The sequence below is a fragment of the Danio aesculapii genome, chromosome 7 (genome assembly GCF_903798145.1).
Source record: "Danio aesculapii chromosome 7, fDanAes4.1, whole genome shotgun sequence".
In the NCBI taxonomy this organism is placed as follows: domain Eukaryota; kingdom Metazoa; phylum Chordata; class Actinopteri; order Cypriniformes; family Danionidae; genus Danio; species Danio aesculapii.
Genome location: NC_079441.1, coordinates 4635284 through 4766733, shown reverse-complemented (window position 1 = coordinate 4766733; position 131450 = coordinate 4635284). Strand labels below are relative to the sequence as shown.

Here is a 131450-nt window from a genome sequence, read left to right as displayed (position 1 = left end):
AAAAAGCTGAAATTATGCTACTAAACTGGAAATAACGACGCAAAATAGTTTAAACAACTATAAAAGGCTGAAAATATGTTATTAAACTAAACAAAAATCTATGCAAATGGTCTAAATAACCAGGAAATGCTTTAATAAAGCTACTAAACTCACAATAACAATGCAAAATGGTCTAAATAATTAGAAAATGCTGAAAATATGCTACAAAACTGACAATAGAAATGCAAAATGGTCTAAACTGAATTAGAAAAGACTGAAATTATGCTACTAAACAGGAAATAATAATTGCGAAATGGTCTAAATTATCAAAAAATATTGAAATAAAGCTACAAAACTGAAAACAACAATGCAAAATGGTGTAAACAATTATAAAATGCTGAAAATAGGTTACTAAAACTAAAATATGAATGCAAATAGGTCTAAAGAATCAGGAAATGTTGAAATAAAGCTACTAAACTAAAACCAACAATGCAGACTTGTCTAAATAAGCAGAAAATGTTGACAATATGCTGAAAATAATGATGCGAAATGGTGTATATAATTATAAAAGGCTGGGAATATGTTACTAAACTGAAAATAACAACGCAAATGGTCTAAGCATAATCAGAAAATGCTGAAAAATATATTACTACACTGAAAATAACAAGGGGCAATGGTGTAAATAACCATAAAAGGCTGAAAATATCAGGCATAAGGCATAAAGTAACCAGAATATGGTGACAATATGCTGAAAACAACAATGCAAAATGGTTTAAATAATCATAAAATTGTGACAATATGCTGAAAATAAATGCAAAATAGCTTAAATAAACAAAAACAATTTCTGAAATTCTGAAAATTTGCTAAAAATGACTATTCAAAATGGTGTAAACAATCCTAAAATGCTGAAAAAAAGACTAAACTGCAAATAACAATACAAAATGGTCTAAATAATCAAAAAGGGCTGAAAATGTCACTAAATGGTCTAAGCATAATCAGAAAATGCTGAAAAAGCTACAAAACTGAAAATAATAATAATGCAAAATGGTCTAAATAATCAGAAAAGGCTGAAATAAAGCTACTAAACTAAAAATAACAATGCAAAATGGTCTAAATCAGGGCTTTCCAAACTGTGGGGCACGTCCCACCAGTGGGTGGCAGCACCTATTAAGGGGGGGCGTGACATTGAGGTGTGCACTAAATTATGATGTATTATGAGTAAATTATGATGCTTTTTATGCGCTCACTAGAGGGAATAATATGATTTACGTTAGCTCCACAGCTAACTATCAGGCACCTGTAGAGTTTATGCTTTCCAGTAAAGTATATACAAATAAAATAGACCGGGTGCTTTTTAAAACTAATGACGGTGAATGAATGAAAGTCATCGTAGTGAGCCATCTGACAAAAAATGCCCTTCTGAATCAAATCAGCAGCATGCTCTTCTGGATCTTTCACTCACTTGAAGAATACTGACTACGTTTACATGGACAGCATTAATAGTTATTTGCCTTAATCTGAATAAGACAATAATATAATTACGTGAAGTGCTTTATGAATTTTGCATCACCAGTGTATTCACGTTTCCTCAGGGCTCATGTAATTTTGGGCGTTTCATCTTCAATTTCTCGACTTTAACTGCAGTTGGCAGTTTAACTTTCACTCATGAACATTTCATTCATGCCCCGTGACAAACTGGGGTATTAGACGTGAATATTAAGGACTGGTGACAAGTTAAAAAAACCTCAGCATTTCGTGGTGTGTGTGTGCACGTGTGCGGTTCTTTATTGACAGCTGCGTGTGTGGATCTTGTCACAAAATGCGGTGAAAAGTCCTACATGACGCTAATAGTTTGATTGCAGTGACTTCAATAATGCCACTAATTTATGCATACTCCACTCGTCATAATTCCATTTCTGATAGTTCAGTTATGACTTTAGTCGAAGGTTTAAAAACCCCTGGTCTCAATTACCCAGAAATTGTTAACAATATGCTGAAAATGATGCAAAATAGTTTAAATAATCAGAAAATTGTGAAAATATGCTACTAAACTAAAATAAATCATACTAAACTAAAACAACAATGCAAAATGGTCTAAACAATCAGAAAATGTTGATAATATGCTGAAAATAACAATGAAAATGGTCTAAATAATCAGAAAATGTTGATATGCTGAAAATAACAATGCAAAATGGTCCAGACAATCATAAAATGTTGATAATATGCTGAAAATAACAATGCTAAATAGTTTAAATAAACATGAAATGTTGAAAATATGCTACTAAACTGAAAACGACAATGCAAAACTGTTTAAAAAACAAAAATGTTAAACATATCATGAAAATAACAATGCAAAATGGTGTAAATTATTATAAAAAGCTGAAAACATGTCACTAAACTGACATTAGCAATGCAAAATGGTGTAAACTGCATTAGAAAATGCTAAAATAAAGCTACCAAAGTGAAAATAACAATGCAAAATGGTGTAAACAATCACAAAAGGCTGAAAATGTGTTACTAAACTGAAAATATGAATGCAAAATGGTCTCAAAAATCAGGAAATGCTGAAATAAAAGCTACTAAAATAAAAATAACAATGCAAAATGGTCTAAATAATCAGAAAATGTTGACAATATGCTGAAAATAGCAATGCAAAATGGTTTAAATAATCATAACATGCTGAAAATATGCCACTAAACTAAAAATAACAATACAAAAAGGTCTAAAAAACTAAAAATGCTGAAAATATGCTACAAATAACAATGCAAAAGGGTCTAAATCAGAGGTCACCAAACTTGTTCCTGGAGGGCCGGAGTCCTGCAGATTTTAGCTCCAACCCTAATCAAACACACCTGAACAAGCTAATCAAGGTCTAACTAGGTGTACTTGAAACATCCAGGCAGGTGTTTTGAGGCAAGTCGGAGCTAAACCCTGCAGGGACACCGGCCCTCCGGTGACCCCTGGTCTAAATAATCAGAAAATGATGAAAATATATTACTAAACTGAAAATAACAATGCTAATCGTCTAAATAATCATAAAATTCTGAGACAAAAGCTACTGAACTAAAAATAACAATGCTCTAAATATTCATAATAAAATCAGCATAATTAATACCAAACAATAATAAATGCATGCAAACAATGTACATGTAGCTTTTAGTACACATTTTGGCTCACTGAATGATTATAAATGCATTAAAAAACAGCAGATATTCATTTCCACACACGGATATCATGATCTAAAGCAGAGGTCACCAAACTTGTTCCTGGAGGGCTGGTGTCCTGCAGATTTTAGCTCCAACCCTAATCAAACACACCTGAACAAGCTAATCAAGGTCTTACTAGGTGTACTTGAAACATCCAGGCAGGTGTGTTAAGGCAAGTTGGAGCTAAATCCTGCAGGGACACCGGCCCTCCAGGACCGAGATTGGTGACCCCTGCTCTAAAGCTAGACACTCAGTAGCATAGAAAACAGATTCAGTACATAATTTGAAACACAGATTCACTAAATCACCGTAAAAAAACATTAAATAAAAGAGTAAATAGGAAAATATTACTCACAGAGCATTAGAGGAAGTGGACTGAGCTCCATGCTGATCTGCTAGTGGCTTGCTGTGAAAACACTGCCTGTTTTAAAGACGCAGGATTTCCTGAACAAGCGACGTCCTGGTAACATGTCATTATTTATTGGAGAATATAGATGCTCGCTTTATTATGTTTATATGTAATTAGGCTTAAGTCATTTAATTTCTTATGGAACTGACTCTGTAACGAATAATTAACGACAGGCCGTTGAATTTTTAGGAAATAAAGCACACTTGAGGTGGTGATTCTGCCATGATATGAAGCAGATATACATTATTTTCTAATAATTCAACAGACCAGAGTCATTTATTCTGCTTATGCTATGATTACCTCAGCTAAAGTCACTGTTCAGATGTTGTATTTTAGACATTTGTCAGTTTTTTGTCCTCAAACTGCTCCTCTGTGTAGCACTAGTTTCTCACACCTCTCATCCAAAGCCTTCTGTTGTGATTTTTGACTATTGCATCTGTAAAATCACTGAAACATGGAACTCTAATGTGCTCAAAACATGCCGGAACTACTTTATCTGCGCTTAATATGAAAATAACTGCACACCTTGTGAGCCAAATAATCAGCCAATCAGAAGCAAGCATTCAACAGCCTTGTATAAGCTGTTATTTTCATTTTAGGTGCTTCTTCCATTTTACTGATTATTTAGACCATTTTTGTTGCTTTTTTCAGCACATTTTCACCATTTTGTCATTATTTAGACTTTTTTTATTGTTATTTTCAGCATTTTCTGCTTATTTAGTCAATTTTTATTGTTATTTTCAGCATATTTTCAACATTTTCTGCTTATTTAGACCAGTTTTATTGTTATTTTCAGCATTTTCTGCTCATTTAGAATTTTTTTTTAGCTATTTTCAGCATATTTTCAACATTTTCCGATTATTTAGACTATTTTGTTTGTTATTTTCAACATTTTCTGATTATTTAGACCATTTTGCATTGTTATTTTCAATATTTTCTGATTATTTAGACTATTTTGCATTGTTATTTTCAACATTTTGATTATTTAGACCATTTTGCATTGTTATTTTCAGCATATTTTCAACACATATTCTGATTATTTAGTCCATTTTGTATTGTTGTTTTTAGTTTAGAAGCTTTTTTAAGCATTTTCAGATTATTTACACCATTTTGCTTTGATATTTTCAACATTTTCTGATTATTTAGCCAATTTTGAATTGTTATTTTTAGTTCAGGAGATTTTTTCAGCATTTTCTGATTATTTAGACCATTTTTCATTGTTATTTTCAGCATATTTTTAACATTTTCTGATTATTTAGACCCTTTTGCGTTATTTTCAGCATATTTTCAACATCTTATGCATTTTTAGACCATTTAGCATTGTTATTTTCAGCATATTTGCATGATTTTCTGATTATGTAGACCATTTTGCATAGTTTTTTTTTAGATTAGTAGCTTTTACAGCATTTTCTGCATTATTATTTCTTTTTAGTAGCTTTTTTCATTTATCAGAGGCATTAGGCTATAAATAGGCTAGTCAATAAGTAATGCTGGCTAAATTATAAGAATGGACAAAACTAATTATTCACGTTTTTACATGGATTTCCTGATGCTTTATGATTTATTCATCGCTTTAAGCCAATCATTATGATTGTCTCAAACTGAAGCAAAAAGGTAGTTTTGATAAAAAAGTTGATCTTCTGGAAAAAGGAAGTTGAAAGATTCAAGAGGTTACTAAAGATTTCTGGTTTATGTCACAACAAAATGTTTAAGGAAATTGCATCACCTTGCGGTTTATGTTTACTCTTAATCCCATGCACGCAGGGGATAATGCACATCTCAAAGTTCGCAAATACACAGAATGACATTAAAATAGAGCTTTTATGCCTCTTTTAGCAAGATTTTAAGTCTCTGATGTCTCCAGTGTGTGTATGTGAAGTTTCAGCTCAAAACACCACACAAATAATGTTTTATAACTCTCTGAAACTGACCCTTAGACTTAGACTGTCGCTTTAAATTCACATTGTGCTCTTTTCAGAAGAGGGCGGAGCTACAAATGCCTGTGTGTCAGCATAGTGGCAGATTCAAAACACGACTAATGTTATCTGTGTGAAAAGTGAAGTTTCACAAACTAATTTTGAGAGGAGCACGTGATATGATTGACTGCAGCTGGTCACTCATCTACATTCACTAGTTAGCCAATCAGATTAACCCCAACTCACTATAAGTAGCCTAGCTAGAACTACTCTCTTATCTTCATTTTCCGAAGAAACCCCCCATCCACCCCTTCTCCTCTTTTACCACGGGGAGCTCTCGAGAACCACCTGATCTCGTACTCCCCTCACATGCTCTATGGACCAGGCGGGAGCCCTGGGCTCACCTATCTCCGAGCTCAGGGTTCTCTCCCGGGACAGCATGCCAAACCTGCTAACAGTTGTCAAACAATATCTAAGTGTGAACTCTTGAAACTAAAAATGTGAGCATCAGTGTGTGAGAATGTGTCAGTCTATGGAGACTCCTGTCGCTGTTCATTTGTGCTTCATCTAAAACTCAATATAATAATCTTAGTCGCTGTCATTATTTTCAGCATCTCAAAACTCTGTGCGTTCACACCGAAGCTGGCGAGAGCATCAAAGTAGCCAGAAGTCATTCATTTCATTTTCAATAGGAGCCGGTGGCATTAAGTGGTGCGGCTTCGCTGGTGTGGGCGTTGAGGAGAGTTGAAATCAAGTCAACTTTATGGCAATGACTATTGAGCTATGACGCGGTTTGGCGGCAAGCAATCAGAATGTAGAAGTCCACCGCTTGAGAGGAGTCCAGAAAACACATCCTGTGAACTTTGGTTCCAACCATCACAGTTGTTCCCAAGGGTTTTAGTATTGGACACACATTAAAAAACTTACTGGTGAGTTACAGATGTGCATTAAATGTTATATGTTTTTTAAGAAGAATCTTATGCTAACTAATGACAATACAAAACAGTACTGCTGCTTCAGAATATTTCAGACATGTGAACATATTTGATAAGTAGAGCAAAGGCACACCACACTCAACAATTAGATCTTCTGTAGTTAAATGAATTTGATAAAAGCCGTGCAACATTTACACACTAGAAAGCACGTCTTTATGCGGGAATGTAAGTGATTTGCAGATATGCTGCAGCGGCCCCTTTAAATGCGACATCAATGTAGCGAAATTTAACACTCTCACCACCGGAGCTGTGAAACCAGCCTGATCTCACGAGAAAATGTAAGTATTTTACATTTTGTCAGTTTACTGGCTAATTCGTACGAGTTCGTATACGAGTTCAGTCGTATGAAATTGTACGATTTTAAAAAGGAGGTGTGGCACCTAACCCCCCCCCCCCCCCCCCCCCCCCCCCCCCCAAACCCAACCGTCATTGGTGGATGAGCAAATCGTACTAAATTGTACGAATTAGATCGTACGAATTCGTACGAATTAGCCACTAAATCAAAAAGTTACGAATTGGCGTGAGATTGTGTTGGTGAAACTGCGTTGTTGCCAGGGCAGCCAGAGCGAACTTGGATGCTCTCACCGTCTCTGGTGTTGAAGGATTTGGATTTTTACCATCCAATCCGTCTCAGCATGGATCAACATTTATCCTTTTCTCATCTTCCTGTTTCTCATTATTTTTATTAAAGAGGATTTTTGCATAATGAATGAAGTTAACACATTGCTTAATATAAGAATGTTTGGTGCATTTGCCTGTCTCTTTGTAACTATTTTCAGGAGCCACCAAACTAGGTCAGAGGTCAGGGAGACCTTAAGTGGAACTGAAAGGCTGAGGGCTGGAAACAACTGTTTCTATTGTTATTTCTATAAGTTAACACTATCTAAAATGTCTAAATGTCTAAAGTCATTTCGTTATTTTTACGGTTAATTCTTTTAAAAGTGATTCTACTTTTTATTCAAGATAGACGTTGTAAGTAAGGATATAACTGCCTGAACGTAGATCATACCGGTTTTTAACCATAAAGACTGCTGAGAGTACACTCAGCCTTAGGTAAGAAACAGATTGTACTTGTAGTGTGTGTGTGTTCTATTTGATTGTGGAACTGTTTAACAGGTCTGGAGTCAGCTCTAAACAGTCTAGTGCAGTGGTTCCCAACAGGGGGGCCTCAGCCAGCTTTATGGGGGATCATGTCATATTTTAAACAAATTCTTAGCAGTGGGCAATTAAAATGATCATGTTGCGCTAGTTCATTTTATCCCCTAGTTCAGTGGTCCTCAACCACCAGTCCATGGATCAACATGGATCAACCAAGCTGCACTCATTCATTATTTCCGTTTTATTTATTATCTGAGTCTGAATTATCTTTTAGTTTGAAATGTCTTTTAATTTGAAAAATGAGCTTGCCTAAGTCTCGGTCACTTGAGCACCAAAATTTAACCCACAAGCAGCAAAATGAGTAGAAACAGGCGTCTTTAAAGAAAGTTTCTTTACTAAGGGAAAAAGGCCAAGTGAAGGACCCGCAAACTGCCAAGAAATAGATCCGCAACCCACATGTCAACAAGCGGCTTGCGCGCACAAGCGGCGTGACGCACACGCACCAATGAACCCCGGGCCGTGATGCGAGCACACCGCGAGTCACGTGACAGGAATTGAGCGATCAGCTTCAGCTTGTATGGCATATTCACATTTCTGTAAGACTAATTTTCAATTTTCACAGACAAACACAGAACACCCAAACACTGCAGTGCTCTGACTTTTCTCCATAAATAAAACTTGTATCAGGGTGACAGCAGTGTTTCGTCAGTTTGTCATCCTCTGAGAAAACGGGTTGATGGTCGCATATGAAGCCTATGAAACACCCTCCCCCACCCCCTGCAGTAAAATTGTCAAGCGACCAAAAATGGACAAATTTGTAATCCGTCATCCGCAAAAAAGACAGTCTCACCGATTCGCCTCTCAGCAATCCTTACACTAATTGATAAAGCATAACCACTAATGTGCAAGTATTAAATTGTAATAGCCTATATTATTGTTTCCCTTATACATCATTGTGAATACTGATATTTTTGTTATTGAATTTCAAATAGGGTCAATTTATAGGCCAAAGGCTTACATTTTTCAGTTACAAATGGCCTACTGATGTTTTGCTTTTATATTTTACATTAGGCTATTATTCATTCATTCATTCATTTTCTTTTCGGCTTAGTCCCTTTATTACTCCGGGGTCGCCACAGCAGCATGAACTGCCAACTTATCCAGCACAAGTTTTATGCAGCAAATGCCTTTCCAGCTGCAACCCATCTCTGGGAAACATTTGCTATTATCTGTGCATAAACATATCTAGATATAGTAACAGACATACCGTTTGTTTGAAAACTACATTTTTTGACCATCATTACTGCAAACTTAGACGAGCGATAATATCATTACATGTGGAGGGGGACCTTACAATATTTTCTGGAGAAAAAGGGGGTCTCAGGCAAAAAAAGGTTGGGAACCACTGCTCGAGTGGATGTCTGACGTTTATGTTTAAAATATTGTTCAGAATTGTACGCACGCACCCCATGTGGAAATTTTCCTAGTCTATCTGTGTTTTAACCAATCAGGTTTGAACGCCTATATGTGTGACGCAGTTAATGACGTTATGTGAGAGTATAATTGTTATTGATTTGTGATTGTAAGCACAGCGGCCTAGGAACTCTGCGCGGGTTGAAGCTGACTTCTGCTGATGAAACTTCAGTAAACTTTATTTATTTATTTGAATCTCTGACTCCGACTCTTCTTCATCTGACAGACTGGTCATTCTTTGGGTTCAAACTGTAAACAATCCCTACAGTGTGAATGCACAGTAATGGCTATTACTGCTGTCTATGATAATGAGGGAGAGATGGTCACTAATGGGGGCTTTGCCCCCTCTGATGACAGATACAAAGGGAGAATGTCAATTAAAGTGTTTCTGCAGACTGTTTTTGTCAAGTGTAATTATAACAAATATAATTAATTCTTACCATTAGAGACTGGTTATATTCACACACTGCAGCCACACAACTGTGTTTACACTTTGGGCAAGTATAAGTTACTGTCAGTATGATAATGTTGGATAAAAATATTGGTATTGTGATTACTGCTCTAATATATTTATTTTAAATGTCTGGGTAAAAAATAAAGAACTTTTTCCCCTTTGAACACAACATTTTAATTTGGAGAGTTTCTGCTGGAGATACCTGTAGGAATGAAACTTTTCATATGCATTTGTTTATATGGAAAAACATGTCTTTCACAAAAGAAGGTCCATACTGACTCCAAAGGCAGATACTGATCAGATCAGGGCCTGGTGTGTGGACTTTGGGGGTTTTACGATGTGGTCACATGTTGATTGGTCAGTTTGAATGTCTCAGCATTTGGGGTTTAGTCACATGGTCAAGAAAGATACAAAATAGGTGGTAAAACGCTGCTCTGTCTCTTTTCCTGGCCTGTCTTTTCTGTCTCTGCGCTTTCCTGCTCTGCTCCTCTCCTCCTCTGGAGTCTATCTTCTCTGACTCTACTGCAATCAGGCTAACTTCTGGGCCTGCTGTCTTTATCTCTCTCCCCCTCCCCTGTGCCTCTCCTTCTACCTCTGGTAACTTTAATTTTACATTTAAGCTGGATACAATTTATATCATGTGTTTTATCATTTCGTATGTTATCATTTTATTCAGTTATTTTGTAATTAATTCGGTTATAACCATAGCAAGTTATTGTCATTAAATCATTTCATTTTCAAGTATTTGTGAATTACTTTTGATTTAACATCAACACTTAATTGTTCCATATTGCAATACAATACAATTGTAGATGCATATATGTTGGTCGTTGGTTCTGACGCGTTTGTTGCTTCAACGGGTTAATAATAAAGTGAAACGTCCATACCTTTGCAAATAAAGTTGGATATTCCAATCCATTTATTGTCCATTTTGTCAAAATTAAAAAAAGTAAACATCAAAACAAATATAAACCCGTTCTCACAGCCATGACGGTCAAAAAGTTTCTTTGACCTTCTACACCCCTCAGCTCCACGTGAGGAGAGCATAAATACCATTTACAGCCTCTAGTGGCGTGAAAGAAAATTGCAACCCATAAATGGCTCCAACAACAATCACATAATATCAACGCTCTCCCACATTTTAAGCTATTAATACTGCCCTTATTTCCGTTTTTGGTATAAGATTGCAGAAGAATGGTTTGACTAGAATGTACAGTTTTTACCATCAATACTGATAACTTTTTAGTCATTTAGCAGAACTACAGTTCGAACCGCTGTGGTTTAAAACCCATTCCTACACCAATATCTTAAAAAACTAAAAAATAAAAAAAAAATCTTACACATATCTTAGGAACAGTATAGCAGAAAATGTTGTCAGTTTTAAAACCTTTTCCAAACGGCGGTAAACCTTGAAACTGGTTATTGTCCCATGCCTAATTTAAACCCCTTATAAAAGTGATTTTTTTTTGCATAATAGGTCTTTTTTAACACATACATTTCTGCATAAACTATACAGTGTCCAGAGGTCCGTGCAAAGGATTTAGAGATAAACTCATTCAGTCATTATCTTCACTTAACGCTCTATTGCTGACCATTTTATGCAAAAATATAAGATGTGATTATTTGTGATATCCAGGGGCGCCCCCAAGGGGTGGCCGTGTAAACTCCGGCCACCCCTGTGGCCATCCCAATATAATTTTGCTGTTGATATTATTAATTTAAATGTACTTAGGTAAATTCACATTATTTCAATGAACAAATAAATAAAATGCAGCCACTAAATTATTGTGGATTGGTTGATGCCACTGATGTAGCTAATTCACTGCCCCTTTACCATCCCCGATCGTTGTTGACTGCAGGCGCACCAATGGCAATTTTTTAAGAAACAATAACGGGTATGTATGTCAAACATTTATGTCTTCACTAAGTAACTAGTCTGTGTTCTCTGTTAACTCTTCTAGTTAAATACTAAACGTGTTAACTTTACTTTAGTGCTCGGAATTCTGTAATTTTGGTTTGCAAGGTCTGTTTTCGCTTTTCTACAGAACATTCACGTTTGCTGATAATTACACATTATATGCATGCTGTTATACAATGGCAATTTTACTGTATTTTCCTATGCAAGCATGAGCTAAATAGATGTTTCACCTTTACGCTATTCTGGCTGAACGGCTGATGCTGAAATGCAGCAGATAAGCTGACTTTACCGCAGCAATTGCAAGTTACGTTGTTTAAAAAAATAGATAAATTAAGGGTAAATTTCTTTTAACATAATTTGTTTATAATTGTTTAACGACCAGAGATGAAACTTGACTTTGGGTTGATGAGATTGTACAGTTTTTATTAGGAAATTATTATTTTAGAAATGAAAAAATTTATTTCATCCAATTGAAAAGCACAAATCCCAGACAAATAAATAAACGAGTTTTGAAACCAGCTTTTCAGAATCTAGTTTAGCACCTCCATTTGTTTTGCTGGTTGACATACAAGGGCCAAAAATCTTAATGATTTTGTGCATTTTGCAAAGAGGTACATCAATAGAAGAAGCTGTATAAATAATACTCAAAAAAGAACATGGATAAATGATATTATTAGAGTCTGTATAGTGAGTGTGTGTATATTAAAATACCTTTTGTTCACTTGTCTGTTTTATCAATTAATTCATTAATATTCATCAATTTTAAACATGGCATATGCTGTACAATAAAGTATGTGAAAAATAACTGAAAAGTTATATATATATATATATATATATATATATATATATATGTGTGTGTGTGTGTGTGTGTGTGTGTGTGTGTGTGTGTGTTGTGACTAAATACTGATTTTTTTTGGTTTGCATATGTTCTTGCTGAAATATTTCAAGTAATAAATTGCAATATTTCAAGAGTAATTAATTAACTGAAATAAAACCCACATTGTCTCATTTACCAAAAACAAAAATATAACATTACACTGAATTCATTATTTTTGTGTGCCACCCCAAGATTTGGTGTGGCCTCTTCTGTCCAGCCTTAGAAAATGTTCGGGCGACGCCACTGGTGATATCTATTTTGCATACATTTGTCTGCATATATCCTGACTGTCAAAACCATGACTGCAGTATTATTCTTGCTGCTTGAGTCTGAATTAGTTAAACCCACAGTGGAAATCAGCTTTTAAAACTATGACAACTTTCTTCCTCTTTTGACCCTCTAATAGTTGCTGTGTGTGTGAATCAGTGACGCGAGGTGAGGTTTGTGGCTGGTTGAGGCACTGAATCTTTCAGAGTCAGATTTACAAATGCACCCGATATATTTGCCGTCTACAGATTGTTTCATACCTCCTATCAGCATTCTTTAAATACACATAGGTACATATTGAGCCAAAGAAGAGTGTAAAATGTATAGCGGTTCAGCATGCCTCCCAAAAAACAGCAAGGTGGACGCTACGGACAGCCTACAAGAGATACACGAGCACACCGTGGATGCGCTGTCTCTCTCTTACAAACACACACACACTGGTCTTACCTTTACTTGTAAATGGCCTCCTACGCCTCATTTTGGACAAAAATCTCCCTGACTTTATTACACGCGCCATTTTTGCACTCAGTCGGAGCAAAACATAAAATAGCGAACTCCTAGCAAAGAGCATAGAGTCACCAAGATGCTACACTTTTTTGCTATTTGGCAACAGCTGCTAGATGCCGCTAGTGTCACGCGACGGCCATTTTGGAAAGACAATTCCAACAGCACGGATAACTAACATTACACAGAATGAATTCAAATATTGAGTTAAATATGGGTTAAAATATGATATATTCATCCACGCCATTCAAAAACAACAATTTAAACAATATCTCGATAAAAGAAAATTAACCCAGCAAGCAATAGCCATCATTTCACCGTCTAGGTATAGACCAGATCTAGTCCGGCTTACTTTATTTTAATGCTTTAGCAATCATACACCAAAAATACATAACATTAAATGAATTTAGAGATACGGGGAAAGCAGGTTTGAGTTAACATAAGTCAGAGTTAGTCTCTGAATACTTACTAAAATGGAATGTTAAACTAGTGTAATTTCAATAACAGCTGTAAAAAATAATAAAGTAATTTTTCATAAGCATGATCTATTTTCCACATTATGGACATACTGTGTTTTAGGTAACATAACTGCATTTAATATGATAGTAAATAGAGTAGTATACTCCTTACCTCATCTAATTCTTCTTTCCATAGAAATTACAGCAAATGTAATCTGAGGTGAATTCAACAGCTGAAAACATTCTGAAAGACAAGTTACATGAGTAATTTGAAAACAACAGTGAGTGGTTAAACTGAGTTTTATGAAACTTACACATAATTAAAATCCAGAAATTATCAATAAAAGATTACCTCAATGTGAAAATAGCCTGTTGAGCAAAGAAAAAAAGTGGATTTTAAATTCAACCATCAAAGGACCAATCAAAATAGCCATTTAGACTAGCAGATCTTTTTATTGATATCAATATTAACTAGGCATATTAACAAGAATTTATATACTTTAACTTATAGGGATATCATCCAAACTGACAATTCTGTCATTTAGCCTCATCCTTTACTTGTTCCAAACTAATTTAGCTTTTTTTTTCCTGCCGAACAATAAAGATATTGAATAAAGCTGGAAAACTGTAACTATGACTTCCATAATGTTTTTCCTACTTTGAGAGCAAATGCTTACAGATATCAGATTATTTCTTTAAAAGACTATCTTTAGTGTTCAACAGAATAAAGAAACTTAAAGGTTTGGAATCACTTATTATTTACAGGGCAAATAATTCGTGAGTACATTTACATTTTTGAGTGAACTGTCGCTTTAACGGGACGCAAACTGCACAGAGGTGTTTGTAAAAAGTGGATCGGCTCGTGTGATTAAGCATCCATAACTGACACGATCAATATGGAAAAAACTGAACATCAAAAACATTATTGTCCATTCGACTAAAGACAAGAGGTAGGTAAATTATCAGGAAATGTTTTATCGAGAGATTTAACATAATGATTTTAATGTTGTCGCCGTCCGTGTCCGAGAACAAATTGCTGAAATGTTACTCGCTCGTTATAACTTCATTATGGCTTTGTGTGTGTGTGTGTGTGTGTGCGTGAGAGAGTGTGTGTGCGTGCGTGCGTGTGTGTGTATGTGTGTATTGTTGGAACAGATTGTTGTCGAAATCGTAAGTTTTATTTGAATATTCACAATTTACATATCTTATTAAGCACGAAGAAATAAAACAATATCACGTCTCCTCGGTCGTTGATGAATGAGACGACGGCTTGTTGAAATTTAAACCGATTGAGCTGTGACAAGTCAATGTTGTACAGTCAGGGCAGGAGAGGGCCTTCTTTTCAACCCTGGAGTTTCAAGCCTTAGACCGGCACATCAGTTCACGATTGACTATATTAAAATAAGGTCATTTCCAATCGACACTATCGCGTATTTTTCAAGGACACAGCTGTTTTAGAACTTCAAATGTTTTTCATAAATATGAGAACATAAAAGGGTAGCTAAATCTCCAACACTATAGACCTTTTTCACAGCGGAATTGAACACCGGAAGCGCCCTCCGAAGCAATGTTTAGCTTATTCCGGTTTCGCAGTCGCAGAAACATGACAGCCTCAGGACATTGGATGACATTTTCACTGTCAACTTTGCCTTAATTTGGACAAGAACAGGTTGTTCGCTTGGTTAATGAACTTATGTAGCCTAAATAAATCAGCATTTAAAAGGAATTTGTGCAGAAAATGTGTCTTACACGAAGCGTTTGCAACGTTAGGTTACAGTAAAGTGCGCAGCCAACAGCATAAGATCTGCTAACTCAAGCCATTCGTTAGCAAAAATAACTATTTAACATCCAGCAGGATTAGTTTCATGTTAGTAGTTGTCCGTAAGCTGTGCTAACCCCCTCCTTCCTTTGTATTCAGGGTCAGATACAGGCGAGTTGCTATCAGTCAATGCGAAAGAACGAGGAGCCCCATAATGACAGGTTGCCTAATGCTCGTAAGATTACTCAAGTCTGGAAACATAATTTAGCTCCAACTCACCGGAAAATATAAAGATATTTGATGTGTTCAGTGTTTAAACACGATTCTATTAAAGCACTTCAGTTTTCCACTAATTACTCAATTTCAAAGCAAATATGTTCAAAACAGTCCATCTGTAGCGTATAGGGTGTGTTTCTGAATCTTCAGGGTAAAGTTAGTTCATGTTCCAGTTCATTTTGTTCATCTGCTTTGAATGTTTTTGTTATTTATTTAAAGAACAGCAAATAACATTTTACAACACAAAAAATATACATGCCAGGGGGAAATTATAAATAAAATACAAATATACAAAATGTACATATGTAATAATTAAAGAGCCCATATTATGGGTTTTTGAAAATGCCCTTCCATGTAGTGTGTAACACAGCTCTAAGTGAAGTGAAATATCCAGCTAAGGCTTAAATCTGTACGTGTACATTGTTTAAAACTATTGATTCATCTATAAAAGAGTCGACTCATAGTGCTTCAAACGAGTCGTCTTGATAACGAGTCATTAGGTGTTTCGCGATGACGCAGCCACGAAACACAAGCCTCGCCAGTAGTTACGCGTGCAAACCAGGGAGATTTGAAACCTGCGGCTCCGCCCACTAACACAGAAAAAACACTAGACACACACACACAGACGCCGCCGGTCAATGAAGTCACGCTGTGCTCAGATGGATAATATTGACAGTCTCTACCCAAAGATGAAACTGTGAAGAGTCAGTGGTTGAGGTTTATTCACTAGTGTAAGTAAGTGCGATTAAAATTGTTGCCTCGTTTACTCTAGCTTGCAAATTATGTATTTATTGTGTTTTGTTACTTGTTAACCTGGTACAGTACACGCGGTTACTCTTTATATTCTCTTATCGCATGTAAGCCACATTAAAAACGCGACGCGTGCCGCTTTGTTTACGGATTTAACGTTAAAGGCTTTTGTGAGCTCGCGTTCCACTGCCGTTTGTCGTTGCTATGGCGATCGTAAGCTAGGAGACAGGAGACTCGCGTCGCTTTCCCTAGTTCTGAGGAGCGTTGTGTGTGTGTGTGTGTGTGTGTGTGTGTGTGAGTGAGAGAGAGAGAGAGAGAGAGAGAGAGAGAGAGAGAGAGAGAGAGAGAGAGAGAGAGAGAGAGAGAGAGAGAGAGAGAGAGAGAGAGAGAGAGAGAGAGACTCGCGTCGCTTTCCCTAGTTCTTCTGAGGAGCGTTGTGTGTGTGTGTGTGTGAGAGAGACTCGCGTCGCTTTCCCTAGTTCTTCTGAGGAGCATTGTGTGTGTGTGTGAGAGAGAGAGAGGCTAGGAGACTCGCGTCGCTTTCCCTAGTTCTTCTGAGGAGCGTTGTGTGTGTGTGTGTGTGTGTGTGTGTGAGAGAGAGAGAGAGAGACTCGCGTCGCTTTCCCTAGTTTTTCTGAGGAGCGGTGTGTGTTGTATGTGTGTGTGAGAGAGAGAGAGACTCGCGTCGCTTTCCCTAGTTCTTCTGAGGAGCGTTGTGTGTGTGTGTGTGTGAGAGAGAGAGAGAGAGAGAGAGAGAGAGACTCGCGTCGCTTTCCCTAGTTTTTCTGAGGAGCGTTGTGTGTGTGTGTGTGTGTGTGTGTGTGTGTGAGAGAGAGAGAGAGAGAGAGAAAGACTCGCGTCGCTTCCCCCAGTTCTTCTGAGGAGGGTTGTGTGTGTGTGTGTGTGTGTGTGTGTGTGTGTGTGTGAAAAAAGCCTTACACTATGAAGCGTGTGTGCACTGTGACTACTTTTATATAGTTGATTACCAGCTGGGCATTTCACTCTGTCTGGTGCTGAAGCCTGTCACTGTCGACCAATCGCAGCAGGCTGTCATCGGTCCAATCAGCGCAGATTAGCTTCGCGCTGAGGAGGGGGTTGGGAACAAATGAATCGCTGAACGATTCATATGGGAGTCGCTGGGATAATTAGGTAAAAATAAATGCAGATTATAAGACCATCAAAGTGTTTTTTGACCTTGCATGCATATTAGACTGTTGTTGGAGACCCTTACAACCTAAATATGACCCTATTTCATGTATAATATGGGCTCTTTAAATAAATACATTATAGAATTCACAGTTTTTTAAAGTGGGTAGGCTTCCTTGTTTAAAGAGTCTCTGATGCTAGTAATATACAAGCATATTTCAGTGATCAATACCTTACAATTTAGTTGCTTATTAGTAAATTTACATTTATGAATGTACAATTTAGTTAACAATAAAAGTAAATTAAATAAAAACAATTTTCCTCTTGATAAGGATAGACAGTAACGCCAAAAAGTACATTTTACACAATGATGAAAGAGGTTTTGAACACTGAAAATTGTTAATAATTGTTTGCAGCTCTTCCTTTTGACTGAGTATATGTACAATGCCAAAATAAGTGTAAAACCGTCTCCTCGTGTTCATTACAAAAATACAATTTACATAAATTCCACTTTTACATTTTTTTGTAAATAATGTTTTGCTGGATAAAATCTGTGGAGAAGTTTATAGGATATTTCTTTAATTTTGTTTCTAACCTGATATTTCTGTGGTAACAGCAACACTTTTTTTTCAGCAAATCAAGTCACCCTTTAATAAAGACATCCAATAAAATGTTAAAGGAACAGTAGTGATTTCTTTTTGGAAAAGAGTTGGAAAAGCTCTATTATTACTCTTGGTGTTTACTGTAAAACAAGTTTTGCCAACATAAGATTTAGTAAAATCAAAAGACGATGGTCTTGATTAATACCACTAAATAACATCTGGGTCTCTGAAGGAATTGAACCAATAACAGTTAAAAACTTGCAGGGTTATTGAGATACTGTGATGAGAAAGGAATTCATTGTAAGAAAAGTATACCATCTTTATTATAAAACTGACTAACCAAATTAATTTTGTTGTAAAAAAAATAGCATTTGTATTAGTTGTCTACTATTCCAATATGGGTAAAAATTATGCTTGTATATTAATGATCTTGATAGGAGCACTTGTTTGTGGAAGGCAAATAACTTAACTGGAATTTTGTCTATATTATAATTTCACATCTAAATAAAACTAAGACCACCAATATTTGATAAAACATAATGATCTCCGCTTTGAAGTGCATACTGCACATGAGCGTACTCTGGCACATCACTTGAAATGAAGGACATTCATTCCGTCTAATTAATTTCACCCATGATTTCCTCTGTCCTTTGTCTTTTCGTGGAAATTGAGGTAAGGATGTTGTTTTTTTTTTTAAGCTGGAGCAGCCGGGAACGCTGCAATAACAGCGACGAGGCGACTCTGCCATTCCATACTGCGTTGCATTGGAACCGGATGTTGTGATATGCCGTTTCACTTACTGGAACCAGGAAGTGTGAAAAAGGCCTATTCTGATTCTCATTTACTTGGATTTTTCGTTTGATTACATTAAATAACAGTGGTGTCACTTTAAACACCCTTATCTATAATGAAAGCATTTGATTGCTTTCCTAACTTTTTATGCTTTGGACAGTGTCTGTTATTGTTATAATGTATAATTTTATAATAAGTTATTGTATAATGACGGTTTGTTCTGTAGACTATCGAAAAAAATGGCTTAAAGGGGCTAATAATATTGACCTTGACCTTAAATTGGCTTTTAAAATATGCAAAACTGCTTTTATTCTAGCTGTAATAAAACAAATAAGACTTTCTCCAGAAGAAAAAATATTATATGAAATACCGTGAAAATGTCCTTGCTCTGGTAAACATCATTTGTGAAATATTTAAAAAGAAAAAAAAAATTAAAAGGAGGTTTAATAATTCTTATTTCAACTATATTAACCCTTATGTGCTGTTGTGGATGTTTTGAAGTATGAGTGTATTTCATATTTCACATCATTAATACAACAAAATAAAAGTTAAGGAGTCGTGTGTAGGTTGGACTGTATATAAACAATATATAAACATTAATATGCAGTTATACAAAACAGTCCTCCAAAAAAGATGATGCCTATACATGTTCAATAAGGTGGTGTATTAAGTGTTTGTGTTTGTATTAATCCAAAATTATTAACAAAAATTGTACAATTTGAGACTCTGGTTGAAAGAAATGTAAAAAAATTCTCCAAAATATGAACATTTGAAAATAAGATTGTAGTCTTTCCTAAAAAACATCCCCAAACTAATTTTAATGATGGCATATACTGTCTATTTGTAACTAGGTATTTAAGATAATGCATTAGTAGTCCATGAAAAATAAACATGTATTTCCCTTCAATTTAATACTTGACCAAATGAAAAAGTTGAAATGTCTGGGCAGTAAAACATCTTATATACGGTATTGTCCTTTCAAAATGTAGGCCTGTGTGTATAATACATGTTCAACGAAGTGTATTTGTTTACAAGTGTTTGCATTAACCCAAAAACAGTAACACAAATCTTAAAAATTGTGACTGATTGAAAGTAATGCCAAATAAAAAGCTCCAAAATGGACATTTGACAATATGTTTGTAGATGGCATTTTTATAAAGAAGATAAAAAAAAAAATTTCTAAACTAATTTTGATGAAATTTACGTACTTAAGATTATGCATTAGTGTAAATGTGTTCCCTTTAATATTGAGCAACATCAGTTCAAGTTATTGTAACAAACGCATGCTACACCCCCGATTAAATCGATGTTGTGGTTCCTATGATTTTACTTAAAATATAAATTTAATAATATATGTAATACATAGCTGTATGTATGAACAATAATTGATCTTGCAACAAAAAAAGCAAGTAAATATAGAAAAAAACATCAGTGTCCAGAGGACCATTGAACAGTATTACACAGAGGAATGTGTGACGTGTGCTTCAAACCGCCCAAAACAACACACGATTGAAAGCTTCCAAAAGTCCTTCAGTGGTGTTTCTTCTGTTAAACACACCGTCAAACTGTTAGTTCAAAACCAGAACAACAAACTAAACCATTTTCCACCAATAAACCTCAAAATTACAAGAAATAAAGACGCAACCTCGTCCATCATCTTGTGTGTGTACTAGATTTGATGTTATTATGCAAAACTAACAGTTCAATTGTTACATGTTTTGGTATTTAAATAAAGTTCAGAATCTCTGCTTTACATCTACATAGTTTTTACTCCACTAAACTCTTTTATAATTTCAGATTTACTTCAAATGTTGAAGAAGAAAACACACGCATCAGAAACTCGTAGTGGCGAGCCGCTGAACAGAGCGGGTTGAGTCTTCACGGTTCTCATGTTATAGTTAAATACGCAGCGCAGTGAAGCAGAGGTGATCATTGTTACAGGTGTTGACTACAGGTATAATAAAGAGATAAAATCATGGCAGAAACAGCAACTAAAGCGGCTAAGAAGAAGCCTGCTGCCAAACCTAAGAAGAGAACCGGGCCGAGCGTCAGTGAGCTGATCGTCAAGGCTGTGTCCGCGTCTAAAGAGCGAAGCGGAGTGTCTCTTCCCGCCTTGAAGAAAGCGCTCTCCGCCGGTGGATACGATGTGGAGAAGAACAACTCCCGGGTCAAAATCGCCCTTAAGGCTCTGGTGCTGAAAGGCGACCTGAAGCAGACCAAGGGAACCGGCGCCTCCGGCTCGTTCAAACTCAACAAGAAACTCGCAGAGACTAAGACGAAACCCGCAAAGAAAGCCGCTCCTAAAGCCAAGAAACCCGCAGCTAAAAAGTCCGCAGCCAAGAAACCCGCCGCCGCGAAGAAGCCCAAAGCCGCAAAGAAGCCCGCAGCTAAGAAATCTCCGAAGAAACCCGCTAAAAAGGCAACAAAGAGCCCAAAGAAAGCCAAGAAACCGGCGACTCCTAAGAAAGCAGCAAAGAGCCCTAAAAAGGCGAAGGCCGCCAAACCTAAAACGGCGAAACCTAAAGCAGCCAAACCTAAAAAGACCGCAGCGAAGAAGAAATAAGCTTGTTTTTTAATGTCAAAACGGCTCTTTTAAGAGCCACCAACTGATTCAGAATTAAGAGCTTATTTTCAGTGGTAAAATTGAAGAGAAAGTATGTTGACAGAAGTCAAAACTGAACATTCTGACATTTATTCACCCTTAATATCCTGTTTGAGTTTTTACTGTTGAATTAAATATTTTGAATAACGTTAATGCAGGAAACTTATAACCCTTGACTTCCACAGCTGCTTTTGTCCATCTATGGAAGCCAATGGTTAGTTTTAGGTTTTTGTATATAATTTAAGAAACAGGAAGCTTTGGAAACACTTGAGTGTCAGCTAATAATGAGTAAATTTTAATTTTGAGGGGAACTATCCCTTTAAGCAAACACGTAAAGCATTAAAACATATGTGAATGTCAGAAGTATAAGTGCACATAGAGATGTGATATACACTTTAAAATTCTGCATTCAACACAATTTCTTCATGTTGTCCCAAAACAAATTGACTGAGTTAAACTGAGTTTTTACAAATTTAAGTTGAATGAACATAAAACAATTAAGTTGTCCCCCTAAAAAACTCCAGAATTGTGTTGATTCAGCTCATTTTAAAATTAATTTTGAACAACAGCAGAAGTAAATTTTGGAGTCATTCATTAATTTTCCTTCGGTTTAGTCCCTTAATTTATCAGGAGTCACCACAGCGGAATGAACCACCAACTTATCCAGCATATGTTTTATGCGGCAGATGCCCTTTCAGCTGTTCTGGGAAACACCCATACACACTCATACACTAGGGCCAAATTAGTTTATTCAACTCACCCATACCCGCATGTGTTTGGACTGTGGGGGAAACCGGAGCATCCGGAGGAAACCCATTCCAACACGGGGAGAACATGCAAACGAAATGCCAACGGGACTCGAACCAGTGACCTTCTTGCTGTGAGGCGACAGTGCTAACCACTGAGACTCCTTGTCACAATATTTGAGTGTAGACTTGTCATCATTTAATTTTGACTCAGTTACATTTGGCTCAAGAAACAAATAATTTAATCAATATTAATGTTATTCTCAAGAAAACATTTATAGTGTAAGGACTTTATTACGTTCTTAAAGGGATAGTTACCCCAAAATGGATATGTATTAATGACTCACCCCCGAGGGGTTTCAAATCTTTATATTTATTTTCTTTTTATCATAAAATAAAAGATGTTCTGTAGAATGTTAGAAAAACAATTTATTTCCAAACAGTAAACAGTTATTAAACAGTTATTTCCAAAACAAATACGTTGTAAACCAATGGTTACCTCCTTCCAACATGTCAACGTATAATAATAATATTTTTTGCGTGATTAACAGAAAAATTGAAGTGAGTTAAATGATGACAGAATTTGAATTTTTGGGTGAACTGTCCCTTTAAGGGCCGTGAGCAGAAGAAAGAGGGTGTGGCTTATTGTTAGAAGGGAAGTTCGCTGATTGGTTTGTAAACATATTCAGCCTCCAGCCAATAGCACAGTCGCACGTTTTATCTTTAAAGGCGCATCGCCGAGATCAGTGTTATTATTTTAGGTTGCACGAAAACCACCTAACGAAAATGAGCGGAAGAGGTAAAACCGGAGGGAAAGCCCGTGCTAAGGCCAAGACTCGTTCCTCCAGAGCGGGTCTGCAGTTTCCCGTTGGCCGTGTTCACAGGCTTCTCCGCAAGGGTAACTACGCAGAGCGCGTCGGTGCTGGAGCTCCAGTGTACCTGGCCGCTGTGCTCGAGTATTTGACCGCTGAGATCCTGGAGTTGGCTGGAAACGCCGCTCGGGACAACAAGAAGACCCGCATCATCCCCCGCCATCTGCAGCTGGCGGTACGCAATGACGAGGAGCTGAACAAGCTCCTGGGCGGAGTGACCATCGCTCAGGGTGGCGTGCTGCCCAACATCCAGGCCGTGCTGCTGCCCAAGAAGACCGAGAAAGCCGCCAAGAAGTAAACCGGGTGAAGATCGCTTCTACATCAAAGGCTCTTTTAAGAGCCACCAATTTCTTCCTTAAAGGGTGACCTACTTGTATTAGGTTGTGCTGGTAACTTTATAAGATACAGTGGAAATCCTAATTTAAGTTATGTACAAATTAATTTGTGAAATGTTTTATATCACACCCGTTGAACAAAAGTTTGAACTTTTTTTTTTATTTATTTTTTAAAATATTTTATATATTACATTTGTCACTATATATCACATTTACAGCAGCCACAGGTTGACCAAACTGCTTTAGTTTGAATGAGTTTAAGAGATCTCAAAATTCAATGTTTAAAAAAAAAAGCTGATAAAAGTTTGAAATAACGTAAAGTGATTAATTTTAATTCAGTCGCACTGTAGATAATCTGAATTAAAAACCTAACTTTATATAGTCTTTATGTAAACGATTGATGGAAAACTTATAATACAGAGCAAATATTTAGGGCGTTTTTGATAATTTTCCCTATTATTCATAAGAGCCAAAAAGTAATGCACGTTTAGGCGGGAACTTTTCTTTAAACGGATTCCCGTTTCAAAAAACGACGGCGTACAGCCATTGGTCAACTGTCGTAAAGCGAAAGCCAACAATAACCAATCAAATCATTTGAATTTCTGCCGTCCAATGAGCTCGTGGCAGCTCTCCTTTAAATAAGCGACAAGGTCCACAAAGTGTTCATTCGTTCGTAGAACTTGGCGATTCTTTACCATCAACAATGGCAAGAACCAAGCAGACCGCTCGTAAATCTACCGGAGGAAAGGCTCCAAGAAAGCAACTCGCCACCAAAGCTGCCCGTAAAAGCGCACCAGCTACCGGCGGCGTTAAGAAGCCTCATCGTTACAGGCCCGGTACCGTGGCTCTGAGAGAGATCCGCCGTTATCAGAAGTCCACTGAACTGCTGATCCGCAAACTGCCCTTCCAGCGTCTGGTAAGAGAAATCGCTCAAGATTTCAAGACTGATCTGCGTTTCCAGAGCTCTGCCGTCATGGCCCTGCAGGAGGCCAGCGAGGCTTATCTGGTGGGTCTGTTTGAGGACACAAACCTGTGCGCCATCCACGCCAAGAGGGTCACTATCATGCCCAAAGACATCCAGCTGGCCCGTCGCATCCGCGGAGAGCGCGCTTAAACTGCTGTCGCACTAAACCAAACGGCTCTTTTAAGAGCCACCCATATATCTCTTCAAAAGATCAATTATTGCGTTTCTTTAGCTTATCTATTTAATTTTGCTCATTAAAGACTAGTGTTCTAATAGTTTCAACTAATTAGAATTACTGCTTCAGGAGTAGTGAACAAACAATTAACTTAACGTTTCATACACATGGTTACTGAAGAGGAAACGCGCTTCGTTTCTCTATTAATCCAATAAAAACGCTTTGTCTATAATGCATATACATGCACGTTTTCAATAAACTAGAATAAGTTTTGCTGAGAATCATCACTGCTAAAAAGCGAGGAAAATCAAACAAAACTTTTTCTTTTAATTTTTTTTATTAACTCAATGTCACAAGAACAAGAGGTATTACATTTCACATAGTTTCTGATAGAGAAAAAAAAAATATATATATACACATATATACATGTATATAAAAACTAAAGTAAAATTACATTTACATTAAATTAAATGTTTTCAGAGTATTACATGTTTTCAATGCTTTTTTGTTTTGTGATTGTTCCAAAAGATTTATATATACTTTGAAGTCATTCACAAAATGGGTAAAGTTTGGCTTACACTGAGCCCACTTTTTCTTATGTACATGGTATTTTCCTAACAGCATAAACAAATTAAAAATATATTGTCCTTTACAGTTCAGGTTCTCATTATCAGAATAAAACAGTACATCAAATAAACCAATTTCTATCTTATACTCCATTTTTTTGTTAATAAACAATTCCAAATCTTTCCAAAATATTCTTGAGTAAATACAATGAAAAAAAGATGCAAAATAGTTCTTTTTCTTGACCACAAAATTCACACATATATGAAATATTAAGTTTAAATCGTTCCAAAACATGTTTAGCAGGATAAATTCTATGGAGTATTTTGAATGACACCTCTTTAATTTTGTTATTTAAACAAAAGTTATTTGTCAACTTCCAAGCTTTAACCCAAGAAATATTATCGAATAATGAAAGCCAAAAATATCTTGCTGTAGGTGGAGACAACGAACGGAGAGCATTCTTTATAACCTTGTTGTTACATTGAAAATATTGATGTTTTAAAACAACAATGAAAATGTTTTCACAAGGATTACCTATGCCGATCCCTTCTGAAAGACCATTTTTTAAAAACAAGACCACACCCTTTGGAATTGCATCCAAAACAATAGCGAATTCTCTCGGTTTAACTGGTAATTTTAATTTTTTAAGAAATTCAGTATAAGATAAAGTTAATTAACTGCCTCACTAACAGAATACCATTATTGAACCAATTCTGATAAAATAAAGACTTGTTTTTAAATAAAACATCCTTGTTATTCCATATGAAATAATTGTGGGGCGAAAAATTGTGTTTATATACCAATTTCCAAGATAGAAGGGCTTGTCTATGAAAACTGGACAATTTAACAGGAATTTTGTCAACAGAAAACTTACATTTTAACAAAAAGTCTATGCCGCCCAGAGTATTGAATATATAATTAGGAAATACATTGAAATTGTCTCTATTCTTCATAAACTCAATCAACCATTTAATTTTAAAAGTGTCATTAAGAGTATTATAATCTAAGACCTCCAGTCCGCCTTGCTCTTTAGGATTACAAATAATCTCTTATTTTAAATAATGTGGTTTATTTCTCCAAATAAAGTTATAGAGAATCTTATCCAGTTCTTTAATAACATTGGGAGGCACGTCTAACGATAATGATGTATATACGGATCTAGATATTCCTTCTGCCTTTGATAACAATACTCTCCCAAATAATGAGATGTCCCTCATTAACCACATATTAAATTTATTTCTAGTTTTTTTCAATAATTGGCTCAAAATTTAATTGACTTTTTAGTTTTCTATTTTTATAAAAGAGCATTCTTTAAGGGGAAATATTACAGATTTATCTAGATTCATTCTAAGGCCTGAAACATCAGTGAATTCCTCAATATACGTAATAATTTTTGGTATTTCAAATCTGTTTTTCAAAAAAATTGCTGTATCATCTGGGAATGGACTTAGTTTAAATTGTACTCCTAAAGCAGTGATACCATTAAATTGACTTCTTTTAATATGCAGTGCTAAAATGTGAGTAACTAATAAAAATAAAAAAGGAGAGAGAGGGCAACCTTGTCTAATGCCACAATGAATATCAAATCTTTGGGAGGTACCATGTGCAAGTTTGACAGAACTATTACACCCACTATACAATGTTCTAACTGCTTTCAAAAAGAAATCTCCAAAACCAAAGAATCGAATGACTTTGAAAATAAAATTATGAATTACCGTATCAAAAGCCTTATAAAAATCAATGAATAAAATAAAACTAATATCCTCGATAAAGTGATTGTAATCAATCATATCTAAAACTAGCCTGATGTTATTTCTTATATGACGGCCTTGCATAAACCCAGACTGTTCTAAATCAATTATTTCACTTAATCCCTGCTTCAGTCTTCTGGCAAAAATCATTGCAAACAACTTACTGTCATTATTAAGCAAACTAATAGGCCTCCAATTTTCAATAAATAATTTGTCTTTGTTAGGTTTGGGAATCAATGTTATAACTCCTTGTCTTAAAGAAACAGGCAATTCGCCATTTTGAATAGCTTCTAAAAATACTAATAGTAAAAAGGGTGAAAGTTCTTTGGAAAAAGTTTGATAAAATTCACCAGTTAATCCATCGTTGCCTGGTGATTTATTGTTTTTTAATAAGCTAATACACTCCTTTAACTGTTCAATATCTATTTCTTTATCACAATTATTCTGAAAGTTCTGGTCTATTTTTTGGTATCTCTCACCAAATTATTTTAAAAAGTATCAATGTTTAAAGAAGCTGATGTAGAAGAATACAAATTACTAAAAAACTGAGCAACATATTTTAAAATAGTTAAGGGATTTTCTACCAATTTGTTATTAATCATTAATTTTGAGACTGAGGCAAAATCACTGTTTCTCTTTTCAAGGCCAAAAAAATATTTAGTATTTTTTTCCCATTTTTCTAACCACTTAAGTCTTGTTCTAATAAAAGCTCCTCTTGCTTTGTCCTCATAAATGTTATCTAATTCGATTTGTAATAAATCTAATCTTTGTAACTCACTATGTGTCAAAGCTTCCTTTTTCTTTTTACATAAATTTAAAATATCCTCAATAATCGATTTTTCTTTCCTTTTTTTAAAATTTTTGATTCCAATTTTCCTTGATTAATAAATATCGTTCTAATATCAAGCTTCATTAATTCCCAATATTTTCCATATGATTTCTCTAAATTTGCAACTGTCCAATATTCTTTAATAATATCCTTGTAAGAGGCTAAATTATTATATGTGTTTGTTTACATGACAAAACATGTATTTTTGACTCAAGAAGGTCCATACTGACTTCAAAGGCAGATACTGATAAGGGCCTGGTATGTGGACTTTGGGGGTTTTACGATGTGGTCACATGTTGATTGGTCAGTTTGAATGTCTCAGCATTTGGGCTTTTAGTCACATGGTCAAGAAAGATACAAAATAGGTGGTAAAACGCTGCTCTGCCTCTTTTCTTTTCCTGGCCTGTCTTTCCTGGTCTGCTTTCCTCTTCTGGTCCTCTCCTCCTCTGAATCTTCTCTGACTCTACTGCAGTCAGGCTAACTTCTGGGCCTGCTCTCTTTGTCTCTCTCTCCCTCCCCCTGTGTCTCTCCTTCTACCTCTGGTAACTTTAATTTTACATTTAAGCTGGGTACAATTTATATCATATGTTTTATCATTTCATATTTGATCATTTTATACAGTTATTTTATAACTAATTCAGTTGTAACCATAGAGAATTACTGTCATTAAATCATTTCATTTTCAAGTATTTGTGAATTACTTTTGATTTAACATCAACACTTAATTGCTCCATATTGCAATACAATACAATCACATAATATCAACGCTCTCCCACATTTATAGCTATTAATACTGATCTAAGATTGCAGAAGAATGGCTTGACTAGAATGTACAGTTTTTGACCATCAATACTGATAACTTTTTAGTCATTCGGCAGAACTACAGTTCGAACCGCTGTGGTTTTAAAACCCATTCCTACATCCTTAAATTTTATCTGTAAACTTTCATTCTCAAGTAATTAGTTATTTAATTTCCAATAATTATATATTTTTAACTAATTTATCTTGTACCAAATTTATTTTAATGTAAATTCCTTTATGGTCCGTCATTATACAAGGTTCTATCGATACAGACACTGAATTATTAATTAAATAATTAGACACTAACCAATAGTCAATACGAGAATGAAGAGACAAGTCCTTATTAAAACAAAAAAAACGGTTTCAGTACAATAAGGTAAGTTACGTCAAACACCAGAAAGTGGGCGGGGTCAGTCTTTTAATGCCTATGATCTGCTCCTACTCATCATCGGTAGTTTGACCTGACCAATCAAGTCATTCCATGGGTAGGGCGATGAATAGACCAATCACAGGCCGCGCTTTTTCAAATTTGAAATTAGCATACGTTGTATATAAAACCCAGCGCTTTCTGTTGGAAGTTTAAATCTTGAAGATTCAGATCAAGCATCATGCCTGAACCAGCTAAGGCCGCGCCCAAGAAGGGCTCCAAGAAAGCGGTGACTAAAACCGCTGGCAAAGGAGGAAAGAAGCGCAAGAGGACCAGGAAGGAGAGCTACGCCATTTACGTGTACAAAGTACTGAAGCAGGTCCATCCTGATACTGGAATCTCCTCTAAAGCGATGGGAATCATGAACTCGTTCGTCAACGACATTTTCGAGCGCATCGCCGGTGAGGCGTCTCGTCTCGCTCATTACAACAAGCGCTCCACCATCACATCCAGAGAGATCCAGACCGCCGTGCGCCTGCTGTTGCCCGGTGAGCTGGCTAAACACGCCGTGTCTGAGGGCACAAAGGCTGTCACCAAGTATACCAGCTCTAAGTAAAGCGCGGAGTCAACTTCCACCCAAAGGCTCTTTTAAGAGCCACCCATGTTTTCATATAGAGAGCTTTCTGACTGCATTGTTGGCTTAAACTGGTAGTAATCCAGATACATTCACTTTGCACTGTAGTTTATCTTTAAAACACCGCTCAAGTTTGCGTTTTAAATATGCACCATTGAACCTCATGTTAAACATCCACGTGGATCACATTAAATAAGTTCTACCTCATTAGAAGTACCTTCAAGTAACAACGCAAAGTGGCATAAAGCGGGCCGTAATCCACTTGTTAGTTATGGTTTAATCCGTTTTACACACCCTGGACAAGTAGTGCAGCTTAAATCTGTCAGAAAATCTGCATATATAATACAAAGCAGACAAAAGTAAATACTATGCATGTTTTATAGCGGTAGTTGCCATGGTATTCTCGTTTACTTCCAAAACGTTCGAGTTTCCTTATTCTGTCAAAAAAAATAATATATATATGAGAAAGGCTGTAATCATTACTTCCTACAATATGAAGTTAGTAGTTGCAGATTTTCAGCATTCCTCAATCTCTTGTTTTTAACAGAGTAAAGACACCCAAAGCTTTGGAACCACTTTAGGGTGAGAAAATAGTGAGTATTTTTTCACGAGTCTTATGTTTTACCAGGACTGATAAACCATCTAAAGGTGCAATAACAAGCAGTTTAGACAATATATGGAGAACAGGAGAGAAAAAAAGCTCAATTCTTTGTATTCCACTTTCTTTAGTAAATTGTATAATTGCTCAATACCTTTGATTGTACTGCATTAGTGCTTACTATGCTCTTTGAAGTGAATGTTTCATCACCTTAGTGAGCATGACCATAATAATTACCTGATTCATGTTTTACTAATGATTTGGTGTCCTATCCGTAGTGTGTAAAACTCAAACATTTTTAACTTTTGGGTTAACCATCTCTTTAATGACATAACCATAACTTAGAAGTTAAACTTGTCAGCTGGGCTATCATTTCTTGTGTAGATTTACATGATATCAATAAATGTTTCACCGTCTCATAATCCTGACGCATGTTTAACATAAACAGAAGTAGCTTATAAGATTCTTCTTCTTTTGGTTTAATGGCGGATGGCAAACCAGCATTTCCACCACCTATATTGTATTGGTGAAACCTCAACGAGCAAAGGGATAACTCCTTACAGATTATTAATAAAATAATAATAATATATAAACACCCTGTTAATTAAATCTATATTCTTCAAAAAATGTAAAAGAAAATCCCACACCTTGGACTGTTTCTGTGCATTCTGAAATACATATTTGACTGAGATGACATTCATTTCTACATCTCTTAGTTTTCCAACAAGCTGATTTCTCATTCTTTATGCTTTATATTGTAATACTACATGCTCAATTGTTTCTTTTCTTCTACAATTCTTCACATTTCCTTATAATGTACAGGGAACAATTAAGATTGGAGTATACAAAGCCTATAGTTATAACAATAATGATGTTGAATAAATGTCCATCCGTTTGACTTTTTAATCCAGTCCTCTTGCCATAGGCTTATGGCTGCAGCTTTAATAATATTATTGCCTGAAAAGTGTTTGTGTTTTTTCACATTCGAGATAGCCTGTCCATTTCAACCTCAATGCTGTTTTGGCCAGCTTATCCATCGCCTCATTTCCTTCTATACCTACACGGGCAGGGATCCATAAAAAAAGCCTACATTTACTCCCGTATTAACGATTCTATAAATAGTCTGCATATTTTATACAGAATATCAACTCTATACTTTAAACGTAGGTATTACAAAACACTGCCAGAAACTTGCAAAGGGGGCGGGTCTTGCGATTTGGAGGGAGGTGCAGTGATTGGTTTTCAACTGAGGCAGATTCTGACCAATAGGCGAGAGGCACGTTAGCTTTATATCTGATCGTCGCGTCTCATTGTTACAGACGCATTCGTAATTCTACAAGAGCTAACAGATCAACATGAGCGGAAGAGGCAAAACCGGAGGAAAGGCCCGCGCTAAGGCCAAGACTCGCTCCTCCAGAGCAGGGTTGCAGTTTCCCGTGGGTCGCGTTCACAGACTTCTGCGCAAAGGTAACTATGCTCAGCGCGTCGGTGCTGGAGCTCCAGTGTATCTGGCCGCTGTGCTCGAGTATCTGACCGCTGAGATCCTGGAGTTGGCTGGAAACGCCGCTCGGGACAACAAGAAGACCCGCATCATCCCCCGCCATCTGCAGCTAGCGGTGCGCAATGACGAGGAGCTGAACAAGCTGCTGGGCGGAGTGACCATCGCTCAGGGTGGTGTGCTGCCCAACATCCAGGCCGTGCTGTTGCCCAAGAAGACCGAGAAGGCCGCTAAAGGCAAATAAACTACGTTTCGGATTTTACTCTCACCCAAAGGTTCTTTTAAGGACCACCTACTTGCCATTTAAAAGGCAATTTTACTAACATCACCAATCAAAGAGAATATAAGGCTTTGCTAAATGCATATTTATACACCGTGATTGAATTATCGGGTGTGTCCGCGGGGTCTAAATATTTCTATAACGTTTGAAAGCCACCAAAGTGTCACTTTTTAAAAGAGGTTTCTTTGCTGAACTACTGAACTTAAGTCCAGTAATATTACAGACTGGCGTATTAAACCAGTTTAAACCTCAAAACAATAAGCAGTAAACTCATACTTCTGGCTTTAGTAGTAAACATAAGAAAACCTTAATACTAAATGGCTACTGAAAGAGAATATATTACCCAAAAAAATGAAAACCTTAAATGACTGGGTTTCAAACACTGTATATTTTGCAATGGATTCAGTTCAAATTATTTCAGTCTTGTATTTAAAAAAATAATTTTTGGCCTTAAGTATTAAATTCACTGAAGTCGTGTAGAGTGTCTTAATTTCAAACTGTTCTCCTATGTGAATATAAAGGTATAGCCAATTGGGCCAACACTCATCCAATCACCAACAATCCACCCTAATAGAACTTAACACAACTGTTTACCAATATGGTTTAATTATCATCCTTACAATAATTTGTTTTAAAAGTTTTCTATATTAACAGTCCATGTTTGGTGAGGACACAGACTGCACAAACTGTCATACATACATTTAGTTTATTATGTAGTTTTTAAAGATTTTTTTAAGAGAAGTTGTTGAAAATAGTATGCACAAATAGGATCTGCTTGTTTTGACAATTTATGTAAACTATGCGGCTTGAAATTATAAAAAACGAATTATAATATAAAAAGTCCTGTATAGTGTGAAGTTTCATTCATAATAGTCTTAAAAACCTGCAGAAATCCTGAATTAGATTAATCAGAAAGAAACACTCGTTAGCATTAAATTAAGCTGCAATCATTTAATTTTAATGACATGTGTAACGTTTAGTATTTTATGAACTTTTGATCTTTTAGAGTAATTGTTACTGTTGGTTGACAATAAAGTAAAAGTCTCCATGTGTTTTTTTAATGATCTTGTGCTCTTCAATACAAGATGGCTGGGTATAATCATTATGTGAATGTATAATTGTTGTTGATTTGAGTTTGTCAGCAGAGCGGCTTACAAACTCAGTGCGAGTGTTAAAGATGGCTACTGCTGATGAACTATATTTAGTAATCTTTTTTTTAACAATCTCTGGCTCTTCTTTATCTGAGTCTGCTCACTTTTGGTCTAAAACTGACGGTTCTGATTATGTGCTGGATGCATGGAACTGATGCTGACTTTGAACCAATAGAGAAGAGTATATATAAGTCAGAATTTTGAGCTTTTCTTTTTTAAATATTTGCCAAATGATGTTTAACAGAGCAAGGACATTTTCACAGTATGTCTGATAATATTCTTTTCTCTTATTAGTTTTATTTTGGCTAGAATAAAAGCAGTTTTAAATGTTTTATAAACCATTTTAAGGTCAAAATTATTAGCCCCTTTAAACAAAATTTTTCAGATAGTCTACAGAACAAACCATCGTTATACAATAACTTGTCTAATTACCCTAACCTGCCTAGTTAACCTAATTAACCTAGTTAAGCCTTTAAATGTCACTATAAGCTGTGTAGAAGTGTCTTGAAAAATATCTAGTCAAATATTATTAACTGTCATCATGGCAAAGATAAAATAAATCAGTTATTAAAACTTTTATGATTACAAATGTGCTGAAAAATCTCTCCGTTAAACAGAAATTGGGGAAAAAAATAAAACAAATAAATAAACAGGGGGGCTAATAATTTTGACTTCAACTGTATATGCTTTATTATTCTATTATCGAAATAGCTATCTTAATAAATTTGATGCCATTATTGTATTACTTGCTAGATATATTCCCTAATAAAACAGATAAAGTCATGATATTTGATTACGGTGGTATTGTTTATTATTATATTGCTACAGTGGAATATAACATGGTCGATTTCTTTTTGACTACAGACTAAACATTCTCCAGTTGGATGCTTCCCTATTTTATTCTCATGCACATTCTCATCTGGGGTTTACTTCCTTTTCAATTTCTGTTCTCTCCTCCCAGCACCAACTTGTTTTTGTATAATAAACAGATGCTGTTTCACTGTAATTTCAGTATACTTGTCACACTGATTGTGCGTATGTTCTTAAGGATTTTGCTTCTGCTTTACTCAGTGGGACCTCCAGGTCTACTTCCTTGACATTAAGAGCTTGTTTAGCCAGAATATCCTTCTCATTTCCTTACACACACCTACATTGGCAGGAACCCAAATAAAATGTATAAATATGCAAAAGGCTGATGATAGCTGACAGGACAACTTTTTAAGAAATGTTTCTGGGCAACTTTTGTAAATGATGCCATACATGGGCAACAAGATCAGACATGGGAAACTAATTAGGGATAATGGGTTATACCATATAGTTGTACTTCAATAGGCTAGTAGCCAAACAACAACACTTTTAAAAATTGCTCGAAAAAGTTGAATGTATATCACCAGCATCACGTTAATGTAATGAAGAAAATATCCGTTAGAATAGACTTCCTAAATGATTTCCTTACAGATCTTATATATTTCATAAGAAGAGTAACTGTCTGATGCAATAACAGCGTTAATCTCATTCTCCTTTAACCAATGCAGAGCCATTAATACTGTCAATAATTCTGTCGTATAAATATGCGCTTTTGTGTGAACTGTCCCTTTAAATGTAACATCAAAACGCAAACAACAATCCGGGCCACGAGGCCAAAAGACTGACACGCCTATTTAGGCGTTGTAGCTCCGCCTGGAGTGTTTCAACTAGGTCGTCTAAGCGACTGTAAAGCTTCTCTAGAACAACGTTAACGTACATTCTGAACTTAGTCGATTGAGCATCATGTCAGGAAGAGGCAAAGGCGGTAAAGGATTGGGAAAAGGAGGCGCTAAGCGTCACCGTAAAGTTCTGCGTGATAACATCCAGGGAATCACCAAACCCGCCATCCGTCGTCTCGCTCGCCGTGGTGGAGTCAAGCGCATCTCTGGTCTGATCTACGAGGAGACTCGCGGTGTTCTCAAGGTGTTTCTGGAGAATGTGATCCGTGACGCCGTTACATACACCGAGCACGCCAAGAGAAAGACCGTGACTGCCATGGATGTTGTGTACGCGCTGAAACGGCAGGGACGCACTCTGTACGGGTTCGGCGGTTAAACATCTACGATCAATCCCCAAAAAAGGCTCTTTTAAGAGCCACCCACATTATCTTAAAAGAGTTCTTGGAACTGCTTGATATTAGATTGCTTTCGTATTTTAATCTTTACGTTTAATTCTTTACTTCCATATATAATTTCAAAGCAAACATGTCATGGGGCCATTTATTAGGCTTTATATTGTTCCAAAAAAGTCAAGTTTGTTTTGAAGACCAATAAAGTCTTAATTTATCCAGTGACTATTATTTGATTTACTTGACTATCAGTTCCTCTTAATTTCCGTGCATTTGTTTTGCATTTATTTGTTAAGAAATGTGTTCGAATTTAGTTTTTACTTTAGTTGTTTTTAATGAAAATAGTTTATTTTTGTTTGGCGCGCTACGTCCAGTGTTGCCTTATTGGGCGGTTTTTTTTTTTTTGCCGATTTAGAAGAACATCGGCGGGTAGTGAAAATTGGGTGGTTTTGCAACGCAACGCCCGCCCCCTGGAACGTAGGTTTCCACTCCCCCACTAAGCGTGATTCTGGCGACCGTCACAACCCCCTGGGGTCTTTTTGCATTTCGGCGGTTTTGGATAGTTTTTGGATTGGAATCAGTCAGCAACATCTGGCAACACTAGCTGCGTCCTCAGGCCGCATTGAGCTCTGATGAGGAGAGGTGAGCAGTTTATGCAGCTCTCAGCAAAAGTTGTCAGATGTTTTGATAAGCTTTTATTATGCAGTGGTATTGTTTGTAAAAGTGTTTTATATTAACTAGGAAGTATTTTTCTTCGTGTGGATGGATAAAATTGATCGTTTTTACCGAGCACAGTTGATTGAGAGAGAGTGTGTGTGTGTATGTGTGCTAAATACAGTGATTTCATCTGATCATCTAACTGACGTTTATTTGTTATGTGGGTAAATTTAAAAGCGAAATCTGATCATCTTATTGCGCTGTTTTCTGATCCATCCAGGTATTGTTATATGTACATTTGTTCTTATTTGTATTTGTTTCTCAATTACATTAATTGCTAATATAAAGTTAGATAAGGGGAAGATTGATTAATATCACAATGTATGGAACTGTAATCATTTGTTATTTTATTTATTTACTTTTTGTACACCTTTGTGATCTGTTTACCTAGTTTTAAATCCGGTATGTTTTTATTGTTGTTTGCTCAGTCCGCATTGAGCGCGCTGAGAGGAGGGGAAATTTACAAGCGAAATCCTCATTTTATTGTGCTGTTTTCTGATCCATCCAGTCTGCTCTGACCTGCTTCATTATTGTACACAACGCAGAGTCGAACACCGGTTACACCAGCATATTAGGATTACCACTTACTGTAAAACATCATAAATAATTTGACACTTGGTAGTAGCGAGTTGTTACTTGTATCAGATATATCGTTCCAATACATCAAAATAATTCAATGAACTAATTAAAAAAAACTAATTCTGAGCGGGAAAATAAAAGCAAGTTATCAATGAGGAACTGACTCAGGGGTGTGGTCTACAGTTTCAAAGTATACAGTTGATAGATCTGCTTGCAGGCGTGTCTTCTTTATGACCAATAAAATCGGCGGCACACATTCATTGCTCCACTCAGAGAACCCTAGCTATTCCTTCTAAAATTTGCATAAGGGCGTAATAAATAGCCAGAAGCATTATCACAAGCATTCAGTATTTCTGTTCTTCTCTAAAGAACGATGCCAGAACCAGCGAAACCCGCACCCAAGAAAGGCTCCAAGAAGGCGGTCACTAAAACCGCCGGTAAAGGGGGAAAGAAGCGCAAGAGGACCAGGAAGGAAAGCTATGCTATTTACGTGTACAAAGTATTGAAGCAGGTTCATCCTGACACCGGAATCTCCTCTAAAGCGATGGGAATCATGAATTCGTTCGTCAACGACATCTTCGAGCGCATCGCCGGTGAGGCGTCTCGTCTCGCTCACTACAACAAGCGCTCCACCATCACATCCAGAGAGATCCAGACTGCCGTGCGTCTGCTGCTGCCAGGGGAGCTGGCCAAACACGCCGTGTCTGAGGGCACAAAGGCCGTCACCAAGTACACCAGCTCCAAGTAAAGCGTGGAGTCAACTTCTACCCAAAGGCTCTTTTAAGAGCCACCCATGTTTACATCGAGAGAGTATCTAGTTCTGTGTGGTCGGTGGTTCAAAACCGTTAAACTCAATGTTGACCGTCGCTCTGTGTGCACAGTGCTAACTCCAGGGTTTATGTTTGAAAGCTTCACTTAATTATGCGTAACGTTTAGATAACCAGCAGTAGCATTTGTTATGATTACAAGACGTACATTTTCTTGAATATACAATAGATTCTCAGAAGATCTGGATATGTCTGTGTACCCTTGGGTTTTTACGATGTCGTGACACGAATGTGACCAAAGCCCGAATACTAAGACACTGAAACTGACCGGTTGATTTTGGCAAAACTATAGTTAGAACCGCTTTGCTTGAAACCAATTCAGACTTTATGGTGGCTTGAGAAAGCCGAGCCTGAAAGTTTGAAGTGGTTTTAAAGTGTAAATAACTGAAGTAGTTTTTATGATGTTTAAAACATTCAGCATAGATAATTACATGATAGCTTGTTTCTAGTATAGATTGGCATGTTTCTTGGTAGGCGGTTGATAGGGTGTTCTGAGTGCTTGCTATTGTGTTGCTAGGCAGTTGCTAAGGCGTTGTTATGTGGTTGCTAGGCAGTTACTAACATAAATTAGCATGAATTAGCATGTTGTTAGTATGATTCTAGCATGTTGTTAGCATGAATTAGCATGTTATTAGCATGATTCTATTATGAATTGGCATGTTAATAGCATGATTCTAGCATGACTTTGCATGTTAATAGTGTGTTCTTGCATGAATTAGCATGACTCTAGCATAAATTAGTTATGTTATTAGCATGATTCTAGCATGAATTAGCTAGTTACTAGCATGAATTTGCATGTTTTTAGCATGATGCTAGCATGAATTTGCATGTTAATAGCGTGTTCTTGCATGAATCAGCATGGTTCTAGCATAAATTAGCATGTTATTAGCATGATTCTAGCATGAATTTGCATGTTAATAGTGTGTTCTTGCATGAATTAGCATGACTCTAGCATAAATTAGTTATGTTATTAGCATGATTCTAGCATGAATTAGCTAGTTACTAGCATGAATTTGCATGTTTTTAGCATGATGCTAGCATGAATTTGCATGTTAATAGCGTGTTCTTGCATGAATCAGCATGGTTCTAGCATAAATTAGCATGTTATTAGCATGATTCTAGCATGAATTTGCATGTTAATAGTGTGTTCTTGCATGAATTAGCATGACTCTAGCATAAATTAGTATGTTATTAGCATGATTCTAGCATGAATTAGCTAGTTATTAGCATGAATTTGCATGTTATTAGCATGATTCTAGCATGAATTTGCATGTTAATAGCGTGTTCTTGCATGAATTAGCATGGTTCTATCATAAATTAGCATGTTATTAGCATGATTCTAGCATGAATTTGCATGTTAATAGTGTGTTCTTGCATGAATTAGCATGACTCTAGCATAAATTAGTATGTTATTAGCATGATTCTAGCATGAATTAGCTAGTTATTAGCATGAATTTGCATGTTATTAGCATGATTCTAGCATGAATTTGCATGTTAATAGCGTGTTCTTGCATGAATTAGCATGGTTCTATCATAAATTAGCATGTTATTAGCATGATTCTAGCATGAATTAGCTAGTTACTAGCATGAATTTGCATGTTTTTAGCACGATTCTAGTATGAATTAGCATGCTTCTAGTTCTAGTGACAGATGCTAGAGGCCATGGTCTTTCGCCTCCTTGGTAGAGCAACCGGCTCCCATGCGGAAGGTCGCCAGTTCGATACCAGCTCGAGCGGGTTAGGTGGCGTAGGACCGGTGGGATTACACTAGCATGAATTAGCATGTTATTAGCATCATTATAGAATGAATTAGCATGCTACTAGCATGTTTCTAGCATGAATTAACATATTGTTAGCATGACTAGCATGAATTAGCCTGTTACTAGTATAATTCTAGCATGAATTAGCATGTTACTAGCATAATTCTATCATGTTTCTAGCATGAATTAGCATGTTACTAACATGATTCTAGCGTGAATTAGCATGTTACTAGCATGTTTCTAGGATGAATTGGCATGTTGTTGTTAGCATGATTGTAGCACGTTTCTCTGTTTCTAGCATGAATTAGCATGTTACTAGCATGTTTCTAGCATGAATTAGCATATTGTTAGCATGATTCTAGCTTGCTACTATCATAATTCTAGCATGAATCAGCTTGTTTCTAGCATGAATTAGCATGTGCTAGCATGACTAGCATGTCACTAACGTGTTGCTAGCATCTTTCTAGCAAAAATTAGCATGTCAGTAGGATGTTAAAACTATTAGCATGTGTTAGAATAGCTAGTCACAGTCTATGGGACAGTTGCTAGGGTGTTGTAAGTGGTTGCTAGGGAGTGGCTAGTAAGTTTAAAGGTCATCAGTGATTGGCTGCTGGCTAGACTGAGTTAAATGAGCCCAGTTACAAGTCTGTAGGACAGTCTGATGCAGAGTTATGAGCTCACAAAGTTTGACCCAATGTTAAGTCAATGGGACTTTTGGGAATTTTCTGGGTTGTTTTTTGTGAAAACCGAAATTCGAATCAGTTAGAAAAGATATAGCAACCCGAGTCAGACCAGTTTGAAGATTTTTGAAAGAAGTTTGAAGACGAAAGTTTGAAGAATATAGCTTGAGAGGCTTAGGAGGAGATACACTTTAAAATTATTCACAGAAGAAGAAGAAGAAGCAGCATTTTAAGTGTCCTCAAGCCACCATAATTAAGTAGTTTCTGAACAAAAACCAAACAAAACAACAGTCTCTTAAACATTAAATTATTTCAGTGGTGAGGTGGATATTTATCCTTTAGAGTAGACTGTTTTATGTCTAATATCCTCTCCCTGGGTAATATGACAGAGAGACAAGAGTAAAAGAGTCACTGACCGTATTAATCCAAGCCTTAGAATATTGTGATGGTTCACTCGTCAGAAATGTTCCATGAAAACCCATTAAAGATCACAGAGTAGTCCAATAAAATTACGAATCAGACAATCACCATTAACAGAAACATTCAGGAAAACAGGTGCTGTCTACGTAAGTAATAAACAAACCAAATCACTACTAAATATTGAAAATACATTTATAAACTTAATAAACACTCAGTACTGACATTTGAGCATCAGCAATATTGTTCTCAAAATACCTCAACCAGAGTGGATTGGTAGCATGTCACCAAGTCATAACTGCAATAATCTTATTCTCCTTTATCCACTGCAGAGCCATTAGTATTGACAATAATTCTGTTGTATTTTATGTATATGTGTGTGTGTATATATATATATATATATATATATATATATATATATATATATATATATATATATATATATATATATATATATATATATATATATATATATATATATATATATATATGTGTGTGTGTAGCGCCACCTAGGTGTATTATGTTTAAGATAGCGCTCCTGGTTCAATACACTAAACGCCTACAGAGATGTTGAAGTTAGGCCCCTCTGATATATTTCAATGATGTAGTGTAAATAAGGCAGATTAGAATATAAATTACCAGAAATAAACTCTGTGAATAATAAAACTCTTAGATAAATCAGAAAATATAATAAATTTAATTAGAATAGAAATGTAAATATTGGGAAAAGAACCCAGGTGTAAAACAAAATACAAAATATAGAATTTATGCACAGCCTAAAGAAAGTAAAATGACCCAAATATAAATCAACACAAGGAATTCACAATGAAGAATAATAATTAAACAAATATAGAAAAATACCACCTTCACACACTCGACCAATTGAAGTTATAAATCAACAAGTGACTAAAGGGTGACAGAATAGGTTTCTTTATGAAAGTATCTACAATTGTGTCACTCAATTACACACAGAAGTACACCTAAATAAACTATTCACAGTTTAAAACTGTATTGTAGAAACAGGCAGGAGTATATTATGCTCACAGCATAAACATCAACAAATGAAAAACTCAGTAGGCCCCCCCACACACACACACATTCAAACCCCACCCCGTTGCAGGCCTGTATCGTTGCTAGTGTACGTTGTGGCCGGGAAAATGAAAATGGCCTCTTCACTCTCCTGAGCACAAATAAAATTAAACAAAATACCTCAGATCCAGATGACAGCAGTCAAGATGACAACACTCCAGATGACAACACTCGTGGACTGCGATCTAATTTACTGCGGTCACTATTAAATCCTTGCTTTCACTTTTAACTTTCAGCTGACAAAATGCTACTCCCCGTAGTCAGAGGCACCACCAAATCTGCTCCTCCAAGACTCTTTCTGCACCGTCCGATCCTAAGTTGTCAGTCTCTTCTCTCCTCAATTTCCGTTTAACTGTCTCTCCTCGGATTTATGTTTAAATCCGCGGTACTGTCAGTTAACGCTACAGACATTCAAAAAATGCCTACTCACTCTGAACTGACTAATAACTGACACTGGTAACTTATCTGATAAAAACACACAGCGAACTCCAAAACAAACACAAAACAAACTCAAAGTAATCAGAACTGTGTTATTCACACGCGATCTACATTAAAGAGCCCATATTATACATGAAATAGGGTCATATTTAGGTTGTAAGGGTCTCCAACAACAGTCTAATATGCATGCAAGGTCATAAAACACTTTGATGGTCTTATAATCTGCATTTATTTTTACCTAATTATCCCAACGACTCCCATATGAATCGTTCAGTGATTCATTTGTTCCCAACCCCCTCCTCAGCGCGAAGCTAATCTGCGCTGATTGGACCGATGACAGCCTGCTGCGATTGGTCGACAGTGACAGGCTTCAGCACGAGACAGAGTGAAATGCCCAGCTGGTAATCAACTATATAAAAGTAGTCACAGTGCACACGCGCTTCATAGTGTAAGGCTTTTTTCACACACACACACACACACACGCACACACACACACACACACACACACACACACACACACACACACACACACACACACACACAACCCTCCTCAGAAGAACTGGGGAGATCGACGCGAGTCTCTCTCTCTCCCTCTCCCCCTCTCTCTCTCTCACACACACACAACGCTCCTCAGAAGAACTAGGGAAAGCGACGCGAGTCTCTCTCTCTCTCTCTCTCTCTCTCTCTCTCTCTCACACACACACACACACACACACACACACACACACACACAACGCTCCTCAGAAGAACTAGGGAAAGCAACGCGAGTCTCTCTCTCTCTCTCTCTCTCTCTCTCTCACACACACACACACACAACGCTCCTCAGAAAAACTAGGGAAAGCGACGCGAGTCTCTCTCTCACACACACACACAACGCTCCTCAGAAGAACTAGGGAAAGCGACGCGAGTCTCTCTCTCTCTCTCTCTCTCTCTCTCTCACACACACACACACACACACACACACACACACACACACACAACGCTCCTCAGAAGAACTAGGGAACGTGACACGAGTCTCCTGTCTCCTAGCTTACGATCGATCGCCATAGCAACAACAAACGGCAGTGGAACGCGAGCTCACAAAAGCCTTTAACGTTAAATCCGTAAACAAAGCGGCACGCGTCGCGTTTTTAACGTGGCTTACATGTGATAAGAGAATATAAAGAGTAACCGTGTGTACTGTACCAGGTTAACAACTCATCTTTGGGTAGAGACTGTCAATATTATCCATCTGAGCACAGCGTGACTTCATTGGACCGGCGGCGTCTGTGTGTGTGTGTCTAGTGTTTTTTCTGTGTTAGTGGGCGGGGCCGCAGGTTTCAAATCTCCCTGGTTTGCGCGCGTTACTACTGGCGAGGCTTGTGTTTCGTGGCTGCGTCATCGCGAAACACCTAATGACTCGTTATCAAGGCGACTCGTTTGAAGCACTATGAGTCGACTCTTTTATAGATGAATCAATAGTTTTAAACACTGTACACTTACAGATTTAAGCCTTAGCTGGATATTTCACTTCACTTAGAGCTGTGTTACACACTACATGGAAGGGCATTTTCAAAAACCCATAATATGGGCTCTTTAAAGTGTCGTGTTTTTACTCTCCGGGTCGGTTTCTCAATCATTCCAGCCCGCAACGCGTCTCTCTCTCAGTTTCCAAAACTGCCGGCTGTCAAATCCCTCTCTCCTCAACAACCAATCACATTTCACATTCCATACCGGAGGGCGGGACTAGACACATATAAACCAATCAAGGAACACCTAACATGCTTGTTAACCCCTTGTATTTCAGTGAAGGTTGATCAAACTTGCTATCTGATCATGCTCTCAAAGACAAACGCAGATATCATTACACATCAACATTAGGAGGTGTATATTCACAAATGAATGCAAAACGCATTTAGATTTAATTCTGTTTTAGAACTAATATGAATAAACGAATAGATAGATAATAAATAAATAACCTTAAGATTATTTCAAAACTTAAAAGTGTAGAACTTCATTCTACTGGGTTACATATATATATATATATATATATATATATATATATATATATATATATATATATATATATATATATATATATATATATATATATATATATATATATATATATATAGTTCATCCGTTGGGTTAAACCTGTCGGTTCTGATCACGTGCTGGATGTGTGGAACTGATGTAGACTTTAAATAAATGGAGAAGAGCATATATGCTTCATTATTCTTTTGTCGAAATAGCCATCTTAACAAATTTGATGTTATCATTGTATTACTTTCTAGATATTCCCTGATAAGCCTGATAAATGTAAAACTTCACACAGAAATGCCAACTGGCCCAGGCGGGACTCAAACCTGCAACCTTTTTGCTGTGAGGCGTCAGTGCTAACCACTGAGTCACCATGTCGCCCTTGGGTATACTTGTTTTTGCTAATTGAAATATATAGATATGCACATAATGTTAATGTTTATGTTATACAGAAAATCTAATTGAGATCCTTCAAATGATGACCCTACAGATCTTATATATTTAATTAATGAGTAACATCTGATGCTGTAACTGCATTATTTATCAAATTATCCTACATCCCTTTTCACATTTCCGGGTTTCTCAGTTGTCAGAATTGGTGAACTTAAAGCGCAGTTAAGGGAAGAGTACAATAATTATTTTCTTTTTTTTTTTTACAATCCTATTTGCTGAAATAATAAAAGAAAAACTACACTATAGTGTTATTGTTGAAAAGGGCTCTTTATTAACCCTTCTTAAGGACTGTGGACTGTTGCTGCCCCCTTGTGGAAAGACTGAGTATGTTTAGAATGTTCCAGAAAGTTTACCATACGTGTGTCAGTCGGTAATAGTCTGCAGAGCATGGAGCACATGAGAAACGTCCTCCTTTTCTAGCGGTGTTATTTAATTGTGTGCGTGCATCTAAATAACCACACCCACACACCCTCACCTATATGTCTGCTTATACTAATGGAAATAAACCCAAGTGAGACAATAAGCATCTTCGTCACGTTTTGATCAGACGTACCACAGTGATTAATTCAACTTAACCACACTATCAGCTACAGTACAGTTATCAAGAAAACAATTGCGAGAAGAAAAAATGAGTGAGAGTGATAACAGCAGCCAGAAGAGAGAATAATGTTAAATGTACTGTCCTGCCCCCATAAACACTGCATTACAAACACCTCACATAAGCGGCAGTTTGTGTTAGATGTATGGATTATATATATATATATATATATATATATATATATATATATACATATATACAAATACGTTCATACATTTTTTTAAATGAAATCATAATTTTTTTACAATGACTTAAAATGCTGATGATCGTTAAACGCCTCACAACAGTCTTCTGAAACGGATTCATTGCCAGTACCTCTGTTCTATACTACTATTTTTTTTTTTTTAGATTTTTTGGTGTCTGTTTGAATGTATAATTCAAAAAGCGAACTACGATCCAAGCCACGAGGCCTAATGCACACGCCTATTATGACGTTGTAGCTCCGCCTTGAGTGTTTCAACTAGGTCGTCTAAGCGACTGTAAAACTTCTCCGCTATAACGCTGGACTGTACATTCTGCAGTTTGACTGTTGATCATCATGTCTGGAAGAGGCAAAGGCGGTAAAGGATTGGGAAAAGGAGGCGCTAAGCGTCACCGTAAAGTTCTGCGTGATAACATCCAGGGAATCACCAAACCCGCCATTCGTCGTCTCGCACGCCGCGGTGGAGTTAAGCGTATCTCCGGTCTGATCTACGAGGAGACTCGCGGTGTGCTTAAAGTGTTTCTGGAGAATGTGATCCGTGACGCCGTTACATACACCGAGCACGCCAAGAGGAAGACCGTGACCGCCATGGATGTGGTGTACGCTCTGAAACGGCAGGGACGCACTCTGTACGGGTTCGGCGGTTAAACATCTATCAGTCCTTAAACCAAAGGCTCTTTTAAGAGCCACCCACCATGTCAGAAAAGAGGCCTTTGACTTGCTTTATATTGAGGTTTCTGTAGAAGATCCTGTTATTATTTTTAATTCCGAATATATTACTAAACCTGCAGTTCCTTCATTTATTTGTTAAAGCCGAACGTGAACAAGTCTGTTTTATGTTTGATGCTTATCTCAGTTTTTTTTTAGGTAATCCAAAGTCTCTAGCTTTGTGTAAAAGATACACAGTAAAACTAATCCAGTTTTCTTTTCAGCCGGTATATTTAGAATACCAACCACTGTAAATAGTCAGAGTGAGTGTTAATTTGTTTACAGACATAATTTGATTAAATTAAGCACTTAGTAGCAATTAGTTTAGTGCCAATATATAAAAGATAAAAAAAAATCTCCAGAGTTCTTAAGCGTAACGTTTGATATGGCTTGAGCTTCGCTAAAACGGTGTGTAGGAATGTAAATTACATGTATGTGTTATTACAAAACATGTCTTTCCAAAAAGGGCCACACAGATTCTGATAAGATCAGGACTAAGACATGTGCGAACCTTGGGTTTTTACGATGTGGTCACATATTGGTCAGTTTAGTATCAGTATTTAGTCACATGGTCAACAAAGATACAAAATAGTTTGAAAACTTTGCTCTACTGCTCCCATGCTCTATTTGGGGCCTACTTATTATTATTTTATTTATTTTTACATTTTTTTTTCATGTATACAGGGACAATGCACAGCACATTGTTTGAGAGGTGGTGGTGCAAGATCATTAAATATCTTATACATTCAACACACATCAGCATAAAATAAAAAAAATTATTTTACAAACATAAAATGCTAACATGTGACAGTTACAATAATGTGAGCTCCTTGGTTTCATAGCAAAAATTATCATTTTTTGTTAATAAATAGTATACAGGGGTTTAATGTTGTAATATTCATGTGGCCCCAACCTGTAGCACAGTATGATAGGTGAGGGAAAATCACCGTATTCATAAATTTAGCAGCAGCCATAGGTACTCTGTTTTTTTGTCTCTGTTCTTTGTCTGTGATACTCTTGGTTCTTTGTTTTTCTCTCTTAGGTAAATTTAGTGACATTTAAGCTGGGTTCATTTAATGTTTTTATCATTTCATGTTTTATTTTATAGTTATTTTGTAACTAATTTACTTGTAACCATAGAATAATATTAGCATTAAATTTCATTTTCAAGTATTCTGTGAGTAATTTTTGATTTATCTTAACACTCAGTTGCTCTATATTGCAATGCAATCACATATTAGCAATGCTCTTCTATATTTTAAGCTATTAAAGCTGCCGTAATTTCAGTTTTGGCTATAAGATTACAGATGAATGCTTTGACTAGCAATGTAAATTTTCACCAGCATACTGATAAGTTTTATTAATTCGGCAGAACTACGCTTAGTTAAAACCAGTTCTTATAGTTGTAACACCTCCTCTATGATGTTACTTAGAGGGAGTTCACAGAAATTCAATAATACTGAAATTAAACTGAATCAGACTGATTATTTTCTCTTTTCTAATAATTTTTGCACGTTTAAGTTTAAACCACAAAAATAAAAAACAATATATACAAATTAAGCAGTCTCTGAACAAGCAGTCTATTAAATATTAAATTATTTCAGTGGTGAGGTGGATGTATAATCTTAAGAGTAGACTGTTTAAGTCTAATATCCTCTCCCTTGGAATACGATAGAGAGACATAGTAAATTAGTCACTGACCGTATTAATCCAAGTCTCAGAAGAATGTGATAATTCACTCGTTAACATCTCTCGCTTTCCAGAAAAAACTACTGATGATCATCTATAATGTTCAATGAAAACCCATCAAAGTTCACAGAGAAGTCCAATGAAAGTTTGAATCACACAATCACCATTAACAGAAACATCAGGAAAACAGCCTACACAAAAAAAATAAACATAGGCTAAATCACTACTAAATATTGGAAATACATTAATAAACTTAATAAAGACTCAGTTAGTACTCACATTTCAGCAGCAGCAGCAATATTGTTCTCAAAATACCCAAACCAGAGTGGATTAGTAGCATTAGTAGCATGTTCAATACTTGTTCCATGCCAAACACAACTCTCTTGCTCTCTGGAATATATCCGGCTATCGCACCCTAGTGGCTCCTAGTGCCATTACACAAGAGACACAAGCAAAAGACACAAGCAAACTCCATTCAGTCTGTTTAATGTCAAATAAACTTTTTTTTCTTGAGAATATTGGTAAATAAATATAGAAATTTAACTAAACGTTAGTATTTTCTGAGAACGATAATGTATTTAAGTTATTGTTGTGATTATGCTTATTGTTTATAATGGCACTCCATTATCCAAGCTTGTAATATGATCCTTTTAAAGGGGTGGTCCAGAATGTGATTTTAAGGCTTGGTTGTGTTAATAAGATGCAAAGCAATGTGTGCTCATGTTTCACTTCAAGGAAATCGCGTTATTTTTTCATAAATCTCACTTTGATTATATACAGCTACTCAGCTAACATTTTTTTTTTTATTAAACAGTAAATTATTACAGCATAATGACACATTAGAAACTATATAAGGAACATAAAAGATGCCAGGGGGATAAAACAGTAAAGAAGGGGAAAAAATACAATACATTGAATAAGAGATACATATAACGTAAAGCTTAAAATAAAAATGCAATATTAAGAGTGTTAGTAAATCAAAACGAAGTACCGCTTTTTACAGGGGAATTTTAAACAGGGCATGACAAGATAATGTTTTCCTAGCCTTAGTGTTTCCTGAACCGGAAAGTGTTTCAAAGTATTGTTTCAGCTCTTTTATGAATACCTTAAAAAGCGGTTTATTATTGGAGAATTTGCATTTATGGATATGATATTTAGCAAGTAAAAGTAAAAGATTTATGAAGTAGAACATTTTTTCTGTACTATTGTCTGTATCAATAAAACCAAATAATACATTTTCCCAAAGCAAAGAAAAATTGGAATATATAAACTCAATTACAAATTTGCAAAAGTTACCCCAAAAAGTTTTTGTGTAGGAACAATACCAAAATAAAATGTACAGTTGTTTCTTCTTTTGAATTACAGAGAGTGCACATTGTGTTAATATTCAATTTAAATCTTTTTAAATAGCTACTCACTGGGTAGAATCTGTGAATTAATTTAAAAGACACTTCTCTGACTTTGTTCACAATAAGATATTTGTGTGGCAAAAGCCAAACTTTTCTCCAGTTTGTACTCAGCTAACATGAAAACCACTGTCATATTTCCTAGTTCCTCTAAAAGGCCCGCCTTTAAGTGACTCTGATTGGTCATGTGTCATAATGTGCTGTGATTCGCGGATCGGTTCCACGTCACGCACGTACAAGCACAAGCTTTTTGTGTAAACAGTCTGTCAATCTCATGCCTGCTTTATAAAGTAGGGTATATGCCGAAGCATAATAGGACTTTTAATTTGTCAGTAACCCGTGTTAAGCACTTCCAGTGAACTGTTTGCAATTGCAAAATCAGAGCATTTAAGGTCTGTTTTTCTTTAAAAATCAGCAATCTCCACTGGCTGAGTGATATCTGATATAAAGTGGATCTCAGATTGTACAATAAGCACTGCATTAAATTACATTTTTCCCCGCCATGTCTTTATAATATGAACATTTATTTTACCCCAGTAAATTTAATGGAGCTTCTGCACTACGCTGCCGATTCTGACAGGCGCATGCGAGTAAACGTCTCGTTTCATGCTTGAGCAACTGAATGAATGCCAAAGTTTATTTAACTGAATGTATTTTAATTGCATTACAACGTCAATGCTGTAAAAGGAACCGTATAAAATGGAAAAAAACTCACAATAACCGGTCACAAGAAGTTTATCAGTATGTCAGTTTAACTGTATCCAGCACTGAACTGGGAGAGATTCTGGAAGCTGTGTCTTGTCAAATCAAGCTTGCTATGTATTTATTCTCTGGAACATAATTAATATTGAACTGTAAGCACTTCTGTATTTGTGTCGTGTCCTTTGGAAGCCCAAATACAGAAACAGAACAATCTCTGTGGAAATAGCAGCGTTTGGACGGCATTTTAGCTTTCTCTGGTGTAACGTTACAGCGCCTCTGGCCACGCCCCTTAGCTGCGCAGTGTGTGTGCGCGGTAAAAATACCTTTGTGATCTCACAGGCCCGGATGTATTTTTTTGTAGTTCATTGTAGGCTTTGCTAAGCTAACTCTGTAAAAGCCTGTCCCCCTCTGCATTGAACTTTGAGCATTTTACATTCAGAGATGCTGTTGATGTTCACACAGCTACATTACACATCAACTAAAGTTTAAAATATGATATCGTAGAGGATAACTCCTTTAAGTAACCAGTCTGACGCGACAAACTCATCCAAGTGGTTATATTCTTCTCTTGTGTTTATTTGTTCTATACTACAAAATACAGCAGCCACAACAATTAAAGTAAAATACTGCATTTTGTGTTTTGAAAATATTACACAATACTTTTACAAGGGAGCATGACATTTTTTTCCAGAACCTTCTATCAATAGGCCTTTTCGATCAATCCCTTCACCATTAAACTGACTCGGCGAAGTGAGCAGTGTTTGACAGCAACAGCATTTCTCTGAGCAAGTTTAAGTCAGCTCTTCTGCCAACTCATTCACCTCCTGTACATGAAGAGGTATTCATAAACTTTTTTATTTTATTTATTATTTTAGTATAACTTTTTATAAATGAGTTGGAATATCCTCTCATCATTGTGTTTCCATCCATTGCATGTTTCGCATTAAAGTGGGGTTACTCTAGTGTAATTTTAACAGGAGTGGCCGGTCTCACAATATCACTCTTGAGCGAGCGAGCAAGCAAGCCCGCGTGGCGTGTGTGTGCGCGCGCGTGTGCGTGCGTGTGTGTGTTTGGTGCTGTCTATGTTTGTGTATGTGTGTGAATGAGAGACAGTGCGATGCTGTGTGTCCATGTGTGTGTGTGTTTATACAGACAGCTTGTTATAGCCACCCCCAAAATACAACACCGTGTATGGAAATCATCGTTGATGCACCGAAATAGAGTTGAACCGAATCGATGGCATGATAATTGTAACCGAACCAGTATAGGTTCACACGTTTATTAAAGAGCCCATATTATACATGAAATAGGGTCATATTTAGGTTATAAGGGTCTCCAACAACAGTCTAATATGCATGCAAGGTCATAAAACACTTTTATGGTCTTATAATCTGCATTTATTTTTACCTAATTATCCCAACAACTCCCATATGAATCGTTCAGCGATTCATTTGTTCCCAACCCCCTCCTCAGCGCGAAGCTAATCTGCGCTGATTGGACCGATGACAGCCTGCTGCGATTGGTCGACAGTGACAGGCTTCAGCACGAGACAGAGTGAATTGCCCAGCTGGTAATCAACTATATAAAAGTAGTCACAGTGCACACACGCTTCAGTGTAAGGCTTTTTTCACACACACACACAACCCTCCTCAGAAGAACTGGGGAGATTGACGCGAGTTCTCCTAGCCTCTCCCTCTCTCTCTCTCACACACACACACAACGCTCCTCAGAAGAACTAGGGAAAGCGACGCGAGTCTCTCTCTCTCTCACACACACACACACACACACACACACAACGCTCCTCAGAAAAACTAGGGAAAGCGACGCGAGTCTCTCTCTCTCTCTCTCTCTCTCACACACACACACACACACACACAACGCTCCTCAGAAGAACTAGGGAAAGCGACGCGAGTCTCCTGTCTCCTAGCCCCTTTGTCGTCACAAACTCGACCTGTTCTTTTTCTCTCTCTCTCTCTACTAAAGAGTAACCGCGTGTACTGTACCAGGTTAACAAGTAACAAAACACAATAAATACATAATTTGCAAGTTAAACGAGGCAACAATTTTAATCGCACTTACTTACACTAGTGAATAAACCTCAACCACTGACTCTTCACAGTTCACAACTCATCTTTGGGTAGAGACTGTCAATATTATCCATCTGAGCACAGCGTGACTTCATTCGACCGGCGGCGTCTGTGTGTGTGTGTCTAGTGTTTTTTCTGTGTTAGTGGGCGGGGCCGCAGGTTTCAAATCTCCCTGGTTTGCGCGCGTAACTACTGGCGAGGCTTGTGTTTCGTGGCTGCGTCATCGCGAAACACCTAATGACTCGTTATCAAGACGACTCGTTTGAAGCACTATGAGTCGACTCTTTTATAGATGAATCAATAGTTTTAAACACTGTACACTTACAGATTTAAGCCTTAGCTGGATATTTCACTTCACTTAGAGCTGTGTTACACACTACATGGAAGGACATTTTCAAAAACCCATAATATGGGCTCTTTAAAGTTGTTGCACGTCCGCCAGTTCCCGCCTCAAAATGAGTAAATTTGAGCTACTTTAAGGAAGTGTTCAGAAAAAAACAAAACACCAGCGAAGGAACTCGACACAGAGAAACATAGACACCTACTGCCAGCTAGCATTTCGGAAGTGTATTGCATAGCAACAGAAACAGGGCGCAGAAGTATAAACCAGGCTTTAGTGAGGCTAACGTTTAAACTTCAACACAACGGCACAAATCTGCCTTATTTGTTGTTGTTCACATTCAGTTTCTAGCTTTGCTGCTCTGCATTGTGCTTAAACTATGACAGGACATGTTCTATGACTTTTGGCATTTGCCCCTCTTCCACATGTTGCTGATAAATACACAAACTCAAATATTTTTATTAACTTGTGCAATACTTTACAATTCTGGTTGTACACCAGTTACGCACATGCACTGCACAATTATTACACAATGTATTTTTGACACACAATGTATTATATAATTATTATATAATTATATTATATAATTCTTTGCAGTTATCTTTGTATATTATTTAGCCTATTTCTACACATTTCTTATTGCCGCTGTTGTTAGTGCTTGCATCACTGCAATGACAGTAAAGTCTTGCTAGTCTTTATATCAGTGGATTGGTGTGTTTCAATAGGCTAGTTTCTAATTTTTGTACATTACTATATGAAATAAAACTGACTAATATTCTGTGATTTTTGAAAGATCAATAATATAAAATGAGTCAAATTACTGTAAACCACAGGCCACAAACCATTTTTATTGCATGAATTCATTAGTTATTTTTTTTCTGAATTTTAAAGTTTTTGTTTAAAAATACACTAATTTTACAGTTTTTCTCAGTGGCTTTGGTGCATTTCTCACAACATTATTTACATTTGCACAACAGTTAATGCATTTCTCTAAACTATTAGTCATTTGTGCACATCATAGTAGCAGTTTCTCATTCCTTCCAACACGTTGCAGATGTTTTTGGACATTCATCAATTGCGTTCATACAACTCTCTGCTGTTTATAACATTATCATTTGCTTTTGTCATGTCAGTCAAAATGAACTAAACTTGTGAACGCTGAATAGTCATTCCATATAAAATCAATAGTCATTTTGTTACTCGAGTCTGTAACGCGTGAACGAGTACTAGAAGGATCCAATACGCAAGTAATAATACTTTGACACTGTCAATATAGCATGAGAACAAGTCCAAAATAAAACGGAAAAAAACAAACAAAGATCAAGTATGCCGCTAAAACAGGGATCGAGGAAAACCAGACTGAGTAGCTCTGGGTGTCATACGGTTCTCCAAAGCAGCCCTGACCACAGACAGAGAGCAAATCAAAAATAACAACGAACTGACACGAGACGAGACGTGCTGTCCAAATATAGCCGAATTAACGAGTCGCAGCTGCCAGGCTAATCAGGACAGCCGGACTTCACATAGCACGTGACAGACACACGTGGAACACCAAAACAAAACCATGTGACCAACAGACACTCAGAAGTGCGCACACACCTACAACCGTGACAGAGTCATTACAAAAATGTTGAACTAGTTGTCAAAATCTGTCAAGCTTATTTTATAAAAATCTTTAAATCTTTTTTTTTTTTTTTCCCGAAAATGTCTTCTAAAATGATCAATTTCATGAATGATTTACAGACCTGTGTGTGTTGTAGGTTCAGTTCCAATATGTACTGCAATATTGTTTACAGTTGTGCACAGCTCTACACACTAAGAAAAACTGTAATACATATGTCTTTGATTTATACTGACAGCAAGGGTCAGTGTTTGTCACACATTAAAAAGAGTGTTTGACTAGCCCATTGTTTTAATGGTATGTCATGAGTTTTTCTTTAAAATGACCAGTTTCTTCTATATTGTGCTGTTACATGCCTCCCCTATCTAGAGCCAGGGAAACACGCAACAATTTAACATAAAGGGGAAAAATAAGATTAACGAATTGAGTTTAGCCAAATTAAAATGATCAATTAGAGGTCAATTTTGATAATAGAAAATATAACTAAACAATAAAAAACTAAATAGCAAGGCAGCCAACAATCATCACCCTTCTCCTGTCCCAGAAATCCAACAATAACACCAAATCCAATGTCAAAAAAAACAATTTCATTTATTTACAGATTAATAAATAATAAATGACCAATAGTCAAAAATACTGAGGAGGGCATAATGCCAAAACAACAAACAAAAGATCTAACTGATTGAGGAAGCTACTTTCTAAACTCTCAAAATAAAATTAAAAAGAAAAATCTAAGATCTTACCTTGCTCCCTCTCTACCAGAAACAGGGGAAAATATAAATGTATCAAAAAAATTAAAAAAAAAGTATCATCCACCTCCATACTTCTCCAAAACGTTGAAACAAAACCAAAAATATAAAGTAGAAATTACAAAGGGAATTTAAAGTCAAATTTTCACAATATCGTTCACTAACAATAGGATTTTTAACATTACAACAAGTATCTCAATATTATTTTGCACAAAAGTTAGTCTGGGACAGGAGAACCAAATGAGGGCAGCCTTCACCAACTAATGTTTGGCACAGTCTCTCTTTATTCTCTTCTGCCGCATGCCCCAGCCACATACTGCCAACAAGTGAAACAAGGTAGAAAGAGAGAGAGCTAGAGAGAGAGAGAGAGAAAACAAAAGCAACAACAACCCCCCACAGGGTGGCAGACCACATTTGAGACCATATATGTTAAATACATCAAATTAAAGAAAAACCTTTTTATTTTACAACCTTTATATGCAACAGTACATGGAGGTTCAATGCTGAAAATTGTCACAAAAGATGAGGTGGCATGACCAGCACTGCTCCAGAGGCACCAGCTGCTGTACAGGTACAGACACAGGATGCAGCCCTGAGGACCATTCATCTCTACAGGTACAGAGAGGGCATTATTCCTTAACTATTGTGAATGCTTCTGCAGAAGACATGTCAGTGTTTTTTGATGTAAACTATTATTTTGTAATGTAAATATTTGAATGTTTAAGTATAATTTTCAGTGTTTAAATGCATATTTATGTATATAAATAAATAAATAAATAAATAAATAAATAAATAAATAAATAAATAAATAAATAAATAAATAAATAAATAAAAATAAAATAAATACATATGTTGGTGTGTTTTTGTTCCTCTGTGGGGGCACCACAGTAAAATCTCGCATTAGGGCACCCTTTTGGCCAGCAATGGGTCTGATTGGAAGTGTCTTAGTTTACCCCCTTAATGAACAACAGTACAGTCTTTAGGTGTTTTATACTTCTACAGTTCCTCTGCATTTCCACCTGCAGCACTGAGACTGAGAATGATTATGTGCTAAAGGCTCCATATTCCTGTTCTTAAGGACTGAGATTATTTCATCTCATGTCCTAAGCAAAGATGCTAATGCCAAATTGTACACTGACATTACATATTACTGGTCTTAGCATTGTGCAGTATAATATTTTCGATAATTGTTGACTTTTGTTGCCGTTTGTCTGTTATTTTCTTTTTGTGTGCATAATTTCCATCATACTCCAAGCACTGACTACCTTAATCAATTTTCTGTTTTGATCTCAAGCCTATAACAGAAAGCATTAATCAGAGGCTACATTTTTAGGATGTCATGTACACTTCTTACAAAGTATTTTACAGTATTTTAAAAATACAAAAATACAAGACACAAAAGGTTTTTGATACAAAACATTAACCCCTTTTCATAAACCCTATCAAATACAAATGACAAAATACTATTTTGTATTTGAAGTACATGTATCATAAACACTGGCCATCCCTGGCAACCAATATAATAAAATTCGGATGATTGCTTTGTTCTATACCGATTTTGCATAACGTAGTGAAGGATTCGGATTTCTGCCTTTCAATGCGTCTCATCATGGATCAACGTTTATCCTTTTTCATCATCCTGTTCCTCATTACTTTTTATTAAATATGATTGTTTGATTATTTAGATGAGTATTTAACTTTGAAAGCATTTAAGCTAATGAGGAGGTTAACACACTGCACCATGTAAGAATGTTCAGTGCATTTGCCTGTCTCTGTGTAACTTTTTCAGGTGCCACCAAACTGGGTCAGAGGTCACGGAGACCTTGAGTGAAACTGAAGGCTGAGGACTGGAAGCAATTGTTTCTATTGTTATTTCTATTGTTATTTCTGTAAGTTAATACTGTCTAAAATGTTTCCACATGTGAAATTTTTCCTAGTCTATCTGTGTTTTAACCAATCAGGTTAGAACACCTATATGTATGACGCAGTTAATGACGTTATGTGAGAGTATAATTGTTATTGATTGGTGACTGTAAGCAGAGCAGCCTAGGAACTCATTGCGAGTGTTGAAGCTGGCTTCTGCTGATGAAACTGCAAACTATCTTCAGTAATCTTTATTTATTTATTTGAAACTCTGACTATGGCTCTTCTTCATCTGACAGATTGGTCATTCTTTGGGTTAAACTGTATACCATCCCTACAGTAGGTTTAATATGCTACACACAGGTGCAGTGTTTTAAAGTACTGAAACTTCTTTAACATACTTTGTAAAACATGCATTTGCTTCAAGGCAATTGATGAATTAGGCAATGTAGAATTATAATTGCATTGATACTTTAGATATGGACTAGTGTCTCTCTTTACTTGAAATTATGCTGTTCAGTATGGATGTATTATATTGTTATTATTGTCTTATATATAATTTATTATATTTTATTTACCTTATTTTATGATGAGCTCTGTTGTGACGTGAATTTCCACTTTGGATTAATAAATAAGCTATAATTTAGCTATAATAATTATCAGTGAGAATTGTTTGCTTTAGCTATAATTGTATATCTTTCTCTTGGTGATTTGTATTGTGCAGCACATTGGTCAACCTTTGGTTGTGTTTAATAGTGCTATATAAATAAAATTTACATTGACATTGAAAATAAAGTCTAAACAAAGAAACAAACGAAATATAAGAGATGAAATGGTCTTATGTTAAAAAAAACATTAATAACTCTTGCTGTACATCCTGTTTTCTTTTTTCACAGGCCGTAAATGCATAGAAAAACAACTTCATTAAAAGAACAGAGGATAAATGACTCCATAAATCTAAAACAAAATTCAGGGCATCTCTTTTTTGAATTCCACAATAAAGCCTTGACCCTCTTCTTATCAATAAGGTCTTTCTAGTCTGCTGAAAAATATTTCATTGCACTTGTTTTGCTTTGTGTTTAAACGGAGAAAGCACAAGTTTTGTGTCCATGCAATTTTCTGAGGAGCGGCGATTGAGTCTACACGGTTCTCATGTTACAGTTAAGTTCACAGCGCCGCTCGGCAGAGCTTCATTATTCACTGTTAGTTGTAGGTGAAGGTTCCTGCTTAGAGAAATGGCTGAAACTGCTCCAGCTCCCGCTGCATCTCCAGCGAAAGCTCCCAAGAAGAAAGCGGCGTCCAAGCCCAAGAAAGCGGGCCCCAATGTCCGCGACCTCATCGTCAAGACTGTGACCGCATCCAAGGAGAGGAACGGCGTGTCTCTCGCAGCCCTGAAGAAGGCTCTCTCTGCCGGCGGATATGATGTGGAGAAAAACAACTCCCGCGTCAAGATCGCCGTCAAGGCATTGGTGACCAACGGCACTCTGGCCCAGACCAAAGGCACAGGCGCCTCCGGTTCATTCAAGCTCAACAAGAAGCAAGCCGAGCCCAAGAAGGCAGCCAAGAAAACGGCCGCGAAAGCCAAGAAGCCCGCTGCCAAGAAACCCGCCGCTAAGAAATCTCCTAAGAAGGTGAAGAAACCGGCGGCCACATCGGTGAAGAAGGCGACAAAGAGCCCCAAGAAAGCCAAGAAGCCAGCGGCTGCCAAGAAGGCGACCAAGAGCCCCAAGGCAAAGAAACCAGCAGCTGCCAAGAAAGCAGCCAAGAGCCCCAAGAAGGTGAAGGCAGTCAAGCCCAAAACGGCTAAACCCAAGGCGGCGAAGCCTAAAAAGGCGGCTCCCAAGAAGAAGTAATCGACACTAAGCTCGATTCATCCAAAAACTAAACGGCTCTTCTAAGAGCCACCAACTGGTTCAAACGAAAGAGCTTTATTTCGGTGGTTACTGTTTATTTTTTAATCCTCTATATTTCTGTTTAAGAAAAAAAAATAAAATAAAATATATATATATAATGCTGGGCTCCACACAATTTCTTCATGTTGTCCCAAACCAAATTGATTGAGTTAACTGTTTTTACAAATTTAAGTGGACTGAACATTACAATTTGCCCCTAAAATACTTCAGAATTGTGATTCAGTTCGTTTTAAATATTATTTTGAACAGCAGAAATCATTTTTTGATCATAGACTGTAACTATACTGCTTCAAACTAAGTCGACTCAGTTACATCAACTTTTGTTTCAAATAACGAGTCATTTCATCATTATTTGTTACTCTCAAGAAACCTTTGATCGTGTAAGTACTTTATTACGTTTCTAAAGGGATAGTTACCCCAAAATGAAAATGTTTTAATCATTGACTCAACATCGACTGATTTCTTTCCTTTATGAGTTTCTTTATTCTGTTGAAAACAAAAGTAAGAATTTCTGAAGAATGTTAGACACACTGTAACCAAGGATTTCCATAGTAGAAAAACCATAGTTTGAAAACCAATGATTACAGCCACCAATTTCCTCAAAGGGATATTTACTTCTATTAGGTTGTTCTGGTATCTTCATAAGATGCATTGGGAATCCCAATTTAGGTTTTGTACAAATTCATTTATGATATGTGTCATATCATACCTGTTAAACAAAACAAGTTTCTACTTTTTTTTATGTTAATTTTGTATATTAAATTTCCCAGTCCCTCGAGTTCACTGCATATAGCACGTTTACAACAGCCACAGGTTGACCAAACTGCTTTAGTTTGAATGAGTGTAAGAGATCACAAAATTATATGTTGAAAAAAAGCTGATTAAAGTTTGAAATAATGTAATTTAAAGTGATTAATTTTAATTCAGTCACACTGTAGATAATCTGAATTAAAAACCTAACTTTATATAATCTTTATGTAAAGGAATAAATGGAAAACTTATAATATAGAGCAAATATTTAGGACGTTTTTGATAATCTTCCCTTTTATTCATACAAAGAGGCAGAAATAATGCACGTTCTTCTTCTCATGAACTTTTTTTGGCGGTTGGCACACAACTTCTAGGTGCATTACCGCCACCTGCTGGTTAGTAGTGTGGGCCATGATCGCGCTTTCCATCCATCTTTAGAAAAATAATGCACATTTAGGCGGGAACTTTTGTTTAAACCGATTCCCTGTTTCAAAACGCGACGGCGTACAGCCATTGGTCATCTGTCATAAAGGGAAAGCAAACAATAACCAATCAAATAATTTGAATTCCCTGCCGTCCAATGAGCTCGTGGCAGCTCTGCTTTAAATACGTGACTAGGTTTACAGTGAAGTCACTTGATCGTAGAGGTGAGTCGTATTACGTTGCAATGGCAAGAACCAAGCAGACCGCTCGTAAATCAACTGGAGGCAAAGCTCCAAGGAAGCAGCTCGCTACTAAAGCTGCCCGTAAAAGCGCGCCGGCCACCGGTGGCGTCAAGAAGCCTCACCGCTACAGGCCTGGTACCGTGGCTCTGAGAGAGATCCGCCGTTATCAGAAGTCCACTGAGCTGCTGATCCGCAAACTGCCCTTCCAGCGTCTGGTGAGAGAAATCGCTCAAGATTTCAAGACTGATCTGCGTTTCCAGAGCTCTGCCGTCATGGCCCTGCAGGAGGCCAGCGAGGCTTATCTGGTGGGTCTGTTTGAGGACACAAACCTGTGCGCCATCCACGCCAAGAGAGTTACTATCATGCCCAAAGACATCCAGCTGGCCCGCCGCATCCGCGGAGAGCGCGCTTAAATAGCTGCTGTACTAAACCAAACGGCTCTTTTAAGAGCCACCCATATATCTCATTTGAAAGACCGTTTCTTTTGTATCTTTAGCTGAATTATTTTGCTTGGTCTGGTGTAAAAGTTCGGAAATAAGTGGAGTCTAGTTTCAATTTATCTTACAGCTATTTTACTATTTTAGTTATTTTACAGCTTTAGTAGTAAGCATAAACATTATTTTAACTTTTTCAGACACATGGCTACTGAGGGAAACAAACCAATATGTAAAGTGAAAGGACAGAAACAATATATTGTTTTGCGATAAAAGCTTCGTTTCTCTATTAATCCAATAATAACGCTTTGTCTTCGTTTTCAATATAATAGGATGTAAGTTTGTTGCTGACAATTATCACTGCTAACAAAAGCGAGAAAATGAACCAAAAAAACGTACAAAGGTAAATAGGGTAAAAAAAGTACAATAGGGTAAATTACGTCAAACACCAGGAAGTGGGCGGAGTCAATATTTTAAAGCCTCTCATCCGCTTTCCTATATGTCATTGGTAGTTTGACCTGACCAATCAAGTCATTTCATGGGTAGTGCCATGGATAAACTAATCACATGCCGCGGTTTTTCTTATTTGAAATTAGCATACGTTGTATATAAAACCCAACGCTTTCTGTTGAGAAGTTGTCACTTGAAGATTCAGAATAAGCATCATGCCTGAACCAGCGAAGGCTGCGCCCAAGAAAGGCTCCAAGAAGGCGGTGACTAAAACCGCCGGTAAGGGAGGAAAGAAGCGTAAGAGGACCAGAAAGGAGAGTTACGCCATCTACGTGTACAAAGTACTGAAGCAGGTCCATCCTGACACCGGAATCTCCTCCAAAGCGATGGGAATCATGAACTCGTTCGTCAACGACATCTTCGAGCGCATCGCCGGTGAGGCGTCTCGTCTCGCTCACTACAACAAGCGCTCCACCATCACATCCAGAGAGATCCAGACCGCCGTGCGTCTGCTGCTGCCCGGGGAGCTGGCTAAGCATGCCGTATCCGAGGGCACCAAAGCCGTTACCAAGTACACCAGCTCCAAGTAAAGCGCTCAGTCAATATCTACACAAAGGCTCTTTTAAGAGCCACACATGTTTTCATATGGAGGGCTTTCTGTCTGCTTATTGTTGGCTGTAACTGGTACTGTTTAAGATGCTTGATTTTAGTTTACATTTAGTCTAACTTCTATAAACAACTCAAGTTTACTTTCTAAATCTGCATCACCGTGCCTTATTTTAAACCCATCCATATGGTTCATATTGAACCATAAGTACTACCTCGTTAGAAGTATCTTCAAGTATTAACGCAAGGAGGAATTAAGTGAGCAGTAGTCCACTGGGTAGTAATAATTTAATCAGTTTTACGCATCCTGAGCTAGAAGTGCACTTTATAATATGTCTGAAAATCTCCATATATGACACAAAGCAGACAAAAGTGATTACTATGCATGTTTTAAAGCGGTAATTAACCTAAAATGTTGTTCTCATCTTTTACTTGTTTCAAACCTTTGAGTTTTAAAAACATGAGGTAAGCTGGAGGGCTCTAACCATTACTTTTTCCCTACAATATGAAGTTAGTGGTTACAGATTTTCAGCATTACTCAATCTCTTGTGTTCAACAGAGTAAAGAAACTTAAAGGTTTGGAACCACTTAAGGGTGAGAAAATAGTGAGTATTCACTATAGAGTCTTCTGTTTTACGAAGTAAACAACTGAAGGTGCAATAACAAGCAGTTGGAGTAAGAGATGGAGAACAGGAGAAAGGAAAAAAGCTCAATTCTTTCTATTCCACCTTCTTTAGTAAATACTTACCTTGGTGAGCATGACCACAATGATTACCCGATTCATGTTCTCCTAATGATTGGATGTCCTATATGTAGTGTGTAATACTCAAACATTTTTAACTTTTGGGTTAACCATCTCTTTAATATAATTTTTCTATAATAAAAGAACAAATTAAACATGTATAAGATTTTTCTTCTTTTGGCGTAGTGACGGGTGGCAAACCAGCTCAAGGTGCATTTCCACTACCTACATTCTGTTGGAGTGTGAAACCTCAATAAGCAAAGGGATAACTCTTACATATTATTAATAATAAAAAAATAAATAAACACCCTGTTAATTAAATCTATATTCTTCAAAAAATGTAAAAGAAAATCCCACACCTTTGACTGTTCATTCTGAAATACATCTCTGACTGAGATGACATTAATTTCCAAATCTCTTAGTTTTCCAACAAGCTGATTTCTCTCTCTCCTTTATGCTTTATATTGTAATAATACACGCTCTAATAATACAACAACGGTTTCTGTTCTTCTACAATAATTGCAGCAATCTGGTTCACATTTCCTTAATGTACAGGGAACAATTAAGATTGGAGTATACAAAGACTATAGTTATAACAACACTAATGATGTTGAATAAATGTCCTCCTTTTGACTCATTATTCCAGTCCACTTGCCATAGCTGCAGCTTTAATAATATTATTGCCTGAAAAGTTGTATTGGGCAGCTAATCCACCTCCTTGTTTCCTTCTATATTACACGGGCAGAGATCCATAAAAATATACACTTACTGTAATATGGATTCTATAAATATTTTAATACAGAATATCAACTATGTAACTTTAAGCGTAGGTGTTACAAAACATTGCCAGAAACTTGCAAAGGGGCGGGTCTTGCGATTTGGAAGGAAGTGCAGTGATTGGTTTTTAAGTGAGGCAGAATCTGACCAATGGGCGAGAGGCACGTTAGCTTTATAAGCTGATTGCAGCAACACTTAATCACAGACTTTTTCGTCAGTCTTCGAAAGTCAGCTTGTAATCATGAGCGGAAGAGGTAAAACCGGAGGAAAGGCCCGAGCCAAGGCCAAGACTCGCTCCTCTAGAGCAGGGCTTCAGTTTCCTGTGGGCCGTGTTCACAGACTGCTCCGCAAAGGTAACTACGCTCAGCGCGTCGGTGCTGGAGCTCCAGTGTACCTGGCCGCTGTGCTCGAGTATCTGACCGCTGAGATCCTGGAGTTGGCTGGAAACGCCGCTCGAGACAACAAGAAGACCCGCATCATCCCCAGACACCTTCAGCTGGCGGTGCGCAATGATGAGGAGCTGAACAAGCTTCTGGGCGGAGTGACCATCGCTCAGGGTGGTGTGCTGCCCAACATCCAGGCCGTATTACTGCCCAAGAAGACCGAGAAGGCAGCCAAAGGCAAATAAATTAAATCGGTTTTTACATTTACCCAAAGGTTCTTCTAAGAACCACCCACTTGCTCTTTAAAAAGCAATTTAATTAACATGGCCAATTAAAGTACAAATGAACTAATGCAAAGTGCATGTTTAAGCATAAGGATTGCTGAAATTATCGGATGTTCACGGTGTCTTAATACATGTAAAACGTTTAAAATCTAGCAATGTGTCCAACCGATTTTCCTTATAACTGAACTATTAAATTTAATTAGTCTTAAAATTACAGCCTGGCGTATTAAACTAGTTCAAACATCAACAAAAGGGTTTAAACTTAAAAGTTACTTATCTATAACCCATTGCCCTAATTAGTTACCCATGTCTCATTCTGTTGGCCATTTATTGCATCATTTCCCAAAGTTACCCAGGAACATTGCTTTGTCCTGACGGTTATGATCAGCCTTTATACAATTCATTTGGGTCCCTGCTAACATAAGTGTGTAAGGAAAAGAGAAGGATATTCTGTCTAAACAAGCTTTTAGAGTCAATGAAGTTGACTTGGAGGTCCCACTGAGTAAAGCAGAAGCAAAATCCTTAAGAACGTATGGTAAGTATACTGAGAAATCAGTAAAAAAGCATCTGTATAATATACAAAAACAAGTTTGTGCCGGGAGGAGAGAACAGAAATTGAAAGGAAGTAAACCCCAAATAAGAATGGGCATGAGAATAAAATGGGGAACATCCAACTAAGGAATGTTTACTCTATAGTCAACAAGACACCATAAACTACGTATTATTCCACTGTAGCAATATAATAATAAACAATACCACCTTATTCAATCAAACATCAAGATTGTACATTATTAGGGAATACACCTAGCAAGTAGCTGCTTTCTGATTCACACAAATCAGGGTTTCTGGCGTTTAAGACCATTATTAATGAAATTTCAGACTATACAAGACATTTTTATATGTTATTTCAAGGCCACATAGTTTACATAAATTGTCAAAATAAGTAAATGGTTATTTTTAACAAATTCTCTTCAAAAAAAGGATTTAAAACGATAGAAACATTAATATAATATTAATAATACTAATATAACACACTAAATATATGCATGGCAGCTTGTCCAGGTCAGTGTCCTCACCATACATGGACTGTAAATATACAGATAGGTTTTAAACATCTTATTGTAAGGATGATAATTAAACCATATTGGTAAACAGAGTTCTGTGAAAAGTTCTTTTAAGATGGGATGTTGGTGATTGGTTGAGTGTTGGCCCAATTGGGTATACGGGTATACCTTTATACCCACATAGGAGAACAGTTTGAAATTAACATACACTTGACAAAACATCAGTGAATTTTATACTTTAAGGCCAAAAATTAGTTTTTGAAATTTAAGACTGAAATAATTTGAACTGCTTCAATTGCAAATTACATTTAAAGTGTTTGAACCCCAGTCACTTCTTTAGATTTTCACATTTTGGTGAAATATATTTTAGCTTTTAGTAGCCAGTTAGTATGTTTGTCTGTTTACTACTACTATTGCTGCCCATTCCCAATAGACAAGTAACCAAGCAACATCGCTTTGCAAAATTGCCCTGAAACATTGCTCCAAAAAGTTGGCCCGTGTATCACCAGCATCATGTTAATGTAATGTAGAAAATCTCCGTTAGAATAGACTTCCTAAATGATTTCCTTACAGATCTTATTTTTCATGAGATGAGTAACTGTCTGATGCAATAGCAGCGTTAATCTCGTTCTCTTTTATCCACCGCAGAGCCATTAATATTCTCAATAATTCTGTTGTATGATATATATTAATATTATTAGAAGCTTTTGGGTGAACTGTCCCTTTAAAAGTGATATTCAAATAGCAAACTACAGTCCGAGCCACGAAGCCTGGAGATTGGCAGGCCCATTGTGGCGTTGTAACTCCGCCTTGCGGGTTTCAACTAGGTCGTCTAAGCGACTGTAAATATTCTCTAGAGTAGGCACACTTCATATTACACTTGTGAGTAGCCTTTTGAAAATCATGTCTGGAAGAGGCAAAGGCGGTAAAGGATTGGGTAAAGGAGGCGCCAAGCGTCACCGTAAAGTTCTGCGTGATAACATCCAGGGAATCACCAAACCCGCCATCCGTCGTCTCGCTCGTCGTGGTGGAGTCAAGCGCATCTCGGGTCTGATCTACGAGGAGACTCGCGGTGTTCTCAAGGTGTTTCTGGAGAATGTAATCCGTGACGCCGTTACATACACCGAGCACGCCAAGAGGAAGACCGTGACTGCCATGGATGTGGTGTACGCGCTGAAACGGCAGGGACGCACTCTGTACGGGTTCGGCGGTTAAACATCTATCAGTTCTAAACCAAAGGCTCTTTTAAGAGCCACCCACGATGTCAGAAAAGAGGCCTTTGACTTGCTTTATATTGAGGTTTCTGTAGAAGATCCTGTTATTATTTTTAATTCCGAATATATTACTAAACCGCATGTATCTGTATATGAAATATCATGGTGATCATGTCATGTTGGCATATTAGGTCATAGATGGTTAAAAAGTAAAGTTGTATATGTAGGGAGTATATTTTATCTCTTCCTTTCCTCCGGGGGGAGCTGTGTGTTGTGTTAAGGAGAAGGGCTGCTGGTTGGCCTCAGTTGTGTTTCCTTGTGGGAAAGGATTAATTCAGCTCTGCACAGAATTTGTTTAACTTTAATATTTGCCATCCATGTTATTTTATGAGATGTGTTATAGTTAGGGCATTAACTAATGTGTAGAAGTCCTTGTTTTTGATAGATTGACTTGTATTTCTGATATTCTGATTTCGCATATTTTATGTTGTTTCAGGGGTGATAGGGCGTTTTATTTGGTTGATTCTTTATATTGTGAATATATTTAACATTTATAATTGCCTGTCATATGTTGTAGTTTATTTTTTCAGTGTTTAAGTTAGTTTGTGAACCGCTAGCTTGCTAGTTATTTAGATGCAGCCACTTTTACATCTATTTGGGGAAATTTGTTACACATTGTAATCTTTGAAGATATTTTGTGATGTACTCAGTTGTGTTTTCTTGTGGGAAAGATGTTGCAGTGCTATTTCTGCTGTGCAAGTGACAAAATGAAGAGAGGAGTCCATTAAAGGAAAAGCTGCTCTGTTTGGCTCAACCATGGTCTTGGTGTCCTTATTCATCCTATGACACATACACAACGCAGAGACATTTTGGGGAAGCACACCAACGAAGAGGGTTACATATACTTAGGCCCAATTTTATTTTTGTACCCTCTTAAAATCGACTGTGAAAGGAAAGGACTTCAGAATTTACGCCTAATTGGGACAGCATTACAGCACCTGCACACGTCATCGCGATCTCTTACTTCATATGAGATCAGACGATCGCGACTGCTGTAGTTATTCCAGTTGTTTTTTTTTTTTTGTACTTATCTCCTGGAAATCACTGAAGGCATATATTATGTTATCATAACGATCTCATGTGGCAATAAGATCGTAACAGTACTGTTCATTTATACAGTGGCCATATTCATCATGTAAACACACAAAAACAACATTAACATTATAGCAGACACCGTAAACAGCTCATTCCCAGCCACTAGACATTTCTGATGGTATTCGAGTGTCAGAATGTTGTGGGACTGCTTTACAGGAATTATTATAGATTAGATCATGAAATTTAGCGGGTTTTATTCTATGTTATTTATTTTAAGCATGACAGTAAAACACGAACGCAGTTATGAATATATTAAAACATGTGCTTGTTGTAAAAAATCTTAATAATGACAAAAATACTAATTTGTAATATTCCCTGGTGCAGCTATGCTGTGGCTGTTGTATTGTGGAAAATTTTCTTACCCCTTGGTTTCAAGTGTGGTCCTGAAAAATCTTCATTCAAAGGGCTGTTCACCTCTTCCCCTTAGCCCTACGTCTTCAAGCTAAAGAGAATTGGGACACCCCTACCCCTTCACGGGAACGCGCAAAACGAGGGGTAAGGGGTAGAATTGGGATTGTGCCTTGGTTTTGTAGTTGTAAAATTTAGACTAATCCAGTCTTAATTTTATTTGCCATGTTAAAAATTCCACTCACTGTAAAACATCAGTGTGAGGCTGTCCTTTTGTTTGCAAAAACATCTATGAAATTATAATTAAATGTGACACTTGTTAGTAGCTAATTGTTATTTGCAATCAAAATAATTTTGATTTGAAATATTGATTTGAAAGAATTCTGAGCGACAAAAAACAATAAAAGCTTGTTATCTATGAGTAACTGACTCGTGAGTGTGGCCTACAGTTTCAAAGTATACAATTGGTATTTCTGCTTGCAGGCCTGTCTCCTTTATAATCAATGAAATCAGGGTCACACATTCATTGATCCAATCAGAGAACGCTGGTTATTCTTCCTTTTGAAGTTTACATAAGAGCCTAATAAATAGCCAGTGTGTGTAGTATGAATACATTGAACAGATCTGGATATGTCCAAAGAAACATGCCTGATCCAGTGAAACCCGCACCAAAGAAAAGTTCAAAGAAAGCAGTTACCAAAACCGCTGGTAAAGGAGGAAAGCGCAAGATCAGAGTCTGGATCTGTTTGTGGTTAGGGTTTTTATGATCTCGTCACACGAATTTGACTTAAGACCGCATACTGAGACACACAAACAGACTAATCCATTTTGGTTAATTTGTATGTCTCAGTATTTGGGCTTTGGTCACATGGTCAAGGAAGATACAAAATGAGTTGAACTTTGCTCTCTTTTCCTGCTCTGCAATCTATCTTTGGCTCCACTATCATGCTCTCTTTTGAGCGTACTCCGTTCTCTCTCCAATTTAGGTCATTTTACTTGCATTTAAGCTGGGTGAAATTAATATATTTTGATCATTTAATGTTTTATCATTTTGCGGTTATTTTCTAACTGATGCAGTTGTAACCACAGCAAAAACTGTCATTCAATCATTTCATTTTAAAGTGTTCCCTGAATTATTTTTTATTTAACACTCAATTGCCTCATAATGCAATACAATAGAATCTCATAATAGTAATGCTCTCCTACATTTTTAGCTATTAAGTCTGCCCTTATTTCAGTTTTTAGTGTAAGATTACAGAGGAATGGTTTGATTAGAAAATAAGTTTTTCATTATCATACTAAAAACTTTTTTATTAATTTGGCAGAACTGCAGTTAGAATCGCTGTAGTTAAAACCTATTCTTAGTTGTAACACATCCTCGGTTTTATGTTACTCTGATGGAGTTCACAGCATTTCAATGATACTTAATCGGACTGGTTATTTTATCTTTTTTAATAATGTCTGCACTACACCACAAATATAAAGACAATCAATATATACAATTAAGCAGTCTATTAAACATTAAATTATTTCAGTGGTGAGGTGGATGTATATCCTTTAGAGTAGACTGTTTAAGTCTAACATCCCCTCACTGGGAAATACGATAGAGCAGGGGTCACCAATCTCGGTCCTGGAGGGCTGGTGTCCCTGCAGGTTTTAGCTCCAACTTGCCTCAACACACCTGCCTGGATGTTTCAAATACACCTAGTAAAGCTGCGGTCACACTGGGCTTTGTGTGTGCGAAATTCTGTCGTGAGGCGCTGCGAAAAGGGGCGGGATTAAACAAGCTTATTAGACATTAAAAAAGCGAGCGATCGCTCCATGTTTTAAATTTCTGTTCAGAGAGGCCCTGTTTTGATCCTCGATTGGTCTCACGCAGTCAAGTGATGCGATTTCGCAGGTTAGAGTTCACCAAGCTTGAACTTTGCACTGCAGCAACCTGCAAAACTCGACGCATGACCCTGCGTTTCCGGTCTGACGCATTCGCGTGCGTATGAATGGAAGTCTATGGGAAGAAAAGTCAAGTGCGACCGCACCTTTAGACCTTGATTAGCTTGATCAGGTGTGTTTGATTAGGGTTGGAGCTAAAATCTGCAGGACAGCGGCCCTCCAGGAACAAGTTTGGTGACCACTGCGATAGAGAGACATAGTAAAAAAAAGTCAAAGACGTATTAATCCAAGTCTCAGAATAATGTGATAGTTCACTTCTCGGTGTCTCTCTGTTATGAGTCCCGGCAGCGGAACTCGTAGGCAGATTAAAAGTGCCTGAATTATCAGGAGAAACAAAATCACAGTGAGACTTCAGTGTCTTTCCCCAGGCGCAGCATAGTAGCATCTGTTTATTAACAGTCATAATATAGCAAACATGTCTTCACAAATCATGTACTGAAAATATATCCTGACAAATCATATTTCAATTAATCAAACATTCAGTTTTGTTCTCTTTGTTTTTCTCTTTTTTTACCACAATCAATTCTTTAAATACTTATACACTCTGTACTCTCTTATCATTAACACATATAAATATTATACCTTCTGTATATTTATCAGTAGGACACAGAATACACTTTAAATTCTTTTTCCTTTTTCTTTCTCTGTAAATACCTCTATATAACTATTGCGACTTCCTGAATTGTCCTTAAGTCGCTGGAGAGGCAGTGAGGGTCCTTTTAATTTGTGACGCGCTGAGCCCAAGATGTTTTTAGCAAACTTTATATATATATAGTTGAAACATGACAAACAAAACATGAATTTGTGAGTTAAATACCTGTTGTCTATGGAGCTGATTATTGCATTGTACAGGGTTGCTGTGGCGTTGTTGCGTGTGCTGTGGCGGTCAACAAAAAGTACAGCTACCCCACTTTCCTTCTCTCCTCCTAACACCTGTGTGATTGTGCACGAGCTTTATTTGGTCTAGCAGGTGCGAGGTAGGCTCACGTGACTAAAAACATTAAACGTCACTGTGAAACCCAAAACTAATCAGTATACAAATAAACATTATATTAAATGAAAAGTAATATGGCTCCTATAATAACCATTTACTATAAAACTACCAAGCTCACAGAACAATCAGGCGTCTGTTATTTGTATCATTTAAACTGTAACAGATACACATGACACCAATTCCCAATGTTACTCTCTACTCTCAAAAACTTTATACATTAGCAAATATACAACCAATATATACAAATAAGTCATTTTTCTGTTCAATTATCACATACTGAGTAAAATACATATTATTTACTGGGGAGTCAGTTATAACAAACAGAACTCAAACCAACTGTCATTTACCATACCGGTACTTTCATCTGAATCAGGCTACTCAATAAACAACTGTAAATAAGCTATTCCCTTTAAAAACACATAGGAAATGTGTACTCGCATGTTTTTACATGAATTATAATAAACACATTGACTTTTTTATAAAACATACCTGAATTATCAGGAGAAACAAAATCACATTGAGACTTCAGTGTGTTTCCCCAGGCGCAGCATAGTAGCATCTGAAGTAAACACAACGAGTATCGCCATGGTAACCCAAAGCGCAAGCTTTCTCAACTGCTGATGTTATTTTGCTTCAAACACAGTCATTAGTAGTGATAATAAATTACTTTTTGACAGTATATAAATAAATAAATAAATAAATAACGAAACAAACATTAATATTGTGAATACACAATGGTGTATCACACTCGTTTTCCAGAAAAAACTACTGATGATCATCTATAATGCTCCATTAAAGATCAGAGTGTAGTACAATGAAAGTTTGAATCACACAATCACCACTGACAGAAACACTCAAGAAAACAGGTCCTGTCTACACAAGAAATAAGCATAGGCCAAATCACTGCTAAATACTTAAAATCAGGGGTGTGGCAACTGGGGGAGACGGGGGGTGGGGGGATACATCCCCCTTACTTTTAGAGACAGACCATTTAGAGACAGGTGATTAATAATTATATGAACGTAAACTTGTGGATCTCATACAGCTGTCCCCCCCCCACTTTTAAAAATGTCCGCTACGCCCCTGCTTAAAATACATTAATAAACTTAATAAACACTCAATCAATACTCACATTAGAGTATTCAAATGAGAGTTGATTGATAGCATGAGATGTCACTGTGCAATAACTTTATTACTATTGCTAATAATTCTGTTGTATTATATATTTATGGTTTTTTATCAAGCGGCAACCTCCCGCTCTCCCTCGGGAAGCCAATACGGAAGTAACTGAAACTGCAATTCATCAAAACTCCGCTAGTCCTGGCTCCAAATGGAGCAAATTTCAATTGAATGGTTAGAATGGCCAACTTTACAGCAGAAAATAAGGTGTTTACAGCCTGGTACAAAGAACGATTTTGGGTCATATAGGTAATGTTACCCTTCATGACAACTGTGAGGGGGGTGAATTTTTTTATAACTCATCCATTTCCTTTATATTAGGTTATATTAAGTTTGCATAATTAAGGGCGTGGCCACTTGAGTGACAGCTACGTCTCGCTGGTCGCAGACACTTCACCTCAGCTGAATCCGGCAGATTAGCCACTGATCTCGGCATATTCATCGTATTTTTGTTTTGTTTTATGTGGCTTTACACAGCCAGCTGCCTTTTGGACTTATTTCTTATTATCAGATGATATGGGATGCTGTGTGCACTTAATTGTGCTCACAAATGTGGCCTCCGTTTCCCATAAGAGTATATACTTATTACTGTTACTTTTAGAGACGTATTGTTTAAAATTATTGTGTCAAATGTCTTTCTCCCTGTTCTTTTTATTTTGCCTTTACTCCTCCCCTCCTGAGTTTCAAGCAGGTTGCTAATGGCTTCCCACAGCTGTGTTCACTTAACATGGAGGAGTGAGAGGGGATAAAAACACAGGCCAAACACTTGGATGTTGAGAAAGGAGCTAGAGAGGAACCTTTCTCCAGAGCAATCACTGGGTTTCAGTTAAATTAAAGCTGTTTTAAAATCTTGTTGACAATTGGTACTTGTTCTCTGTTGTGGCTAAGATCAGTATCACGATTTAAACTTTGATTTCTTTCTTTTGCTTTTCCCCCCAGGAAGCAGTAAGGCGGTCTTTCATTTTTGTTGGACTTTTTTCTCCTGTTTTGAGGTCAGTCAGGGAGTCAGTGTAGTTTTTTTGTTAATTTTCATCATTTTCTTGTTGCTTATTTAGAGGTTTTACTCCCAGACAGAACCCTGTTTTTGTTGGTTATTTTGGCTTTATTCCCCTCCTGAAGCTAGAGCTTCCTTAACACTACATTGTGTGTGACCTTTTTTTTTTTTTTTTTTGTAAATAAATTTACTGGAACTTTACTCGTTGTGACTGATCCCAGTTTAGTGCTCTTTAAATTAATATTGTTGCGTTCATTGTATTTCCCCTAGACTTGTGTAGCACGTAACAATATCATCTCTATAAATGTATTTGTTTTATTTAAGCTCATTTATATTTATCTTTTAGAGCTGTAAAGTACTCCAGAATCTGACAGACTGATTAGCTGTAGGCTCAAGAACAATCATCTGGGGCCTCATGAATGAAGACTTGTGCTGACTTCAAACTAAAACATTACGTACGGACAAAGCTGTAAATGTGCGTACGCAGTAAAAAAATTCAGATGTATGAAACTGCGTATGCTGAATCCCACACATATACGCTTTGTACATCCAAATTAACGTGTAACTGGGCGCATGTGCATGAGCGCAAAAACCCTCTCTGCCTCCTCCCCCTAATAAATAAGGTAATGACTCCTACTTTTGGCAAAACCAAATGAAAAAGCAAGCAAGAAGAAAAACTTTGAACAGAATGTGACTTGGATGTGCTTCTTTCGGTGGTGGACATAAACCGAAGATAAATTCAGAGATAAACCGTGGTATTTGCAAGAATTTCGCACACACAAAGCCCAGTGTGACTGCAGCTTTAAGCTGTGGTCACACTAGAGTTTAAACATGCGAAAATCTGTCGTACGGCGCAGCGAAAAAGGGGCGGGATTAAACAAGATGATTTGACATTTAATAAAGCGAGCGATTGCTCCATGTTTGAAATTTCTATCCAGAGAGGTCATGTTTTAATCCTCGATTGATCTCACGCAGTCAAGTGATGCGATTTCGCAGGTCAGAGTTCACCAAGCTTGAACTTTGCACCGCAGCGACCTGCGAAATGTGACGCATGACCCTGCGTTTCCAGCCTGACGCATTGGAGGAGGATCAAAACAGGACCTACCTGGACAGAAATTTAGAACATGGAGCAATTGCTCGCTTTTTTTTTTTAAATATCTAATAAGCTTGTGTGATCCCGACCCTTTTCGCAGCGCAGTACGACAGAATTTCGCACACACAAAGCCCAGTGTGACCGTAGCTTTAGCCAGGTCAAAGCAAAATGCCAGAAGGTGTCTAGCTCTGCTCACTCTCCTGCCTTGGGTTTTTCTTCTTGGTTTTTTTTGGCGAGTTGCGAACCAACTTTAGAGGTGCTTATTGCCACCTACTGTGATGGAGTGTGAAGAGATTGAACTGGTTTCCTAAATTCTATTGTACAATCCACTATTTTTAAAGAATCTTATAACTGCCTTTATTTGTCTCCCTGAATCTAAACCATCTTTTAATAAACCTTTTATTGTGAAATCCTGGTATCCTAAATTATGCAATTTCTCTTTAAGATTTTTTCTTTCACTTTTATATGCTTCGCGCCTTTTTAAAACATGTTCCACCGTCTCCTCTGTTAGACATTTGTTACATTAACCTGTCTCATGTTTCCTCATTATATATGTTTTATTTAAATGTGTATGTCCTGTTCTTAAACGTGTTAAAATAACTTGTTCTCTTCGACTAAGATTATGTGATATTTTGCCTTTCTTTATTGTTTTTTGGATCTTATAATATTGTCTACCTGTGTTATTGGACTCCCAAACTTTCGGCCATTTCCTATTACAAGCTTCTAAGATGAAGCTTTTCCCTTCTGCTCTTCTTAGTGAAATGTGTATAAATGGTTCATTTTGTTATGGCCTCCTCACTGCCTTGAATTCCAACATGCGCTTGTACCCACATTAGATGAGTTTCCCGCCGTGTGTGCGATGACGCGCGAACAAAATGGCGACGGTTGGCCGCGCCTGCTTGTAACTTCTTTTTCAGTGTTCATAAACCTATGGGTGACGTCACAGATACTACGTCCATATATTTTACAGTCTATGATTTTTATATATTTGATTGAACTGACACTTAAAATGTAAAATTCAAAAAATCTAACCACCACAATGCGTGCCACGAGGCCTAGAATTGGACACGCCTATTGTGGCGTTGTAGCTCCGCCTTGAGTGTTTCAACTAGGTCGTCTAGGCGACTATAAAGTTTCTCTAGTGTTGCATGAGGGACCGTACATTCTTACTTCTGTAGTTGAGAATCATGTCTGGAAGAGGCAAAGGCGGTAAAGGTCTGGGAAAAGGAGGCGCTTAGCGTCATCGTAAAGTGCTGCGTGATAACATCCAAGGAATCACCAAACCCGCCATCCGTCGTCTCGCTCGACGTGGCGGAGTCAAGCGTATCTCTGGCTTGATCTACGAGGAGACTCGCGGTGTGCTTAAAGTGTTTCTGGAGAACGTGATTCGTGACGCCGTTACATACACCGAGCACGCCAAGAGGAAGACCGTGACTGCCATGGATGTTGTGTACGCGCTGAAACGGCAGGGACGCACTTTGTACGGCTTCGGCGGTTAAACGTCTACGATCGGTCCATAAACCAAGGCTCTTTTAAGAGCCACCCACATTGTCATAAAAGAGGCTTTTGACTGGTTTGATATTGGATTTCTAGAGTATTTATTTGTTCTTTTAAAACTTCCCTGGGAAACCTGAGACGCAGTAAGTGTCGCTGATCATATTTCAAGTCTCAGAAACGTGTATCCGGCTCTCGCACCCTAGTGTCTTCGAGTGTCATTACAATCTGCTTTGTCACATGAAAAAAACAAAATCATACTCTGAAAAAAAAAGCATGTATTGATCCTTTACAATGCAAATCGATCAATGTATTCTAATTTGTCAAAACACCAACTTATATTTACAAACCTGGAGAGGTTACAGAGGCGGAAATAAGGACACAAGCAAACTCCTTTCAGTCTATATTCAATGTCAAATAAGCATTATTCACACTAGAATTTAATAATAAATAAAAACGTAAGGTTTAGAGATTTTGACTTTTTTTTTTTTTCTTTATGGAATAATGAGATTTAATTAAACGTGTATTTTCTGAGAACGATACTGTATATGTTATCATTGTGATTGTGCTTATTGTTAATGTAGCCTTATAATGTGAGTTTATGAAAAGTCCCAGTAAAATCCACATTGAAAGCTATAAGGTTAAACTCTTACCACATAAACACTCTAGATTGACAGAGCTTCCTTTGTCTAAATGCATATTTGGATAGCAGGCATTCTAGACATGGATGATGCATTGAAATGTATTTTAAAATAAAATACCTGTTTTACATGTATTAAAATAAACTACTAAAAACAGCAGCCACAACAAATATCAAAATAAAATACTGTATTTTGTGCTTTAAAAATATTACAAAATACTTTTACAAGGGAGCATGACATTTCCCCCCCCGAACCTTGTATCAATAGGTGTAACGGAGGCCAGCTACTAAGTGCTATGCAGGTAAACCTCCTTGGTAGAGCAACCGACTCCCATGCGGAAGGTTGCTGGTTTGATCCCAGCTCGGCGTGGGTTGGGTGGTGTAGGACTGGCAGGGTTACATTGGTGCTGTGACCCGGATGGGAGTGAGGTTTAGGGGGGTTTAAAGTGTAATTGAGGCCAGCTAGTAAATGCTGTGCAGGTAAACCTCACTCCTCTGACCTCTAAAAGTGCTCTAGCGACAGATGCTAGGGTCCATGGTCTTTAGCCTCCTTGGTAGAGTGGAAGCTCGCCGGTTCGATACCAACTCGAAGCGGGTTGGGTTGTGTAGGACCGGCGGGGTTACATAGGCATATTATATATGATATATTTTTATAAATAATTTTAAAAATGGAGTTATGTTTTTGCAAATAAACCCTTCATATACATCAGACTCCTGTTACACGGCAGCAGCAATGTGTTTTTGACCAGTCACTGGAGTTATATACTGTAATGTGCCACAGACAGACATCTTTCCTCTTCATTTACTATTCAGAGCACCTGCAGATCAACTACTGGCATTTCAAACAGCCAATAAAGTATTGTAGGAATCACAACTGTAGGATTTCAATGTTGTTTGTCTTATTTTCTTAGCGTCTATATCAGCAATTCATTCAAAACTACTATTATTTATGCATTTTACTCATTCTCTCAAGATTTTTTCAGTTCTTTAACTTGTAAGAGTCCGTTTACACTCTTAGCTAACACCAGTACACCATCTTTAGGTGTTTTATGTAAACTTCCTTTGCATTTCCACCTGCAGCAGACTGAATTCTCCATATTCCTGTTAAGGACTGATATTTTATTTCATCTCATTTCCTAAGCAAAGATACTGAGGCCGAATTCTACACTATACTAACATTACATATTCCTGGTCTTGGTATTGTGCATTATACAATTTTCAGTAATTGTTGACTTTTTTTTGCCATTTCTCAGTTATTTTCTTTATGTGTGCATAATTTCCATCCACCTCCGAGCATTGAATCAATTTTCTGTTCTGATCTCAAGCCTATAACTGAGAAAGCATTAATCAGAGGCCGCATTTTTTGGATGTCATCATGTAGACTTCTTAAAAAATATTTTACAGTACTTTAAAATACAAAAATACAAGACACAAAAGGTTTTTGATGCGAAACATTAACCTATTTTCATGAAATGATCAAATACAATTTACAAAATAGTATTTTGTATTTGAAATATGTATTTGAAATATATGTATCATAAACACCATCCCTGACAACACATAATAAACTTCTGATGATTGCTTTGTTAGCAATTTTGCATTATGTAGGATTAATATGCTACACACAGGTGCAGTGTTTTGAAGTACTGAAACTTCTTTAACATACTTTGTAAAACATGAATTTGCTTCAAGGCAATTAATGAATTGTGTAGAATTTTTAATCCACTGATACTGTAGATATGCACTGGTGTCTACTCGTTGCTTGAAATTAAGCTGTTCAGTATGGATGTATTATATTGTTATTATTGTCTTATTTATTTATTTATTATATTTTTTTACTTTATTGTATGGTGAGCTATGGCATGACATGAATTTCCCTTTTGGAGTATTAAAGTCTAAACAAACAAACAAACAAACAATACACAAAAGATTAAAGGGTCTTATGTTAAAAAAAAAAAACACATTAATAACTTTTGCTGCACATCTTGTTTTACCTTTTCACATGCTGTATGTGCAGTAAAACAACTTCAGTGAAAGAACAGAGGATAAATTACCCGATAAATCTAAAACTAAACTCAGGGCGTCTCCTATTTAAACTTCACCAAAAAGCCTTGACCCTCTTCTTATCAATAAGGTTATTCTAGTCTGCTGGAAAATATTTTATTGCACTTGTTTTGCTCTGTGTTTAAACGGAGAAAGCACAAGTTTTGTGTCGAGGCGATTCTCTGAGGAGAGGCGATTGAGTCTACATGGTTCTCATGTGGCAGTTAAGTTCACAGCGCCGCTCGGCAGAGCTTCATTATTCACTGCTAGTAGTAGGTAAAGTTTTCTCCTCAGCGAAATGGCTGAAACTGCTCCAGCTCCCGCTGCCTCACCGGCTAAAGCTCCTAAGAAGAAAGCGGCGTCCAAGCCCAAGAAAACGGGCCCAAATGTCCGCGACCTCATCGTCAAGACTGTGACCGCATCCAAGGAGAGGAACGGCGTGTCTCTCGCAGCCCTGAAGAAGGCTCTCTCTGCCGGCGGATATGATGTGGAGAAGAACAACTCCCGCGTCAAAACCGCCGTCAAGGCCTTGGTGACCAACGGCACTCTGGCCCAGACCAAAGGCACAGGCGCCTCCGGTTCATTCAAGCTCAACAAGAAGCAAGCCGAGCCCAAGAAGGCAGCCAAGAAAACCGCCGCAAAAGCCAAGAAGCCCGCTGCCAAGAAGCCCGCTGCCAAGAAACCCGCCGCCAAGAAATCTCCCAAGAAGGTGAAGAAACCGGCGGCCACATCGGTGAAGAAGGCGACCAAGAGCCCCAAGAAAGCCAAGAAGCCAGCAGCCGCTAAGAAGGCGACCAAGAGCCCCAAGAAGGCAAAGAAACCAGCAGCTGCTAAGAAAGCAGCCAAGAGCCCCAAGAAGGTGAAGGCAGTCAAGCCCAAAACGGCCAAACCCAAGGCGGCAAAGCCTAAAAAGGCAGCCCCCAAGAAGAAGTAATAGACGCTAAGCTCGATTCTTCTTAAACATTAACGGCTCTTTTAAGAGCCACCAACTACAGACTAAAGAGCTTTATTTCAGTGGTTGAATCGAAAAGAAAAATGCTTAGACAAATATTCAGTCATTCCTTATTCACACTTATTCTCAAACACTCAAGCCTGTTTGAGTTTACTCTTGACAAAATATTTTGAATAATGCTGGAAACATCCATTGACTCAGTTGTTTTCCTCCTACTATGGAAGTCAATAGTTACTGCTTTTTAGTTTTTGTTTGTGTTTAACGGAATCATTTTGCAAATTTAAGTGGATTGAACAAAAAGCAATTAAGTTGTCCCTAAAATACCCCACAATTGTATTGATTTGGCTCATTTTAAAAAGGTTTAAAAAGATTTATACTCATTTTGAGTATAGACTGGAACTGTACTAACTTGTTCAACGGTCATTAATTATTTTTGACTTAGTTACATTAAGAAATGAATCATTTCATCATTTGTGTTACTCTCAGGCAAACATTTATGGTGTAAGTATTTTATTACCTTCTTAAAGGGATAATTACTTCAAACAGGAATGTATTAATCACTGACTCTAGATTATGACGAATGTTAGAAACATTGTAACCATTGATTTCCATAGCAAAAAAACTTTGTAAATCAATGGTTTCCTCCTTCAAAGATTTAAACAGGTTATAATAAAAATAATGACAATAATACTTTTGTGCGTCTTTAACAAGCAAGCAGATTTGAAACACGTGGATTAAATTATGAATTTCAATTCTTCGGGGAACTGCCCCCCAAAGGCTATCAGCAGCGGAACATTGCGACTTGGAGGGAAGTGCAGCGATTGGTTTTCAACTGAAACAATTCTGACCAATAGGCGAGAGTTACGTTAGCTTTAAAAGCTGAACGTCGCGCTTAACAGAAGTATCTGATTCTTGAGAACCAGCAGCACAACATGAGCGGAAGAGGCAAAACCGGAGGAAAAGCCCGCGCTAAGGCTAAGACTCGCTCCTCAAGGGCGGGCCTGCAGTTCCCAGTCGGCCGTGTTCACAGACTGCTACGCAAAGGTAACTATGCTCAGCGCGTCGGTGCTGGAGCTCCAGTGTACCTGGCCGCTGTGCTTGAGTATCTGACCGCTGAGATCCTGGAGTTGGCTGGAAACGCCGCTCGGGACAACAAGAAGACCCGCATCATCCCCCGACACCTTCAGTTGGCGGTGCGCAATGACGAGGAGTTGAACAAGCTTCTGGGGGGAGTGACCATCGCTCAGGGTGGCGTGCTGCCCAACATCCAGGCTGTGCTGCTGCCCAAGAAGACCGAGAAGGCCGCCAAGAAGTAAACCGTTTGAAGATCGTTTCAAAACCAAAGGCTCTTTTAAGAGCCACCCATTTTCTCCTGTAAAGAGAATTAACTAGGTTGAACTGGTATTTCACTGATACTAATAAAAGAAAACAAGTTTAGATTTAAATTCATTTTGTAGTAATATTAAATCCTACACGTAAAAGTTTCTTTAAAGCTCTGAATACCCAAGTCCCTCTAGCTCATTTAATCGCAAATTACAAGTCAAAAAGCTGATCAAACTGCTTCACAGTTTGAATGAGTTTAAGAGATCTCAAAACAAGAACAAAGCCGATACATTTAAGAAATAAAGTACTTAAATATAATTGTAAGAGCCAGTTATGCATGATTCATTTGTGATAATTTAGTAAAAAAGATTAAAGCATGACGAAAATTGATATTAAATATATTAAGAATTCATTGTGGTTTTATTATCTAAAATGCATAATTTACTAATTGATACAATTTAAAAACCTTTACTTTGGTATTTTGGCTTCCGACAGTAATACGTCTTGAGGTCATTAGTTCATACGTTTAAGGCAGATTGCAGTTATGGATGTTGGAAGCAACAGTTTTTTGACCGAGCTATATTGATTCTATTGTTACTTTGTATTTTTGTTGCATTTCTTCAGTAAACCTTTTTTAAAAGAAGATTCGGTCTTACTTGCGTTTTTTCAAATACTGATTGTTGGAATAGAAGCTGCAAAGGTGCTACATAAGGATCTGCACGAAAGGTGTGCCCCAACAATAATTAATTCTATCGCGCTGTAGATATGAACTAAAGCATAACGCTATATACTCTTTGGGCAGTAAAGGAAAATTGCCAATAGGGAGCAAATATTTACGTTTTTGATAATTGTCCATGTTTTGTTATTACAAAGAGGCGAAAATAATGCACGTTTGGGCGGGAACTTGTCTTCAAACGGATTCAAAAAGCAAAGGTGCATAGTCATTGGTCAACTGTCGTAAAGGGAAAGCAGACAATAACCAGTCAAATCATTCGAATTCACGCCATCCAATAAGATTGTGGCAGCTACGCTTTAAATATGCGACAACGTTAACATTGACTCTAACTTGTTCGAGGAGTTGAACCAATCTCACACGCGCAATAATGGCAAGAACCAAACAGACCGCCCGTAAATCCACCGGAGGAAAAGCTCCAAGGAAACAGCTCGCCACTAAAGCTGCCCGTAAAAGCGCACCGGCCACCGGTGGGGTTAAGAAGCCTCACCGTTACAGGCCCGGTACTGTGGCTCTGAGAGAAATCCGCCGTTATCAGAAGTCCACTGAGCTGCTGATCCGCAAACTGCCCTTCCAGCGTCTGGTGAGAGAAATCGCTCAAGATTTCAAGACTGATCTTCGTTTCCAGAGCTCTGCCGTCATGGCCCTGCAGGAGGCCAGCGAGGCTTATCTGGTGGGTCTGTTTGAGGACACAAACCTGTGCGCCATCCACGCCAAGAGAGTCACCATCATGCCCAAAGACATCCAGCTGGCCCGCCGCATCCGCGGAGAGCGCGCTTAAACAGCTGCCGCACTAAACCAAACGGCTCTTTTAAGAGCCACCCATATGTCCCATTAAAAGACTATTTCTGAGGTTCTTTAGCTCAACTGTTTGACTATGAATTTAAAATAAGACTGGTGTTTTCAACCAGTTCGCATGCAAACATTTGGTTTCAACTGATTACTGCTTCAGGAGTGGTGTATACCTACATAATTTATGTAATGGTTGCATGCCGTTCTGCAATTACATTCCTTCGAGGAATTGTAACTAAACTTTACAGCCTCAGCTTCCGTAGTCTCTCCTTGATTTGTTAAAGTGTAAAATAATCTCCATATATAAATAATAATTTATATTTAAAAACATACTGAAAGAGACAAATATTCACAAACGAAAAGATAGAAAATGGACTATGACGAGTTTGAACTCCTGTATTATTTTTCATAGTTCTAGTTATTCGAAGCTTTAAGCATCGTTTAATTTGGGTTTTCGTTTTGTTCAATAACCTAAAAATATGCAACAAGTAGTAGGATGTAAGTTTTTTTTTTGTTTTGCTTATAATCGTTATCTCTGCTAAAAAAGCGGGAAAATTAAACCAAGAAACCGTTTGGTATAATGGGGTGGTGAGAATGACGTCAAAGACAACGTGGGCGGAGTCAACTTTTTAAAGCCGCTGATCTGCTCTCCTACGTGTTGTTTGACCTGACCAATCAAATCATTCTATGTGTAGAGCGGCGAATAAACCAGTCACAGGCACGGTTTTTCTTATTTCAAATTAGCATACGCGGTGCATAAAATCTAGTGCGTTCCACCGGAGAATTATAAGAGAATCTAGATCATCCAACATGCCAGAACCAGCGAAACCCGCACCGAAGAAGGGCTCCAAGAAGGCAGTGACTAAAACTGCCGGCAAAGGAGGAAAGAAGCGCAAGAGGACCAGGAAGGAGAGTTACGCTATCTACGTGTACAAAGTGCTGAAGCAGGTCCATCCCGACACCGGAATCTCATCAAAGGCGATGGGAATCATGAACTCTTTCGTTAATGACATCTTCGAGCGCATCGCCGGTGAGGCGTCTCGTCTCGCTCACTACAACAAGCGCTCCACCATCACATCCAGAGAGATCCAGACCGCCGTGCGTCTGCTGCTGCCCGGGGAACTGGCTAAGCATGCCGTATCTGAGGGCACAAAGGCCGTCACCAAGTACACTAGCTCTAAGTAAAGTGCTGAATCAACTGCTATTAAAAGGCTCTTTTAAGAGCCACCCACGTTTTCGTCTATAGAGGGCATTCTGTCTGAATATTGAACTAGATTGGCAGAAGTAACGACTTTCCATCTACCATTCGTTCTAATGATTTAATCACTTCATGCACCGCTCAAACTGGCACTGGAAATATTCACAATAAACCATAAATTCTGCCACGTTTAAGAAGTTACAAGCCAAGTTGGATTTGTAGTTTATTCAAACTAGTTTTTCAGACCCTGAGCAGGAATTGCTTTTTATAAATACATTTTGCGTTGTTGGATTGCTTTTTAAAACAATCAATAGAATTGAAAAGTAAAATAAAAATGCAGTTTAGTATTCTTTGGCAAAAAAAAAGGACAAAATATGTTTACGGTCGCATTATATTAATATGTGTAATGGTCATGTTGATAATAGTCATCTGTGGTCATTATTACTAATGTCTGTGTTAAGGATAATTTTATTTAATTATATAACTTTTATTTCATTACTTAGTACTACTCATTACACACTGTGCACTGTTGTTTTGCATATATATATATTTTTCAGTCTATATCATTTGTCAGTACACTGTACTAGTTGTTTACTATGTCGATTGTGATATGCTGAATCATTGGATATACTTTGTAATTATTTGTTGTTACTCATTTTCAGAAACTACCTCAAATACACTGACAAGTGTATATGGTTAAATCTTGTTCAATAAATGGTCAAACTGTATATGATGACTCCTACTCTTTGACAAGAGTACTGCAGCGGCTAATAACGATTCACTAGCATTTAGTGGGGCAAAACCCAATACTACACTAGTAAGTAACCACAGAAAAATTATATTTATGCTAAAAATACTATCCTTTAAAATTAAGTTATGAAAAATTGTACTTTCATCCCTGCTCTCCCTATATACTGTTATTTAAACATGTATTCTTCAGAAAATGTAAAAGAAAATCCTAAGTAAATCTGAATGAGATGACATTCATTTCCAAATGCCTTCAAAGCTGATTTCTCACTCTTCTATATACTTCGTTGTAATATTACATGCACTTGCTCAGTGGTTTCTGTTCTTCCACAATGTACAGAGAACAATTAAGATTGGAGTATACAAAGCCTATAGTTACAACAGTGTAAGCTCAGAATGTTTATATACTATTCCTTCTATGTTAATAAAAACGACATGGGTCCTCCTGGTGTAGCGGAGTTTCTCACAGCTCCAATCCACATCTCAGCTATATTTGCTTTCAGACCGTGTGCTTTTCACCAAACACAATTCATCTGCTGATGATTTTCTTCATATAACTTTATCATGTTTGGAGTCACTCGACAGTTTATGACTTTAATGTCTCTGCTGAATTTCACCACTACAACGTTGATGTATTTTAATACACAGTTTATTTACTATGGTTGAGTATGGTAGGTTTTTGGTATTCACTCATGTTTGACAATGCTTTGCTCAGAGTATGAGAAGGAAAGGTGACTGTTGATCTGGGAGAATTGATTTCACTCAGTCTCCCACACACCGGTGTGTAGCCTCATATGTGCTAATGTAGTGGTTTAAAGATCAATGTGATCATTAAAATATACTACTAAATAAATTGGATTCATTAAAAAAAAACAAATACAAAGAAGAGTTAAAATCGATATGATTTATACAGCGATGTGTTGCCCTTTGTATTTAATAGCTGCCTGAGAAAACATGTCATTCACGGAGTGTCCGCTAGGGGGAAATCTAGAGCTGCAGACAGTAGGCGTTGTTTAACTACACTGTGTGACAACGTTAATACAACTCAACGCAAACAGCAGCTCGAGATTGTGTCTGATGATTATTCATTAAATTCCCCTTTTCCAGGGGTGCAACACTAACTAAGGCAGTTTTTGTTATACAGCAGTTCATATATTACAACTAAGATCTTCTATATAGTATGTTAGTTTGTTTCATTCTACTGTCTGTATATTTAAACGTGTAATTTAATTAACAACATTGCCTGCTTGAATTCTTTCAATGATAATACCAACTTTAATGGAGTCAGATAAATAATTGATTTAGACACACCATCCTTCAGCTGCTTTCTGTTTTGATTAGTGTTTCAGAATAGCAGCGTAATCTTCAAGCCTTACAACATTGTCTTCTTTCCTTTTTCTATATGCATTTCTTTCCCCACTTTTGATTATGTTGAATAAATATCTTCACTTTGACTCTTTATTCCAGTCCTCTTGCCATAGGCTTATAACTGCAGCTTTAATAATACTTTTGACTGAAAATTATTAGTGTTTTGCATAATGGGATTTCCATTTCCACCTCCTCTTTCCTTAATGCTGTTTTGACCAACTTATTCACCTTCTCATTCCCTTCTACACATACTCGGGGATGGATCCATGAAAACAAATCTAAACTTACTACATTATAGGTTTTATAAATATTCAGCATGTACAGATCATCAATTTATACTTTAAACGTAGGTATTACAAAGGAACTTTGTTTGCCAGGAACTTGCAAAGGGGGCGGGTCTTGCGATTTGGAGGGAAGTGCGGTGATTGGTTTTCAACTGAGGCAGAATCTGACCAATAGGCGAGAAGTACGTTAGCTTTAAAAGCTGAACGTCGTGGTTCACAGTTACAGAAGTATTTGTTTAACTTCGGGAAGTATTGTAAGCGCACATCATGAGTGGAAGAGGCAAAACCGGAGGAAAAGCCCGCGCTAAGGCCAAGTCTCGCTCTTCCAGAGCAGGGCTTCAGTTCCCTGTCGGTCGCGTTCACAGACTCCTACGCAAAGGTAACTACGCTCAGCGGGTCGGTGCTGGAGCTCCAGTGTACCTGGCCGCTGTGCTCGAGTATCTGACCGCTGAGATCCTGGAGTTGGCTGGAAACGCCGCTCGGGACAACAAGAAGACCCGCATCATCCCCCGCCACCTTCAGCTGGCGGTGCGCAATGATGAGGAGCTGAACAAGCTTCTGGGCGGAGTGACCATCGCCCAGGGTGGTGTGCTACCCAACATTCAGGCCGTACTACTGCCCAAGAAGACTGAGAAGGCCGCCAAGGGCAAATAAACTATAATTCGGTTTTTAGTTTCCCAAAGGTTCTTTTAAGAACCACCCACTTACTCTTTAAAGGGCAAGTTCAACGTCAAATTAAGAAATTCAAAGCAAACCGTAAATTAATTTGTTCAAATTACTGGGTGTCTGCGAGAAATAATTCCTTAAACTTGACCGCCACCAATGTGTCTCTGTAAAAGATGATACGTATGTTTCGAATTTCTTTAGTATTAGTATTTCTTTAGTAAAGTATTAAATTCACTGATTGTTTTCTATGTCTTAATTTTTAACGAGTTTTAATGTTCCTTTGTGAACATATTACACAACCGGACTAACATGCATCCAGTCACCAACAATCCATCGAAATCAAGCTTTTAACAAAACGGTTTACTAATATGATTTAATTTCCAGCCTCACAATAGTATTTTTAAAAGTTCTCTGTATATTTAAAGTCCATGTTTGGTGAGGAGTGGACACTGTTGTGCATCCATCTTATTTTTTTAACGAAGTTCTTTAAAATAGTATGCACAACTAGGGTTTGCTTTTTGACATAAAATTTGTGGCCTTCAAGTAACTAATTATAATACAAAAAAGTCCTGTATTGTGACGTTTCATTCATAATGGTCTTAAAAACCTGCTGAAACCCTGAATTAGGTGAATCAGAAAGCAACATTAGTTAATTTAAGCTGAACCGCAATCATTTAATTTAGATAAAATGTGTAACGTTGCCTATTTTATGAACTCCAGTCTTTCAGTGTAACTGTTATTATTGGTTTACTTTATTATATTAAGGTCAGCATTTGTTTGTTTTTTTAATGGACTTGTGCTCTCCAATATGACATGGCTGGATGTAATGGGGAAGGAAAAGAATACGGACAAGAGCTGTACATTTTCAAAGGATTGAGTAAAAGAAAGAAAATTATTGCTTTTCCATATCCAGTTTAGAGACTGTTAATGCAAAAACAGATGCCTGTCTGAAAAATATGAGGACATAAACGATGTATCAGTTCATCAAACTGAAAATCAAACTAACCCCAAATTCAAGACTTGGCTACTTTTTGCTAAGTCTATCTGTGTTTTAACCGATCAGGTTAAACACCAATGTGTGACGCAGTTGACATAATGTGAGAGCATAATTGTTGATTTGATTTTGTAAGCAGAGCGGCCTACCAACTCTGTGCCTGTGTTGAAGATGGCTTCTGCTGATGTTATCTTTTTAAAACTGAATCTCTGGCTCTTCTTCATCTGACAGACTGCTTACTTGTGGTCTAAAACTGTCAGTTTTGATTACATGCTGGATGTATGCAACTGATGCTGTCTTTAAACAAAAGGAGAAGAGTATATATGCTTTATTCTTTTGTCGAAATAGCTGTCTTAATAAATTTGATGTCATCACTGTATTACTTGCTAGATGTATTTCCTAATAAACCAGATAATGTAAAATCATGATTGAATAAGGTGGTTTTGTTTATTATTATATTGCTACAGTGGAATAATACATGGTCTATGGTTTCTTGTTGACTATAGAGTAAACATTCCCCAGTTGAATGTTTCCCTATTTTATTCTCATGAACATTCTCATCTGGGGTTTACTTCCTTTTCGAATTCTGTTTTCTCCTCCCAGCACCAACTTGTTTTTCTATATTATATAGAGGTTTGCCTGTTTCACTTTTATCTCAGTATACTGATTGTGCATATGTTTTATGGATTTTGCTTCTGCTTTACTTAGTGGGACCTCCAGGTCCAATTTATTGTTACAAGTTTATTGTCATTTCTTATACACTTATATTAGCGGGGACCCAAATGAATTGTATAGATATGAATAAGGCTGTTCATAGCTGACAGGACAAAGCAATGTTTCTGGGTAACTTGATGCCATAAATGATGCCATAAATGGGCAACCGGATGAGACGAGGGTAACTACTTAGATACCATATTGTTCCCCATTCTTAATAGACAAGTAGCCAAGCAAAATCGCTTTGCAAAATTGCCCTAAAACATTGCTCGATTTTTTTCTTCCTGTGTATCACCAGCATCGTGTTAATGTAATACAGAAAATCTCAGTTTATATTTTCATGAGATAAGTAACTATCTGATACAACAGCGTTAAACTCATTGTCCCTTATCCACTGTAGAGCCATTAACATTGCCATTGACTCTTGTATAATATATATTAATATTATTAAAAGCTTTCGGGTGAACTTTAAATGTGAAATTCAAAAAGCAAACTACAATCCGAGGCACAAGGCCGGTAATTGACACGCCTATTTTGGCGTTGTAACTCCCCCTAGAGTGTTTCAACTAGGTCGTCTAAGCGACTGTAAAGTTTTTCCAGAGCAGCGCTTGGCCGTACATTCGAGAATAATCTACGAGGAATCATGTCTGGAAGAGGCAAAGGCGGTAAAGGACTGGGAAAAGGAGGCGCTAAGCGTCACCGTAAAGTTCTGCGTGATAACATCCAGGGAATCACCAAACCCGCCATTCGTCGTCTCGCTCGCCGTGGTGGAGTCAAGCGTATCTCTGGTCTGATCTACGAGGAGACTCGCGGTGTTCTCAAGGTGTTTCTGGAGAATGTGATCCGTGATGCTGTTACATACACCGAGCACGCAAAGAGAAAGACCGTGACTGCCATGGATGTTGTGTACGCGCTGAAAAGGCAGGGACGCACTCTTTACGGCTTCGGCGGTTAAATGTCTACGATCGATCCTAAAATCAAAGGCTCTTTTAAGAGCCACCCACATTGTCCTAAAAGGCATTTGAACGCGTGCGTGCGTGCGTGTGTGTATGTATATATGTATATATGTGTGTGTGTATATATATATATGTGTATATATATATATATATATATATATATATATATACACACATACTGATGTGTGTGTGATATACATGCACATCCATATTGTATAAGCGCTGCATACACATACATACCGCATATACTCCACAGATACACACACACTTGTATTTAATCTTATTCACCTAATGGTAACGAGAGAAGAGAGAGCTGATTTAGTTTTATTTATTTATTTTTAAAATTAATTATTATACTATATATATATTATAATACTATACTACTATTTGCCGTGTTTACTAGGTATATATATATATATATATATATATATATATGTGTATGTGTGTGTGTATTTATGTAGTATGTGTGGGTGTGTACTTTTTAATGTAAACTTTATAAATGCTTTGGAAAACATTTGTCATGCCAAATAAGCAATTATTGAAATAAATTGAATTGAGAGAGAGAGAGAGAGAGAGAGAGAGAGATTTGCCTCCTTAAAAACTCATATGATGTCTTTTGTTGGACAGAGGGAGACAGATGAAGACTAGCAGCTTGTTTTTGTTCTGCTTTAAAAAAAATAAAAATTTCAGGGTGTGTTGTAAGTGTTTATGAAGGCTGCTTGTATTGTTGCTGTGTATAACTTTATCACAAATATTGCGCAAATACCACAACACACTGCGTTACCTCTCTGCCATCGTGTCATTCTGTAATGCAGAAGTGTGCGACTTGTGTGTGTTGAGTACGTAAGTTATCCGCAAGGCACACGATCACTCACGTCACGTTCCGCCTCAGATTGATAGCTGTAACATCTTGTATACAAAGCGTCACTGACAATCCTGCACACATCGCTAAAACATATATGCAGAAGTTATTAAAATATAGTTAAAATATCGATACCAAATTAAAAGCTTCTGAGTATCGATATATCAATATATCAATATATCGAGTATCGATATATCGATACTCCAGCATCGATGTGCACATCCCTACTCAGAATCCATCCAACAGCTCAAATCTCTTCAAAGAATCATCATTTTCATCTTCACACTGATAGCTTCATTAGTTCGGCAGAAATATATTTAGAACCGCTTTATATTTAAAACCAATTCTTACAGATGTAACACCTCTGTTTTATGTTACTTTGATGGTTCACAGAATTTCAATAATACTGAAATTATCCTTAATCTGACTGTTTATTTGATCTTTTTCTAATAATTTCTGCACTTTTTAAGTTTATACCACAAAAAATAAACACAATATACACAAAAGAGCAGTCTCTGAACAAACAAAAAACAAAACAAAAGTCTATTAAACTTATTTTAACGGTGAGGTGGTCATATATCTTTAACAGTAGACTGTTATCTAGTCTAATACCGTCTCCCTGGGAAATATGATAGAGAGACATAGTAAGAGTCACTGACCGTATTAATTCGTCACAGAATAATGTGGTAGTTCACTCGTCTGTGTCCCTCGCTTTCCAGAAAAGACTACTGATGATCATCTAAAATGTTTCAAGAAAACCGATCAAAGATCAGAGTAGTCCAATGAAATAATGAATCACACAATCACCGTTAACATAAACATCAAAAAAACAGGTGCTGTCTACATGAGAAATAAATATAGGCCAAATATATCTCTATATATGTGTGAGATAGTTCACCCGTTGGGTTAAGCCTGTCGGTTCTGATCACGTGCTGGATGTGTGGAACTGATGCTGACTTTGAATAAATGGAGAAGAGCATATATGCTTTATTATTCTTTTGTCGAAATAGATGTCTTAACAAATTTGATGTTATCATTGTATTACTTGCTAGATATTCCCTGATAAGCCTGATAAATGTAAAAATTCACACAGAAATGCCAACTGGCCCAGCTGGGACCTGCAACCTTTCTGCTGTGAGGCATCAGTGCTAACCACTGAGTCACCATGTCGCCCCTTGGGTATACTTGTTTTTGCTAAATGAGATGTATAGATATGCACATAATTAATGTTAGTGTTAATGTTCTGCAGAAAATCTTCCAAATGATGACACTGCGAATCTTATATTTTCAAGGGATGAGTAACTATCTGATGCTGTAACTGCATTATTTATCAACTTATATCCCTTTTCACATTTCCGGGTTTCTGAGTCGTCATAATTGGTGAACTTAGAGCGCAGTGAAGGACAGAGTACAACAATTATTTTTTTTTTACAATCCTATTTGCTGAAATAATAAAAGAAAAACTACACTATAGTGTTATCAAGACTTTCAGAAAAAGGGAAAAATTGTGAGACTGACTACAGCAGTGAGAAGAGAGAATAATGTTAAAATTTACCGTCCTGCCCCCGTAAACACTGCATTACAAACCCCTTACATAAGTGGCAATGTCTGTTTTGTAATTAGATGTATTATCAGATGTATTATATAGCACATATATATGGATTATATAGCACATATATAAAATAGATGTAAATGTCCACACTTTTTTAAAACTGAACATATTAAAAACGTTCAATGACTTAAAATGCTGAAAGGGGTTCATTGCCTGTATCTCTGTTCTATACTATTCTCTTTTTTAAGATCCTGGGTAAACGGTCTCTGTAAATGCATCATTCAAAAAGCGATCTACAATCCAAGCCGATGGACACACCTATTGTGACGTTGTAACTCCGCCTTGAGGGCTTCAACTAGGTCGTCTAAGCGTCTTTTAATCTTCTCCAGTGTAGCGCTAGACTCTACATTTCGAGTATTGTTTGCCAAGGATCATGTCTGGAAGAGGCAAAGGCGGTAAAGGACTGGGAAAAGGAGGCGCTAAGCGTCATCGTAAAGTTCTGCGTGATAACATCCAGGGAATCACCAAACCCGCCATCCGTCGTCTCGCTCGCCGTGGTGGAGTTAAGCGTATCTCAGGTCTGATCTACGAGGAGACTCGTGGCGTGTTGAAGGTGTTTCTGGAGAATGTGATCCGTGATGCCGTTACATACACCGAGCACGCCAAGAGGAAGACCGTTACTGCTATGGATGTTGTGTACGCGCTGAAACGGCAGGGACGCACTCTGTACGGGTTCGGCGGTTAAGCATTTACAATCAGTTCATGAATCAAAGGCTCTTTTAAGAGCCACCCACAATATCATAAAAGAGGTTTTTGATTTGCTATTGAGGTTTTGTTAAACATTTTTTTAAAAATCTGAACTGACTCTTTATTTGTTTAAGCTTATCATAAGATGTTATATATCTTATGTTTGTAATTGCCTTAAATCAAGATTTTAGGTAATTTAAAGTCTCTAACTGTACACTTTTATATACAAGTTGGACCTAGTGTAAAATGTACACCGTAAAACTAATCCAGTGTTATTTACCCAAACCAGAATTTATTGGTAATTGGTAGCATGTTCAATATTTGTTCCATGCTAAACACAAATCCACATTAATGGGATGGCCGTTGAGCCTGTCTCATCCTTCAAGTTCCTGGGGACCCACATCTCTAAGGACCTTTCCTGGACCACCAACACCTCCAGCCTGGTCAAGAAGGCTCACCAGCGCCTATTCTTGAGGCAACTAAAGAAAAACCAGCTTTCATCAGCTGTTTTGGTGAACTTCACAATAGAAAGCATCCTGACCAACTGCGTCACAGTCTGGTATGGAAGCTGCTCTGTTGCTGAGCGTAAGGCACTGCAGCGGGTGGTGAAAACTGCCCAACGCATCACAGGGACTACACTGCCAGCCATAGAGGACATCCAGAAGAAACGCTGTCTGCGCCGAGCACGCAGTATTCTTAAGGACACCTCTCACCCTGCTCATAGACTGTTTTCTCTCCTGCCTTCCGGCAGGCGCTTCAGGCTCCCCCGGACAAAAACCAGCAGACTGAGGAACAGCTTTTTCCCCAGAGCTGTCTCCCTTTTGAACTCTGCCCCTCACTGACTCTTTTGCCCCCCCAATACACCCCCACACTCCTCTAACTTATACTCCTCACAATCACTGCACTATTTAACATTTGCACATTTAAAGTTTGCACATATTCATTGCACTGATTCATTTACTTGAACTGTACATACCCACAGCACATGGACATTTGTAATTGTTTATCTATCTGCACACTTCTGCTATTAATAGTATCCTGTACATATATTCATTTATTGTAAATCTGTTCATAGCTAATACAACCTGTATATAATGTTCATAGTACATTCATCTGTAAATATTACCATAGTTTTTCTATAACTGCACTTTATAACTTATACCTGTATCCTGCACTTGCTGCTATTGCACTGCTGGTTAGACCGAAACTGCATTTCGTTGCCTTGTACTTGTACATGTGTAATGACAATAAAGTTGAATTTAATCTAATCTAAAAAAAATCTCTTGCTCTCCAGAATATATCCGGCTATCGCACCCTAGTGGCTCCTAGTGCTGTTACAATCTGTTTATCGCGTCACATGGAACCAAAATGATAATTTTAAAAAGCATGTAATGTTTGTCCTTTTGCAATGCAAAACAATCAAAATCTTTTCTAATAAATAACTTCGTTTGACAAATAACACTGCAATTTATATTTACAAACCTGGAGATGTTACGGGGTAGTTAAAAGGGCGGGAGGAAACAAGAAAACTCCATTCAGCCTATATTCAATGTCAAATAAACTTTTTTTCTTGAGAATATTGGTAAATAAATATAGAAATTTAACTAAACGTTTTTTCTGAGAACTTTTTCTGAGAAAAAGTATTTTCTGAGAACGATAATGTATTCAAGTTATTGTTGTGATTATGTGTGATACACCATTGTTGTTGAGAAGTATTCAACTAAGTTTGCCAGTTTAAAGGTGATGATCACTGTGGTGCATCGATTAATCGATTAGAATGCATGAGACGAGGTAAATAAATGTTGCTTTATTCCACACTGGTGAATAGAGATGTGGTTTCTACAAAAAGGGAATAACAATAAACAATATTAAATCAAAGTTACATTTGTAATACAACATTAAACATAGTACAGTTGGATCAAATATTATACAGGTAAGTAGTTAGGTGCAAATGGATAATTGTATTAAGATACTGACAGCAGCATAATATGGAGTCCAAATTGCTGCTAACTGGGTGTTTATGACACAAACTGGGTCACATGTTGCATGAAATATAGACAAAGGCTGAAATAATCATACATACTGACTAACATAATATAAACAGGTTGAAATCGAACAATATACACACAGCTGGTAACTTATTAACTTCAATAACGACGTGAATATCAAATTAGCGGCAGCTAATTATTGCTGCGTCATCTCAAATCACGGCGATCACAGAACGTCGAATTAATGCTGGTAAACAGCATAAAAACTCTTCTAACATACTCGTTAAGTCTCAGTATGCATACAGTACGTGAACATTTATGTACTCACGGTTTAAAACACGCACAAATCCACCAAAAAACGCTGATTAGTAACACACAACTTCTCTGCCCTTGGCATCACTCCGACTGCATTGTTCTCTCGTGTGCTCGCGTGCACGTCTTTCAAAGGCACATAGGATAAGTAGTCCAATAGCGACCTCTACAGGACAGGTTGGTGTAATGCTTTATAACAATTGTGTATTCACAATATTAATGTTTGTTTCGTTATTAATGTATTTTATTTATTTATACTGTCAGAAGTAATTTATTATCACTACTAATGACTGTGGTTGAAACAAAATAACATCAGCAGTTGAGAAAGCTTGCGCTTTGGGTTACCATGGCGACACTCGTTGTGTTTACTTCAGATGCTACTATGCTGCGCCTGGGTAAACACACTGAAGTCTCAATGTGATTTTGTTTCTCCTGATAATTCAGGCACTTTTAATCTGCCTATGAGTTCCGCTGCCGCCATGAATCGGTTACGGGTCCCGGCAGTAAAATACATATTATTTACTGGGGAATCAGTTATAACAAACATAACTCAAACCAACTGTCATTTTACCAGTACTTTCATCTGAATCACGCTACTCAATTAACAACTGTAAATAAGCTATTCACTTGAAAACACATAGGAAATGTGTACTCACATGTTTTTACATGAATTACAATAAACACATTGACTTTTTTTATAAAACATACCTGAATTATCAGGAGAAACAAAATCACATTGAGACTTCAGTGTGTTTCCCCAGGCGCAGCATAGTAGCATCTGAAGTAAACACAACGAGTATCGCCATGGTAACCCAAAGCGCAAGCTTTCTCAACTGCTGATGTTATTTAGCTTCAAACAGTCATTATTAGTGATAATAAATTACTTTTGACAGTAAATAAATAAATACATTAATAACGAAACAAACATTAATATTGTGAATACACAATGATGTATCACACATGCTTATTGGGGAGATGTTATGGGGTAGTTAAAAGGGCAGGAATAAGGACACAGTCAATCAAACTCCATTCAGTCTACAATGACAAATAAAAATTATTCAGACTTGAATTTTAATTTAAAAAAATGTATTTTTTCTTGAGCACTATTGTTAGGTAAAATATAGAAATTTAACTAAACGTGTACATTTTCTGAGAACCATAATGCAAGTTATTATTGTGATAGTTTATTGTTAAATGTAGCCAATTCCTGTGAGTTTATTTATAAAAAGACAAAGTAAAATCCACCTTGGAAGCTGAGGTTAAACTTTTACCACATAAACACTAGATTGACAGTGCTTCCTTTGTCTAAACATTTTTCACAACACAAGATTAATTGCATATTTGGAGAGCAAAGATTCTAGACATGGATGATACACTGATTCATTTTCTTTTCGGCTTAGAGTATTAATCCAAGGTCGTCACAGTGGAATGAACCGTCAACTTATCACATGTTCCACGCAGCGGATGCCTTACAGCCACAGCCCATTGCTGGAAACATCCACACACACACACACACACACACACACGCACACACACACACACACACACACACACTCTACGGACAATTTAGCCAACCCAATTCAGCTATGTTTTTGGACTTGTGGGGGAAAACTGAGCATCCGGAGGAAACCCACACGAACGCGGGGAGAATATGCAAACTCCACACAGAAACGCCAACTGGTAAAATACTGTATTTTGTTTTTTTAAAATATTACAGAATACTTTCACAAGGGAGCATGACATTTTTTCCCCCAAACATTTGATTAGTAGGCAAATTCGATCAATCCCTTCACCATTAAACTGACTCGGCGAAGTGAGCGAAGTGTTTGACAGCAACAGCGTTTCTCTGAGCACGTTTAAGTCAGCTTCTCTGCCAACTCATTCACCTCTGCTCCTGTACATGAAGAGGTATTCATAAACTTTTGTTTCTTTTTAATTTTAGTTAATTTTATTTTTTGTTCACATATTTATTTTTTTAAAGATATATATATATATATATATATATATATATATATATATATATATATATATATATATATATATATATATATATATATATATATATATTTGCAATTAAAATCATCAATACTTAATGTAAAACATGATTTCTGAAAACAAATTTCCATAAATCATGTTTTTTTTTGTGCATTTGTTCTCTTTAATGCACAATATAAAACATAATCTCTATAAAATAATCAGAGTTAAAATAATCTGAGTTATCTGTTATCTGTTTTTGATTTGTATTGAGTTATTTCTTCATATACATTTTGCTGCTGCCATGTAATGGGAGTCTGGACTTTTTGACCAGTAAGTATAGACTGGAGTGTTAATAAATATGTGTGTCCCTTATACTGTATTGTGCCACTGACATCTTTTCTCTTCATTAGCTATTCAGCGCACATGCAGATCAAACTACTGGGATTTGAAACAGCCTAATGTATTGCAGGAATTGCAACTGTAAACTTTAATGTTGTTTGTCTTATTTTCTTAGCATCTACATCAGCAATCCACCCAAAACTACTATTATTTATGCAGTTTACTCATTCTCTCAAGATTTTTTCAGTTCTTCTTTAACTTGTAAGAGTATGTTTACCCTAGTGAACACCAGTACACCATCTTAGGTGTTTTATGTTTCTAAAATTCCTCTGCATTTCCACCTGCAACAGACTGAGAATGATCATGTGCTGAAGGCTCCATATTCCTGTTATTTTATTTCATGTGCTTAAATGCTGAGTTCAAAACAATTTCTTCATGTTGTCCTAAAACTAATTGATTGAGTCAACTGTTTTTACAAATTTAAGGGGATTGAACATAAAACAATTTGTCTCTAGAATACCCCAGAATTGTGTTGATTCAGCTCATTTAGAAAATATTCTGAACAGAAAACCTTGTTGAGTATAGACTGAAACTGTAATGCTTCATACTAATTTGTTCAATATAAAGAAATGAATCATGTCATCATTATTTGTTATGCTCAAGAAAACATTTATAGTCCAAAATGGAAATGTATTAATCATTGACTCAACATCGAGTGGTTTCAAACCTTTGAGTTTCCTTATTCTGTTGAAAACAAGATATTCTTAATGTTAGAAACATTTTAACTATTGCTTTCCATAGTAGAAAAAAAACAAATACTTAAACCAATTGTTGCCTCGTTTCTCCATGTTTTATAAAATAATATTTTGTGCGTGTTCAAAAGTAAAAGATGAGTGTGAAATAAATGGTGAATTTCAATTCTTGCATGAACTGTCCCTTTAAGGTCTGTCAGCAGCGGAAAGAGGGTGTGGTTTGCAGCTCGAAGGAACGCTCGCTGATTGGTTTGTATCATGTTTGGTTTCCAGTCAATCGCACACTTTCCTTTAAAAAGCGCATCACAAAGAACTGGGTTAATGTTACTATCGGTGGCAGATCAAGTATACCTTGATCAAAATGAGCGGAAGAGGTAAAACTGGAGGAAAAGCCCGCGCCAAGGCCAAGACTCGCTCTTCCAGAGCAGGGCTTCAGTTCCCTGTCGGTCGTGTTCACAGACTCCTACGTAAGGGTAACTATGCTCAGCGGGTCGGTGCTGGAGCTCCAGTGTATCTGGCCGCTGTGCTCGAGTATCTGACCGCTGAGATCCTGGAGTTGGCTGAAAACGCCGCTCGGGACAACAAGAAGACCCGCATCATCCCCCGACACCTTCAGCTGGCGGTGCGCAATGATGAGGAACTGAACAAGCTTCTAGGCGGAGTGACCATCGCTCAGGGCGGCGTGCTGCCCAACATCCAGGCCGTGCTGCTGCCCAAGAAGACCGAGAAGGCCGCCAAGAAGTAAATCGGGTGAAGATAGTTTCAAAACCAAAGGCTCTTTTAAGAGCCACACATTTCCTCCTCAAAAGAGTGATTTAACTTTTATAAGGTTGAACTGATATTTCACTGGTACAGGTAAAAGCCGAACTAAAAAATGTGAACAAATGAACTTGGAAGTTTCATACCAGAACTTTTAAACGTTTTTTTTTTTTAAAAGCTGGCGAGTTTATAGGGGTTTATAGTACAACAGCCAAAAAAGTTGATCAAACTGCTTTACAGTCTAAATGGGTTTGAGATTTAAAAAAATGAAACTAAATGTTTTTTTTATTTTTATTACGCGCTGTAGATAATCTGAATTAAATCCCAATGCTATATACTGTGAGGATTAATGAAAAATTGACATAATATAGAACAAACATTTAATGCATGTTTAGGCGGGAACTTGACTTGTGTTTTTTATTTTTGGCGGTTGGCAACCAGCTTTTTGGAGCATTACCGCCACCATCTGGATTGGAGTGTGAATCAGGAGTTGACTAACTTGCGTATTTCTTATAGTGTAACAAAGCGGCACAAAAGAAAAGCTAATTTAAAAAAACAACAACAACCCAATAATAAAATAAACAAAACAAAAAAAACATATCCTTGTATATAAGTAAATTTATACTTATATATATATATATATATATATATAAACACATACACATTTTTTTCCTTTCCTCTTTATATATTCCTTTTCCCGAAATCCTTTTTTCTATTGATTACCCTTATCCAATACTCTTTCCTTCTGCATATTACAGCTATATTACCACAGACAACTATTCTGTTAAATACTAAATTCTATTACTTAACCCTGTGTCTTTCAAAAAGTTATACACATATCTAAAACACACATCCCCCGTGCTCAACTTTAAGATATTCTCCATGTTAGGTTCCACTTGTTTTTCCTGTAACTGTGTGAATAATATATTTATTTCTGTGTGTTAAATTGGGCATTGCATCAATACATGTTCTATAGTCTCTTGGTTGTTATTACATTCACACATCCCATCTGCATGTTTATTGATCATGTGTAATGTACTATTGAGTGCTGTGTAATTAAATCTCATTCTTGAACTTGACTTCAAAAGGACCCTCTTGGTTAAAAAAAAGGAAAGGCGTACAGTCATTGGTCAACTGTCGTAAAGCGAAAGCAAACAATAACCAATCAAATCATTTGAGTTCACACCATCCAATAAGATCGTGGCAGCTACGCTTTAAATAAGCGACACCATTCTCGCTGAGATAATTTGCTCCGTTTGTTAAACGAATTAGCAACAATGGCAAGAACCAAGCAGACCGCTCGTAAATCCACTGGAGGAAAAGCTCCAAGGAAGCAGCTCGCCACTAAAGCTGCCCGTAAAAGCGCACCGGCCACCGGCGGTGTCAAGAAGCCTCACCGCTACAGGCCCGGTACCGTGGCTCTGAGAGAGATCCGCCGTTATCAGAAATCTACTGAGCTGCTGATCCGCAAACTGCCCTTCCAGCGTCTGGTAAGAGAAATCGCTCAAGATTTCAAGACTGATCTGCGTTTCCAGAGCTCCGCCGTCATGGCCCTGCAGGAGGCCAGCGAGGCTTATCTGGTGGGTCTGTTTGAGGACACAAACCTGTGCGCCATCCACGCCAAGAGAGTCACCATCATGCCCAAAGACATCCAGCTGGCCCGCCGAATCCGCGGAGAGCGCGCTTAAACTGCTGTCGCACTAAATACAAAGGCTCTTTTAAGAGCCACCCATATATCTCATTTAAAGGCAATTTGAGTTTTTTTTTTTTTATAGCTATACTGTTAGACTACTTGAAAGTATGCTTGAAAGTACATCTCGAATATAAACTATTTTTTCAACAAATTACAGTTTCAGAAATGGAGTACACGAACATTTCCTTTTGGTTCATGGCTACTGAAAAGGAAAAATATTCACAATCGTAGAAAACTAAATGTTGTTCAGGTTAATCTAAGCTACGAGCTTAGTTTTTTATTTTTGATAACGCTTATTCTACAACCTAAAAATGCACTAGGTACTAGGATGAGATTTTTTTTTTGTAGTTGAAAATCGTTGTTAAAAAAAGCGGGAAAATTAAATCAAGAAACCGTTAGTTATAATAGGATGGTCAAAAAATACGTCATAACGTGGGCGGAGTCAAACTTTCAAAGCCTCTCTGCTCTCCTTCATGTCATTGGTAGTATGACCTGGCCAATCAAGTCATTCCATGGGTAAGGTGGTGAACCAATCACAGGCCGCGTATTCTTATTTCGAATTAGCATACGTGGTATATAAAAGCCCGTGCTTTTTGTTAGAAGATTACTAGAATTCTTAGATCAAGCAGCATGCCTGAGCCAGCAAAAACCGCACCCAAGAAGGGCTCCAAGAAGGCGGTGGCTAAAACCGCCGGAAAAGGAGGAAAGAAGCGCAAGAGGACCAGGAAGGAGAGTTATGCTATCTACGTGTACAAAGTGCTGAAGCAAGTTCATCCTGACACCGGGATCTCCTCTAAAGCGATGGGCATCATGAACTCGTTTGTCAACGACATCTTCGAGCGCATCGCCGGTGAGGCGTCTCGTCTCGCTCACTACAACAAGCGCTCCACCATCACATCCAGAGAGATCCAGACCGCCGTGCGTCTTCTGTTGCCCGGTGAGCTGGCCAAACACGCCGTGTCTGAGGGCACAAAGGCCGTCACCAAGTACACCAGCTCCAAGTAAAGCGCGGAGTCAACTTCTACCCCAAGGCTCTTTTAAGAGCCACCCACGTTTTCATGTAAAGAGCTTTGTCTATAAGCAAATATATAAACCGAATAGACAGTGATGGTAAGGACTGTCAACAATGATAGTAATGCAATAACCGTAATTATAACCGTAAAAAAAGACAACCGTAATAACTGACAATGACAATAACAAGTACTACAACTACAGAAAATTACTAATGCAACTACTACAAGCACAACGACGACTACTACATTGTCTACTACTACTACTATGACTACTGCTACATCTGATACTATTACATTTACTACTACTAGTACTAGTGATATTACTACAACATCTGCTACTTCTGATACTACATCTGCTAATTCTGATACAACTGCTACTACGATCACTACTACTACAATAACTGCTACTATTACTACTACTACTACTACAACAACAACAGCAACCTGATTGACAATGGTAGAAATACATAAAATAGTGATAATGGGGGGGGGGAGACAAGCCCGAACAGTTATAATAAATAACAATAGTAAAAGTAATAATATTAATGATACTAGTGGGGAGATGGGAAATCAGGGCGAGGACTAAGAATAATAGAAGAGAAAAATAAAAGAAAATGTTATTTATTTTTATTTAATAGAATTTTTATTTTATTTTATCTTTTTATATATATATTTTTTAATGCAGAAAGTAAATTATTGTAGCGGTCCTTTTTTCCTTATTACAAGTTGTGTTTCTCTTTTCATGCATCACCGTAATGATCAATCTACAGGTTATTTAGTGTAATAACACTTATGACATCTAAAGTTTGCAATGAGTTTTTCAGTTTAAAAGTAAATCAGGTTAATATGGCAAGAGTTCCTCTGGGGGCAAGTAAAACTGTTTATGTCCCACTGCTAATAGCCATACATTATTTTTCCATTAGAGTTTGGCGTGTTTATATTATGAGGTTTTATAAGATTAATGAAAATGTATCAAATTATTTAATGTTAGAGAAAATTAACATTGTTGGTTTGCTTTTGAAACATTAAATGGAAATGAAATTTAAAATAAAAATTCAGTTTAATATTATTTTGCTAAAATAAAAGACAGAATATGTTTGCAGTTATAACAAGGGCATAGTCAGATATATTTAAAATAAACAAGCATTTTATTAAGCTTTGTTAGTAAGTACGTAGTAAATATAGACATGAAGGCTTTTGCTTTAAAGAGTTAACTGCTATATTATGTGCACAAACTATAGAGAAATGTTACCGGATGCTAGCACATCCTGTTGTTGGGTGGGGGTGATGGAGAGTGACAAGATGTATAAGCTGTGTGTACGTGCTCTGAAACATCTGCCTTAAAAGGTGAACTGTTAAGATACACAGATACCAGGAAGAGGAATATCTGGTTGCTGAATGGTCAAACTATGAAGGACAGTGTCATGGGCAGGGGGCTGATACAGTAGTACATCTCTCCTGCGCAGAAACTGTACTCTCTAACTTCTTGCATTCAAAATAAAACTTGTTAATTTTCAATTCAGATCTCCGTCAATTTTTGAACATGCAATGGACCATTTGAGTCCTACAGGGGGAAACTGAAGAAAACCCGCAAACAGGGGGAGAACATGCAAACTCCACACAAATATGCCGACTGATCCAGTCGAGGATCGAACCAGCGACCTTAATGTTGTGAGGCGACAGCGCTACTCATTGAACTGCCGCTTGTTAAGTGTGACGCCACACGAAGTCCAAGTCCGGGTCCAAGCGCTCTATTCAAATGTATGTGGAGACTCGTGAAATTGTAATAATAAACGTTTACGAATCGCTTAAATACTTTCGAAAATCACGATCACAATATGTATGTCCATGCCTAATTTCCGATTGCCAGAAAGTGATTAAATTTTTTATAAACTGTTAAATTTTGTGATGCAGCAAGCCCAGAGATTGTTGTGTATACCATGACTTTATATAAAATTCACTTTAATGTGTGATATGAATAAAAAGTGATTATAAACGAATATTTTCTCAACTCAAATGAGTGGTGGCTTGGACCCGGAAACAGTATGTCATACGTCACCAACACGTCACCACTTAACAAGCGGATAGCCACCCAATATATTTCTGCTAAAAACATTATCCTTTACAATTAGGTTTTCTAAAAAAATTATACTTTCATCCCCGCTCTCCCATATCCTGTTTAAAAAATCTATATACTTCAAAAAAAGAAAATCCTACACCTTTTGACTGTATCAGTGCATTCTGAAATACATCTTTGACCGAGATGACATTCATTTTCAAATCTCTTAGTTTTGCTCAATGGTTTCTGTTCTTCCAAAATAGCTGCAGCAATCTGATTTACATTTCATTATAATCTACAGGGAATTAAGATTGAAGTATACAAAGCCCATAGTTATAACAGTGTAAGCGGAGAACATTTTATAAACTATTGCTTCTATGCTAATGAAGGACTACTGGGACATTCTAAAAACGGTATGGGTCCTCCTGGCGTAGCAGAGTTTTTCACAGTTTCAACACACATCTCTGCCACTTGCTTACAGTATCCATGTGCTTTTCACCACACAATTTATCTGCTCATGATCTTCCTTTATATAACCCTGCTGAAAAAAACAGCTTAAACCAGCCTAGGCTGGTTTTAGCTGGTCATTTTCCGGCCTGACCAGCTAAGACCAGGCTGGAAATGGCTGGAAACCAGCCTGGAAATGGCCAAAACCCCTCTAAAACCAGGCTGGTCAACCAGCTAAAACCATCTTAGGCTGGTTTAAGCTGTTTTTTTCAGCAGGGAACTTTATCATGTTTGGTAATTTTACAGGTTATGACAGTGACATTGGTGTATTATACTGTCTATTCACTATTATCGAGTCATGGTCTGAGGAGAGTATGTTAATGTACTCCCCCCACTTTATCTGCTCAACTTTGCTTTGTTCAGCTGGTTTTGGTATTCACTAATGTTTGACAATGCTTTGCTAATGGGAATGATAAGGAAGAGGTAACTGTTGATCAGGGAGATTGGTTTTTACTCTACTTCTCTCACACACAGGTGTGGAGCCTCATGTGCGGGCAGTCTTTGTTACACAACAGTTCATATGTTACAACAAAATTTTCTATTCAGCATTTTAGTTGGTTTCATTCTACTGTCTGTATATTTATACAAGTAATGTATTAAACATCTGTGCGTTAAGATTCTTTCTATTTAATCAATGATGATAGCTACTTTAATGGAGTCAGTTTAATTACAATGAAGTCAAATTAATTGATTTAGACACACCATCCTTCAGCTGCTTTCTGTTTTCGATTATTGTTTCAGAATAGCAGCGTAAGCTTCAAACCTTACAACATTGTCTTCTTTCCTGTTTCCATATGCCTTGCTTTCTTCCCCCACTTTTGATTGGATGTTAAATAAATATCTTCACTTTGACTCTTTATTCCAGTTCTCTTGCCATATGCTTATACCTGCAGCTAACTGTATTACTGACTCTATATATATTCTATAAATATAATTTTTTCAAACAGAATATCAACTATATACTTTAAGCGTGGGTATTACAAAACATTGCCAAAAACTTGCAAATGGGGCGGGACTTGCGATTTGGAGGGAAGGGCAGTGGTTGGTTTTCAACTGATTCAGATTCTGACCAATAGGCGAGAGGCACGTTAGCTTTAAAAGCTGATTGTCGCGCCGCATAAAATCATTCGTTGATATTTGAAAACCAGCTGTCCAACATGAGCGGAAGAGGCAAAACCGGAGGAAAGGCCCGCGCTAAGGCCAAGACTCGCTCCTCTAGAGCAGGGCTTCAGTTCCCCGTCGGTCGCGTTCACAGACTGCTCCGTAAAGGTAACTATGCTCAGCGGGTCGGTGCTGGAGCTCCAGTGTATCTGGCAGCTGTGCTCGAGTATCTGACCGCTGAAATTCTGGAGTTGGCTGGAAACGCCGCTCGGGACAACAAGAAGACCCGCATCATCCCCCGACACCTTCAGCTGGCGGTGCGCAATGACGAGGAGCTGAACAAGCTTCTAGGCGGAGTGACCATCGCTCAGGGTGGTGTGCTGCCCAACATCCAGGCCGTGCTGCTGCCCAAGAAGACTGAGAAGGCCGCCAAAGGCAAATAAACCACAATTCACTTTTTACAGACCCAAAGGTTCTTTTAAGAACCACCCACTTACTCTTTAAAAGGCAGTTTAACTAACATCGATTAGTTAATAGAGTTAATCCATTTACGTTTAAAATACAGAATGTCCGCAAGGTCTTGAATTGTCTGCAATATGTTTCAGAGCAACCCATGTGTCAATTATTATTATTTATTTTTGCTGTACGATTCAACTTAACTTTCATTCTGTTTAAATAAGACTGGTGTTAAATTACAATTGAAACGCCAAATTAAATTGTTTTAAGCAACGCAATAATTACAGCTTTAGAAGTAATTAACATACAAACATACTTCATACTAAATGGCGATTGAAAGAGAACATGTCAACCAAAATATGTCAAGTGACTGTTTCAAATGCTTTGAAACAACGTATTTTGCAGCGGAAATGGTTGAAGTTATTTGAATCATAGTTTGTCTTCAATTTCAAAAACTAAATTTTAGGCCTTAAAGTAAATTTACTTTTTTTCTTGAAGCTCTTAAATGATTGTTTAACAGGCTTAATTTTCCTCTGGCCAGCAAGCGTTCGATCACCAACTTTGAACAAATCGGTTTACCAATATGGTAAATTTCCATCCTCACAATAATATATAAAAAATATCAAAAATTTATAGTTGATGTATGGTGAGGATATTGACACTGTTGAGCACACATACAGTTTGTTTTATAGTTTTTAAAGATGTATTTTTTTTAAGTTGCTAAAAATAGCATGCACAACTAGGATTTGCTTTGACAATTTATTTAAAATATGTGACCTTGAAATAACGAACTATATAAGTTGTATAGTGTGAAGTTTCATTTATAATGGTATTAAGACCTACAGAAACCCTGAATTAGTTGAATAAGAAAGCAACATTAGGTAACTTAAGCTGAACCGCAATCATTTAATTTGAATTAAATGCGTATTTTAAGTATTTTATCATCTCCACTCTGTGTAATTGTTACTGTTCCTATTTACTATGACCTTTTATGTGAAGCTGCTTTGACACAATCTACATTGTATAAGCGCTATACAAATAAAGGTGAATTAAATTGAATTGTTGATTTACTTTGTTTATTATGTCAAAGTCTGTATGTAGTTTCAAAAATGGACTTGTGCTCTCCAATACACATGAGATGGCTGGATGTAATGGGTAAGGAAAAGAATATGGACAAGATCTGTAAATTTTGGATAGAGTAAAAGAAAGCTTACTCTATGGCTTTTCCATATAAAGTTTAGAGACTGTTAATGCAAAAATTAATCAGGTTTAAGCACCCATATGCCTGAGCGTGACTCCGTGAAGTATGTTACAATATGTTTGTTGTTGATTTTAGTTTAAGCAAAACAGCCTATATGAACCTTGTGCTGATGAAACTGCAAACTATATTCAGTAAATTTCTTTTGATGAATGTTTGGCTCTTCTTCATCTGACAGACTGCTAATTTTTGGGTTTAATCTGCCAGTTCTGATTATGTACTAAATGTATGGAATTGATGTATGCTGTCTTTAAACAACAGGAGAAGAGTATATATGCTTTATTTTTTTTTGTTGAAATTCTTAATAAGTTTGATGTCATTATTGTATTACTTGCTAAATGTTCTCTAATAAACCCAATATTGGAAAATCATGTTTGATTGAATGAAGTGGTATTGTTTATTATTATATTGCCATAGTGGAATAATACATGGTCTATGGTTTCTTGTTGACTAAAGTGTAAACATTCCCCAGTTGGATGTTTCCCTGGTTGAGTCCTGTGTGGCCTATTCTCATCTTGGTTATACTTCACTCATTCATTAATTTTCTTTCGGCTGACTTCCTTTATTCATCAGGGGTCGCCACAGCGCAATGAACCGCCAATTATTCCAGCAAATGGTTAATTCACCTGTACCGCGTGTCTTTGGACTGTGGGAGAAACCGGAGCACCCTTAGGAAACCCACACCAAAACAGGAAGAACATGGAGACTTGACACGAACCTGCAACCTTCCTGCTGTGAGGCGTCAGTTCTAACCACTGAGCCACTATGTCACCCCTTGGGATTATACTTGGGTTGTACTTGTTTTCAATAAATGAAATACATAGATATGCACATAATGTTAATGGTCATGTTATACAAAAAAATCTCATTGAGATCCTTGCAAATAATGGCCCTACGTAACTTATATTTTCAATTGTTGAGTATCTGATGCTGTAACTGCATTATTTATTAAATTGTCCTTTATCCCTTTTCACATTTGCTCAGTTGTGTCATATTTAATAAACTCAGAGCAAAGTGAAGAGTACAACTAATATTTTACAATCCTATTTGCTGAATTAATAACAGAACAACTACACGATAGTGTTATCAAGAAAAAATAGTGAGAGAAAAAAAAAGTGAGAGTGATAACAGCAGCCAGAAGAGAAAATGTTAAATTTACTGTCCTGCCCCTATAAACACTGCATTACAAACTACACATAAGCGGCAATTTGGGTTTTGTAATTAGATGCAAAGACGATCTATACGAATACATATAAATGTTCATACATTTTTTAAAAGTCAAAATATAAAAAAAAACACTTTCAATGACTTAAAATGCTGATGATCGTCAACGCGTCACAACAGTCTTTTGAAAGGGGTCATTGCCAGTAACTCTGGCAGTAACTAAATTTTTTTAAATGATTCTTGGGTGAACTGTGTCTTTAACTGTATTATTCAAGAAGCGACTAAAATTCAAGCCACTAAATGGACACGCCTATTATTACGTTGTAACTCCGCCTTGAGTGTTTCAACTAGGTCGTCTAAGCGACTGTAAAGCTTCTCCTCTGTAGCGCTGGACTGTACTCACTGAAATTTAACCGTTGAGAATCATGTCTGGAAGAGGCAAAGGTGGTAAAGGTCTAGGTAAAGGAGGCGCAAAGCGTCACCGTAAGGTGCTGCGTGATAACATCCAGGGAATCACCAAACCCGCCATCCGTCGTCTTGCTCGCCGTGGTGGAGTCAAGCGTATCTCAGGTCTGATCTACGAGGAGACTCGCGGCGTTCTCAAGGTGTTCCTTGAGAATGTCATCCGTGACGCCGTTACATACACCGAGCACGCCAAGAGGAAGACCGTGACCGCCATGGATGTTGTGTACGCGTTGAAACGACAGGGACGCACTCTGTACGGATTCGGAGGTTAAACGTCTACGATCGGTCATTGAACCAAAGGCTCTTTTAAGAGCCACCCACAATGTCTTAAGTGAGGCTTTTAACTAGCTTTATTTCGGGTTTCCGAAGTAGAGCTGTTTTTTTTTTATAAATTACAACCTTTATATATTTGAGCCTGACTAAATTTGTAACATACTAATAAACGTGAACCGGTTCTGTATATCGTGTTTGTTGCCATGTGTTAGATTCAGGCGTTTCTAACCTTTGAATACTTCTTGGCTACCGATTAACGTTGAAGGCCTACCTGTTTGATATCTCTTCTCATATAACATATACTCAATTCACTAAGTATTTGTTAATCTATGATATTCAACAATGTGATAACACTTATGTTAATGACTTCTCACAATAGTAGTGTCAACAATGATTTAACAAGATGGGAAACGCGTATCTATATGCAACACTTTGTCTGAAATAGTCTTTAGTCTTTTTTTACATACAGTATAACTTAATGTCATTTTCGGTTTTACACCAATGCAAGGGTGATTAAAAAAAGAATTGCTACAAAAAATATTGTGACCTGTTTTAGAACAGGTCCGCGGGCAACTCATCCTCGCGGGTGTAACGGGTCCCATACGAGTGGAATCCGCTTTGCGTTGTGTTGTTGTGTCTCAATAAAGAACTCCAAACCTCTAACCGCTTGGCACTGTCTTTATTTTCTGCATAAATGGAAAACATGTTGAAATCATGCATTCTGTGATTGCTTTACCTTCATTAAACAACCTGTTGGCAAACGAGGAGTAATTACCGCATGCTAATATGTGCTAATCTCACTCACAAATGCAAACGATCTCAATCACAATCATTTAGAACCACAGTTTCATAATTCCCCATCAGAGTATGTTTAGCAAAGCAACAAACATTAAATTCGAAATATACCATCAAACATAAAGAAGGAAGTGAACTGAGAGCGATGCGCGCGCAAGAACGAGTATACACTCTTAAAGTGAAAGTACACCTAAACAGATCTGGAAAGTCATATACATGTATGAACTCAAAACGATAAAATAATATATATAATAAAGTAAATTACAGTTATACTCAATAGAAAATAAGGATTTTGAGTGAAAATAATATAACCAAAATAACTGTTACACGGGCACCATGTTGGTGACCCCTGCTTTAAATTATAAGCCTCTAGCTGTATACTTAGTTTCCTAGTTGTGTGCCTGTGTGTAAAACTTACTGAAAGACTAATCCAGGATGTTATTTTCAGCCGGAACATTAAGCATATCACATACTGTTAAAAAAATTGTGAGCAAAGCTGACATTTTGTTTGCAGAAGCATCAAAGATATAACTATCCAATTTGGCATTTGTTAGCAGCAATTAGCTATTTGCATCAGTTATTTGGTGCCAATATAAAAAAAAAATTATTTGATTTAAAAAAGCAATATAAGAGCGGGAAAATAAAACAATGAACGCCCGTTACCTATGAAGAAGCGACTCATAGGCGGGGCCTACAGTTTCAAAGCAAATCAGCGTCACACATTATTTGCTCCAATGCACCAATCAAAGAAGGCTGGTTATTCGTATAAAATTTGCATAAGGGCCTGATAAAAAGCCAGTGTGACCTTACCATTAAAAAACGTATAATACTGAACTGTGCTCTTACCAAGCATGCCTGAACCAGCTAAACCCGCACCTAAGAAGGGCTCCAAGAAGGCGGTGACTAAAACCGCAGGTAAAGGAGGAAAGAAGCGCAAGAGGACCAGGAAGGAGAGTTACGCTATCTACGTGTACAAAGTACTGAAGCAGGTTCATCCTGATACTGGAATCTCCTCGAAGGCGATGGGAATCATGAACTCGTTCGTCAACGACATCTTCGAGCGCATCGCCGGTGAGGCGTCTCGTCTCGCTCACTACAACAAGCGCTCCACCATCACATCCAGAGAGATCCAGACCGCCGTGCGTCTGCTGCTGCCCGGGGAGCTGGCCAAACACGCCGTGTCTGAGGGCACAAAGGCCGTCACCAAGTACACCAGCTCCAAGTAAAGCGCGGAGTCAACGTCTGCAACCCCAAGGCTCTTTTAAGAGCCACCCACGTTTTCATGTAGAGGGCATGTCATTCTAAGTGTGGTCGATGGTTCGGTAAACATTCATTCCAACGCGGGTTTATAGTGTAACAATATCCAGGGTTTTTGTTCAAAAGCGCTTAATCAAGGTTTAATATGTCTTGAGATTTACTTATAAGCTATGTAAGACTGTAATATTAAATACATATTTATTACTTAACATGTCTTCGCAAAAAAGCCCATACAGATTCTGCTAAGATCAAGACCTAAGATGTGTCTAAGCCTTGGGTTTTGCGATGTGGTCACATATTGGTCAGTTTCTATGTGATATGGTCAAGTAGGATACAAAATAGGTCTGCTCCTACCAGGCTCTATTAGGGGTCTACTTGTTAATTTTATTCATTTACACAGTGACAATGTGCACATTGTTTGAGAGGTGGGGGTGCAAGATCATCAAATATTTCATACATTAAACACACATCAGAATAAAAATAAAAAAATTGTCAAATGTTAGCAATGTTGTTCAATACTAAACATTTATCTAAAATCTTTAGTTTTAAAAAGTTTTAATGTTCCTGTGACACCAACTTGTAGCTCAATAAGATATATGAAGAAAAATCATTGTATTCATAAAGAGTTTAGCAGCAGATATAGATACTCTGTTATTTGTCTTTGATACCCTCGGTTCCTTCTCTCGCTCTCTGGAGTTTGCATGCTCTCCTAGTGTTCGGTTTCCTCCGGTTTTATCTATGGGTGCTTTCACGCCTGCCTTATTTAGCTCTGTTGAATCGCACTGGAGATCGTTTTCCCTCTTGTTGCAGTTCGTTTGGGCAGGTTTAGCAATCGCACCAAGAGCGGACCAAAAAAGCGTACCCAGACCTCCTTTCAAACGAACCCTGGAGCGCTTTACCAACAGAAAGAGGGGGAAGAACATTACCTGATGGGTCGTTGGTAATATTTCCGCAAGATGACCATGTCGCAGTTTAGCAAAATTAATTCACACCTTCCTCCTGAAGTGACGTGCGATGCATTAAAACATTGTTTTCCAGCCGCACTTCATTCTAGAAATGTATAGTTTGTCTAAAGTGATGTATACAAACTACATAGTATACTATGAGCAAGAATACAACCAGTTAGTGAATTCTGACCAATCGATAAGCAGTTTAGGAACTATGTTCAACAACATCTGGCCAATGAGTGATGTGGATTTTGTCAGATCACTGCATTTTGGTTCTTTTCATCTGGTTTGTACCAAAGCCAGCAGTGTGGTGTGAAAAGGACCCAAATATGGCAGAAAATGCTACAATGTATCATTCATTGCCCTTGGTCCGGCCAAATAAAGCGAACTACAGATGTGAAAGCACCCTGATGTAACTTTAATGACATTTGAGCTGGGTACAAGTGATCTGTTTTTAGCATTTCATGTTTTATCATTTTATAGTTATTTTGTAACTAATTCAGTTGTAACAATAGCATAATATTGGCATTAAAATATTTAATTTAAAAGTATTGTTAGTTATTTTTGATTTAACTAATTAGATAATAGCAACCCACTCCCACATTTTAAATATTAAATCTGCCCTAATTTCCTTTTTTTTGTAAAAGATTGCAGAGGAAATGTTTGATTAGAAATGTAGTTTCACCATCACAGTGATAACTTTTTATTATTAATTTGGCAAAACTGCAGTTAGAACCGCTTTTCTTAAAACCAGTTCTTACTGTATCACCTCGTCTCTGGTGTTACTCCAATGGAGTTCGGAGAATTTCAATTATACTTAAAATAAAATAATCTGCCTGATTAAGTTTATCTTTTAAACTTCCTTGCATGCAAGTTTATACCACAAAAATGAAAACAATTATAGAATTAAGCAGTCTTCGAACAAACAGCCTATTAAACTTTAAACTATATTAATGGTGAGGTGAATATAGATCCTTTAGGCTGTTTGAGTCTAATGTCTGAATATCCTCTGCCTGGGATATACGATAGAGAGACATAGTAAAAAGAGTCACTGACCGTATTAATTAGTCTCAGAAGAATGAGATCGTTCAGTCCTCGGTGTCTCACACTTTTCAGAAAAGACTACTGATGATCATCTAAAATACATGAAAACCCATTAAAGAATGAATCACACAATCACCGTTAACAGAAACATTTAGCAAAACAGGCCCTGTCTACATAAGAAATGAACATAAGCCATATCAATATTGAAAATACATTAATAAACTTTATAAACACTCAGTCAATACTCACGTTTGAGCAGCTGCTGCAATATTGTTCTCAAAATACTCGAACCAGAGTTGATTGGTAGCATTAGTTCACCATGCGGTCCTTTTACCAAACACATCTCTCTTGCTCTCTTCAATATATCCGGTTATCGCACCCTAGTGGCTCCCAGTGCCGTTACAAATTCTGTTTATCACATCACGTAGAATCAAAACGATAATTAGAAAAGCGTGTAATGTTTGTTTGTCACAAAAGCAAATGAAGCCTTTTCTAATAAATAACTTCGCTTGCCAAAAATGCTGCAATTAGGTTTTATATTTACAAATCTTGAGATGTTACAGGGTTAAAAATGGTGGGAATAAAGACACAAGCAAACGTCATTGTCTATATTCAATGACAAATGAACATTATTCAGCTTTGAATTAATAATGAATAAAGAATGTATGGTTCAGAGAATTTATTTACTTTTTTTCTGAGCACAATTGTTAGATAAAATATAAAATGTAACTAAACGGAGAGCGATAATGTATTTAAGTTATTATTGTGATTATGCTTATTGTTAATGTAGCCTTTTTCCCCCCCAGTTTATTTATGAAAAGCCAAAGTAAAATCCACTTTAAAAGCTATGGTTAAACTTTTACCCTATAAACCAGGGATGCTAAACTCAATTCCTGGAGGGCCGCAGCCCTGCACAGTTTAGTTCCAACCCTAATTAAACACACCTGATCAAACTAATTGAGTCCTTCGGTCTTGTTTGAAACCTACAGGTAAAGGTGCGGTCACACTTGACTTTTTTTCCCATAGACTTCCATTCATACGCACGCGAATGCGTCAGACCGGAAACGCGGGGTCATGCGTCAAGTTTCGCATGTTGCTGCGGTGCAAAGTTCAAGCTTGGTGAACTCTGACCTGCGAAATCGCATCACTTGACTGCGTGAGACCAATCGAGGATCAAAACAGGACCTCTCTGGACAGAAATTTAAAACATGGAGCAATCGCTTGCTTTTTTAAATGTCTAATCATCTTGTTTAATCCCGCCCCTTTTCGCAGCGACGTACGACAGAATTTCGCACACACAAAGCCCAGTGTGACCGTAGCTTTCAGCTGCGGACACACTTGACTTTTCTCCCCATAGACTTCTATTCATACGTACGCGATTGCGTCAGACCGGAAACGCAGGGTCATGCGTCACGTTTCGCAGATTGCTGTGGTGCAAAGTTCAAGCTTGGTGAACTCTGACCTGCGAAATCGCATTACTTGACTGCGTGAGACCAATCGAGGATCAAAACACCTCTCTCAAGACAGGAATTTAAAATATCGCTCTCTTTTTTAATGTCTGATCATCTTGTTTAATACCGCCCCTTTTCGCAGCGACGTACGACAGAATTTCACAAGCTCAAACTCTAGTGTGACTGCAGCTTTAGTGTGTTGGAGCAGGTTTGGAACTAAACTGTGCAGGGCTGCGGCCCTCCAGGAATTGAGTTTGACATCCCTGCCATAAACCATAAACACTATAGATCAGGAGTGCCCAAACTCGGTCCTGGAGGGCCGGTGTCGTACATAGTTTAGATCCAACCCCAATCAGAGACACCTGGACTAGCCAATCAAGCTCTAGGCTTGCTAGAAATGTCCTGGCACGTGCGCTGAGAGAAATTGCAGCTAAACAGGACACCAGCCTTCCAGGACCGAGGTTGGGCACGCCTGCTTTAGATTGACAGTGCTTCCTTTGTCTAAACCATGGGTCTCAAACTCAATTCCTGGAGGGCCACAGCTCTGCACACTTTTGCTCCAATCTTAATAAAACACAGCTAATTCAATTAATCAAGGTGTTCGAGACTCTTTTGAACAACTAGATTATTTGGATTAGCTGTGTTTGATTAGGGTTGGAGCAAAACTGTGCAGAGCTGTGACCCTCCAGGAATTGAGTTTAAGACCCATGGTCCAAACGTTTTTTACGACACAAGACTAATAGCATCTTTGGACAGCAGACATTATAACAAGACAACCTGTTTCTGTTAGGGTTATACTGCCACAAAAATAATAAACTTCTGATGATTGCTTTGTTATTTACCGATTTTGCATTATGTAGGTTTAATATGCTACACACTGGTGCAGTGTTTTAAAGTACTCAAACATCTTTAAAATACTTTTGTAAAACATGTTTTTGCTTCAAGGCAATTGATGAATTATGTAGAATTATAATTGCATTGATACTGTAGATATGGACTAGTGTCTCTCTTTACTTGAAATTAAGCTGTTTAGTATGGATGTATTTTATTGTTATTATTTTCTTTTATATATTTCGTTATATTTTATTTATTTTGGTTATATTATTTTATTTATTTAAGTTCAAACAAACAAACAAAACATATATAAAATATGAGAAGGTCTTTTGTTAAAATAGAAAAAAAAAAACACATTAATATCTCTTGCTGCACATCTTGTTTTACTTTTTCACAGGCCGTATATGCATAGAAAACAACTTCAGTGAAAGAACACAGGATATATGACTCCATAAATCAAAAACAAAACTCGGGGCGTCTCCTGTTTGTATTACACGAAAAAGCCTTGATCCTCTTCTTATCAATAAGGTCTTTCTAGTCTGCTGAAAAATATTTCATTGCACTTGTTTTGCTCTGTGTTTAAACGGAGAAAGCACAAGTTTTGTGTCGAGGCGATTCTCTGAGGAGCGGCAATTGAGTCTACACGGTTCTCATGTGGCAGTTAAGTTCACAGCGCCGCCCAGCAGCGCTTCATTATTCACTGCTAGTTGTAGGTGAAGGTCCCTGCTCAGAGAAATGGCTGAAACTGCTCCAGCTCCTGCTGCCTCGCCGGCTAAAGCTCCCAAGAAGAAAGCGGCGTCCAAGCCCAAGAAGGCTGGCCCAAATGTCCGCGACCTCATCGTCAAGACTGTGACCGCATCCAAGGAGAGAAACGGCGTGTCTCTCGCAGCCCTGAAGAAGGCTCTCTCCGCCGGCGGATATGATGTGGAGAAGAACAACTCCCGCGTCAAAACCGCAGTCAAGGCCTTGGTGACCAACGGCACTCTGGCCCAGACCAAAGGCACAGGCGCCTCCGGCTCATTCAAGCTTAACAAGAAACAAGCCGAGCCTAAGAAGACAGCCAAGAAAACTGCCGCGAAAGCCAAGAAACCCGACGCTAAGAAATCGCCCAAGAAAGTAAAGAAACCGGCGGCCACATCTGTGAAGAAGGCGACAAAGAGCCCCAAGAAAGCCAAGAAGCCAGCGGCTGCCAAGAAGGCGACCAAGAGCCCCAAGAAGGTAAAGAAGCCAGCAGCTGCCAAGAAAGCAGCCAAGAGCCCCAAGAAGGTGAAGGCAGTCAAGCCCAAAACAGCTAAACCTAAGGCGGCGAAGCCTAAAAAGGCGGCTCCCAAGAAGAAGTAATCGACTATTTCTGCTCGATTCTTCCAAAACCCAAACGGCTCTTTTAAGAGCCACTCACATAACTGTAAATTGCATTATTTCAGCGGCCTCAAACAACTGATCATGAAACAGCAATTACATAAACCACCAGAAAAAAAGAAGAGGGCAGGAAACAGTTCAATTGGAAAACATCCCTTTTATTCCCAATGAGGAAAAACTAATTTAAATATTTTTTTTCATCCACGTGAATACAACACCGATGGGGGCTACAAATTCAGAACAAATGTAGGGCTTTTGCTTAAAAAGTTTACTTTTTTCATAAGTTCCCACTTGAAGCATTCGCTCACATCTGAAAATCACATCGCTGTTAGCTTATTTTCAAACGCTAAATTAAAACATGAACAATAAGTTATCTAATAACCAAATAGATGTGCAAGTTTCGCTATTGTACGCAAAAATAACTCATCCTCAAGCTTTTTTGAGCGGGAAAGGCAGCTGACTCACTCGTCTGCTCAAAACAAAGAAAAAAAAGTAATGCACTGCCATTGCTCAGAATGTTCACGTTACACTGTGACGTAAATGCAACAGCCAATCAAACGCCTCAAAAACCACTGCCCTCCTATTAAAAAGTCGAGTCTGCATACTGTGTCCTTCAGTCTACAAGAACTCAATCTAGCAGTTCATCGACAATGGCAAGAACCAAGCAGACCGCTCGTAAATCCACTGGAGGAAAAGCTCCAAGGAAGCAGCTCGCCACTAAAGCTGCCCGTAAGAGTGCACCGGCCACCGGCGGCGTCAAGAAGCCTCACCGCTACAGGCCCGGTACCGTGGCTCTGAGAGAGATCCGCCGTTATCAGAAGTCCACTGAGCTGCTGATCCGCAAACTGCCCTTCCAGCGTCTGGTGAGAGAAATCGCTCAGGATTTTAAGACTGATCTGCGTTTCCAGAGCTCTGCCGTCATGGCCCTGCAGGAGGCCAGCGAGGCTTATCTGGTGGGTCTGTTTGAGGACACAAACCTGTGCGCCATCCACGCCAAGAGAGTCACCATCATGCCCAAAGACATCCAGCTGGCCCGCCGCATCCGCGGAGAGCGCGCTTAAACGCACTGCTGACGCATTAAACCCCAACGGCTCTTTTAAGAGCCACCTCAATGTGTCTAGAAAAGATGCTTTTTCTTAACGTGTTTAAGTGTTCAGTACCATTAATGAGGTTTTCACGTAGAGGCAGATTTAGCAAGTCTTGTTCAACATGCCACAAAGCAACTTAATATCAAAAATCTCAGAGTTGGTCATAGTTGTTAACCAGTGATTTCTTTTTTTCCTTAATTTTTTTCCATCAGTAAGCATGCCACGGAGCTAAAAGTATAGATAGAAGAAGAATAATAGAAGAGTTGGCTAAATTGATTTAATATTGCAAATATGAGTTCTACTTGTAAGCAGCTCAGTAGAACAATGCAATTATACATTTTAAAAATAGCTTTAGGTTAAAAAAAGCAATAAGAATAAGCATATTGTAATAATTAATAAAAATATTGTTATTTTGGTGAAGCTCAACACCACTAGGAGTGTAAACATCTCAGGCATAACCTATTTAGAGACCCCTCAGACATGCACATCATTCGGCACAGGCGCATCATGCCAGCCTCAGTCGTCTTTATAATGCACAGTGTGTCATATCTACCCTTACTAAACAAACCTTGTTATTATATACATTCCTCATTTAAATGCAAAAAACACTCTCCAACACATTTTCCTTCTTACATAAAACACAATTTTGAATTAAGCGCAGTCGATAAAGTTTGTGTCCAAATTTCCATTAATTGCACTGATATCCACTTTTAGCAATCCTTAAGCAGTACTGTTTTATGCTCCACAAACACCTCAAACCGAATCTTGAGGAGGAAGAGTTCATTTACCAGACATTTTAGAGTGCATTCTGCATACACACTTTAATGGCCTTTTTCCACTGACTGGTACAGTATGGTGCGAGTTACCTTTATCAGGCTTGCATTTCCACTGCTTAAAGGGTATAGCATTCCCAGCTGATCAGATCCACTTTTCTCTCAGGGATGTTTATAAAATGTTTAATCTTCAAAATAAATCATCGTAAGAGCTGAATAAAAGAAACAAAGAAAACAATACTCGTAACACATACCTGTTAAACAAATGCTCATAAGTAGGGCCAGACAGAATGTGTGGGCATTTTTTGCTATTTCGGCGCAGAACTGTGTTAAAAATCTGCGGATTTAAGCAGAATTATTTTGTGAGTATCATAACTAAAATCTTAATATATGAAATAAAAAATTATACATTTTTAACTTGTATTTAATGTTTATAATGCAAATCCAATAAGATCCACTTTATTTGGTAAACAAAGCAAGTCTCTCATTTCATATCTCAACTAAAAGACAAAAAATATGACTTTATAAACTGAATTGTAAATAAATCATATGAATATATTCATATTAGTCAATATTATTACTTTAATTAATTAAAAAACTGAATAAATATAAGTTTCCACAAGTAAATAAACAGACTCAATGATGGGCTAAAAATCTGCAGAATTCTGCGCACGCAGATTCCGTGTGGGCCTACTCATAAGTCAATAAACTGATAAATACACATTAACAGTCTTACTGTACAGGCATAAATTATAAACTAGCCTAACTTTATAGTGTCTAAATAAGTCTAAATAATTTAAATTGTTTTAACACTAACAATGACAATATTTAATGCAGATAAAGCATTTATGACTTTATGAACTACAACAATGTCCTGTTAGACTGCAATATAAACAGCTTTAACAATGAACTAATTTTAGCACAACTAGTGATCTTATTTTTGATAAATCTAAAACACATGAAATGACCAAAAATAAAGAACTTAATAACCGTTAATGTCCTATTTGTAGTGCAAGTTATAAGAAAATAGTTACAATAAATGACACGCCTTTTGTACAAAACTAACAAATAATATGGATATCACTGATATTCAAAATCCTTATATATGTGCTAACAACAATTAAACATTAACCAAAAGACTGTCAACAAGCCATAAACTTTCAAGATAGACAAAGTCTTTCAAGTTTCACCGATTAAAATATAAACAAGACCTTGTACCCTTCATTTTTTGACTGCGTTTGAATTCGTTTTCACAGAGAGCACTCCAAAGTCCTTTCCTTTTGCAACACTTATCGCTTCACCAAAGACTTCTTCGATGTTTACACTCAGCCTTAATCCCAGATGATAAAATAATATAATAATGGAGGCCTAAAAGCTGTTGAATTTGAATCAATGGTTGGAATACTTAAAATAAATTAGATTAAAATGTATTCAGCGCAGCCTAACTCCATTTGGATTCATATTCCAAAATGGGTTTTCAAGAAAGTCGGAGGGTTAGAATTTTTGCTGAAATGTGATTTTGAGGTTTTAAAATTGCCAATTAAGCTTTCAAAGTTCCACAAACAAATGTTGTACTATTGGAAAACAGCTTTTACTCAAATTTTTAAACCACATTGCTCTGTGTTGGAACAAGAATGGTATGATAAAAACGTTTTATCTTTTAGATGAAAAATGGTTTACTTCTTCAACATATTTCAGTCATGGAAAAATATGAGATAAAATGTTTGTAACCAGGTGATGGTTGATAGGGGGTAAAATATTTATAAAAATGACGAAAAAGGGTGTAGGAAAATAAAGACAGGACCCTTTAAAAAACATCTTGTGACGTCATCACGCGTATGTGTACGCGAACATGCGCGCTCCCGCAAATCAATGAGGAAGTAACTGCGTTGCTGTATGCGCGAGCGATCGTCGATTGTTTGAGTGAAGTATGATATCCAGTTGGATGTTGACGCAGGATTGCGTTGGTCTGTGAGAACGAGTGTCATTGCAAGTGGTTAAACCGCATGTACAGATGAAGCTGTTTACAACTTAGGTGTTTGAGTGCACAGTGGGAAACACAGGGGAAACAACGGCCACTATTATGATTACTATTATTATTACTAGTATTAGTGAGACACAGTCTGCATTTATTGTTTATTGCACACAAGACAAAGAGAACTTTGTATTACTTGATATCTTTTTTTTTATTTTTTTTTATTGATAAACAGTTTGTTGATAACTGAGAAGACACTGTAATCTTATTTATTTTATCCTTTATTTTGTTTGGGGTTTCAGCCCTTGTTAAAAATACAAACAAAGTCTCCTAACTTAAATTCTTAGGAATAAATGTGAACCCCACTGATCTTTGTTGTTCATGTGTATTCATTTTCTGAGGCCTCATGTTCATTTAGTGAATTAAATTCTTTAAGTACAACTATTCCTATTGTTTTAAAAAATTATACATAATACTGTAACATATTCAAAGGTATCTACAAAATTACCAGAATTAAAGATTGGAGAAGTAGGTATTGCAGATTAAAAAAATGTAACAAAGTAATTGGGCATATTTTAAAAAGTAAATTATTTTCAGATTTTAATACACCATAAAAAATGAAACGGTTTGAAAAAAATATACTTAATAAAATTATTCTAAATATCTGAAATGGCCAATTTTACCGAAAATGAAAGATTTGCAGTTTAGAATAATCAATAATACATATCCAGCAGCAGAAATTTTATGAAAAAAAAATCAGATTTGAGGTAGACCCTTGTGTTTTTTGTTCAGAAGAGCCTAAAACCATTGAACAATTCTTTTTCTCTTGTCCAGTTGAAAAAAAAGTTTTGGCAGGACCTTTGCAGTTGGCTAAGCAACAATAAAGATACTGACATTCCATCCCTAAATTTGATTAAGGTTTTGGTTTATGCAGATGGTTTTCCCAAAAAAATGTTCATTGATGTTAACATTATGATAACATTATTATTATTATTATTACAAGCAAATATTATATACACAAAAGTAAGTGGAATAACAGTAAACCCTCAATTAATTGCTTTAAAATGAATGTAAAACATATTTAGAGTCTTTAAAAGTAATAACCAAAGAAAATAAGGCTACAGAGTAACTATACAAAACAATGGCCGAGTCTATTTCCTTTTAAAAATGTATCTTTATATTTAATTTAATTTTAATCTTTTTGTGCAACCCCCCCCCTAAAAGTTTTTTTTCTTTCTTTTTAATGTTTTGTATTAAAATGTGTGTATGCACTGTATAATGTAAATGTGATTGGAAGTGTGTGTATATATTGTTATATGCCGTTTTTGTTCCTCGTTTGAGTTTGTAAGTTGATAAATGTAAAAAAAAAAAAAAAAAAAAAAAAAAAAAAAAAAACACAGCCTTTTTTTAAGAGAACAGCACCCTCTACTGGATGGAGGTAGAACTGTCAGTGATTGAAGGATACCCTTTATGGGCGTGGTGTGCGACAGAAAGTTTCATTTGTTAAATTTTTTTGCTCTTGTGTAATTATAATCCTGAGAAAATTCCTTCCAAAGTATCTTCGTTTTACAAACAATGGTGATCTACACCATCTTTTCTAAACATAATTTTATAATTTGGCACAGCAAAGATTTACTTTACAAAAATAAGTCCATTTACTTTGATAATTGGGCAAATTTTTTTTATAATTTATGTTGGACAATTATTTAATAACAGGAGTGCCTTTTAATTGTGTGGAATTTTTGTCCCATTATAAATCCCCAATTACAGCTAAAGAATTTGCTATTGTTTTTGGAGCAATCCTTTCTGGGATTATTATGCTTGTGAAGGGATGGGACAATGAGTCTTCCCAGGTTGTGCCACTTTTAAATGTGCTAAAAATAGCTCTTGGTAAATTACTATTTACCACAAAGTCAAATGACAAAAATATCCGCTCTCTTATTTCAGCGTGAGATAATCTCTAGTCCTAATACTGTCTATTATTGGAACAGACATACAGTATAAGTAATATTAACTGGAAAAGAGTATGGACTTTACCTTAGAAATTCCTAATGTACAATAAAACCGTGAAGTGTCTTATAAAATAATACATAGGTCCTATCCTACAAAGGTTTATTTCTGAAGATTTTGATGAAAATAGCTTCTTCTATGATCACCAAACTGAAGATCTGTCTCACCTTATTTTGGAATTGTGAGTATACCAAAAATGTTTTGGAAAGTATTAGGTTTATTTAGCGGTAGAATTCCTGATGTTATGTTAAAATATGAACACGTTATTTGGGTTATAACCATCAGAATGAACATCTCGATGTTTTTTATTTATTTTTTCTTATTGTATTTTTGGCCAGAAATTTTATACACAAGTGTAAATTTTGTAAGCAGATTTTTATTTATCTAAATCTTTATATGTCTTTGATTTCTGAATGTACTAACAAGAAAGCAGTAAAAACTGTGAATCTTAAAGATACATTTGTGTTTTGCTCCCTGGCATGTAATGCAAATGTTTAATTTTGTTATAATAATAATAATAATAAAAGTAAAGCTGTATGAGTCGTTCACATATCATACGCGAAGCGGGTCTCACAAAACAGATGCTTTACACACCTACTTATGTAGAAATGTTCATTACTAACCTTTTCTATGAACATATTTTGATTATAAGTAGATCAATGATGTGCGAAATAGCCTACTGTCACATCTGTGATTATATAAAATAAATACATGCAACATATATGAACACATACAGCCCCTTCCAGTCTCTGATATGTTACCAAAACGTGTTTGCCAAAATACATAGGTGCGGTTTTATGGATTAGCCATGGTAATAAAGTCTTTAAATATTTCTTTTCTTATATTTTCATTGTTTATACTTTATGAATCCTTTACCCAAAGAGCACAGACACATTAATCACCCCTGAAGCAGGGGTATTCTATTAAATATCATTCCCTAACTACACAATGTTTACTTTACATACAACAACTCAATTTAGGCTGAGAGTTACTTTTGAACTATCATAAACCGAATATTCACATATGTTAATTTCCATTTTTTGCTCCGCAATTACAGTGGAATTTTTTTGTACTGTGCAAGGTGCAAATTAAGCTACACTTTTGACCCAGCGTTGTGAAATGACAATGCTGACTAACTAAGCTCTGAATCTAGGACAATCAAAGCATTCAGCAGTATTAACATTAATGAGGTAAAGTTGGTTTTATATTGTTGTTTTAAAGTCAAACTTGCATCTGATTTCAGTCCAAATATTCAAAGACCAATGGTAAACAATGTGTTGGGTCTGTCGCTGAAATGTGCAAACATAAAACCAACTTTCTCTCAACTTCAACATTTTCCTTATGTAGCTAAACTACACTTTGAGATGACCACATGACATATCAATAATGTTAACAATGGTTTATTATTAAAATAGAAAAAAAATACTAAAATCAAAGTTTCAATATAATATGTAGTGCAAAAATAAGAAAGTGGTGCAATCAAACGTTAAAAGTGTCTTCAGTTTTCAAGTCAGCGCTCAAAAGTCCAGTTTTTGGATGTTCAGGCTGGGTTACGGCTACTACTCAGCACCTGCACCAGCTGGCCGAGTATGCCGAGGAAGGCCTGATTGAAGCTCGACATCTGCTCCATGTGTTGACGAGTTAATTCAGCCTCATGTCGTCTTTCCTCACGAATATCCTCCAGCATTATTTTAAACTGCTGGTCACGGCGGTCCTCCACCCTCTCCAGCCATTCCTGATGCCTTTCATCAGATGCCTGTAACTTTGCCAGAGCTGCAGCAACATCCTGCTGCCCCCTCTTCCTCTTGCCTTCAATGCAAAACAGAGAAATGTTGGCTGTTTAAAAAAAACTGTTTACCTTTGCAATGTGACTATTCGTGCAGTTATATGCAGGGAAGATACTAATATTTTACAGTATTACTAACAACCAATAAAGTACTGTGCAAAGGGAGTTCTCTATTGATTTTATGTCTTACCAAATAGCATACGACGAGGTCCATTTTGAGGTGATGGAGCTGGTTGTAAAGGTGTCGGTGTTGAGGTCCTTGTGGCCGAACTGGAACACACAGACAACCTCTCATCAAATCCCTCCGTGGTTTCCAGCTGGCTGGGAGGGTCTTCAACTGAATAGATACATGATCATGTTAATTACATAATACACACACACACACACAGCTCTTACAAACACTCAATGAGAAGTTCTTTTAACTGGTGGACAGTAATTATATCCTAAAGCATTGATATACTGTGTGTCTCATGTCTCTGATGTTTAATAAATCCAGAGATCTTAAGCTCCATGATGTATCTGACCTCAATAACGAATTTTAAAGATAGCAAAATACATAAGCAGAGGCTGCACGGTGGCACAATGGGTAGCACATTCGCCTCACAGCAAGAAGGTCGCTGGTTCAAGCCTCGACTGGGTTAGTTGGCGTTTCTGTATGGAGTTTGCATGTCCTCGTGGGTTTCCGTGGTATAGGTGAATTTGATAGGCTAAATTGTCCATAGTGTGTGTGAATGAGTGTTTGCCAGTGATGGTTTGCAGCTAGAAGGGCATCCGCTGCTTAAAACATATGCTTGATAAGGTAGCGGTTAATTCCGCTGTGGCGACCCAATATTAAAAAAGGGAAAATTAATGAAAATACATAAATAGAAAGTACTTATAAATATAAAATGTCAAACTTCACAGGAATTACTTTTGTTTAAACGTTTACCACACTTGTTTTGTTCACTCTTGTTTTTGAATGCGTTGGTTTTAAAGCCTATCCAACGAGGCGGACTAGAAACTAGCTTTATGCTCACGTTACACACACAAAATGGGCGATGACTGGCTAGCAAACAATCAACAGACAACATACTTACTCTAAAGTTAAACATAAAAAGTGATTATTTCTAAAAGCTTCTGTTTGGTTTATCAACTCACCAGAAGAGTTCGTCAAAGACTCCAGCAAAGAGGTGGTCGTATCGATGCCGCCGCTTCTCTCCAAACTCGCCGGTCTGCGTCCGTAGATTGCGTCCATGGTGTCGAACCACTTTTTCTTCTTACGGTTCACACCGCGTCTGCTGTTATGTTTTATTCTACGGTAGTCACTTCGCAACTTCTTGAATTTGAGGCGACACTGATCGGCCGTCTGCTGGAACCCTTCCGCAGCCATTCTTTCAGAAACAAGCTGAAAAACCCTTTCGTTTCTTACCATGCCGTTACCAAGCACCTTCTCTTCGCCGATTATGGCCAGGAAGGTTTGCACCTCCCGGGTCGACCACGGTTGATTGCCGCTCGCAGACATTGTTTGTTCTATCGCTTCTGCTGTGTTGTTTCTTGTCTTTGTCGCACGCACAAGTGACGATTCTCTGTAACCAATCAGCGTTCAGCTGCCCGTGTAGCTCCACCTTTTGGTAGCCTTTCGTAAGGGTGCCGAAAAATGGGAAAGTCAGCCTTTTATGGATCCCTGCCCAGTGTTGCCAATTTAGCAATTTTGTTGCTAGATTTAGCAACTTTTCGTAGTACCCTTGCAACTTTTTTTCAAAAAGCACCTAGCAACAAATTTAGCAATTTTTAACATTCATTTGTCTACTTTTAGCAATTTTTAAAAAGTAACTCAAAAGAGCAGCGGCTGCAGGCTTCACTCAGTAAATTGCTGGCTCAGATTGTTTTTCATAACCATTAATTCACTGATAATTGTTAACATGTATAATTGTTGGTGATTTAGGTAGACGTAAATTTCAATAGGGCTATAATTGCTGTCACTTTCACAAATGTGTTCATTTCACAAGTTAAAAAGTACAAATAGTCAACTATGTTTTTCATACAAATCTAAATGGGCATATTTAAAATAATGTTTTTGCTGAGATGGCCAGTCAACTTCAGAAAACATTAATTATTTTATATACTACTTAAAGATGTAGTTTTGATTTGTGATTCCGCAATGACGTCATCACGCAAAGTATTACGTTAATAAGAACCTATTTAATGTGCATCTAGATGTAATGTTTTAATATAATATAATAATACACAGCGCCTTAGAGAGTATACGTTAAGGGCTTACGTTTGTCAGATACTACATAATGACGTCATTGATATGCAAACTAGTGCTTGGCGTCATCTGGCAACATTTAGCTACTTTTCGAGCAGGCTTTAGCTACTTTTCATTGGAAATAGTTAGCAACACTGGCCCTGCCCGTGTTGGATTTTGGCTGGGCTCCTAGGTTGGCTGGCTGGTCAAGCTGGTTATAGCTGGTCATCTCCCAGCCTGACCAGCTAAAACCAGGCTGAAAATGGCTGGAAACCAGCCTGGAATGTCCAAAACCCCCCTAAAACCAGCCTGGTTGACCAGCTAAAACCAGCCAACCAGCTTAGGCTGGTTTAAGCTGTTTTTCTTCAGCAGGGAGGTCACTCTGCTTTAAACCAACTTTTATTTAAAATTGGAAAGCACAAAAACGGTAACTGTGAAAGATGTGGTCTTCCTGAAACGGTATCTCATGTATTCATTGACAAAAATAATAATCAGTGCAAATCATTTTTTGAAGGATTAAAGAGCTAAACATAGCCAATTTCTCCCTAAAAGATGTGTTATAAGGCAGAGATAAAAAGGTAAATAACGAAATGTTTAGATATATGAAAGACATTGATTTAATGGATGGGATATAATAGGTTTCTCCTTTGAGTTTTTTCTCCTTTTTTTATTTATTTTTTTCCCTCTCTTTTACAGTAAATACATGTAGTATTCCCTTACTAATCCCTCAAGATTAACAACCAAGTTGCGCTCCATACTTTAATTCAGTACACTCTCAGAAATAAAGGTATGAGATCTGTCAATGGGGTGGTGCCTTTTCAAAAGATACACATTTGTACTTGAAGGGTCCATAAAAGTATTAGTACCTACAAATTTTAAGAGAAACAATTTTGTACTTTTTAGGTACTAATATGAACCCACGAGGTATTAATATGGACCTTTTTGGTACAAACTTGTACCTTTTGAAAAGGGACAGCTCACGTACCTTTATTTCTGAGAGTGTAGGTGGGGGAAAATGCTCATTAAAGTTGGTTTGCCAACCACCCGATAAAACTCCAGAACAAGAAAAAAGGATGCCGAAAAAGTGATACGGTGCTGTGCGCTTTTAGGTACCCATAAAAGCGTACCGAACCGTACCACTCAGTGGAAACAGGCCATAAATCTTATTTCCAAAGATGATCAAGTGTGTTCTATAACATTGCGGTTACTTATCAAACACAGGTCTGACTCAAGCACTCAGGGCAGAAAGCGCAGAAGATGGAAGGCTCATATTTAATTCAGAGATAGCAAGTTGTAAAAAATGTATTACATTCAGAATAGGTCTAGATAAAAGTCAGCCCAGTGATACTCTAACAATACAGTTTGTGTATTCTAAAGATCAAAATAGTGTTTGCAAATAGAAGTATTAGGATTTGTTCATTCAGTGAAGAGAAAAAATAACAATAAAAAGAAAAAAAGGGGGAGAGGTAAAACAGAACAAGGAAAGAGAAAAATGGAAACGAGCATTCAGAAAATGTTCTTACAACCAACTGAATGCAGTCACTCTACAGTCAAATGTTGAGATACATTGTCAACGTTGAAATAAAATAAAACATTTAAAGGAAGTATAGTTTTTCTATTAAATGGATGTTAGTAAACTTCAAGCAAGTTATAAAACATCGCCATTTTTGTTTCCCCAGAGCACCTAACTTTTTCCAACGTCTCCACAACCCACTGGATGTAGTTGGACGCTTATTTAATTCCCAGTAGAGAAGAAAACGGCGCCTAGCTGTGGGGTAAATCAAGTTTAGTATTAAATTGGGACCAAATATTCAGTACCCCAATAACGGCTAAGTCAGGGAGGCGTATACATTTTAAACAGCCTACATTATTGACATTATTACGTGTTCAAAATTGAGCAGAGCACTTAACAAAATATCAACTCGCATTATTTTGACAGTAAACGTGACCTAGCTGCTTTTCCTTCCATAAATCCTTCGAAATACACGTGACTTTGTGAAGCACCGCCTACGCAGGTTTCAACTAGGTCCTATAGATGATTGTAAAGCTCGCTTGTGTTCGCTCGAGGTGGTAGAATCTGTGATCATGTCTGGAAGAGGCAAAGGTGGTAAAGGACTGGGAAAAGGAGGCGCTAAGCGTCACCGTAAAGTTCTGCGTGATAACATCCAGGGAATCACCAAACCCGCTATTCGCCGTCTCGCTCGCCGTGGCGGAGTCAAGCGTATCTCTGGCCTGATCTATGAGGAGACCCGCGGTGTTCTGAAGGTGTTTCTGGAGAATGTGATCCGTGATGCTGTTACATACACCGAGCACGCCAAGAGGAAGACCGTGACTGCCATGGATGTTGTGTACGCACTGAAACGGCAGGGACGCACTCTGTACGGATTCGGCGGTTAAATTTCTACGATTGATCCATAAACCAAAGGCTCTTTTAAGAGCCACCCACTATGTCGGAAAAGACAAGTTTTTATTAAGACTTAACTATGTTGAGAACTATTTTAGAAAACATTTTTCCTATCAAACTTGAACATGGTAATTCCTGAATAGTCATTTCATTGAAGCTATTGGATTTTATACGGTAAAAAAATCTGTAGCGATTTAACTTATTTTCCTAGTGTAAAATTAATTACATAACACTAACCCAAAGTCATGTTTTAGCCGGAATAGTACTGTAGAGTGAGTAGTAATAGGTGAGTGAGGCTGTCTTTGTTTACAAAAACCTCTTTAAAGTTATAATTGTAATAAATGTGGTGCTTGTTAGTAAAGATTAGTTATTTGCATCGGTTATTTGGTTTGTTTTCCAATAAATGAAAATAGTTTAAAAAATAATTCGTAGCGGGAAAATAAAACATGGCCGCTATCTATGCGGAAGTGACGCATGGGCGGGGCCTACAGTTTTAAAGCAGTAATTGGTAGATCTGCTTGCAGGCATGTCTCCTTCATGACCAATGAAGTCAGTGTCACACACTTATTGCACCAATCGGAGAGGGTTGGTTATTCGTTCTAAATTTTGCATAAGAGCCTTATAAATAGCCAGTATGTGACCTTCAGTCACTCTGTAAGCTCGGTTTCGTATTAAGCTGATATGCCTGAACCAGCGAAGGCCGCGCCCAAGAAGGGCTCCAAGAAGGCGGTGACTAAAACCGCCGGTAAAGGAGGAAAGAAGCGCAAAAGGACCAGGAAGGAGAGTTACGCTATCTACGTGTACAAAGTACTGAAGCAGGTCCATCCTGACACTGGAATCTCCTCTAAAGCGATGGGAATCATGAACTCGTTCGTCAACGACATCTTCGAGCGCATCGCCGGTGAGGCGTCTCGTCTCGCTCACTACAACAAGCGCTCCACCATCACATCCAGAGAGATCCAGACCGCCGTGCGTCTGCTGCTGCCCGGTGAACTGGCCAAACACGCCGTGTCTGAGGGCACAAAGGCCGTCACCAAGTACACCAGCTCAAAGTAAAGCGCAGAGTCAACTTCTGCAATCCAAAGGCTCTTTTAAGAGCCGCCCATGTTGTCTTTAAATGAGCTTGAATTTCTATTTTAATTATACTTAAAAGCAGTGTTACTTGTTTACTCTATAAAACACTCATCAAAGCATAATAAAAGAAAATGGCTTCAGTGCTTGAACTGTAAACGGCTTCAAATAAATACAGATATTTCGAGTATTTATAATCTAACTTGCAAAATAATGTTTTCCTGTATGTATTGTGAGAAATCTGTAGGTTTAGATCTGTTGAATAAAATTAAGTATATGCCATTTCAGAATAAAACGAGTTTATGTGTGATTTCCTATAAATCAGCAGATTTTTATAAAAAAAATATTCTCATATGGCACAAAGCAGCAGTTTGCTAATGGCGGTCTTTCCTTTTAGAGTTCAAGTCAAAATTAGTTTTTTCTGACAGATTTTTTTTTATCGGAGTATTCGTTATTAAAACTGCTTTCAAATGTGTTATATACATTAGGCTAGTTTAACAGTGTTGTGGAAAACCTTCAGTAGCTTGAAATGGATTCGGATGAAGTTCTCTAAAAACATTACAGAGAGTTAAGATTGGTCAGTTCATTACAGCTGAACTATTACCACACTGTTCCTGCATTAGATGATAGCTCACAAATGATGACACAGAAGTGAAGCAAATCAATAATATATGTATTACGCTCATTTCAACAAAAATAAAAACCTTTGATTAGTAATTACTCAAGTAAACAATAGAAGAAGAAACTGGTGTCAACGAACAAAATCAGTAAAATACAAAAGTATATAAGATAAGTCACTGTTGGATAAAAACACAGACATAATATTCACAGAAGTGAACTTTGAAACGAATATCATGCCATTTAGACTATATAAGAGTTCCTCAATGTCTGATTTCACATTGAACTTTTATCCTATTAACTTAATATATACCCCGTTGGCATAATGCTCTAAATAAAATTATGAACTGGAAATAAAGCATTTAATAAGTATTTTTTTTCATGCGTGTGAATAAACCTGTGAGGGATTTGATTTACTTTCCTTGATCTGTGACTGATTGGAGTATCTAGGCAGCAGGGATTTAGATAATTTACAATATATCTGATAAAATTGCTGAATTAATTCTGAATTATTACAAGTGTGATTATTGCAATTGTAAAATATGAGTTATGCCAACAGCTCATGTCATATCTCACAACTCACACTGAAAATGGGTGTTTTAACCAATAAGATTCTCAGAAGACTTTTCTTTTTTTACTTTTACAATACAACAGCTCAATTATCAATATTAATGTCATCCACAAAAACAGCTAAACAAATAGGCTATGCAAATATAAACGCTTCGATCTGCTTATCTATTGAATAAACAACTTAACGCAACAGTTTATAACAAAAGCTAATGTTGGATAGTTTTTATATATTTTGACTACATTATAGTTTCATAATTTTCCGTCAACAATAATCTGCTGTTCATTTATTCAAGAGTTCTCACTTAGCTCATGACTTACAAAAGCTTGTTTGGCATGCTGTCCCGGGAGAGAGAGCCCTGAGCTCAAGGGATCCTCGAGTCCAGGGCTCCCTCCCTTTGCGGAGCGAGGGGAGATTGAGCTCAGGGCGGTCTCAAAGCTCCCCCGCAGCTAAGGCCAAGGTAAACTCCCTGAGAGCGAGATGTCTGGTAGAACAGACTTGGGTTTAGGTGGTCTATAATGTCGAGTGTATTTAGCTTTGAGAAAACCCGGGGGACTCCGGGAAAACCCGTGTGGACGCTTGCCAGCTCCGCCCAGAAATGCCGGATGCTACAGCAAGGAGCCAGAGCCGATGGAATTCCTGCTGGTCGCTGGGCCACCGAGCCACCTATTCTGGATAAAGCTGGAAGGAGGGGAGGTGGGGGGTTTCTTCAAGACGAAGATAGTTGCAAAGAGAAAAGGAGGATATATATATAGGAACTTATGGTGCTTTGATTGGAGGATTGGGATTAGCTAATATGAGCCAGCTGGGTTAATCATGAGCGCGTACTCCTCTCGAAATTAGTTTAAGATATAAAGATGAGGAACAGAGCGCGCTCATGTATAGCTTTCAGTCACATTAGGTGAAGTTTATTCATAAAAAAATTTCGAGAGGATCACGTGCTTATGATTGAACACAGCTAGTCATGCATTAGCCAATTCACGATTCACCAATCAGACGATTCCTAAGCCACTATAAATACCCTCAGTTCCATATAACAGCCATCTTTGTTTTGAATAATCCCCCCTTCCACCCCTACTCCCCCTCCTTTCCTAGATGTGTGACATGATGGCCCAGTGATTAGCACTGTTGCCTCATACCAAGAATGCCACTGGTTCTAGTCCTTACCAAGCCAGCCGACATTTCTGTGCAGAGTTTACACGTTCCCCTCGTGCTCACGTGGGTTTCCCCTTGGTCCCCCGGTTTCCTCCCACCATCCAAAAACATGCAACTTAAGTTAATTGAATAATCCAAATCAGCACAATAGGCTTCCTCCAAGTAAGTAGTTATCTCTTAAGAGCAATCACTATCTGTTCATTAGCTACTACAACAGGGGAGTTTCAAGATCTACCTAAGATCAAACTCCCCTCTCGCCTTGCAAACGGGAGGGAGCCCCAGGCTTGAGGATCTTATGAGCTCAGGGCTCTCTGCCAGGACAGCATGTCCAATAAGCTTTATAATCAATCATCAGCCCAGCGTGAACTCTTGAAAGGACAGATGACCTGTCAAATTTATGTTCGTCAAGCTATAGGCAATGAACGTTTTCACCCATATTTTCATTGATGAAATCAGCACTGCTATTCATTTACAAATAACATACAATGTTAGGACTTTTAAAATTGCTTTATTTCTCTTTTTAGATACACTTTCGATACCTTACATTGATACATTTTACTTCATCTAGTGCTGGATCAGAAAGCTAGATTTGAGACGTGTTTCTGAAAAGAGAAATCAAAGACAAAATTGCGGAATTTGTTGCACTTCACCAGTAAATATTGTGGAAAGTAAAGGTTTATAAAGAATTAATGCACACACTTGAGCCAGGATTCACCATTATTAAGAGAGTGCAAACGTTTGGGTAAAAATAAAAACTGTTGCGCTAGTTTAGTATTTGTATTTGCAGTTAAAAAACAATAACCATTCTGTCATAGGTCACTCTCA

The 131450-nt window shown here is 37.3% G+C and overlaps 24 protein-coding genes and 3 pseudogenes across 25 annotated transcripts; 26 read left to right on the top strand and 1 right to left on the bottom strand.

Annotated features, from left to right (window-relative positions):
* The first annotated feature begins 20828 nt into the window (after positions 1-20828).
* zgc:110425 (uncharacterized protein LOC553782 homolog) lies at positions 20829-21450 on the top strand. Its single transcript, XM_056460914.1, has one exon. The coding sequence runs from the start codon at positions 20855-20857 to the stop codon at positions 21440-21442; it is 588 nt and encodes a 195-aa protein (XP_056316889.1). The 5' UTR covers positions 20829-20854; the 3' UTR covers positions 21443-21450.
* Positions 21451-23001: 1551 nt separating this feature from the next.
* Positions 23002-23397, top strand: LOC130231578 (histone H2A-like). Its single transcript, XM_056460927.1, has one exon. The coding sequence runs from the start codon at positions 23014-23016 to the stop codon at positions 23395-23397; it is 384 nt and encodes a 127-aa protein (XP_056316902.1). The 5' UTR covers positions 23002-23013.
* Positions 23398-24122: 725 nt separating this feature from the next.
* Positions 24123-35391, top strand: LOC130232614 (uncharacterized). The gene is made up of 4 exons (XM_056462591.1): positions 24123-24542; positions 29148-29477; positions 31470-31844; positions 34778-35391. The coding sequence occupies exons 1-4, from the start codon at positions 24138-24140 to the stop codon at positions 35129-35131; spliced, it is 1464 nt and encodes a 487-aa protein (XP_056318566.1). The 5' UTR covers positions 24123-24137; the 3' UTR covers positions 35132-35391.
* On the top strand, positions 29130-29518 carry LOC130231584 (histone H2B 1/2). The gene has a single exon (XM_056460932.1). The coding sequence runs from the start codon at positions 29130-29132 to the stop codon at positions 29502-29504; it is 375 nt and encodes a 124-aa protein (XP_056316907.1). The 3' UTR covers positions 29505-29518.
* On the top strand, positions 31461-32175 carry LOC130231573 (histone H2A-like). Its single transcript, XM_056460923.1, has one exon. The coding sequence runs from the start codon at positions 31476-31478 to the stop codon at positions 31860-31862; it is 387 nt and encodes a 128-aa protein (XP_056316898.1). The 5' UTR covers positions 31461-31475; the 3' UTR covers positions 31863-32175.
* Positions 35392-36813: 1422 nt separating the features above from the next.
* On the top strand, positions 36814-37202 carry LOC130231585 (histone H2B 1/2-like). The gene has a single exon (XM_056460933.1). It carries the CDS (start codon positions 36814-36816, stop codon positions 37186-37188), a length of 375 nt encoding a protein of 124 aa, XP_056316908.1. The 3' UTR covers positions 37189-37202.
* Positions 37203-45246: 8044 nt separating this feature from the next.
* zgc:154164 (uncharacterized protein LOC767782 homolog) lies at positions 45247-45986 on the top strand. The gene has a single exon (XM_056460938.1). The coding sequence runs from the start codon at positions 45259-45261 to the stop codon at positions 45568-45570; it is 312 nt and encodes a 103-aa protein (XP_056316913.1). The 5' UTR covers positions 45247-45258; the 3' UTR covers positions 45571-45986.
* Positions 45987-57142: 11156 nt separating this feature from the next.
* On the top strand, positions 57143-58044 carry LOC130231595 (histone H1; the record flags this gene model as incomplete). Its single annotated transcript, XM_056460942.1, is given in 1 exon segment — positions 57143-58044. A coding segment is annotated over 1 exon segment (798 nt), but the record flags the coding sequence as incomplete, so codon positions are not given.
* A 1358-nt stretch (positions 58045-59402) lies between these two features.
* Positions 59403-59828, top strand: LOC130231571 (histone H3). The gene has a single exon (XM_056460920.1). The coding sequence runs from the start codon at positions 59418-59420 to the stop codon at positions 59826-59828; it is 411 nt and encodes a 136-aa protein (XP_056316895.1). The 5' UTR covers positions 59403-59417.
* Positions 59829-60508: 680 nt separating this feature from the next.
* Positions 60509-60892, top strand: LOC130231599 (histone H2B 1/2). The gene has a single exon (XM_056460945.1). The coding sequence runs from the start codon at positions 60515-60517 to the stop codon at positions 60887-60889; it is 375 nt and encodes a 124-aa protein (XP_056316920.1). The 5' UTR covers positions 60509-60514; the 3' UTR covers positions 60890-60892.
* Positions 60893-62665: 1773 nt separating this feature from the next.
* Positions 62666-63070, top strand: LOC130231572 (histone H2A-like). Of its 2 annotated transcripts, XM_056460922.1 has the most exons (2): positions 62666-62746; positions 62852-63070. In XM_056460922.1, exons 1-2 carry the CDS (start codon positions 62666-62668, stop codon positions 63050-63052), a joined length of 282 nt encoding a protein of 93 aa, XP_056316897.1. In that variant the 3' UTR covers positions 63053-63070. The 2 variants fall into 2 exon arrangements, with proteins under 2 accessions (XP_056316897.1, XP_056316896.1); XM_056460921.1 differs by having other exon boundaries at positions 62666-63070.
* Positions 63071-65045: 1975 nt separating this feature from the next.
* On the top strand, positions 65046-66159 carry LOC130231587 (histone H4). Its single transcript, XM_056460936.1, has one exon. It carries the CDS (start codon positions 65059-65061, stop codon positions 65368-65370), a length of 312 nt encoding a protein of 103 aa, XP_056316911.1. The 5' UTR covers positions 65046-65058; the 3' UTR covers positions 65371-66159.
* An 8110-nt stretch (positions 66160-74269) lies between these two features.
* LOC130231593 (histone H4-like) lies at positions 74270-74591 on the top strand (annotated as a pseudogene).
* A 2301-nt stretch (positions 74592-76892) lies between these two features.
* Positions 76893-78366, top strand: LOC130232613 (histone H1-like; annotated as a pseudogene).
* A 776-nt stretch (positions 78367-79142) lies between these two features.
* On the top strand, positions 79143-82661 carry LOC130231602 (histone H2A-like). The gene is made up of 2 exons (XM_056460948.1): positions 79143-79515; positions 81969-82661. Exons 1-2 carry the CDS (start codon positions 79144-79146, stop codon positions 82242-82244), a joined length of 648 nt encoding a protein of 215 aa, XP_056316923.1. The 5' UTR covers position 79143; the 3' UTR covers positions 82245-82661.
* On the top strand, positions 80594-81065 carry LOC130231570 (histone H3). Its single transcript, XM_056460919.1, has one exon. It carries the CDS (start codon positions 80638-80640, stop codon positions 81046-81048), a length of 411 nt encoding a protein of 136 aa, XP_056316894.1. The 5' UTR covers positions 80594-80637; the 3' UTR covers positions 81049-81065.
* Positions 82662-84915: 2254 nt separating the features above from the next.
* Positions 84916-85310, top strand: LOC130231576 (histone H2A-like). Its single transcript, XM_056460925.1, has one exon. The coding sequence runs from the start codon at positions 84924-84926 to the stop codon at positions 85308-85310; it is 387 nt and encodes a 128-aa protein (XP_056316900.1). The 5' UTR covers positions 84916-84923.
* Positions 85311-87556: 2246 nt separating this feature from the next.
* LOC130231588 (histone H4) lies at positions 87557-88057 on the top strand. The gene has a single exon (XM_056460937.1). The coding sequence runs from the start codon at positions 87674-87676 to the stop codon at positions 87983-87985; it is 312 nt and encodes a 103-aa protein (XP_056316912.1). The 5' UTR covers positions 87557-87673; the 3' UTR covers positions 87986-88057.
* Positions 88058-90833: 2776 nt separating this feature from the next.
* On the top strand, positions 90834-91163 carry LOC130231592 (histone H4). The gene has a single exon (XM_056460941.1). It carries the CDS (start codon positions 90834-90836, stop codon positions 91143-91145), a length of 312 nt encoding a protein of 103 aa, XP_056316916.1. The 3' UTR covers positions 91146-91163.
* Positions 91164-96876: 5713 nt separating this feature from the next.
* LOC130231564 (histone H2A-like) lies at positions 96877-99986 on the top strand. The gene is made up of 2 exons (XM_056460913.1): positions 96877-97245; positions 99643-99986. The coding sequence occupies exons 1-2, from the start codon at positions 96877-96879 to the stop codon at positions 99970-99972; spliced, it is 699 nt and encodes a 232-aa protein (XP_056316888.1). The 3' UTR covers positions 99973-99986.
* LOC130231569 (histone H3) lies at positions 98552-98973 on the top strand. Its single transcript, XM_056460917.1, has one exon. It carries the CDS (start codon positions 98552-98554, stop codon positions 98960-98962), a length of 411 nt encoding a protein of 136 aa, XP_056316892.1. The 3' UTR covers positions 98963-98973.
* A 3717-nt stretch (positions 99987-103703) lies between the features above and the next one.
* Positions 103704-109517, top strand: LOC130231603 (histone H2A-like). Its single transcript, XM_056460949.1, has 2 exons — positions 103704-104075; positions 109009-109517. The coding sequence occupies exons 1-2, from the start codon at positions 103704-103706 to the stop codon at positions 109282-109284; spliced, it is 648 nt and encodes a 215-aa protein (XP_056316924.1). The 3' UTR covers positions 109285-109517.
* Positions 106936-107926, top strand: LOC130231586 (histone H4). The gene has a single exon (XM_056460934.1). It carries the CDS (start codon positions 106951-106953, stop codon positions 107260-107262), a length of 312 nt encoding a protein of 103 aa, XP_056316909.1. The 5' UTR covers positions 106936-106950; the 3' UTR covers positions 107263-107926.
* A 4629-nt stretch (positions 109518-114146) lies between the features above and the next one.
* On the top strand, positions 114147-115074 carry LOC130231596 (histone H1-like; annotated as a pseudogene).
* A 526-nt stretch (positions 115075-115600) lies between these two features.
* On the top strand, positions 115601-127224 carry LOC130231601 (histone H3-like). The gene is made up of 2 exons (XM_056460947.1): positions 115601-115933; positions 126877-127224. Exons 1-2 carry the CDS (start codon positions 115601-115603, stop codon positions 127204-127206), a joined length of 663 nt encoding a protein of 220 aa, XP_056316922.1. The 3' UTR covers positions 127207-127224.
* Positions 122244-124090, bottom strand: LOC130231560 (zinc finger and SCAN domain-containing protein 29-like). Its single transcript, XM_056460909.1, has 3 exons — positions 123720-124090; positions 122773-122919; positions 122244-122605 (listed from the first exon to the last, which is right to left on the bottom strand). Exons 1-3 carry the CDS (start codon positions 124081-124083, stop codon positions 122337-122339), a joined length of 780 nt encoding a protein of 259 aa, XP_056316884.1. The 5' UTR covers positions 124084-124090; the 3' UTR covers positions 122244-122336.
* Positions 127225-127882: 658 nt separating the features above from the next.
* On the top strand, positions 127883-128424 carry LOC130231579 (histone H2B 1/2). The gene has a single exon (XM_056460928.1). The coding sequence runs from the start codon at positions 127895-127897 to the stop codon at positions 128267-128269; it is 375 nt and encodes a 124-aa protein (XP_056316903.1). The 5' UTR covers positions 127883-127894; the 3' UTR covers positions 128270-128424.
* The last annotated feature ends 3026 nt before the right edge of the window (positions 128425-131450 follow it).

Bases quoted from the DNA above. Each gene is read 5' to 3' on its own strand.
- zgc:110425 (XM_056460914.1), top strand. From the start codon at position 20,855: ATGGCAGAAACAGCAACTAAAGCGGCTAAGAAGAAGCCTGCTGCCAAA.
- LOC130231578 (XM_056460927.1), top strand. From the start codon at position 23,014: ATGAGCGGAAGAGGTAAAACCGGAGGGAAAGCCCGTGCTAAGGCCAAG.
- LOC130232614 (XM_056462591.1), top strand. From the start codon at position 24,138: ATGGCAAGAACCAAGCAGACCGCTCGTAAATCTACCGGAGGAAAGGCT. The intron at 24,543-29,147 runs GCTTAAACTGCT...GAACCAGCTAAG, and splicing joins GTCGCATCCGCGGAGAGCGC to GCCGCGCCCAAGAAGGGCTC. The intron at 29,478-31,469 runs GTCACCAAGTAT...AAGAGCTAACAG, and splicing joins TGTCTGAGGGCACAAAGGCT to ATCAACATGAGCGGAAGAGG.
- LOC130231584 (XM_056460932.1), top strand. From the start codon at position 29,130: ATGCCTGAACCAGCTAAGGCCGCGCCCAAGAAGGGCTCCAAGAAAGCG.
- LOC130231573 (XM_056460923.1), top strand. From the start codon at position 31,476: ATGAGCGGAAGAGGCAAAACCGGAGGAAAGGCCCGCGCTAAGGCCAAG.
- LOC130231585 (XM_056460933.1), top strand. From the start codon at position 36,814: ATGCCAGAACCAGCGAAACCCGCACCCAAGAAAGGCTCCAAGAAGGCG.
- zgc:154164 (XM_056460938.1), top strand. From the start codon at position 45,259: ATGTCTGGAAGAGGCAAAGGCGGTAAAGGATTGGGAAAAGGAGGCGCT.
- LOC130231571 (XM_056460920.1), top strand. From the start codon at position 59,418: ATGGCAAGAACCAAGCAGACCGCTCGTAAATCAACTGGAGGCAAAGCT.
- LOC130231599 (XM_056460945.1), top strand. From the start codon at position 60,515: ATGCCTGAACCAGCGAAGGCTGCGCCCAAGAAAGGCTCCAAGAAGGCG.
- LOC130231572 (XM_056460921.1), top strand. From the start codon at position 62,666: ATGAGCGGAAGAGGTAAAACCGGAGGAAAGGCCCGAGCCAAGGCCAAG.
- LOC130231587 (XM_056460936.1), top strand. From the start codon at position 65,059: ATGTCTGGAAGAGGCAAAGGCGGTAAAGGATTGGGTAAAGGAGGCGCC.
- LOC130231602 (XM_056460948.1), top strand. From the start codon at position 79,144: ATGAGCGGAAGAGGCAAAACCGGAGGAAAAGCCCGCGCTAAGGCTAAG. The intron at 79,516-81,968 runs GCCAAGAAGTAA...AGGACCAGGAAG, and splicing joins CCAAGAAGACCGAGAAGGCC to GAGAGTTACGCTATCTACGT.
- LOC130231570 (XM_056460919.1), top strand. From the start codon at position 80,638: ATGGCAAGAACCAAACAGACCGCCCGTAAATCCACCGGAGGAAAAGCT.
- LOC130231576 (XM_056460925.1), top strand. From the start codon at position 84,924: ATGAGTGGAAGAGGCAAAACCGGAGGAAAAGCCCGCGCTAAGGCCAAG.
- LOC130231588 (XM_056460937.1), top strand. From the start codon at position 87,674: ATGTCTGGAAGAGGCAAAGGCGGTAAAGGACTGGGAAAAGGAGGCGCT.
- LOC130231592 (XM_056460941.1), top strand. From the start codon at position 90,834: ATGTCTGGAAGAGGCAAAGGCGGTAAAGGACTGGGAAAAGGAGGCGCT.
- LOC130231564 (XM_056460913.1), top strand. From the start codon at position 96,877: ATGAGCGGAAGAGGTAAAACTGGAGGAAAAGCCCGCGCCAAGGCCAAG. The intron at 97,246-99,642 runs GCCGCCAAGAAG...GGCTCCAAGAAG, and splicing joins TGCCCAAGAAGACCGAGAAG to GCGGTGGCTAAAACCGCCGG.
- LOC130231569 (XM_056460917.1), top strand. From the start codon at position 98,552: ATGGCAAGAACCAAGCAGACCGCTCGTAAATCCACTGGAGGAAAAGCT.
- LOC130231603 (XM_056460949.1), top strand. From the start codon at position 103,704: ATGAGCGGAAGAGGCAAAACCGGAGGAAAGGCCCGCGCTAAGGCCAAG. The intron at 104,076-109,008 runs GCCAAAGGCAAA...AGGACCAGGAAG, and splicing joins CCAAGAAGACTGAGAAGGCC to GAGAGTTACGCTATCTACGT.
- LOC130231586 (XM_056460934.1), top strand. From the start codon at position 106,951: ATGTCTGGAAGAGGCAAAGGTGGTAAAGGTCTAGGTAAAGGAGGCGCA.
- LOC130231601 (XM_056460947.1), top strand. From the start codon at position 115,601: ATGGCAAGAACCAAGCAGACCGCTCGTAAATCCACTGGAGGAAAAGCT. The intron at 115,934-126,876 runs GCCATCCACGCC...TGTTCGCTCGAG, and splicing joins TTGAGGACACAAACCTGTGC to GTGGTAGAATCTGTGATCAT.
- LOC130231560 (XM_056460909.1), bottom strand. From the start codon at position 124,083: ATGTCTGCGAGCGGCAATCAACCGTGGTCGACCCGGGAGGTGCAAACC. The intron at 122,920-123,719 runs GTGAGTTGATAA...GTATCTATTCAG, and splicing joins GTCTTTGACGAACTCTTCTG to TTGAAGACCCTCCCAGCCAG. The intron at 122,606-122,772 runs GTAAGACATAAA...TTTGCATTGAAG, and splicing joins ACCTCGTCGTATGCTATTTG to GCAAGAGGAAGAGGGGGCAG.
- LOC130231579 (XM_056460928.1), top strand. From the start codon at position 127,895: ATGCCTGAACCAGCGAAGGCCGCGCCCAAGAAGGGCTCCAAGAAGGCG.